The 113331-nt window shown below is 30.8% G+C and overlaps 4 protein-coding genes across 6 annotated transcripts; 2 read left to right on the top strand and 2 right to left on the bottom strand.

The window, feature by feature from the left end:
• Positions 1-39253: 39253 nt before the first annotated feature.
• On the bottom strand, positions 39254-43244 carry LOC132733870 (protein trunk-like). The gene is made up of 2 exons (XM_060720594.1): positions 43165-43244; positions 39254-40779 (listed from the first exon to the last, which is right to left on the bottom strand). The coding sequence occupies exons 1-2, from the start codon at positions 43168-43170 to the stop codon at positions 40303-40305; spliced, it is 483 nt and encodes a 160-aa protein (XP_060576577.1). The 5' UTR covers positions 43171-43244; the 3' UTR covers positions 39254-40302.
• Positions 43245-47273: 4029 nt separating this feature from the next.
• On the bottom strand, positions 47274-55731 carry LOC132733891 (histone H2A-like). 2 transcript variants are annotated; one of them, XM_060720620.1, is made up of 3 exons: positions 55603-55731; positions 49227-49350; positions 47274-47728 (listed from the first exon to the last, which is right to left on the bottom strand). In XM_060720620.1, the coding sequence occupies exons 2-3, from the start codon at positions 49332-49334 to the stop codon at positions 47432-47434; spliced, it is 405 nt and encodes a 134-aa protein (XP_060576603.1). In that variant the 5' UTR covers positions 49335-49350; positions 55603-55731; the 3' UTR covers positions 47274-47431. The 2 variants fall into 2 exon arrangements, with proteins under 2 accessions (XP_060576603.1, XP_060576602.1); XM_060720619.1 differs by lacking the exon at positions 55603-55731 and adding an exon at positions 54429-54469.
• Positions 55732-55879: 148 nt separating this feature from the next.
• LOC132733890 (eukaryotic translation initiation factor 2-alpha kinase 3-like) lies at positions 55880-90912 on the top strand. 2 transcript variants are annotated; one of them, XR_009626234.1, is made up of 19 exons: positions 55880-56287; positions 59527-59656; positions 60999-61196; positions 63180-63310; positions 66215-66333; positions 67134-67258; positions 67786-67927; positions 68449-68607; positions 71439-71567; positions 71881-72031; positions 75479-75587; positions 79644-79738; positions 80727-80849; positions 83179-83322; positions 83864-84887; positions 86153-86314; positions 86648-86812; positions 88301-90592; positions 90819-90912. XR_009626234.1 is itself a non-coding variant. In XM_060720617.1 (18 exons), exons 1-18 carry the CDS (start codon positions 56100-56102, stop codon positions 88448-88450), a joined length of 3444 nt encoding a protein of 1147 aa, XP_060576600.1. In that variant the 5' UTR covers positions 55880-56099; the 3' UTR covers positions 88451-90912. The 2 variants fall into 2 exon arrangements, 1 of the variants encoding a protein (XP_060576600.1); XM_060720617.1 differs by having other exon boundaries at positions 88301-90912.
• Positions 90913-92913: 2001 nt separating this feature from the next.
• Positions 92914-100462, top strand: LOC132733881 (uncharacterized). The gene is given in 4 exon segments (XM_060720608.1): positions 92914-94105; positions 94107-94280; positions 95132-97088; positions 100093-100462. Coding segments are annotated over 3 exon segments (2898 nt in total). The 5' UTR covers positions 92914-93064; the 3' UTR covers positions 96815-97088; positions 100093-100462.
• Positions 100463-113331: the final 12869 nt, after the last annotated feature.

Raw genomic sequence — 113331 nt, 5'->3', positions numbered from 1 at the left:
ATCTCTTGACGTATTCTTTCTGGTTTTCTTTGAAAATATTTATGAAATTCCATTATTTATATCACAACACAAATAATACATTAGATCTCTTTCATTTTATTTTACACTTCAACAAAACATAATGAGAAAAAAAATGTCACAGAAAGCATAAAGAACTTTATTTACGATATTGTAAAATCCCTAGCATTATTTTATTCTTGCTAATCTTTTAATTATATTGCTATTTTCCATTGTATTGTATGTGCACCTTAAGAATCATAAGAAAAGTATTTTTAAGAATATATACCAGACGTAGCTAAAATTAGTCTATGTATTTCTTGAAGGCCAATTTTTCACGAAAGGCAAATGTTACACTCAATTAGACTAGCTATATTATCATATGGGTACTATACAGTTACATATATTTTACAATGTATAAACATTTAATGACAGATTTGATATCTGAATCATTAATGAACATATATCACACACTGTAAAAGTGTTTTTTTATATTAACTACAATATATACACATGACTATATAATTCGTCTGTAGTGGTGTAAACACTAAAATAATATTTGTTATATAAAAAAGCACGTTTTCATGTTTTAAAATCTCATTGAGAACTTAATATCTTTTTCGAATAAAAAAAGATTAAATGTATTTAATAAGTAGAATGTAATTAAATAGCAAACTGATATTTGTGTTTTTAATTGCTCTAAATTCATTAACAAACTGAGTTTGAGAAGAGATTAATATGTCACGATGCCATTTATTGTAATTTAATTCATAGATGTGATGGGGTTGGCCTTGATATAAGGTTTCACAAATGTAACTTTAACTTTAATTAGGGTTTATTATAAGTTTGAAATTAAAAAAAATGTCTAAGAGTAGAACAAATTAGCGTAAATAAACTTTTGAATGAAAATCAGAACAATAAAAAATAATATTATGTAAAGTCATTTATCATCAAAACGATTGGTCGTCTTAACAGATTTTTGAACCGACGTTCTTTTGGGGTTTTTTTAATTTACATTATTAAAGTTTTTGTCATTTTTTTACACGTTTTCATTTCATTTATTGGCAAATCGACATTTCAAATGCCTTTGGCTATTTGCACATGCTAAATATGGTCAAGACATACATTTTACATAAATTATGCACATAGAACTACACATTTAATCTTTGAATAATAAAAAATCGACAAATATCAAACATTAAGAAAATTTTTATTCTCAAAGAAAATAAAATCTTAGAAGCAGCGTTATTTTCAAGTGTTAAATCTCTCAATTTATAAGCTTTCGTTGTAAAGTTTGCATTTTTTACAATACTAGTTCTACGATTTGATGACATAATTTTAATGAATTTTCGGACTGAAATGCAAGCATTATTTGCACACTGTTTATGTCGTAAGTTATAATATTTATTATAGCATAATTATAAATAGTACTCAGATTAAACTGATTGTATTACAGATACGATTTTGCTGTCAATGTCAGTATATCAATCTAATCGAGTTTATCCAAAAAGCATTATTCGTTGATGGACATAACGACTACATTTGAAAAAGAAATGTTTAAACAAGCAATTATTATTACATATTTTTATTTTTTATTTTAATTAATGCAATGTTTCCTAATAGTGTATGCAATATATATAGATAACTTAAAGTATCTCTCGCTCAAATGGTGTTTTTGGTATGTCTTTAAGCTTAGATTTAAACATGTTAAGCGTTGTATTTGTATATTTATTGTATAATTATTTTTGAATGCAAGTGTTTATCAACGGAGAAGAAAACATACGTTAACGGATAAAATTACTCTGGAACGCATCGCTGTTGCACGTTTTATAATATGTGTGGCTCAGTGCACCAATTAAAAAACACTGGTTGCAATGACGGCCCCGGTTATTGCATTAATAAAAAATAACAATACACCAAACTTGCCCAATAAGAGCATTACGAAAATTGTCTCGGTATACGGAAACAAAACACACAATTTGGAAATATTGCATCATACCTTTACTTTTATGCAAAATTAGATCTAATACACCTTGTTTGGTGCATAAACATCTCCAGAAGCCCATGGGTTTATTTAAATCTCTTGCTCTACGGACTTGAGTTGGAGATGCGCAGTTGTGTTTCTGCAGTTACTTATGCACAAAAAGGTGAATTAACTCTATATTATAATCAATGATCTTGACGGAACTGAACAATATGGCAACACAAAAATGAAGTGAATATGTTCAAAAGAAATAATGGTAATTGCAACATGAATCATCTTTGTATAATTTAGTTTTAAATATTCAGATGATACTTTTAATGAATACATGTTAACGTTGTAAAGATACAAACAGTGTTTTATACAAATCTAGCACCTTTTTTGCTCCAAAATAACCACAACTTAAAATTCACATTTGCTTTTTGTAAAACAAAACAAAACAAACGATCAAATTAAGTAAATTAATAATTTCTGGGTCCTTATTTATGATAAAGCTACTATGTACATTATATTTCCCATCCTTTTTCAAACTCTGTTGCTTATCATAAAAACTTCGTAATACTTTTTCCGTTGTTTCAGGGGGCATAGCATCTAAATCAGATTATATTTTCTTTGATTTTATACGAATTTAGCCTGCAACCTACAACTATAAAAAACTAGATTTTTGTTTTATATCGGATGGATCTTTCAGAACAAGTTGTAGGTATATCTCCAACAGATCTCCAAGACTTCTTTTTTCAAACAATCGCAGCAGATCAGTTAAGATACTTTAGGGATAGATACAAATATTTTCAACAACATAGATTTATCTGATAAACTCCTTGTGCAGGTATACACTTTTACTTTTAGTTACGGGGCATGGTGCCAAATAAAGAAAACGATTTGAATTTCAACGTATAATGAATACAAACTAGTTTTGTACTTTTTTCCAGAAAGGGTACACTTTCCCTCATAAGAAAACCATAAGTACTTCGTGATTTGCGTAAAAACAAATTTGATGGGATAAAATTAAAAAAGACATATAAATTTTTAAAATTTGTTAAGAATATTTTCTTACTTTACCAACACAAGCAACATATAGTTTTATTACCGTACAATTCCAAAGCACACAGATACTTGTAGACAAATAAATTAAGAGAACTATTACAGCGCATAAATGTAGCATTATAACACTATTATTCTGGCATGTTAACTGCCTAATAATATTTAACACAACATTAATAATGATTCAATGGCATGGTCGAATGGTAAAATCGGACAAATAATCTAAGGATCGCTAGTCACGTAGGTTCTAATCCCATGAGGAATAAGCCATTGTTTCCAATACTTGTTAGTTTCAGGTATGGTTTCGAAAGTGTGTCTATAAGCTCATAGCAAACTCAAACAAAAATGAATATTTAATATATTTACGTTCAATAGTATCAATGACTACAATTTCCAAAGAATTCATATCGAGTTCAAAAGATGTTGAAAACAGTATTAATTCATGCAAATTAAATCATTAAAACGTGAATTTATATACTGAAATTGTGAAATTATGTAGTTTAGATCACTGACTTTTGGAGTTGGAATAGTATCGATGAAACCTTTAATTGTGAAACATGTCTTTTGTGATTTACAAACTAATGACTACTGTTATAGTTTATATCATTCATCTTCATGATCTTCTCCTGCAGCTTCCCATTTTCAAAATGTATTACCTTTCTGACGGAAGTAAAATTTGCATGCTAGACAAAGTATTCTGTAGACGAAAAATGTATATGTACATAGACAATATATACTGAAATTCCAGGTAAACGTTGAAGTAATGCTAGTGTTTTTTTTATATTATTCGTGTGTCTGGCTGTCGTCAGTAAATTTAATGGGTTTTGTTCGTGTTAAAAAGTAAGTTTGGCTGATGCAGAAGTTTTCAGTATCGTGTGTAGTTCATGTCCTTAAAGAAATGTAACATGATGTCACGTGCGAACCAATCTTAGATTTCCGTAATGTTCAGTTTTCCATTATAATAAAATATAAAAAAAAACAAGATCAACAAGAAAGAGCGCGTTCAATGAAAGGAACCCCCACACGACCCAGCAATACAGGACCACCGCCAAGGAGCCCGTCAGGACCAAAATAAAAACAGGACATGGCATATAAAAGGAATATAAAAGTTATTTGACAATTTATGTTTGACAAAATTGAAAGTTGGCAATGATAACATCAAACGAAATTGTTTAATAAGTAAGATAAATATTCTTGTTAAATCAAGAATTAATTAAGGTGAGCACTGTTTAAGAAATTGTGTCGTTTGAAGTATTTTAGCAATTTTTATGTTAGAAACTATATGTAAGTTTTATTCAGACATTGGTAGCCAAGCAACAACTAAGGACGTTGGTGAATATTGTTACTTACATCTTTGACTTTGCTGAACAATTTGACTGTATCCTCATTTCTAATTTCCATTGAAATTAATACCGCCAAAATTATCATTTCGGTAATAAATATCTTAAATACTAGATTTCGCAGTGTGTATTTACGCGCAAGAGAAAATATTTTCAAATATATCTTGTCATATTTCTGAAAGTATAAACTATTTTCCGAGTAAACGAGGTTTTAAGTATGTTTACCGAGTCTGTATTTTGTTTATGAGTTTTGAACGGTCGTAAGAATTCTAAATTTAACGTTAAATAAAGCATGCAATTGGCATTTAATTCTTTGTGCTTTATATTTATGTAGAAACAGGTCGTTTTGTGATAGCATTTTAACATAGCTTTCGAAGTCTCCCATACACGACGAACGTCCTTCCATAATTATTATGTATAAATCTTATTTCTTTTTTTAACAAATAAAAATAATTACAGTTTATTAAAGTTGTAAATTTTATCGGAGAAACCTGCAAAACATTGGTTAATGAACTGGTTGCAAAACATGATATAATAGCACAGCCATCTTTCTTTTGTGAACACAATTTAATTAACTGTTGATACAAAAAATATTTGGTAGCGTCTAGTCCTTATTGACTTTTCTCAAAGCAAAGCGTTTAATTTGATATACTTTATTTAAAAAAGAAACATCACTTAAGAATAACTTGAAGCTAGGAGACAAATGATGTCAAATAAATAAACATATAGAAACATTATCAGCTGATGAAATTGATAAACAATTCCGTAGTATACAGAAAAATTCACCTGTGTTAATAAATAATGCATTTCTTCGGCGGTCTCTCTTCTCCTTGCATAATTTTCAAACAATTTTCAAGTTTATTTTAGGTTTATATATTATGATTATGCGAATTAAATAAACTTGTATAATTAGATAATTAGTAACCAAAAACTAAACATACATGAAAGCTGAAAGTCTGTAATAAATGCCTGCTTTAACCAGAAATAGGGAAGAATAAAAAAGAAAGGTAATTTAAGGAAATACACATTCATCAAGTAAACGATATAGGAAAGTAAAAATATAAAAACCTTGTCATAACTTACGTATAAGACTTTTTAAAATTCAAGTTACATTATGTTTTTAGGTTCCAGCTGCAATGCTCAAGGGCCGATTTGGATGATGTTACATACGTAAATTGTAACCTGAAAAGTTAATTAAGTATATTTACATCACAATGCAGGACAAATCCAGTGTCTAAAAATTTCGAGCATTATCTATTTTTGTTATTATTATTATTTTTGTTATTGCCGTGTTTTGTTAATGTGTGAATTTTGTATGATATCTAGGAGTGTAAATTGTTTTCAGAGTATTATTTGACCAATACAAGTTGAACAGTACGTTAAAGTTAAAGGGAAATAAATCTTAATATACACAATACACTTATATCTATGAACTGTTGTGTCTGTCAAACAAATTGTTTTCAACCCGAATACGAAATCCATCAAACTGACTGAAGACTGCCAGACACCCCAGTTCATACAAACCCTTGGCATTGTTTCAACATTTACCTGGAAATTCAGTATGAACTGTCTGTTCAAATTTATCAGATATTTGTCTGACTAACTTTAGTTCTGACATGCGATCTACTAGTGATGGTTGATAAGTTATCATTTTGCAAAGTTGCAAAGAGAAAGACCTGTGAAGATAAGAGGTAAAGTAATCAGACAAAGATAATTCTCTCCCGGAAAAAACAATTATACTTATAATTTCAATGACATTGTATTACCATGTTACATGTCAAATAATCCTCACTGTGTTAATTAACTACTGTCTCGTTCAGTTTTAATTAGATGTTGTCAATATATAGCCGGCTATGTTCTGAATCTTTCATTTCAATAAAACGTATAAAATTAATATTTGTTGTTGAAATTGTTAAGAAATAATAATCGTTTTAATTTATATTTTTAATATCACACGAGTATCTAGAATGTAATTTGCTAAAATATCAAGGCTGAAAGCGTTTAATGAACTATATTTGATATACTTTACGAATATTAAAGATAATAACTAGTTCAAGGTTGAAAAAAGTGAATTAATTGAAAAAAAAATTATGATAACCAATTACGTTTTGTATAACTTAATAATATTGCTGGCGATATAATTCTTCTTTGTGCGTATTGCTTAAAGATCCCGGAAATTAGTGTAAAAAGGTTGTTGTTGCAATAACAGTAGATGATTGAAAACAAAGCTCTGTTCTTGAAACCTTTACATTGTGCTTTGCAACCACCCTTATTATGGACACAATTTTTGCATTTTCTGGTCTATTTTAAGACAATTTTAAATGGTAAATTCAATGCGATCTGACAAATTCTTTAAATCAAACTTGTTTCAACAAAATATCATATTATAAAGATTCATACAGATTAGATTAGATTACACATCACGTTGGCGTGGCAATAACATGGCAAGATCGATACATGGAGGATCACAGGTAAAACTAAGGCAACATGTTGGAATCACTGCCAGCAAACAAGTGTAACATATCAGCACAAAGACAAGCAACACATAGATACAAGATCCATCCGCCCCAGCATTTGGCACTTACATATCTCATTCCTATATTCTTAAGATATTCGACAAGATTCCCTTAAATGAGTAATTGCAAATAAATAATCCACAAAAATAAAACAACCTAGTTAAATTTGTTTATGATATACAAGAACACTTTAAGAACCCACATAGCTAGTCACATATCTATAAATATTTTGTGTTTTGCACAGTTTAACATGTATACATAGTAAGCTACTCTTTCAATCTACACTAGTTCATTTAATTTGCATACACAATCTGATTACACATTTTGTAAACTTGATTTTATATAACTGTACACCTCTTATCAAATGTAAGTATCAATTAATAAACTTTAACAAATATAAGCGAAGAACACAATTTCACTTAAAATTACATAAATCTAAATGGATGCTTCCGTTCAACAACGATAAACCCTATATTGTGTCTAAATAAGCTTGGGATATTTATCTTGAATACATTTTTATGCTCCAAATTCACCCACATAATACAACATGTTTTGCTTAGCAAATTGCATTTATATCTGAACTTCTATCTTTGATGCATTGTTGTTATTCAATTACCGAGCTACATATTTATGGCACTCGTGACAAGGTTGAACTGTTCATCGTCTGTTATCTCTTGTCTGATAAGCCATTTGTTGGCACAGAATGCACACATATTGTACATTTAAAATTTAAATTTTTTCAGCATTTGGGTTTTGAAGTCCCTGCTAGTATAATTTGTATATGTCGGGTGCCCGTGAAAAATTTATCCTTCTTTGGTGTCTTTAAGACCAAAATTCCCCAACAAAAAGGTGCTAGCAGAACCAATTCCACTGTAAGTTTGTAACAAATTTCAACAAAAATTTTCAGTACAGCTTATAAATGGGAATTAATTGATAAAATATAAGAATAGACGGCTCGATATGATACTTATATCTAAATGTTACCTACATTAAGTATGCAAAACTGTTATGCGTCTGTTCAATTATTATACTTTATCATTTATGTTTCAATTTTATCATTTTAATTCAATAATTAGAATATGCTGAAGTGTTATCACAACTTTAATAACTGATTGTAAACAGTCTTACAAAATGTTTATTAAACATATGATATTCTAAATTAACCAATTAACCTTTCTAATCTCGTATCAAACTCAACTCTGTAACAATGTTATGCACTATTAAATCAACCACATGATTTAACATATACAAAATATATTCTATAATATGGCGAGACTATTTGCAAAACACTTCTATTAACTTTTAACATTATGAGCTTTGAAATTTCGAAAATGTCAATGCTGGCTTGCTAACAATGCTTTATACAATTATAATCTTTCTGTGAACGTCTGTATTATTTTAATTATCAGTGGTTAAGGTGTCCGCCTTCGGATATGGAGGTCGAAGGTTCGAGTCCAACGGGGAACGTTGATTGAAGGATGAATGTTTCTCGATGGACTCATTCCGAAACGGCCGCGAGGTAGTTAAAATGAATGGTTATCGATTTCTAGGTACATGGTATGCACCGCAAAATGGTGTCTCATAAGTCAGAAATGGCTGACACTATGATAAACAAGATCTTTTAGCTTTTATAATTATCATCATTATTGTTATTTTTACATTGATGCCATTAGTAAGAGATTTTTAATGTTATTACCCCTTACTTTTTTTGTAATTTTGATTTCCCAAATGACAATGGAAGTTATTCTTAGTGTTTATTCAACTATACAATTATGACTAAACATATTGCATTATTAACCCTCACTTTTCTTGTCATGTTAAAATCCCATAGGCCACTGGAAGTTATTTCTACTGTTAATTGAAGTGTACCATGTGACTAAAAATGTAGTACTGTTACATATATCTTGATCTTGATATAACAATACAAATATAACAATACCATTAAATATGTCAATGAACAATTTGTAATAGCTTACTTTTAATTAAGTATATCATTAAGTAAGTCTAAGAAACAGTGATCAAAGTATACGGCTTGCTGAAGTTATTACTATCAAACCTTATTTAATACTAGTTTTCACTTCCTTTAACTGGAAAAAGTGGTTAGGTCATATCTGCACATATAGAGTGAAGTAGAATCAATGATATCAACCCTATGACGTTAGCCGAGTTTACTTTCCCTTTAGTTTTTTTATAATTAGCCTCTACGACGACTTGTTTGTCTTCTCCTGTCTGTTTGGTGTCCCCTTGGATGCCGTTGCTTCAAGATATTGTTATGGCTGCGATCTATGGTCTTTGCTCCCATTGTTAATCTTGTTCTGATATTCTACAATCTAATGTCATAATATTACACCGATCATTTAATTTAATGTTTAAAATTACCTTTGAAACACACAAGCGGCGGCAGCGACCAAAATAAAACACTAAACAGACATTATCAACATGTTCGGTAAATGTTTAAAATGTGTCATCTATGTGTATATATATTGATGTCTTTGCATTCACAATGAAATGAACATTTGGTTTAGCAGCAAAATGATAAGTTTAACAGACACTTTGGCGAGTAAACGTTTTTTAGACCCGTGTTCCTTCTTCGTTGACTATATCAAATTATTGAAATATTTCAGAATTTCCTTTGAATAAAATGAATGGTTTCTTGGATAAAGAGATAAAAACTTATCAAACATAAACATATATAATCTAAGTTTAATGATTTAAATACTCGAGATTATTTGATTAATCAAGCTTTCATGATTTTATTAAAAGACGTTATAATTGCATTCACATCATTAACGAAGTTTAAACAATCGCAACAACTAGTTTACGAAGCAACAAGAGTTTAAATTTTCTATTGACAGCTTATCAGTGATATGCAGGCTTCATAACCTCTCATCCACTCTCAATGTCATGTTGATCTTTATTCTCATTTTTAGAGATAAATTAAGATCGTGCTACATTTATATCAAATATTAGTTTCTAGCGTGATACATCTAAATTCCAATATTTTCATTCTTTCTTTATTATATTCTTTTTGTATAAATTGCGCTGCGAAAATGAAAATAAATCACGCATTCAGCATTTCTTAACTGTCGTTTTTGTGAGATTTTTTGCGTGAATTGAGATGAGACCAGAATAACAATGATATATATGTCTAAGCTTAAAACAAAATTATCATGCCTTGAATGGTTTATCTTCCTCCGACAGATGTTTTATATTATCCTCTAAATAACGGTGACTTTTTTTTGTTCTCAAAAATATTAAATTATGTCTGTCAAAGACATTAAGCATAACACTAAAATTGCAAGATAAACATTTTTTAGTTCTGTAGCAGATAAGCAATATAATAACTATACAGTGAAACAAATCTATACTAATAGTTGGTAGTTGGTAACACTATTCACAGTCAAATAAAGGAATAGTGTCTGACGAAATATCTTGCAAATTTTATTTTAATTGGTAAATTTAAACAGTAAATTGTATAAATTATGTAGAACGAAATGATAAAAGTTTGGAAAAGGATTGATCTTCGAAAGCATTTGAAACAACAATATCGTATGAAAATTGCAGACTCTATATGATGAGAGATAATGTGAAATTGCAACAATCTTTCACGCCCCCCAGCACCGGCTCATACCAGATAAAATTTACAACACGAATTTATGGAATCAGTGATCCTGAAGGACCAGAAAAACGAAACAACACCGAACTGACGCATATTAAACAACTTAAATCGCAGACACGTTTAGACAAAGGCTAATAATGCCATCAACCGACCCTTTCTTTAACTTAGCTTTCATACAACAAAATAATAATATACTTTTATTAATATATGAGCGCCCAATTCCTGTACAGATGTATGTACTAGAGCAACACACAGTAAACATTGTTTTCATTGTTGCATTAAATTACCAACAAAAACAGCAAAGCCCTTTACTCGGTCATTGGTCACAATTACATGACAACAGACATTGTAAAAGAACTATACTATTCTAACACATGTTGGTAAAACAAAAATGATAAGTATTTTAAAAAGAATAAAGAATCATCGCCAAAACCATGCAATTTACTATAAAATATATTCATGTGCTGAATATTTATAACATATGACAAAAGAATAGCAGAGAAATTTGACGGGTATACCAGTGAATAAAAAAGTCCTTGACACTTTTTTATAAATATAAATATCATTACATTTTATAGACTGTTAATATTATTTGTTTTTATTTGTTTGGGTCGTCAAACCAAACTAGCGAAATTTCAGAGTCTAATGCTATTAATTGCAGATGCCTAAAGTAGTCCACTTTTTAAAGCGGTTACTTCCCTTTAAATGTACACTAACGCCGAAAAATTCAGGGGAGACCAATGCGTTAAGATTTTCAAATGACAGGCGCATTTATTTTCAAGCAAAGTAGTTCCCGAATGGTCGAAGATTTCTAATATTGTTTCATTGTTTATAGATATACATGCTTAAAGTAAGCTCCATGATTATTTACATCTTTGTTTAGCGTCGAAATAATAAGAGTTACAAACCTTAAATTAAAATAATATGTTTTTTTTCAGGCAATGTTCATAGAACCTTACCGTGGCCGAAGGGTTTGCACGCTTGCTAATGATCCGAGAGGTCCCGAGTTCAAATCCCAGTTGAAGCAACTAATTATTTTAAGTCAAATAAACATTGAATTGACTATCAGTGTTGCAATTAGTCTTATAGCCAATTTACTACAGATTAAACACTGGATAGCATTGGTGGCAGTATACAACAACAAATTGTGCTTTGATTTCCATCGTTCTTAGATTACTGTTGCTGATTGTAATCAAAACACAGAAGGCGCTGAATTTGTTTGGGTCTCAGAATGTCAAAAAGGTGAAGGTTGTCAGATTATAAAACAATTTGTTTTTGTATCGTGCCACCAGCGTTTTAATTGTAATATATTGGCTATAAGACTAATTGCAACACTGATATTCGATCAAATTTTATTTGACTTAAACAGTTTGAAAAATATTGAGTTGCCGTAATTGGGATTTGAACTCCAGACTTCTCGCTTACTAATCGAGCGTGCAAACCCCTCCGCCACGGTTAATATACATGTTAACGCCTGAAGAAAACCTTTTTATTCTATTTAGGGTTTGTAAAGACGCTAAACTGTTGTTTAACACTTGTGTAAATAATCATGGCGCTTACTTTAAGCATGTATATTTATAAAGAATAAAACAATATTAGAAATCTTCGACCATTCGGGAATTATTTTGCTTGAAAATTAATCCGCCTGTCATGTGATCATATTTTCGCAGTGATCTCCCCTAATTTTGTTCGGCCTAAGTGTACATATAAAGGGAAGTTACAGCTTCAAAAAGCGGACTACTTTCGGCACTTGCAATTAACAGCATAAGAGTCTGAAATTTCGCTACCATTATTTGTTTTGTCTGACGACCCAAACAAATAAAAATTAACAACAACGAAAACAAGTAATAAAATTCGAATTTGATAATGTAATACTGTTGTTAAGTATGTCATTCTATAATTACCTCTTTATATGGCATAATGATTAATACACATTTTAAAACTGCAGTTTATTTACCCATACTTATAAAATGACATACTTTACTATACATTATTATCAAATTTACTAAGCTTAACTTCCAACGGATGTACAACATAAAAGCAAAACAATTTAGGAATAATAAATGTTTAACTATTCAGCAAAAAGTATTTCACACCGAAAATTGTAATTTCATTATCTTAAAAAAGGTCAACATACAGACGCCTCATGGAAACGGCTTTTTCAACAGTAAATGTGATGGAATCCATGACCCCAATGAACTAGAAATAAATGACAACCCCGAAATGAAGTATGGTGCAACGTATTATAGCTGCCGCACAGTACTTGACACCTGCTGTTGTGAAGCACTAAAATTTTAGATATGAGAGTTCCCCCGGAAGCAATGAAAATAACACAATTGTTTTAGGTTTACATTAACCCATTGCATCCCTTTAAAACAATGTTTCGCATTATTTAGATATCATAGTAAACGAAAGAACATATCATCGTTTTCTTTTCAATGTAACGAATTATTAGTTTTGCTATAAGTATATATAAAGCCTGTGTTATTTTATCAAATTTTGATATGTCCTTTTTATAACAGAAATGACCGTGAATCTGAGCCCGTGATGTTCGAGCCTACACATTCTTTATTCTCAATCTTATTCTTTTTTTTATATATCTTATTGAGGTTTTAGAAAGAGAAGATTCGACTTTCGTATAAATATATATCATTCTATATTATTATTTGCAATTCTTGTGATAATGTTTCTTTATAATGTTAATACGATGGTAAAAACTATTAAATAGGCTGATTAATTTCTTATTGCGTCTTTTAATAATTTTGTTTCTCGTGGTGTTATTATATATATATATAACTAATTCTAAACGATCATTGAATATGTGTGGATAAAGAATGCCAGAATATTGTTTTATGTCTTCGTATCTAGTATAAGAGCGATGTCAAGGATAATATTTTTTATTAGACAGATGTATGCATTGTATAATCTATTTAGAAATACTTTTAGTTTTTTTTTAATTGAACCGCATTGATTGCGAACATCGTATTATAGCTAGAGCACGGAAATGTTATGTTATAAATGTCAAGTCTGGTAGCAAAAAGGCTAAAAAACACAAGATAATTCGCCAAACCAAACATGTCCATAATAAATTGATAAAATTAATTACGTTATTATTGAAAGCCAAAAAATTGTAGGTTACATTCATAATTAAGTCTATTAAACGAATGTCAATAGAGTCATTTCGTGCAACCTCTTATTTTGGCTTTAAGTGAATGGGCATATTTTTGATATTTTAATTATTGCTAAAAACCATAGAACGTATCATTTGGATATTATTTGAGGGGAAAATGTTGACAGAGTTTATAAGTGGTTTAAAATGAAATTTCTATAATAAATATTAATAATTTGTTCTAGAATGATTTATGATCCGCTTTATAAAAATAGTTATGCTATACTATTATCTCACACTTACCAATAACAGTCTATATGATTATGCAATCTAAATAACATCAGAAACTAAATTACACTACGCATTAGGATCTTACATTTACCTTTAGGCGGTCACCTTTCCGTGGTATTTTTCAAACAACTAATCATTGGCGAGGTTTCATTATTTTGAAAGCGATGCTGTTTCATATTTTAACACTTGGAAAACCAATACTGAGTGAGTTATTTTCCGATTCGGGAACAAGCATGATGTTGTCCATATAGTCGACAGGTAAACTGGAAAAACAATCTTGCCCATTAAAAATTGACACTATTTTTCAAGTAAATTGTTAAAAATTACTTTAAACATTTTCTTCTAACGAAAATCAACAAGTTGTTTAACTTCCACAGATAACGATATTTTTATGATCACATCCGTGCTATTTGTGTCGTGTGGCGGCAGTAAAAAGTCTCCCCGTACATTTAATCAATGGTGTTATATTTTCGATCCTTGAAGATCGTTCAGCACAACATCATTGTTGTGCTTGTTGTATTTTTAGTTTCACTTTTTCGGCATTTTCTAGCTGGGTGGTTCCAATATTTCTACTTGAATAATGTTGAATCACCCTAAGGATATGTTGCCTGCTTTTTAAATTGTCTTTTGACGTCTTATCTGTGATACGCAGGCTTTATAACCTCTAATCCCCTTTCAAAATTCCATTTTATTTAGTTCCGCCCATTGTTTTCTCGTTTAGGGCACAAGCTTTTTATTACTTGGGGACCATACGCCACTTTTCATGGAATGACACTACTGTGTCACATTGAAGGTTCCATGATAACCGCCGTATGAACACATCTCTGGATGTTTCTAAATTCAAGATTTTACTAAATCATTGAATCGTTGAATTCTGCTTAAGCCGGTACCAGGGGGCGTGGACGGTAACTTGCACTTTCCAGTACCGTCCATGAACAGGCTAGATCAAACCGAGCCTGCAACATTTTCAATTCTGCCGTGTTGGGCTTTCTTTAGGGATTATGTTTATGTCGTAGTATGCCGTCAAATACTATCAACATATAATCATTTATATAGTACAGATCTTCCATTATGGGCTAATTTACAAAAACAATATTCAACCTTATAAATATTTTTTTTTGAAATACCAAAGATCATTTCATATCAAAATATGAGATGACGAATGTGGCATCCTTTTACAGCTGCAGTCTGGAAATATCAGTATGTACAGTATGCAATGGCAAATAATGTCATTTTCGTAAATCATGGATGCTGTAAGAATACGTTAACGTGTGATATCAAAATATGAATGAATGTAATCAATACCCGTCAACGATTCGCAAAAAAAATCAATAAGGTGCTTGTAGTTTATGGGTTTTACACTAAAAATCAAAACACGTTTTGTCGGAGATAATTGCCAAATTTAAATTGTTTGGTTAGCAAAAAATTCATTTTTTCTAAATACAGATTTAATAAAGTAGTAATGATGAATCTATTGTAAAAATTGCCTTGTGGTTAGATATTTCGATTGTTAATACATATTATGATTTCTCAAAAATGCAAATAATAAGAGGATATTTTTTCGTTTGCGTGAAATATGGTATATATTTTTACGAAACATGATAAAATGCAACATATTTTCACGAGCCGGTACGGCGAGTGAAAATATGTGGCATTTTATCATGCTGAGAGAAAATATATACCATATTTCACGAAAAACGAAAAAATAACCTTTTTATTTAATTTCATTATCAAAGAAAATGGTAACGAATCCCCTTGCTTGCTACCAACTGCAATTGAACAGCGCGCAGTAATTTATGCGTAAGCACGAGCTGTTTGGCGCTACATTATGACGTCATGTAAACAACTCTTTAAACGTCTGTACAGCGTTAATTACTGAATTAAAGATATTGGTGTTCCGGTTAATTTTCTTAGTTAGACCATTTTCTATCATGCTAGATAGTTTTCAAAACAAAATTCAAGAAAAAGTTGTTTTGTATTTATCAGATTTTTCAAACAAAACGGCAAAAGAAGTCCCTTAAAATAAATATGAGTTTTCACTCCGCCCACTTTCATATTTATATTTCATATTTATTTTTAAAAAAATATGAAATATATTTGACTGATATAGCACCATATTTCATGGGTAAAATTAAATAATGGGTTATATTTTTCATAATGGAACTTTTATTAGAACCTTTTGGACAACCCTTGTACTTTAAACATCTTAAAATGAATTGCTCTTCAAATTATGGCATCCTCTAATATTTTAGTCTATTTACGCAGATGAGGATGATATAACATATTATACGAAAATCGACTTTTTATTTTACAAGACAGACCCTGCTGTCAAACAACATATATATAACAAAACATAGACCCTGCTGTCATACAACATATATATAACAAAACATAAAAGCCTATTTCATTTATGAACATAAAGTTAGGTTTGTTGCACTTTTAACTCCCGGTAACGTTTTCGCTATTGACCTTTTCCTCCGCTGTTCCTTTGCGTTATTGTTGTCTCCTTATTAACGCTACGCATTAGGATCACGCTCTCCCTTGTTAACCTGTACTTTCATGTTCTAATTATAAATTTTCTGCAGTTTACGATACTTTCAATGTGTTCAATATTAAAGTTACTAATGTTAATATGGTCTGTATGGTAAAACATATCGTTTATTCCGATACTTCAGAGCTCATGCGACAAGTAGATTATAATTAAAGTAGAAAAGGCGAAACATATTGCCAGTTTAATTGAGATTATAAGATTTAATAACATGTCTAGTTGTCAATTTCGCGTCAAAATATAGATATGATAGTTTTCAAAGCAAAGGTTTTGAAAAAGAGATAACAACTTTTTTCATTAATAATTAAACACATTATTTAAATGTTAGATGTCTAGTAATAATATAAATACATTAAGGACAAAACATATTTATGTCTTACCGTATTGCATCGTATAATTAAATACAACCCACTGTAAAACATCATTACAATTTTCACACTATATACTTAAAGAATCGTCTGCGCCGATAGAAGTAAATCAGTATGCTCATTTTTGTGTGTGTTGGGAAAAATAAAACGTCAATGAAGCAAATACTTTTCAGAGGTAACTGCAAATTTCACAAAATGAGAAACTATTAGGGATCATCTTCTATTCATATAGTTTATGAACACCTGTCTTACGCCAGTGAACCTATGTATTTTACATATCATGGTCCCTCTGTATGATTAAAAACATAATATATTGAATATCTTATACTACTTAAACCGGTGCTGTGGAACATGAGGAAGAGTTTACATATTTTTGAAAACCATGCCTCATTTTACCCGATTTATTTTTCTTACTCTACAAAAAGTGTTCAAATTATAGCCCATGGTTCAAAATTGACCTCTCGCCTCAGGGGGACGTTGATTTTCCTTGTATGTATAAAGTAGAAAGCATCTTTTTCTCCTAATTGACAAGGCTACAGGTTAGATATTTGGCGTGAAACATTGTGTAGTGGATATCTACCAAAATTGTTCAAGTTATAGCCCTGGTGTCAAAATTAACTTCGCCAAAGGGGTCATTGTTTGTATAATTTCTAGTTCAGGTTTGAATATGAGTCATCTGAGGTCAATAACGGTCACAGCACATAAAAAGGGATATATAGAAAAACTTATCAACATTTGCACCATTTCAGATATGAATGTTATGATATCAGTTTAAGTTTAAAATATTAATTCAGAGCCACCATTATCAGGTGAGCAATATAAGGGCTAGCATTGCCCTTTCTCTTTTTTTTTATTCTTAGAGTATTTGATGATTATAGGTATTTTTATGTTTGAATTTCATCGAACGTAAGATAAGAGTAAAGTGTAGATGGTTACTTTAAAGAAAAAGTTCCAATGTTCTATTGATATTGTATGTACCGATTCTATCATAAAACATAATGTGCACTTTACCTAATTGATATACCAGAACAAGTGATGACAATCCATGAAAATTATTGTTATTCTGTTACAATTTAATCTACCTTTGATAACATTTTTATGTGTGACTTTTTTTTTTCTTTCCCATTCTTTTCTTGCTATATTTAATATACGAAATAGTTTATCGTGTGCAAACAGGTTCATTCCTTACAAAGCATAATGTGCCTAAAATAAGTTGTTTGTTAAACATGTATTCTCTTTAATAGAAAGAAAACAAACATTGTAAATTACTATTGCAATCTTATCTACTTTTTAAATTATTTTTAAATGCTGGTACATATACGAGTTCTCAAAACAATTATATTCGTCAAATAATTGCTTTATTTATGTATTCTATTTTATAAACATTTCCTTAATAGTTTTCTCCATGCTGGCATTAATTTCCAAATCATTCGCTACCTTCGTTTCCCAGGAATAATCTAATTTATTGTGCAAATTGACAACAAAATAAAAAGCGTTGCAACGCTTTTTTCAAATCGGCCAAACATCGATTATTAATCAAATACCGAATTGCATTGTTTTCTATTTTAACCCATTACTTATAAGCAATTTGTGAAAAATGGCTGTTTTCATTGAAAAGCCTCCTATTACAAGTTAAAATTGCTATGAAACACAAGTCCAAAATTTTCTTGGAGATGAGGGAGTCTGCTGAACCCCTTCAAACCCCAAACAGAAGGGAGCAAACCCCCTCCTCTCTGGCACCCCTAGATGTATCTATTTAATAGGGGATGGTGCCGAAAAAGTGATCACTTTTTAACAACATTTTAAACGAAGACAAATGTTTGGGGTCTAAAAAGGGCATTTTTTCACTATTTGAGACTGGGGTGAAATGGCGTGAAAAGACGTCTATATGAAGAAATGGGTTATTTACAGAAAATGATGAAAAATATTCAAATTACCCAAACTCGAGTTTTACCATGTTAAAGCATGGCCTTACACATTGTTGTTTTTGCGACGTTTTATTTTTTTTCCATAAAGTTTACTAGTTGATTAATTAAGAAGAATTTCAAATTTTATGATTTTAGACTATTTAACTACAGTGGAGTTTCTTTAATTGTGAATTTTAGATACCACAAATTACGTTCTTGTCAAGAAGTGTGATCAAAGAATTCAACATGAAAGTCTTGTACAGTATCATGAAATATATAGTCACCAGGTAATTGCTCAAAGTATTCATAAATTTAAACATCTCCATATGTCGTGATGCGTACAAAATGTTATAGGTTTCTAAAATAATTTCAATGGACCCTTCAATTTTCACAGACAACACAGCATAAAAATATTTTCCCACAGACAAAACAATAGGTCACATTTAAATAATGTGATCATGATATCTTTTTATATTATAAATGTGTCCAAGTCACACAAACCTTCTTCTAAATATTCAATACGAACGAATTCACCTGGCGTTAAAAAAATTTGGTGTGAAATATTAGCGTTCCTGAATAGAGTTCTGTTTGTGTAGGAATCTTTTTGTTTCAATTTTTAATAAATACCACAATAACAAAAAGGATCTGAGGATGAAATCTTCGTGAGAGTGACAATCATGTCTGTCATAAATCATTGGATAGTATGTATTATATAAGAAAATTTATTGACGTAAGAACACGATATTTAACAGAAGGGAAAACTGGCATTATTCAAATAAATTTTATATTATGTATAAGGTGGGTGACAAGATTGTTTTCTTTTTATTAGAGCAATTCTCAGGGAAATTGTCACTATAATACATTTTATATCTTAAACAACTTCTTAGTAAATATAATTTATTCTGATTCCTAAAAACAGACAAATACTTGTATTTTTGTAAAATATCAGCCATGAATGAAATCAAACAAAAACAACACTCACTTCCCAAAAAATGTATCTTTAACAAAAAAAATAAATCTAGTTTTAAAGACAATCTGTAAAGAGTGGGCAAACATTTTATAATACATATCTGACAAGATTCACAAGCAATGGTATCAAATGATATCAAAGCGTCCGGTGTGTTTACATCACATAAAAATAGAACAAGATCAAAGACATATTGTAGACATGAAAAATATTACTATTTTTTAATATTTTACAACAGTTTAAAGGACATGATATACTCAAAAGTTTCTTGAAATTAACGTGATTTGCTTAGGACTGGTTAGTTCCAGGAACGGATTCGGGAGTGTTTCAATAAGCTTATAGCTTCCAACACAATAGAACTTAAATTTTCTTTTATAAACTTAACTTACGTGATTTCTCCTGACAATAAAATCCTGATAATCTATAATTTTTAGAAATGGTGATGAGCAAAAATATTTAAAGTGTGAAAAGAAAAAGAAGAAGGCAATCAAACAAAAGTACAACGCACAATTCATATCATCATAATTTATGATATATATTTTATTATAAACATATAGATATATCTGTATTGCTAACAACGTTTCGATAGTACATGTAATATAGAAACAACTTAAGCCATTCAATTTTTTCCCAACTATTGCTTTAAGTTAAATACTGTTTTTTGTACAGATTTTCAGTAGCGATTTATTTGGAATCAATGATCATTGCAGTGTTGTGTGTCATTACTTACGTAATAAAAAACAAAAATCTCAAGTAAATGTAAAAGATACAGTCTGAATATCATCATTTATTCGCTGGATATTGTGAATGTATTTTTAAGGCAATAATTCTCAAAATAAGTGTTCAATAAGAAAGACTATTTTGAATAAAAACGTCTCGTTGTGTGTTAGCACGAAAGCGCTTTACATATTTCATAGAAATTTGCAATATATTTTTGTAATTTATGACACATTGGTGATTTTTTTTCCCAAAATTTAATTGGCAGATTATCAAGACATAGTATTAATTCTTTAAAGAAAATATTCTACTTTTTTATTAACCACACATGAATTGTCTTCAACAAATAATATTTAATAGGTTTATGTATTAAAGTTGAAACAAACTTGTTTAATACAAACTAATGAAATTAGAGTAAACATGTGTTGTGTATAAAGATTTCGATAAGGGTTTTGTAAAAGTATTTCTTTTCCTAAAAATCTTGAAGACTAGGTTATACAAGGATATACATATATCATTAACATCCTTGTATCCTTTAATATTATAATGATGTAAGTCCTAATGTATAGTCAACTCAATCACTAATGTATGATACGTTTACCACTGCACTTTTACATTAACACCTAATGTAACAAAGACGTTAAGAACTTGAAAAATATGGCATAACAATAAAACATGTATTCTTACAAATCAGTGTAGTAAAAACAACTGTTAAACATGTACCTGCTGTACTAAATGATATTATAATAGTCAGCATTTTCTCAGAATCAGTGATGAAGTATTTGATGAAAGAAACATTCTAAAGGATAAATAGTTTTGGAAACACTGATGTTTTGTTGTGTCAATTGTCTAAAAACAGGTATAACATTTGAATAATTGGACAGGAAGTGCAATTATCATACAAAGCAATTCTGGCAACCTCTCAAGATATTAATGAAATTCTGCAATTTTTGTGTGAAGATTTGAACATGACTTACTAAACTATGCATATCCTGGAAGCAATATTTGTACTAGTATGCCTCACAGAGTAACAGGGTAGTCGATAAACTAGAACATGTGTTGAAATGTTTGAACAAAATTACTCTTGAAATTAACAAGGGGTTGTTTATATAAAGCGAAAACTTTAAGGGTTATCATCATTTCAATTAATTTTTTTAAATATATGTCATTACATAAATCTATGAAACAATAAACAGAACAAAAGAGATAATATATTCCGATTTGTACATACCCCGGTATTACATAATTTATATATACATATAAAATATAAGAAAAAATTAATGCTGAACAGAAATGTTAGAAATAATAGAGTACATTTCGTTTGTAGTGACATCGAATTAACGGTGATAGTTAACAACACTGGGTATTAATATACTACTTTACATTAAGTAGTATATTCCATGTAGTATATAGATATATTTTAAATTATTTGACTTTAAGCTTACATTTTCATTTATGTGTACGTGGTGCGGCGGCCATTAACTTTCCTTTCTAAATAAACGCCACAATATTCAAATCAAGAACTATGCTCTGTCATAAAAAAAACCTTCGCAGAGATGTCTTGAGTATTAAGTAATAAAAATTGAGATAAATGAACATTTCTGTTTTGTTTTTACAAAACTTTTCTAAAAAAATTCTTTAAATTTTCCCTCGATTTCACAGATTATCTTCGTACTGAATACAAAGTAAACGAGTTGAAATTCTATATTGCAAATGTCATCATACAACTGAAAACTCATCAGAAAAACATTTCATAAGAATAATATATTAAACAACGAGTCAGTTTAAATCATTGAAATTACTGGAAGAGTTCTGGCCTATAAATAATTAAAGTATTTCGTTAAAAAAGAATTATATTCATAAGAAGGTTATGAATTATTAAAAATCACACAAAAATACAGTCAAGCTTGGTCACCTTAGATTTATGTTTGATTCCCAGACATAAACATGGTAAAAACTTACGAGCAATGAAAACAAAGATCCCAGATATTTAACAAAGTCTTACAGAAAACATGCGTTGTCGTTAACTAAACTTAAAAAACATTGCGTTGTAAAGTTTTTTATAATCCATTCATGTTTACAAGAATAATTTCAAATAAAAAATGTTTCAAACGCATACCTTATCTTTTGAAAGCGATGAAGTATTCTTGAAATGCGAAGCAAAAATAGATGCACAAACACAGACAGTAACGTCTCACCTATAAAAAAATTGATACTAATATTTATTTACTTGCAAATGTGTCAGTTGATAAACAGTTTATTTTTTTTTATTTTAGACAAGTTATGAAATTGTTGTTAAAATTATACATTGTATTTTTTGTTCAGTCGTATGATTTTTTTGTGTAAATAATTCAAAAACATGATATCGTGGATATCAATTTGTTAAATATTTTATAGTTGTCGCTTATTTCCAGATGAAAAAAGATATTTCATACTTTAGAGAAATAAGAAATATATCCGTATGTGTTATTTAAATAAGCATGCAAATTTAAATATGGTATTCTTACATTATTGTACGAAACATAAAGCTGATAAGTTGTTTGTTTTCTAGCCGGGGTAATGTTTTATATAGGTCTCTATCTTACATAAGTGTTTTAGCTGTTATATTGACAACAAGCCAAAGTTACTTATGGAATCTTAATAGCATTATCATACAGTTCGCTGCAATACGTGAAAGAAAAGTTTGATCTAGTAATTGTTTTGACATGCTCCGCATTGTAATGTGTCTGGAAAATTAGTGCACTCTATTCTTCAGCAATAAAGTTAAGGTTATTCAAATTGTTATTGAAATAAGCTTGCCACAAAGCCCAGTAAATTAATGTTAATATAGTTTTGCTTTGAGTAACAGAGATACTGTTTAGTTCCTACGGAGACTTTTCCCTGTAATTGTGTGTATTTATATCAGACATTCCTTAAATTATTGAAGTATGCAAGACACGAGCAAGAACCTCTAAAAAACCAACCTCCAGCAAACTATCTGAATAAGAATAAACATGTGAAAGTGGTTTGATGGATCAAAATTCAAAATGGTGAAACGTATGTAATATGAAGAAGGCGACCTGCTTTAATTGTAGTGTATTTACAAATGTAAATTTTGATATACATAAATTATATATTTTGAATACACAAATACGAAGTTTATTAAGCATAAAACATAGTACAATATTTATAGCCACGTAAAATACAAATTAACATATACGCATATACAAATGCAAAATAGAAATTGAAAAATATGGCATAACAATAAAACATGTATTCTTACAAATCAGTGTAGTAAAAACAACTGTTAAACATGTACCTGCTGTACTAAATGATATTATAATAGTCAGCATTTTCTCAGAATCAGTGATGAAGTATTTGATGAAAGATACATTCTAAAGGATAAATAGTTTTGGAAACACTGATGTTATGTTGTGTCAATTGTCTAAAAACAAGTATAACATTTGAATAATTGGGCAGGAAGTGCAATTATCATACAAAGCAATTCTGGCAGCCCCTCAAAATATTAATGAAAATCTGCAATTTTTGTCTGAAGATTTGAACTTGGCTTACTAAACTATGCAGATTCTTGGAGAAATTCATCAGCAGCAATATTTGTACAAGTATGACTGACAGAGTAACAGGGTAGTCGATAAACTAGAACATGTGTTGAAATGTTTGAACAAAATTACTCTTGAAATTAACAAGGGGTTGTTTATATAAAGCGAAAACTTTAAGGGTTAACATCATTTTAATTAATGTTTTTAAATACATATTTCATATCATAAATTTCTGAAACAATAAACAAAACAGAGGAAATAGTATATTCCTATTTGCACATAGTACATCATTTTATATATAGAATCTACATATAAAAATATATAAGAAAAGATTAATGATTAACAGAAATGTTAGAAATAATAGAGTACGTTTCGCTTGTAGTGACATTCAATTAACGGTGATAGTAAACAACACTGGGCATCAAATATACTACTTTACATTAAGTAGTATATTCCATGTAGTATATAGATATATTTTGAATTATCGTACTTTAGGATCACATTTTCATTACGTGTGATGCGGCGAACATTAACCTTCGTTTCTTAATAAACACCACAATATTCAAATCACGAACTATTCTCTGTCATAAAAATGACCTTCGTAGAGATGTATTAAGTAATAAAAATTGAGATAAATGAACATTTCTGTTTTATTTTTTTTTTACAAAACTTTTCTAAAAAATTTTTTAAATTTTCCCTCGATTTCACAGATTATCTTCGTACTGAATACAAATTAAACGAGTTGAAATTCTATATTGTCATCATACAACTGAAAACTCATCAGAAAAACATTTCATAAGAATAATATATTAAACAACGAGTCAGTTTAAATCATTGAAATTACTGGAAGAGTTCTGGCCTATAAATAATTAAAGTCTTTCGTTAAAAAAGAATTATATTCATAAGAAGGTTATGAATTATTAAAAATCACACAAAAATACAGTCAAGCTTGGTCACCTTAGTTTTATGTCTGATTCCCAGACATAAACATGGTATAAACTTACGAGCAATGAAAACAAAGATCCCAGATATTTAACAAAGTCTTACAGAAAACATGCGTTGTCGTTAACTAAACTTAAAAAAACATTGCGTTGTAAAGTTTTTTTTATAATCCATTCATGTTTACAAGAATAATTTCAAATCAAAAATGATTCAAACGCATACCTTATCTTTTGAAGTCGATGAAGTATTCTTGAAATGCGAAGCAAAAATAGATGCACAAACACAGACAGTAACGTCTCACCTATAAAAAAATTGATACTAATATTTGTTTACTTGCAAATGTGTCAGTTTTATTTTAGACAAGTTATGAAATTGTTGTTAAAATTATACATTGTATTTTTTGTTCAGTCGTATGATTTTTTGTGTAAATACTTCAAAAGCATGATATCGTGGATATCAATTTGTTAAATATTTTATAGTTGTCGCTTATTTCCAGATGAAAAAAAGATATTTCATACTTTAGAGAAATAAGAAATATATCCGTATTTGTTATTTAAATAAGCATGCAAATTTAAATATGGTATTCTTACATTATTGTACGAAACATAAAGCTGATAAGTTTTTTTCTGGCACGGGTAATGTTTTATATAGGTCTCTAACTTAGATAAGTGTTTTAGCTGTTATATTGACAACAAGCCAAATTTTTTTATGGAATCTTAATAGCATTATCATACAGTTCGCTGCAATGCGGGAAAGAAAAGTTTGATCTAGTAATTGTTTTGACATCCTCCGCATTGTAATGTGTCTGGAAAATTAGTGCGCTCTATTCTTCAGCTATTCAAATTATTATTGAAATAAGCTTGCCACAAAGCCCAGTAAATAAACGTTAATTTAGTTTTGCTTTGCTTTGAGTCACAGGGATACTGTTTAGTTCCTACGGAGACTTTACCCCTGTAATTGTGTGTATTTATATCAGACATTCCGCCGTAAATTATTGAAGCATTTAAGACACGAGCAAGATCTTCTGAAAAATCAACCTCCAGCAAACTATCTGAATAAACACGTGAACGTGGTTTGATGGATCAAAATTCAAAATGGTGAAACGCATGTAATATGAAGAAAGCGACCTGCTTTAATTGTAGTGTATTTACAAATGTAAACTTTGATATACATAAATTATATATTTTGAATACACAAATACGAAGTTTATTAAGCATAAAACATAGTACAATGTTTATAGCCACGTGAAATACAAATTAACATATACGCATACAAATGCAGAAATATTTAAAGATTTTTATTATTATTATTATTATTATAAAGCATATTCTAATTGTCAATGTTTCAATTCTTTACTTGTTTTTATTTCACACAGAGCATGCAATTATAACAACATGATGGAATGATGCAATAACATATTAAACGTGGACAATACAATAATTTATAAAGTATTCAACAATAAACGTTGATTTTAGTGAAGTTCAATATTATTAATAATGTACAATGAAGTTCTACGCATGAGATATATTTCAATATAAAACTACAAAAAACAACTATACAAAAATAATCTTAAAATACTGTCTTTCATAGATAACAGAGCATTGTAAATGTTACGTCTAAATAAGCTACAATGTATTCTGAAAGGTTAACATCAGTGTTAATTGGCATATATTTAAGTAGGCGATTCGCAAAGGAAACCCGTTTTCTGCTATTAACAACAGTCTGGCATTAAAATACAATGACATCCTTTACCAATGGATCTTCTATCTCCGAGTTTATAAAACAAGTAAAATGATATGGTATACGTCGACAACTTGGAAACACTAAAACTTAAGTTTTCTTTGTACCGAAAGTAAGTTTCCATGTATCGCTATCAGATTCTTTACTTGCTATAGGGTTTGTAAACGAACAGCATGGACCCTGATCAGACTGCGCGGATGCGCAGGCTGGTCTGGATCCATGCTGGTCGCTAACTCATTATGTTGGTTTTGTCGTGACGCGGCTCATTTATATTATAGCGTCGATTGGTGGGAGAGTGGATGTAATTAATAATTTATGATATACATGTGAGAGTCTATACATTTCATTTCAATGAATACATTTGATGAAGAAAAAACTTGTATAAAAAGTGTAAAGAAGAAATATTCCAAGATAGATATCACTGAAACCATTTTTAACCTTTCTAGCAAAACATTTCACATTTTAAATTTTCTTCATTCATCTATTTAATTCCGTTTTATGGGGGCGGGGGTGAGGAATTTGTAAAATCTATCTTGGGAAATGCTGAAAATAATAGAAAAGCAATTTGAATAAAGTCGTTTAAACAATTAAAACTTTAAAATAAAATTAAGATCATATGATTTATAGCTTTTTTTTCCACTGGGAGAAAGAAATGAAATTCCTATTGGAAAGTTTCATGGCGTGAGAATGTCGAATGTCATTTTTTTCTTTTAAAAAAAAAACAATTAAAGAAAAACAACGTAAATGCATCATATCATTTCAACATTTATTTATCTTTAAAACAAAAATCTGGTAAAATTAACTCGTCATTAATAGTGTTGCTAATAGTCAATAGTGTTGCTATTTAGATTCTAATGTCTAATGGACCGTAGTTTGCATTTTACAGTACCGCAATCAAACCGAGCCTCCAACATTTTTAGTTTTGTCGTTTTGGACTTATTATTTAGGGATTCTTATTCTCTCTATTTCATATACAAATTGTAGATATATCATGATATGCCATGCCAGTAACTTATTATAATAATGATAATAAAATATTTTCAATTTCAAGAGGAAAAATTAAAATACAACAAATAATTTTGTGTGTTTTAAGTCGTAAAACAATGATTTTCGGAGAGAAAGTAATTGAAAACCTTAACATTACGAAATTTTCAGTTTGGAAGTTAAATATGTAATTGTAAAATCAATACGATTGTTTCTTTTATTTAAGTTCATTTGTAGCACATATAATATTCGAACTAAGACTGTGGCATTTCTAAATTTGCTTTTTTGCGTTCTTTGGTTTTTTATTTCAACTACATGTACATACAAATTGAACTATATTTATAACATTATAGAAACATATGAACTTCAATACTTCATAATAACCACCCACAACTCATAATGGTGAAACATTGCTTTTTTTTCTTTTTTTTCCCCCGTATATTTTGTGAACTGATGTTTTTTGAGTTTTTATTTCATTCTTTCTTTTCATTTCGCTTTAAATAGTTTTATTTGAACTCTTTTGTTTGCTACATTATGTTCAGATATTTATAAGGTTTTGACTGTCAAAGTTTTAATTGTTCACCTATGTCATTGTTTTGTTTGGAGTATTGCAATTTATTAAAAAGGCAGAAAAAAGAGTAAAGCTTTATCCTAAAGCAGAGTGTTATCTTTGTCTTTGCATGATTATAGATAACAGTTTGTTGTTTTTCTAATTTCAAGTCTAAACTAGTCTGTTTCACTTTATATAAAAATTTGAAATCGCTAAGGTCAACAAAAACACTTATTTCATTTTTTCTCATATGCGACATTTCTAAAGGTTAACATGTTCAAGTCTGGAAATAGCTAAACAGTATGATTTTTCCTCATAGTTACAGTATAATATCATTGTTATATTTTCTATTATCTATATATAACAAGTACTTTAACATGAATGTAAATAACTAAATGCCCCTCGTTTATTAAATTACTATCTATTAAAGCTGAAAAAATGTATACTAAAATGGATTTGAGTTTCAACATCATTGGCTTTTCTCGGACAAATTAACTTACTATTTACAGAAGGTATTAATACATTTGTAATTCGTATTATTAAAAAGATTCAAATCTAAATAAGTCATGATTATTATATGATTACATGTATATCGCCTGAAACATTATCCTTATTCATACCTAAATGTATTTGTTATAAAAATATATTATTTCAGGTCTATGGTAGCATATCATGTTACAATTAGTGTAATATTGAAAACAAGTTGTTTTGTAAATATTGATTACATTATCATACAGTTTACTGCAATGTTTGTAAGAACAGTATGAGCCAGCAATTGTTTTGACATCTTCAGCATTATAGTAAAACTAGGGAATTAGTGCGCTCTATGCTAGCCATGCTATAAAACCAGTTTAAGATTAAGATGTGCGATAAAACACTGTTGTTGTTATTTTTATCTGTTATTTATTTTGTTATTTGTTACATTTTTACCTTTTTATTCGTTTTTGTCTGTTCTTATAGGCTTACTTCACATCAGTGTTGTTATATTTTTCTGATACTTTGGGATCATTGATTTTAGCAGTTTTAAGTGTTGAAAATTGAGTACCACTCAAGTCGGTGCTAGGGGGCGTGAGGGATGTTGCATATGTTTCATTATCCCTCATGTACAGAATCAATCAAACCCAGTCTACAATTGTCATATAATTTTGTTGTGATTAATGCTTCCGAGTGATTACCTTTCTTCATTTTTTACATGCTCCTGTATTCATACGAACATATAAAGGGTATTAATTATTTTAGAATTACGCTATTGCCCGGAAGGTATCTGTAATACCTAATTGTGCTCAAATTGTATTAAATGTAAAAATTAATATGTAAATGGTTTATTAGGAAAAAAATATAAAATAAGATTTAGCACGCCCGTGTTGTGTTCATCTTTAATGCAATCATATTAAAGAGAACATAAACATAAATGAAATTAAATGACCACTCCTACTAAGTGTCAGACTCTCAACATTAGAAGTAACGGTAGTTGAAGAAACATTAAAAGTTATATTTTTGTTTATATTTTGCTACCTCTACGACACATCACTTCCAATGCAACTTTCGTCATTTGTTTAACACCCAGCAAGTCATTATTCAAACATTATTAAACACAAGTTTGACCTTTCAAAAGGATTAAAATATTATTGATTTTCTGGAGAATAATGTGACTTTCCTTGTTGATCTTGTTTTTTCCCATCTTTTTATAAATAAAAATAAAAATCTTGACATTTATATGCATATGCACTTGTTAAAGATACAATTCAAAATATTTTTTATACTTAAAATAAAGAAAGGCGTTATCCCTACAGAACGTCAAAAGTGACAAAATTGAAAATGTTGCAGGCTCAATTTGATTAAGACTGTTCATGGATGTAAGTTGCAAACTACTGTTCATGTCCCCTAGCACCGGCTTCAGTAGTTCTCAACATTTAATCACGAAAATGGTAACTTTTTGACTTCCGAAGATGTGTTCATACGACCGTTGTAATGGAACTTTAAGACAACGTACTGTTTTGACAACAACAGTGTATCACTTTGTTCATTTTTTTCATCGAAAAATGCAAGAATTGCATGTTTTTCTTCACTAACGGTGCTTCATTTTTTATTAACTCATTATAAATATGTGGTCAATACATGCATGTTTAGATAAATGATTGACAAAGGAAACTGTGTAACGTAACCTCTGCTTCATAAAAATTTGCAAAATAGTTCATTTATTCATTTCATTAGGTACAAAAGCATGACATTTTGATGTTTGACAACACACTACATATAAACATAATACATGTTGTTGTTGTTGTTGTTTTTGTGGGTTTTTTTCAATCCACAAGTTAAAATAATATTTCTTCAAGTAAGTGGTATAATTTTAATACTGATATAAATGTATGATTCAATAATATTGTCATGAGCCAGGTGTAACGAGAGCATCAAATATCTCTAAACTATTATATACAAATAAAATTATGAATACTTGAAATTCTTCAATTGATACTTTTAAATTAAGTGTAATTGATAAAGATGTGAAATATTGTGGTCAAATTATCTGGCGCTTAATTTCGTCATCTTAATTTGTTCACCGTTTTCATCTCAATATATATATCAAATTACACCATGCGAAGTTAAACAGAATCTAAAAGCCAACAACAATAACTTTGAAATTTAAATTCCTCATATAGACAATGCGTAGGTTTTACAATATTGAGCAAAGTCATAGTGTTATAAATATATTGTAATATAATATATAAAGTAGAGATAATTTTTTCCTTAACGTTTTCATTACACAGGAAAAAACTTGCAGTATTTGAAGAGAAACCGCGTGCTGTATTTCATGCATTTTTGATCAAGCACTGTTACAACAGTAAGCATAGATGAAATACTTGGCAAGGCAACATAGATGTAAATGACAACAGATATCAATGTATTCGCCATTAATGTCACTCTGAACGTTGGTGATTTGATGTAAAACAGGAACATAAAATGTTTTCATAAAAACACTAGCTTAGCATTCAACATGTTGTCACATTAGTGCAGTAACGTGTTAACGCTTCTTAAATTCAATAGGATTTAGCCCGTTATTGCACTAAGGTAACGATTTACCACTCTATACAAAAGTAGAGACTAATGTGTAAAGTGGGAAAAGTAGGAAAGTAAAGGAATATGAACGTCACTATAAAAGATAGTATTAAAGATACATTGTATTAACTGAGATAGTAAACTAATTATTGTTTTGCTGACTTCTAGAATTTATTATATTTAGGGGGGACTTACATATAAACGTTATATTTTTACTCTTATGACATGGTATTATTAATTTGTCAAAAAATATAAACACTCGTTATAAAAACTCTACTGAGTTCAGTTTCTTATTACATAAATATGATAAATCATACATGTTGGCAAAAATTTAGTAAAGGTAAATTGCTCGACCATTTTATTTACAAAGTTGTATCTTTATTTGAGCACAATATATCGTCATGATATTTTAAGTAGTATCTATTAATAATTGTTATAAAGTTAAAATCTATTGATGAAGCTGATATGAATATTGACATTTCAAGATCAATAATAGAATCTATATAAATTGAAAAAAAAACATTATGGAGAAAATGTAAATTGGTAAGCATACTTTGTACATATCTCTAATTCAGGAAGTTTGCTGTGTTTTAAATTTATAATGAAAATTCTTGACATGTGAAATGGCCTTACCTATAAGATTGTTTGCAATATAACCCTAGCATAGCTGCTCTTGTTAGAAAATGCATACAACAGTTTAAATATAGCACCATATAACCTACCAAATCTTTATAAGATAATGATATATGTGTGATTCTGATTACATGCAATGCTCGTTTATACTGGAATATGTTAAAAGAGTCTGCAGGGCTAAAACCGGCAGAAATTCCATTATCGAATTTTGAACATTATTTTAGAGCTGTAAATAAGCCAGCTGATAGATTTTTTTGTTCCTGATGATGATATATTAGAGTTTAATAGTAGATATAGAGATGAAGAATTTAAAGTCATGTTTCAAGAGTTAAATGTAATAATTACAGAGTATGAGATAAAACAAGCAATTAATCAATTAAAACGTAATCGATCTGCAGGTCCAGATTTGCTACTTAATGATTTTTTTATATCAGGAAAAGATGTTTTTATTCCTTTATTATGTGTTTTATTTAATAAAATTTTTGAAACTGGATATTTTCCTGATAGATGGTCAGAAGGATATGTCATACCGTTACATAAGAAAGGTAGTGTTAATGAAGTAGAAAATTATAGAGGTATCACATTGTTAAGTAGTCTTGGTAAATTATTTTCAAGTGTAATTAATACAAGGTTAAAAAATTGGGCTGAAAAATATAATGTCTACATTGAGGCTCAGGCGGGTTTTAGATCAAATATGAGTACTATAGATAATGTTTTTGTTTTAAATGGTTTAATATCGCATTTTATAAATCAAGGAAAACAACTTTTTTGTCTATTTGTTGACTACAGTAAAGCATTTGATTACGTTGTTAGGGAAAATCTTTGGTACAAGCTTATTCAGTTAGGGTTAAGAGGGAAAATTTTAGATGTCATTCAATCTATGTACAAATGTGTGAAATCAAAAGTAAAGTATTTGAATAATTTAAGAAATTAATTTACATGTACACTAGGGGTAAGACAATGTGAATGTTTGTCACCTTTTCTTTTTTCTATGTTCTTAAACGACTTAGAACATACATTTTTAAAAAGTGGTGTTGAAGGAATAGATGTAAATATGTTTAAAGTGTTCTTGTTATTATATGCGGACGATATCGTAATTTTTGCAAACTCAGCAGAAGAACTTCAACACAATATATGTCTCTTGTATGATTATTGCAATACATGGAAGTTAAAAGTCAATGTATCTAAAACGAAAGTTATGATTTTTAAAAGAGGTGGTAGACTTCCAAGTGATCTTCAGTTTTATTATGATGGTAATTTGATTGAAATTGTTAATACATTTACATATCTTGGTATTGTATTTACTTGTGGTGGATCAGTTACAAAAGCACAAACAATGTTAGCTGGACAAGCACAAAAGCTATTTTTAAACTAAATAAATATTTATATAAATTTACGTATATTAAACCAAGGCATAAGCTAAACCTTTTTGATACATTAATTACACCTTATTAAACTACGGTAGAGAGATAATGGGTTTTACGGTTAGCCAAACAATAGAACGGGTACACTTACAATTTTGTAAAAAGATTTTGGGAGTTAAAAAAACTACACAAAATGATTTTATTTATGGAGAACTTGGTAGAATATCATTTCATTGTAGACATCTTTTTAATATTGTAAAATTTTGGATGAAAATATTGTGTAGTAATGAAAACAAATATGTTAGTAGAGTTTATAAATTGTTGAAAAGTGATATTGAAAATAACCTCAAATATAGTAAACTGGTGTTCGAAATTAAAACAACTTTTATGTTCTTTAGGATTTTATGATGTCTGGTTACAGCAGAGTGTAGGAGATATTGATATGTTTCTAGCAATTTTAAAGCAACGTTTAAAGGATAATTTTGTTCAAAACTGGCATGAAAGGTTACTTAACTCTAGTAGAGCTTTATTTTATAGGACAATAGCAAATTTTGAGTTTCAATCATATCTAGATATTTTTAATGCAAACAAATTGTGCCAGGCTATGGTAAGATTACGAGTTTCCTCTCATAGGCTACAAATAGAGGCTGGACGTTGGTCCAGACCTACAAGAACTCCAGTTAATGAACGAAAATGTTTAATTTGTAATGTTTTAGAGGATGAATATCATTTTATATTAGAATGTTCAATGTATACTGAATTAAGGAAACAATTTATTCATAAGAAATACTGGAAACATCAAATATGGTAAAAATTTATTGAATTGTTAAAACAATGAAAATGATACAATAGAAAGAAACTAAGGAATTTTTGTATATAAATCTTTTGAAAAGAGAAATGAAATGCTATTTACGGTTCAGTTGAGTAATGACTTATTTTTCTTGTAAACCTACTTATATGCATAGTTGTAAAATGTGAATTTAAAACATCGTTCTAGATAAAAAAAGACATGTAGAAAATTGATATTTAATGCAATTTTCATGTTTCATGCTTAAATTTAATCCATGATTCCCGTCTTGCATTTTGTTTCGGTAAGGCTGGTAGTTAAAATGGATGTAATTTGTATGTTCTTGTTATACTATATATATAAATATTGTTATTATTGTACTAAATTCATGCAAGGGTTATCTTTCTTTTTACGAGAAAGATAACATATTACTCCATGTATCTCAATGTATATATATATACAAATTCTGATTGTAATTTAAGGAGAAAATAATGTTTTTCAGATAACTAGTCTTAACAAATTTTTATGAAAGTCATACTTTAAATGATATGAAATGAAATTATTAAGAATATTAAGCTTTTGTATGTCATGCTTGACCTTCTCCAATGAAAAGTTTATGTAAATCTAATATTAATTTTGTTCGCTGTATTATGCACATAAATCATGCTCATTTTGTATTGTACATGTATATATGTATGCTTGTATTGCCATCATGGGCGAATAGCCTTATGGAATAAATGAAATAAACTAAAACTCTCAATACACTGTATCAAGAAATTATTTTGAAGATACAGGTATAGCCATAATTGTAAGCAGTATAGTTTGGCTATAAAACTATTGTTCAATGCGTTTCCACAAACTTGTTTAAGTAGATTAAAAAGAGTACAACGCAACATGATTCAAATTCCTTCTAATATCATATATAAATTTCGTGCCCTGGAATAAAAATACTGAAATATAGAAAATAGGAATCCCTAAAGAAAGTCCAAAACGGCAAAATTGAAAATGGTGCAGGCTCGGTTTGATTGAGCCTGTTCATGTACGGTACTGTCAATTGCAAACTACCGCCAACACCCCCTAGCACCGGCTTAAGCAGAATTCAAGATTTAAATATAAAAATGGTGAACTTTGGAATTTAGAAACATCCGCAGGTATGCCCATACGAGGGTTATCATGGAACCTTCAATATGACACTATCGTGCTATTCCATGAACACTTGCATTTATTTTTAAGAAAATGTGAGAAAACATTTGCATGGATGAATACTTGCAATTCTATCCAGATGTTAGGTCCACATTATTGTATATTTTCTAGAATTATAGTGCCAGAATTTTCACTTGAATAAGACCTAGTTATGTGTGGATAAAAAAACCTTTTTTCCGTTCTAAATGTTGCCAAGACACCCAATGACTTTAATAAAAAACAGGCATGATTTATTGTGACGTCGATGTTACATAACTTGGCATAAATTCAAAAGTTTGTGTCTTTTTTATACTTTATACAGAATAACACCTGACTGAACAAAAAGTAGATGAGTCTGAGGTTATGGTTTTTTTCACAATTTTTACATAAAAATATGCTAACGTTTATTATGTGAACGTGTCAAACTATACAATTTCAACTGATGTTTTTCATGAAATTTGGTAGCAGCTTGACATTGTTAAAACATGAACACAAAGCCACGATGAATAAAATGCAAAATGACATTTTACTTAATTTGATTAAGTTTACTTGTAAATAAAAATTCTTTATCAATTTAAGTAATGTTGTAACAGACATTAAGATATTCTATTACATTTTCAGGAATAAAATGTTTCAATTAAAAGTTAGCGTTTTAACATGTTTTAATGCGTATTGTTGTTTACAGCATGAATTATCTGGTTATACTAAGACCTGTCTTGGTTTTTTATGTTAATACATGAAAGTTTATATAAAGAATAATCTTAGACCACAACTATTTGAAATGTGGCTTACTGTCCAGTTCCACAATTATTATTCCCTTAGCAATGCGTGGATCTTGATTTTTTTCTTTATACAAATCTTCAAATGTATGTATTTTTGTGAAGATATACAAAATGAATAAATAAATTGTTGCATTAAAATACGTTTTTTTTTTTTTTTTTTTTTTTGTTGTTGTTGTTGTTTTTTTTTTTTTTTTTGGTTTTTTTGTTTTTTGTTTTTTTTGTTGCTATTTTTCAATTAACGATAATGTACATTTTAAATAGCGACAACTTTACGACGATAGTAATCAAAACGGCTTGGTTAAATTGTTGACATTGATTAAATTTTTACTTGAGTTAGTCCTAAAATGCTTGCAGCGAAAATTTTAAAAAACAAAAAAACAATCGAAACCGGCAAAACGGGAACTTTCGACAAGACTTTAAAAAACTTCACCCTGCTCAATTCTTTTTTGGGGAATTTATTTTTTTTTCACAAAAAGTATTCCTCATTCAAAAAAGTAAGTCAGTTGCAAACTTAAACCGGGAAATATGATTAGATTAAAAAATTATGTTTAAAATTATTTATATAAGGGAAAATACTTTTTAAAACCCTAAGATCTGAACATTTTTAAGTTTTCAAAAATAGCTTTTAAAAATGACCCCATGAGGGGTGGGGAATAAAAAAATATGGCAAGATTTACAAAAATGAAGGGACATTGGAATGGTCACATTTTTGAAATTTTTTACCATTTTAAAAACCTATCCCCTCTCATTTGCTCATGTTTTGTTTACAAAGGTCAAGCTTTTAAAAATTTTCGTAAGAATTTTCTACCCTTTAAAAAGGGAGGTCTTCATTCCTATATCAGGTGAAAAAGGATTTTTTATGCACAAAAAATTTTCTGTTTTTGATGACGTATCCCTGCAACCCCCACCCAACCCCCCCCAAACCCTTATCCAAAAATGTCAATCCTTTTTTCCGGAACATTTTTTTTTTTTAATTTTTTAAAGGTGTTACCTGAACTTTTTATTTTGTAATAAAAATTGAAACCCCTTTGGCTTGGAATTTTAGTCTTAAATGGGGCTTTTTAATTAAAGGAAAAGATAATTCAAACTACAAATTTTGTTTTTTTTTCTAAATTAAAATAATAATTTTGTAAAGGGAAAAATTGTTTTGTTTTTTTTTTTTTAAAATTTTTTTATTTTTTTTTTGGGGGGGGGTTTTTTCCGTTATCAAACTTTTTTTAAAAGAAAAAAAGATTATTTTTTTTCCCCTTTTTTTTTTAAAAAATATTTGAAAGGAAACAACTCTAACAATTTATATTCTAATTCTTTTTATCTTTCACGGCAGTTTTAAAATTACTAATCGTATTGAAACTATAATTGTTCTTATATGTTATTAATCATACAATATATATAAGTATGGCAAAATTTCATTATATGACAATGAGAGATCAAATAACTTAATTAGATAATTTGAGAAGTAGAAGTAATACAATAAGCCGATATATTTATATGAATACATTTCTAAATTTGTTTAACGATTATACTGTTATAAAAACTCATATCCAGTGTCTATTTTAACAACTATGCGGGTAAATAAAAAAGTAATATATAATTAATTCACTACAAATAAACCAGTATGGAAAAAAAATCATTGATAATTAATTGAAAACTCTCTTTTTAAGGAAAAAAAAACACCTTTAGACAAACACTGGAAACCAAACAAGACCAAAATGTCTAAATGTAAAAATATAAAAATTTTCACTGTCTATTTTTCAATTAAGGTATTTGGATAGACGATAAATATTGTTTATCATAAAAAATAAAGTAACACCAGTGTGTCGATTAATCAGGTGATGTTACTATAGTAGAATTTCTAAAAATGAGCCGCGTCATGACAAAACCAACAAAATGCTTGCAGTATAATCAGGATCGATGCTGTTCGCTATCAGTTTCTTTACTTGTTATGGGGTTTGTAAGCGAACAGCATGGATTCTGATCAGACTGCGCGGATGTGCAGGCTGGTCTGGATCCATGCTGGTCGCAAATGCATTATGTTGTTTTGTCATGGCGCGGCTCAAATATACAAGATTACTTATCAACAACAATTCCACACAGCAATTTAATATACCGAAGAAATAAAAAAATATGCATTAATTTTTTTTTTCAAACCGACAAGTCATTGATCACGGAAAAAACAAAGATGTAAAATGATATAATGATAAAAAGTTTTATGGGAAAAACCCATAGAAAATCAATAGTAAAAATTCGTAGACAATAATCTGAGTTTCCCTTAAATACCAAAAATTATAGGAGTGTATAATATCATGTTTACACAAAATTTTATATTCAAAGAGGATATAAAAAAATGAAAAATTGAAAAATTGATGCGAAAGTTATGAACCTTCAAGGTGCAACTGATGACATGAAAAGTTAGTTTAAGTCTGGGTAACAAAGAAGTTAAAATGCAACAAAAATTTGTAAGTAAGATTCTAAGTCAGTGTCTGATAATATTATTGAAAATAATGTAGACAGTTTTTTGTCCAAGGTTCAGCAATCGACAAAGAAGTTTATATCAACTAGTCAAATTTATTAGTTCCCTATCGTGCATTAATTTAAACACGAGCGGGTATATGTGCCATGTAGGCCTACGAAATAAATAAATAAACAAACAAAGCCTGGCTTCGTGTTTACACTTACCTGTGCTCAAGATCAAAATTAAAACGTCCATTGATTTTTTTTCTTCAAAGTTTTAAATTCAATATGAACTTAATATTTAGTGAACTTGGAAGTTTAAGAAAAAAAATTTTTTTTTGCAAGTAAAGCGTTTTATTCTATACTTATAAAATGAATATATTGAGAAATATGTGATGAAATAAAAATGGTATTTTCATTTGTTCCGTATTCATGTTAAACTTTTATTTTTTCACTGCATGAAACATATTTTTCCGTATTTTCACTGGTGTCTTGCCGGGCTACTTTCTTTTTAAATTCTGCCAGTACAACAAAATTTAATGGAAAGATCTTTCCAAATTTTTATCGCAAAAAAAAGAGAAAAATGTATATAATTAAAAGAAAAATTCAAGTTTTTTCTATAAATACATGGTTTATTTTCATCTTGTGCATGAAATTAATACCACATTTCACTCGTGGCTACCCGCCACTCATTGAAAATTTATTTTCATTCTACTCGAATTTAAAATAAATCATGTATTTATAGAAAAAACTTGAATATCCATCTATTTATACTTCAATTTACAAGTTGATGCATGCATCTAAAATTTATCTTTATTTTTTAAAACGTTATAGGACCTTCAAAAAGTGAGTAGTCTAACACCTCATGATCGCATTAAATGGAGGCCCTGTAACGTTTCCGTAGTAAACACTTCAGCAAAAAGTAACATAAATCTGATATTGTAAATGCCAACATAACTAAAATAAGGGTAATATATAACATGTTTTGTTTTTTATTGTACAGTTCTTTTTGTTCAGTTCAATTATTTCAACTAATTAAAAACCATTTAGCAAAATGTTTCTAACAATAACAAATTATCAATGTTTATCTATGAGTATCAACATTAACATTTTGAGCATTTCAACGTGAATTGCAGGACTTGATACATGCCCAAACAATGCAAAAATACTAGAACGAACCGTTCAGACCGACGACGCTGTTAGTCAAACAAAGTCATGTTAGTCATACTTATTACATAACAAGAAACCTTTTTATTACAAAACTGTGTCTGTCGTGTGAAAAATGACTTGTTACGTGGAATGGTTCAAGCATATAGAATATGCACTGCTGTATTTATTAAACAAAATGAACGTCCTATTTTTATAATAAGGAAACCTCTTATTACACATTGCACACTACTCACATAATGTATTTATCTGTAAGCAGATATTCGGCATTCTATGCAGTTTTAAGATTTAAGCATTTCTTCCCATATACCGCCTGCCTGAAGGCAATCAGAATGGAAATATTAATACCACATGATAAACAGCATAGACGACAAAAGTCCTAAAAAAGGAACGCCTTTGGCGAAAGCCATGCGCCATGTTATTTGTTGGGTTACCTAATATATAAAGAATTGAAATGAAATCTTCATGTACGAAGCTTAAGCCTCCCTGGATGGAAGGGGTGTATTTCACGAAAAAACTGTTCTTCCAATACACGGCTGATTTGCGATTCCTTGTAATTTTATGAAATGTCAATATACTTGTTATCTATGTATTTACACAGAGCTTTATTGTATATCTTAAGTCTCTGTTATTCAATCAGGTAGTAATATTTATGCGGAAAAAACATATCAATCGGAATGATTTTGCTAAACGGAATGAAAACACGGAAAGTGTTTATTTTTATTGCCCGCATACACAGCCGACGGACACTTCTATAACTTCAAAAGAATACGTATGTCGGAGTGGAGGAGGGAGTGCCGACAGGACTGTTTCGTTTCTAGTTGGTATTTCATTTTCTTGAAGCTTTCTTAGGACTGTCAATGGGTAATACTGTGGAAAACAGGTGTAGAAGTCGTTGTAGCAAAACCTTGATGTGCACAAAACATGTTTTAAAAATCTTGGGTAATAATTCTCACCAAGATTAAGCCAGCGATTCTCAGAACGGCATTGCCAATCACTAGGCCTTGGATACGTGTCGGAATGGCCGTGTCCGGTCCTGTTTGTCTGTGTGCTGTGCAAATAGAGTCTGCTGGTAGCTAAGCTGGAATCTTGTGTTCTTTTTAATTTATTCTGGATAGAATGCGGTTCCATAGGTTTTGCTATACTGTAGTTTAAATGAATAACTGCCACGACGGTCCAAACACACAGCTCAAAAACCTGAAAAATAAAGATATGTATGGCAAGATATCAACCCACTTGTAGCAACAATTCATTTAATATGTTTTTACATGAGAAAGTATAATAAATTACTCCAGTTTTCTTTATATGAGTCGGTATTTCATAATTGTTTCATAATTTTGTTTACACCAGAAAGCATTTAAATATTTTTTCAATATTTGTTTACGAATGTGAATATTTCAACAATATAATATAAATATCGGCTTTTTGCTGAAAATTTCGGTTCCTTTTTCAATAGTGTGCCTCTAAGCTGAATCTTTAAAGAGGTAAAACTGCCGTACTGATATTAAAACAAGCAGAGATATATTTTGTCTTATTTCTATAACATGATAATATTCAATGAGGCAGGAAATAATTTAAAATTTACCTAAAATAGAATAATTTCTGACGTACAAGATCGTACATATGGGTATGCTATGACACTAAAGTGACTCCATTTGAGTAAAAAAGGTTTTAGAAAAATACCAAATATTAAGAAAGGTTTTAGAAAGGTATAAATATTTGCAATGCTGGTAAAAATGTATTATGAAAAACAAATAGATTTTAATATGTATTACCAAACTTTTACCTTGTTACTAACGGAAAATTTTCTACATATTTTGAAAAGTTTAAGGTGAATGCTGTTAAAAGTGTTTTAAGTTAGGTCAATTCACTTGATTTGTATCCGTGACAACACTTAACTCTAGTTAGCTAACTTTAGGTTTTTTATGCTGTACAGACACTGTAATAGACTTATCAGCCTTATAACAACATATGAATTCATTAATTGCCAATCAATTTATTTATTTATAACAAATATATGTGAACAATTGCTAAAACTGGGGTAGAGTCTATCATCGGTATCAAAATATTTTTTTTCTTTTAAAAGTTACCAAGAAGATTTGTTATGTGTACGGTATTTAACTGTGCCTTCTATTTAATTGTCAAAAACTTAACCAAAGAAAACGGTATGCTGGGGGGGGGGGGGGGGGGGGGGGGGATGGAACAAAAATAACTTTAAAAAAGCCCCCAAAATATCCAAAAAAAATATGGCTGAATCTAGAAATGTGTAGTAATTATATTTTCGACAGGTTTTCCTCGGGTTTGAGGTGTAAACCACTCGACAGTGATGTGTCTGCAATCATTTGATTATACTTTAATATGATGCGAAAACAGAAAATACAAAATACAAAAAATCATATCAATTCGCGAGTTCTTTTAATATAAACTACATTATATTGAACTATTCTTGTCCAATTTTTATTTCTTTTTTCAAGTATATTTCAAATATTTAGCTATATTACTGTCTAAGAGCAAAATAACTAGAATAGCAACACGATTTACAATATGATAAAGTATATAAATAAGATTTCAACATCACGAAATACGACCAAAAATAAAATATAACATTTTGTGATTTCATTCTTATTTAATTATGATTTTATTCTCATCAAATAATGAATTAGATAAATAAATATAATATTTTTTATTAAGTCTGAATATAAAAACTATAAAAATAAACAGGCGTTTTAATTAGATACAAAAATAATTCATGTTACTTTAGTATATGCATGTATGAAGGAATTTTCAGTAGCTTGGAAAGGATACCTAAGTCGAAGATAAAAGTTGCTGTGTTGGTAAGAAACTGGAAAAATTCTAAAACATTAAAGTGACGTTATGCCGACCCAAGAGTTAATAGTGAGTGAACAGGTGAAAGCCAAAGTAAGTCTTCATTTTGTCCTTATTCCTTTAAATTCTTAAAGTTACTTAGCATGAACAATAAATAACATACATTCAATCAAGGAATTTTCTGTAAATATCAATCACAATTAACCCCAAGTGACGCCCAATTTATAAAAAGAGTGGATAGTTTGTTTATATTTTCGGTAAATTTCTATTTTATATTAAACATTTTCAAACACGAACTGTTGGTCAGTCACCGTCAATTTTTTGAAATTTGTAGTCAATTAAGCTCTACTTTATAATGAAACAAAATAGCATAATGTTTCTTTAAGACTTATAGTAATGAATTTCTTGAAAGGATTAAAAAATAAGTTGTCCTTTTCCTATATTTTCATTTATTTTTTAAAAAAGAAATTATGTTTTAATGTGATATCATTAAACGACGTTTATTTATTCTATCAATCTAATGATAAAGTTGCCACGATATTAATATCATTGTTCTCGCCGCAATGTCCGTTTATATTTATGTCTATAAGTACTTTATTTCTAATATTCATGTTAACATTTCCATTATTCATCAAAGTTATAAAATATCAAATAACTTCTCTTTTCTCCTATTTAATAATTAATTATAAACATAAGTATAAATAATTAAATGAAAGTGTTAATTAGAAACTAAACAGATAGAATTAAAGTATATACCTGCATACTGCCTATCAGCACGTTGTTCACGAGATGGACGCCAGCCGTCTTATCCTGCAGTTATGTTCTCTCTAACATTCCTTATATATAGATATTACTTCAAAATATGCTCGACAAAAAAAACCAGAATGTGCTGTCTTGTCAATGTTCGGCGACAATTTTATAAAATCTGATCGTTTCTATGAATGAATTGTATGAATTTTATGAATTGTATGATTCATCCATGAATTAAGTAAAACCATATATCTCAAATTCATTCACAAGAAATTAGATTTTTTAATCTCTCCCCAAGTATGATATATTATTTGAAAACATACTTTAGACCATTTATAAACGCAAATAGCATCATCCTTATATAAGACTAATCTCTATGATATCTCATTTCATTGCAAAAACAGTTCTGTTATGACTAAAGGTCTTTTCAAAAATTATTTATTTACTTGGAAATTTGATATTTACAGAAATGATTCCTTTTATAGATAGTAGTTTCACCAATATGGACAGAAAAAACATCTACGCCGGATAAAGTCAAATTCGTTGTATTTATATGAAATTAAAGAAATATTTTAAAGATATACTAAGCTCATCTTTGAGTAACACAATGTAATCATATAAATTTATTGAACTGCATGAAATCCTTACTGAAAGTTCTTAATTTGAGTAAAGAAGCGTTCAAATTTTGTATTGAAAGCTGCAATCCCTATCAAAGGTCAAGTGAAGTTGGTCTTTTCTTAAAAAAAAAACTGCCAGTTTTTTTACTGACACTATATATGCATATTATGACCACTAAAAGTGTTTAAAACATAATATATCTACTTTGAATGAAGCCTAATCATTCTTACAGACACGGTGTAGTAGTAGTCAATATTTTCAAATACCAAATTTGAGCAAAGTATATCTATTATGAATAAAAGGGTGTACAGTTTTCAATAAAGTGATTCATTCACTAAATATTGGCAAGAAATAGCTAGATCATGTAGAAAATATAAGCAAAAACCGTGCTTTGTTAATTTGACCGCACGATAGTAACGGCGCAGCATCGCATAGATGGCCGACCTACGACCCAGAAATTGAACATATTCATGGCTTTAAGTACAGCGATATCACTAAAGCAACAGGAGCATTGCGAAAGCGCACAGGTGTTCGTAAACCGCGCTTTGACAGAGTTTTAACATTTAAATACGCCCTTACACCAGTTGTAAGAAGTCACGGATTCCACTATGCCCACTTTGTTGGATGTTTTTTAAGGACAAAATGGACAAAATGCAAATGAAAATACATCTATGCAGATAAACATTCATTTCACTATGGATCATAATAGGTACCAATCCGGACAACTTCGTAATTACACGCTCGTGCCGCAGGTACTACAGCAGGATCACGAATATTCCAACATGGTTCATATCATTCTACGACAACGACGGAGTAAATAGCGTTACATTAGGGTTAGATCATGGTGGCAAGTGCGTTTTTTTACTTTGTAGTAAAAGCTAGTCATGCATGTATACGTCAATACGTTTTATTCTTGGTTGCAGAAACATAAATGTTCATTATACGGTCAATGCATTGAGATAGCCGTGAAAGCGCCATGTGAACGCTGTAAAGGCCGGATGCAATAAAAGTACGAACACAGAAAGATCACCATGTAAAACGTCACAATAACACAATAGACCGTGGAAGTTCCATTTACCCAAAAATATATAATGATGTTTTAATTACTTCCTTTATATTTTGAAAACATTTATTTCATTACGGCTGTACACAATTTAACACATTTTATCACTTCGTTAATGATATTGCGACTACATCAACAATTAAAGAGCAGCTCAATTATTTATTGTGCACTTTTTATATATTACCTGCCTGATTTCGTTGTCTATTATTTCCGCATTTCATAGACATTGTAATGGTGTTTTAGTTATCTTTATAGTATAGGCAGAACAAGTTAAAGGTAAGCAACAACGTTTCGACTGTATTTACTGTTATTGCAATAGTTGTCTACCTTAGTACATAACGCTATATAGAAACATAATATTTTTATTTAATAATTCTCGAGTTTGCGGATGTAAAAGGGTCGGGGCGGCTCTTGTCGTTAGGAAGGTAGATAGCTTCTTCAAATGGAATAAATCATTGACCAGACTGGATTGAACGCATTGCGCTGTCGGTATTTTAATTTCCTGACAACTTAATAACCAACGAAAGATAGGTTTTAAATATATATCAATTAGTTTAACAAAAAATTATGTATAAAAATCTCGCAAAATGGTAAAATAATGAAAAATTAATAACTTTAATAATAATATAAGCTGACATCAAGTCAATGGAGAACTTGGACAACTGGTCCGTGTGAACTAAGATTTAAGAATGGAACAATTCATTTCCTAATATCCTTGCAATTAACAGAAATAGAAACACTCCCAAATTAATCCATATTTTCTATACGATTTCATTATATTACAAAAAAACCCAATATTAGTCTGCTTTACCAAATGCAGTAAGTCAGGATTCTATGGCATTATCTAAAATTATATATAACCTATAAATACTTCATAACCTATTACTATAGCGACATTCCTTTTTTATTTAATTAATAATCTATTTATACATTCATTCAGTATTGGCCATCAGTTAATAACTTTAAGTTTTCTTTGCACCTTCCTGTTTTGTGTTGAATAGATCGTAGTTTTTTAACATATATCAAGAAGGGCTTGTAAACTTCATAAAAAGATACCAGTTACTGTTTGATAGTGGGTCATAAATTCAGTTACGTATCGATCAACCTAACATTAATTCAGTCACTGTTTGATAATGTTAACATTAATTTAGTCACTGTTTGATACTGATTACATGAATTCAGTCACTGTCTTGTACTGATAACATCAATTCAGTCACTGTTTGATACTGATAACATCAATTCAGTCACTATATCTATTCCGTCACTGTGTGACACTGATTACATTAATCCAGTCACTGTGTGACACTGATTACATTAATTCAGTCACTGCTTGATACTGATTACATTAATTCAGTCTCTGTTTGATAATGATTACATGAATTCAGTCACTGTTTTGTACTGATAATATTAATTCATTCACTGTTTGAAACTGATTACATTAATTCAGTCACTGCTTGATACTGATTACATTAATTCAGTCACTGTTTGATAATGATTACATTAATCCAGTCACTGTTTTGTACTGATAACATCAATTATGTCACTGTTTGATACTGATTACATCAATTATGTCACTGTTTGATACTGATTACATCAATTCAGTCACTGTTTGATACTGATTACATTAATTCAGTCACTGTTTGATACTGATTACAATAATTCAGTCACTGTTTGATACTGATTTTTTTAATTTAGTTACTGTTTCATAAGGTCTACATTAATTCAGTGGCTGTTTGATACTGATTACATTAATTCAGTCACTGTTTGTTAATGTTTACATTAATTCAGTCACTGTGTGATCTGATTATTTTAATTCAGTTACTATTTGATACGGTTTACATTAATTCAGCCACAGTTTGATACTTATTACATTAAATCAGCCACTGTTTGATACGGTTTACATTAATTCAGTAACAGTTTGATACTTATTACATTAAATCAGTCACTGTTTGATACGGTTTACATTAATTCAGTAACAGTTTGATACTTATTACATTAAATCAGTCACTGTTTGATACGGTTTGCATTAATTCAGTCACTGTTAGATACGGTTTACATTAATTCAGTCACTGTGTGATTTGATGTTGATTACATCAATTCAGTCACTGATAATTAGGTGAATTTTCATATAATTGCAGAAACCGGTTTCCTTTTTACAACATATCTGGATTGTTCGGGCGTTTTATTTAACTGTAAATAGCCGTAGAACATTTCTACTACCTTTCCTTATGTTTCATTTTTTTGTTGGGTTGTACGTCGCAGTGGTCATATCGTGACTTACCAGCTGACAAGTGGCGGATGGCCTTAGGAACTTATGTGCATTATTTCAGGCCACTGGAGTAGAACCACTTTTTTTACTAGGGCACATGGTACAATTCTAGTTTTTGAAATCAGATCAGCAATCAGAAAATAGCTAAAGACAACTGAAAATTCAAAAGTTAATAAAGAATTTCTTTTATTTATTAACAAAATGACTGTAAAATAACATTATCGTCCAAGAAAGATTTCAATTTAACAAACAACTCATAGACTTCATATTATATCAAGCTTCAAATATTTTCACATTTTGAAAACCGATTCTAAATAAAGATATTAGAATTCCTGTGACTGGGATGAGGGCTGTTTGGATGATTTTGACGTCTTCTTGGGCAGCAAAGAGTTGTGAATATTGGGCAAGACTCCACCCTGCGATATTGTTACACCAGATAACATTTTATTCAGTTCTTCATCGTTTCTTATTGCTAACTGAATGTGTCGCGGGATTATTCGGGATTTCTTATTGTCACGTGCAGCGTTTCCCGCCAATTCTAAGACTTCTGCTGCCAGATACTCGAGAACTGCCGCCAGATAAACAGGGGCACCGGCTCCGATCCTCTCGGCATAATTTCCCTGTAAATGAAATGTGCAAAAATATTAAATACATATTTTAAACCTCATTACAGAATTACATTATCAGAAGGAAATAGCTGGTGTTAACTCAATATAAACCAATGTATATAATATGTATACCAGAAGGTACTGTGCTAAGTTAGGGTAATCGCCTATGAATAAAACATAAGTCTTGAAATCACGAAAGTACGATGACAAACGCGAAAGTAATGATATTCATTATTGTGTTTTTGCATCTTTGTACTTTCGAGTTTTCAAAATCGTACTTTAGAGTCTTTGTGACCGTATTTTCGAGTTTTCGTTATCTAACTTTCAAGCCTATGTTATTGTATATTCGATTTTTGTGATCGTACTTCTGAGTTCTGTGTTTTCGTCTTCAAACTTTTGAGTTTCATGTATGACATTCACGTTCTCGTCTTCGGACTTTCGTGTTTTCGCTTTTCAGTTTTTTTTTCATTCAAAGGCGATGACCCTTTCACATTTCTGGGAAATAGCTAGATATATAGTTGACGTTAGATATTTAAATACATTTAAAGCACTAAAAGAATTAAAAGCAAGCAAGGGTTACTAATAATTAAAATTTGTATTAGGTAAACTTTTTGCTGTCTGCAATTATGGCACTGTAAAAATGTCCTTAGAACTAGAATGGGATACCTCACAATCCGTCGTTATGTTAGTCTACGAACTATCTGACAGCGTTTAGCGGGACAGACGGACAATCTATATCCTCCTTAAGTTGCGGGCGTATAAAATGCTGTTACAAAAGCATATTATATCTAAACTAAAATAATCATTCCAGATGCGGATATCATTTTCATAGTCTAAATGCTAATCGTTATTATCGCTAATCATATATTTGTGTGTCGAGGAACTGTTATGTTCAAGTCATACTGAGTAATAAATTAAAATCTGTTCTGATCTGCTTATCGCAAACGTGCTTGGCAGACTTAATTAGCACTTAATATTAAAAATTTCAGTAAATACTACTATACAGTTTTTTGATATTCTAAATAGGAAATTATGGCTTTTTAAAACGTCAATGTTTGAATGTTATCAACAAAGACATACATGTCATATCTCTTTAGCACTTTTTTTCTCAAGCTGATACATTCAAATATTTCTAAGTGCATGTACGTCTTTTATAATAAAATAAGCACACAATTGTTAAGCTTAAATATACGTTACGATCTCGTACACATATATCATACAAAGACATCATTGACACCTTGCATTTTCTTCGGCGCCACTACAAATGTCCTTAAAGGATGAGAGTCACGTACCGTACACCAAACATAAACTATAATCATAATAATTATATCATAAAGACGGCGTACTCGCATTATATTATGTTACCAGTGTTTGGGAACAGGAATAGTTCAAAATCATGTTAGAGCTATAGGTCTAAAGTCGACTAGTATAACTTCCCAAAGGGTTCAAATGAATACATTCAGTGGTTGGTCAATGACTTACACTGTAGCGAACGTAATATTAACTGTACCTTTCTGAGAAGTCTATGTAGACGACCAACAGGGAACTGTAGCCCGGCTCGGCTTGATCTCGACTTTCCAGCCTTCTTTATTTTACCGCCCTTACCTCTGCCAGACATAGTCAAATGTAATGCACTGAAATGACAAAAATAACTAGTTTTGATGTGTTATTTAACTATTCCTCCATTTTAGTTGTCATGGCCATAGAAATATGCAACGTCGTTGCATATAAATCCACGGGATCATTTTCGATCGAAACCCTAAAGACGTTTCAGAAATAATACAATTCCCTCAAAGATTGTGTAGTACTTTAAAGCAAAATGTTAGTTGGTGGTCACCAAAGTAATTTAGGCATTGTATATTTCACATCCTTAAAAGAATATGGATTTGTGGATCGGTTTAAGTGTATATTCAAGATTGCTTCGTGGAAAAGTAGTACTCTGAAAGTCACAAAGGTTTCATTTGTCACTGTTACCTTGACCCAATGACCTCAAATTCGAAAGCAATCACCAACTCCTATTGACTGTGGACAATGTCCTTATGTAGGTTTCATAGACTAAGGCTTACTACTTCTAATGTATGGATCAAATGAGGATTTAGAGTGTCACTGTGACCTCTACCTTTGCATCATGATCTGACTTCAGAAATTGATATTATCTACTGACCATGGCCAAAGTCCATACAAAATTTCAAAAACTTGGGCTTATTACACCTCGAGGTATTGATCGGAGGATAGCAAGACGTACATAATGATCACCCAAACCCATTATACAGGTAATGGGGGCTCTAAACACCAGCGAGATCATTCTTATCTTTGACTATCCCAACCTTTGCTTTTTGTTCAAATATAAAAGTCAGTCGAAGACTATTAATAAATGATTTATTTGTGGTTACTTCTAATGATACATAAATGTTGTCTCATTTGTTACAAGCCACTGTCTGGATAAAAAAACGCTAATTTACGAGACAGACTTTAGTGCCAGAAAACTACAGTACAAACGCCATGGTGGAAATGGCCGTGAAGATACTTTTTGCCAATTCTAATTACATTGACTGACACTTTTTGTTATATAGAAATAGAAATTAATATAAGGTGATATTTGCATAAACTAGTTGGAACAGACTGGTTATATATGACAAGTATCATCAGCGTATAGGCATGAAAGGCGAGGCAATACAAAGACTTAGTATTATGTCGGCATAAACGGACACCGGGGAAGAAGTACCGACCTTTCTAATTAGCTTACTGGATACCTCACATGAAAAATATGAGTATAATTCAAATATATAAATATGTTCCAGCTGTGAAACATTTAGTTTTATTTACCACTTGCCTTTGCAAAGATGGGAGTTAAGGTAACTCCAAAAGCCTAAGAAGAAAATATTTGAAAGTCATGCATATATTAAAGGGAATAAATGTATATCTTATGAAATATTTTAATAAAATCTATCAACAGTAAAATTATTTTGTTCCATTATTATATGGGTGATTTCCTAAAAAGTTGTTACTTTTTGTTTGTTACTTAATACACATTATTCTGTTACTTAATACACATGAATAATGTACGTAAACAGAATAAACTGCACATTTTCCCCCGTTTTAAGTAGGCCAATTAAGTATTTAGAGCTATATATCTCATGCAAAAATGATCTTTGAATTGTAAAAAGTATATTCCAAAATGCTTTGTATGAAATAAATATGGTAAGAATGGTAATTTATTGGATTAAACGCGAATGGCGCATTCACAAAATAGCACAATATTTTGTTCAGAGATAATAAAGAAATATACTCTGAAAATCCATTTTCTTAGCCCTATTTGAATAAAAAACGTTTAAAAACTTATCATTTTCATGTCATTTTTCACAATTAAAATGATCATTTTAAAACTGTGATTTAAGTCTTTCCACTTCTGTAGCAAACAGAGTGAGTGAGTTTTCTTAATGCCCAGACCTTTATCATATGATATACCTATCTAGTCCTGTCATGTCAAAAAGTCAGATGAGTTTCTTTTTTATCGGGATCTGGTCTGTCGTATCTGATCCTGATTAAAAGTAGGACAACGTTATCTTTCTCAATACTTTTAATAGGTGATACATCAACTGAAGTTTTATTTATACACTTTGTATCTTAAAAAAATGCTTGCGGCCGATATTGATGTATTGTCAAACGTTATGTATGCATTATAATACAGAAAAAAATAACACATATGTTTATGTTTATTACTACTTATGTAAAAGTTTACACTTGAGAAACAACAAAATTTTGCATGGTAGTCAACTCAAGAAAACGACACATTCAGTCATAACGGAGGGGTACACATTATCAAAGGTTCGTATTCGGCACTGTTCGGTGTTACTATTGCACAATTCATGCGTTAGTTTTACATTCGTTCCGATGGTATTTTGAGCAGATAGAATTTTATTTAAGTCAATAGTATGACCATCACTAGCATAGACTCTGGTGGTCCTAAGGCTTTATCTCTACAATGTTCGAGTTCTCGTGCACAACAAAAACAACAAGAGCCCGGTTTGAGCCGGGTGATGCTCCCCGAATAGGTTTTGGACACAGGAAAGTACACCTCTTGTAGTTTCAGAGTTATGTTCGTGGAAAAAGTTCAAAGTGCAATAATTCCAAAATTAGGCAAGGCAGAGTTACAGTTCTTTGCACTGCACTTCTAATCAATGTGATCTATCAACCTACAAAGTTTCTTGATGATATCTCTTATGATTTCCGAGTTATGTCCTGGATAATTCAAAAAGTAAAAATAAACAAATGGCAATAACTCCAGAATTAGGCGAGGTAGAGTTATGATTCTTGTGCACTGCACATCTACCCATTGAGATTTATCTACCTACAAAGTTTCATGTTGATATCTCTTATAGTTTTACAGCTATGTCCTGGACAAGATTTTTCTAAAAGGGGAGATTATTCAAAAATAAGGCTTAACAGAGTTATGGTTCTTTTGCACTGCACCTCTACTCAATGAGATCTATCTACCTACAATGTTTCATGTTGATATCTCTTATAGTTTTAGAGTTATGCCCCGGACAAGATTTTTCTATAAGGGGAGATAATTAAAAAAACAGGCAAAATAGAGTTATGGTTCTTTGACACTGCACTCCCCCTCAATGCCCTCTACCACTGTATGAAGTTTCAACAAATTATCTCCAAGGGTTTTCAAGTTATGTTCCGGACAAAGTTCAAGTTCAAAGTATTAAAATAAACAAAGGGCAATAACTCCAAAATTAGGACAAAAAGAGTTATTGTTCTTATGCAGTGCACATCTACGCATTGAGATCTATTCACCTACAAAGTTTCATGTTGATATCTCTTATAGTTTTAGAGTTATGCCCCGGACAAGATTTTTCTATAAGGGGAGATAATTCAAAAACCGGGCAAAATAGAGTTATGGTTCTTTGACACTGCACTCCCCCTCGATGCCCTCTACCACTGTATGAAGTTTCAACAAATTATCTCCAAGGGTTTTCAAGTTATGCTCCGGACAAGACAACGGACGGACAGACGGACGGACGGACAGACGGACAAGGCGCCGACTATATGCTCCCCCGAAATTTTTCGGGGAGCATAAAAACTATCACGTCTAAGAAAGCGCTAAATTTACAAATTATCTATGGATCTATCTGTAAAAGATTTAGCATTCAATGCATTCGCAAAAGAGGGTCCAATTAATTAAGAGAAAACATTTTTGTTACAATTTTATAACACACAAATTTAAAAAGAAGGCTGCGATTTTCATTTAATATTATTCTTTTCAGTGCCGTGGATCATCCCATTAAAAAAAAAGATTTTAAAAAGTTAAGTGAATATATTTTACTTTCTGGCTCATATTTTATCAATGTCTGTTTTAAACACATTTGTGTCTCCAAAAAGGAAAAAAAGAAGAAGTAATATCCCCCAACACATTTCATTTACGTTATATTCATATTTTTTTGGGTATTTTGTGAATTTGCATAATGCTAATTTTGTCAGAATGCTAATTTTGTAAACTCACAAATAGTGTGTTAAGTTGTAGATAATCTTCGAATTTAGCACTGTGTAGACTTATCAAATATCACTGATAATTGTTCGATTTTATTATGTTAATTTTACTAAAAATAAAAGCAAGAGATATCAGTGGGACAGAGCGCTCGACTATTCTCGTGCTTAATATTAAACCTGGATAAGTTCAAAAAGGGAAGTTAAGTTATAGATAAGTAATAAGTTTCAACTAATTTCCTTCTGTAGTATTTGAGCACAGGCACGAGTATCGGACCTGGGAAGAAAAGATATGACCAGATTGATAAAAAAAATTGTGTTCATCTTAAAAATGTCAACCCCCTCCCCCCCCCCCCCAAAAAAAAAAATGTAAACTCTTAACTTATAGTATATTTTTTAAGGGGGTCATTATTTACATTTTTTGGGGGGGGGAGGGGGGTTGACATTTTTTAAAATAAACACAGGTTTTTTATCAATCTGGTCATATTTTTTCTTCCCAGGTCCGATACTCGTGCCTGTGTATTTGAGATATCAGCTTGTACCAAAGTGGGATGTTTGGTAGGTTCAATCTCTTTTATCATTGGCACAATATTTATCTTAGACAATGAATATGTAAGAGAGTACAGGAATAAATCTTCTAGTTACAGAACTAAGCTTATTTCACACTTCACACTTTAATCTAAAAAATACTTTGATCTATTTTTTGTCAATTATTTTAATACAAATGTATATATATCATTCTTCCGAAATATATAGTTAATTCATCTCTATTTGTCAGAAAAAGCATAATATATGTCACTTTAAATTTTCAGTGCATAAAAACTCAAACATCTATGAAAATGCATTTAGTCCAGTCTCTGTTAATAAGAGTGTTATGTGCCAAAAAGTGATAACTTCTATATAAGCAAATACTTTAACAATTAAAAAATAAACATTTTTAAGATAGTGAAACATTGAAATATTAAATAGAATCTACAGCAATGTGTGTTTCATAAGTTCGATAAGTTTATTTTCAATATTCCGTTTGTCCAAATTGTCCAGGAGGGTAAACGGACACATGATAAATGACAAGATACTTGAAGATAGTATGAACCATACTCGTACTAGTACAATAACATGTGCATGTGGAGAAGTTAAACGAAACATTGTATGTCATTGATAATAAACTATCAAAACAAAACACATTCAACTTTAAACATAATGCTAAATAAATTACCACTGTCTATACCATATATCAACCATAAACCAATATGTGCATCATATACCAATGTGCGCATCACGCAAACGTGTGAATACCATGCAAACTTGATCCATAGGAACTCTGGAACAGGACCGCATATTGCGGCGCATAAATCCGAATCCGTACCGGCTTTACATTTAGTCTGTCCGACCTTTGAATATCTTTTCATATTATGCGAGCGGGTGGTCTTTAATTATCTTATATCAATTTAATATAATCTGCTAATTTAAAAATCAGTCAAATTTACGGTATATTGAAAAAAGAAAAGGAGTGACATCCGCCATTTGCCGCAACGTTCGGAGTAAGTAATCCCCCTTGATATGCTTGATTTTTGTTTTTTATTTTTCTACTTATGAATACCAGATGAGTGCCTAAAATATTTATCTATTGATCATGTTTTAATATTCCTTTTTTCAGTTAAGCAAAACCAGTTTGACCATATTATTAATATGTCTGTTTTCTCCATGTTAACAAATCAAAACACGAATACACCCGATATAATGCCGCCTAAACATGTCAACACGTGTAAACAATAAACCGTTAACGTTATATCCGGACGATACCTGATAGTTGACAAAAATAACGGGAACAAAATTCTGAAAAAATAGTAATCAATTGTAGCCAAAGGGGAAAAACTCATGCCGAAAACGTTGCGGCAAATGGCGGATGTCACTCCTTGTCTTTTTTTATGATACCGTAAAATTTGACCAGTTTTAAAAGAGACAGATATGGTTCAATTGATAATATATTTTTTGAGTCCATACACTCGGATAATACTAAAAGATATTTAGATGTAGCAGAAACGTTTTAAAATACCGTTACACGATCGAAAATATACGCCGCAATCTGCGGTCCCGTTCTCGAGTTCCTATGACTGATCATGGTACTCAACAACGGTCACGTGCGACATGTATCGGATTTAACAGTGTAATGTAGCATACGTTAATATTATGTGGTGAATTATGTCCTGATGTATTAATTTCCACCATGCATGCCGGACTCAATTTTGTTGTATTGCTACACGTGCTTTATACTTCTAGGCGTTTCTATGACATGAAATTTTATTGTAACTGCTTATTACAAGTCTACATGTAGGCCTACATGCACTTTTCTCGCCGTAAACTTATCTCAGGAAAAGAAAACAACTTACATGTACTAACACCGAGCTCCGCTGATATTCTAACACTGACAAGGTTAAACTAAGTTTATATATGCAGTTTTTGAACATCCACGAAATTCCCGTGCGTTCGGTGCGACACAACTACTGGAAAAGTCACGTGCCATTTTAAGATAAGACAAATTCAACTTTTGTGCGCCTTTTACTTTACACACTAAGTATATTATATTAAGTTCAATAATAATTCGACGAAATATTAAGTGAATTGAATTTTTTTTTTTTTTATTTCAATTTTAATTTAGTGGTTCTATTTCAAAAATCTAAAAATAGCAAATTACTAATTCTATCAAGGGAGACAAATGAAGTTACACGTCATTCAGCATGGACTTCCGGTGAATTGTCCAATCAAAACGTACGACATTGATCACCTTACAAAAGGTAAACACGAAACTACTGGAAGGAAATTTACGCTATTTCATCAGCACATTTGATCATTTTTGCTTTAATGAAACTTTAGTTTTACAGTCTGTATGGGGCAAAAGAGGTGCAAACGATGGAATTCTTGTTTAATGTGGTTTGCGGCCTCACTCGGCGCTTTTTGCCTCACAGTTTCTCATTCGCAAGCGACACCAAACTGGGACGGTGCGGATGGGGCTCAAGATAGCTTTGATTCAAAGAAATCCGATCAAATTCCTGTCAGTGACATAAATTCAGATAGGTATTTGAGCATTTTTTGTTTGTGTTTTTTGTTTTCTTATGAAATGTTAGTAAACATTTAGTGTTTTGTTATTTGCAACCTTCACATAAACTATTTAAAGTCCACACAAAAGAAGCAATTCGATTGGTTTATTTTAATCCAGGTAATGTTACAAGTGATTTGATTGGATAGTAGGACCACACGAATTAGTAACGATTCGCCACACTAACGATTCGCCACATAACGATTCGCCACAGAGTAATAACGATTCGCCACAGTTAAATAACGATTCGCCACAGTATGATTATAACAATGATTTTTTAGTAATCAACAAACTTTTTCCTTTTGTTTTAATAATTTGACAATGACAATAATTTAATAATGTTTCTTAATACAAGTAATATGAAGTTAAGGCCCCCATCGCGGAATTTTCAATTTATCAAAGTAACATTATTACAGGAGTACATTAACAAGAAAGTAATAATATGTTGAAATAATTATTGAATTACTCATAAACATAATTATATGTCAATTAATATTTATATATAAATATATAGTTCATATATTATAATATATGTCAAATATTTAAACAAAGTATTGCAAAAACATGTGTTCATACGAAAATTGATTTACGATAATTGATTAAAGAACGCATATGTAAAACATTTGTCACACCTTTAATTTAAACAAGCCAATCACCTTAGGATTGTTGTAGAAATATTTAATTGACGCCGAAATAATCCTTTAATTATCTGACAATGTATTCAGATTTCAAAAAAATTTAAAAACTACTAAACGTGGTGTAGGAGAACAACTCAATATCGTTAAAGATTTGTGGATTTTAATATTTCCTTGCTTAAAACCCTAAGAAAACATTTGGAGATAGAACAGTCCTTGTAACTTTTTTCAAAAATTGTTAAAATCAAAGTGTTCAATGTGACTTAAAACATTATGTCTTTTAAGTTGAATATATGTCACATAAAACAGAAAGGCTGCCAAAAATGTTCTCGGCTAATTATCCATTGTTTAGTAGTCTTTGAGACCATATGCATCTATGACATTTGAAATTTTATTTCCAGTACATTATTAAATGACATTAAAACAATAATATAGATAAATAAAGATAAAATACCCACATAAATTTGTAGACATTTTTTTTTATCTATTTTTATAGCTTTAGCCATTACAATTTAATACCTTCAAATTGATTCAATGTCTAGAAAAAGAAAGCTGTAGACGCAAACGGGATTAGTTAACTTTCAAATCCTTTAGAATGCTGGAAAAATCTTTCAAGATTTTTTTTCATGAAATTCAAAAGATGGTCAAATTCAAATTCGTTCCAAAAGTTCGCAATAGTAATATTTATGTTGTAATGCGCTTTACACGTTCTGTTTGTATTCGTAAGAAGTTCTTCTAATTGTAGGTATGGCTATAACTTAAGTAGGCAATGAAAACATCTACTAGAAAAGACCTTAAAGGTAGTAGAAGGCATGACTTATCCATTTAAAAAATGTCATATTTAAAGATTGTCCGTGTACAAAACATTACAAACATAATGGCATTTAAATATATTCAGAAATTCAAAGACAAATTACAAGACAAACTAAATATACGTACACGTATATTTTTCCAGTTTATATAAATAACGAAGTTATAAAATGTGTTATGTAATTTTGTTAATAAAATCTGGGATGTACTAGTATGTTCCAGATAAAATATTTGGTTTTCGTGTGTTTTTATTCAATAAAATGTGTATTTAGTGTAATTAATTTATGTAATTAACAAATGAAATATAAAATGGAAAAAAGTTTTCCATCAACAGTTTGAAAACAGATATGAAAAAAATTTGTATTTGAACACGTGGCGAATCGTTATTTAACTGTGGCGAATCGTTATTACTCTGTGTCGAATCGTTATGTGGCGAATCGTTAGTGTGGCGAATCGTTACATTACCGACCACACCACTTATTATTGTTAAGTCTTTGGCAAATTGTCATATTGGCTTTATTACTTCATCAAAACAATGATAATCTGATTATCAATTTCCGTAGTAAATATTTAAACTGAAATTTTTAAATCAAAACTGGTAATAATGTTGATAACATTGAATTTTATTTCTATTATAATCTAGTTAAATTTATGCATTTGAAATGAAGATTTAATTACAAGACAAGACCTTGATACTCTGTCAATTATCAATAAAGTCTGATTAAAAAAACAAACTCACATGCAGGACCTTGAACTTATTTTATTACCGTACATGTCGAGAAAAAACACCAACAGTATACAAATAGTTAAACAACAAAAAGCAAAATTAGTTTGCAACAGTGTATCTTACTATCTAGGACATAATATATTAGGACAAGCATTTGGATATAAGCACAGTGCTGCATAATAAATTGCTATTTATTTGACTTGTTCAGATTACGTTTATTCCGGGCGGAATTCATGTGCTAATTCCCGTTCCATTTCTGGACGGAACATTTCGTACAGGTTGTCTTCTCTTCCAATCAGCGTGAATTGGGCTCACACGCTGTCCATCATGTTCATTGTTGTCCTGAAAGACAATATATTTATATGTAGCAAACAGTGTAAATGAGAGAAATATAAGCCAACTGACAGATGATTTAAGTTTTAACAGTCCTTTACTACTTTAGTTAGTATTTAAATGGTCTTTACATGACTTAATAAAATTTTATCAATGTTTTATTTTATGACAATGGCATATAAAGATATGATTTAAATACTTCCAGGGGCGTAGCCAGCTTTTTTCAACTTGTAGGCACATAAATGGGGGTCTGGGGGCTTAGCCCCCAGAAGCCAAAAACAAGTTTAGATTAAAAAGAGCAAAATGTGCGTTCAAAAGTATGTTCAAGGAAAATTATCAAAACAATTATTGTAAACTATGAATTTGATTAGATGCAAACTTTACTGAGGATGGTAAATCATGCACACATACTTGATTCGACTATACGGCTTGAACCCACTACCAACTCCACCCTCGCCTGTTTTTATTGTATGTTTGGGACTTTTGAAAATGTCAATTTCTTGACCAACTTGTAGGCCCGTGCCTACATGGCCTAAGAGTAGCTACGCCACTGACTTCACTTATTGATTAATCAGCTGACACAAGGCGGCTTATCTTGTTGGTAGTTAGTTGCTTGTCCCAATATATTATGTCTGAGATTGTATTAATCAAGCTTTATTTTGTGCCATTGTCTTACATTAAACAACAAAGTTTTGGTACCTTTGTTTTCCAGAAGGCTTATTCTTGTGAGCACACTGGATGGTAAATTATCTGCCCTCGATGATAAGGACGAGGGGAAGTTGTTATGGAGTGTTGCTGCAGACTCTAGGCCTCTTCTTTCATCCAGTATCAGTAAAATGGAGGTAACAAACATTTTCAAAGAAAATTTAGAGGTTGAAATTATATTTTGTCCAATGAGATGTTCAATTTGATACATTTAATTAATTTTATCGGCACTTAAACTTGTCTGTCATTAAATAGTATACATTTGCATGGTAGGTCTTCTTCCTCCAGGAAATCTGGTGCGATGTTGAACCCAATCAAATCAAATAAAAATTAGTGTCTAGGGTCACTTTTAAGTTTTCTTTATAATTTCAACCACTGAAGTCAGTTTAGTGTTTGTTAGTCAGCATTTTTTCCTTTAAATCTGTTGGCCAACACATAAGATTTAATTATATTATTGCTAATAAACACTAACCTATACTAAAATGTTTTAAAATTTCATTTTCTGTCCATTTTCACAACATTAACATTTAGGTCCTCTCCAAGGATGGTTTGATAATGATATCATAAAGATGTTAATGGTAGAATCAATAGCTGATGACAAAACTGATAAATGATATAATACAATACAGTTTTTTATCAACAAAGTCAAGATCAATACATATATATTTCTTTCTTATTCATTACTAGCATGACATCTGTAACATATTGTATAGTAGATTGTAAAAAAGAACATGTATATAATAAATTATTATAAGGAAAGAGTGAGTAGGAGAACACCGTTTAAACAAAGGCTAAAATAAGTTTCTTGCACCATTTATTTCACCATTTGATTTCTTCACAATGCAGATTTTTATGTTTGTTTTGGTGGGCTTATTACAATACATTGTAGTAAATTTTACATGATTGTCATAATGAATGAGAAGTAAAGAATGTTTTACTCTTAGTATAATATAGTATCAGGGCATTTGTGGCCCACTGGTTAAGGTCATTGACTTCAAACCACTTGCCCCTCACCACTGTAGGTTCATGCTGCACAATGTTTGGATTCTTTCATGTGAAAAAGCTATCCAGCTAGCTTAAGGAATGTCGGTGGTTCCACTCAATCCTGTTTGTACCTGAAATAATACACAGAGGGGTGGCGGAGGTATTCCTCCACCTTTAAGGCTGGAAAGTTGCTATATGACCTATACTGAACAGAACAGAGTTTATTTCATAACTTGTACACACATAGGTACATCGTTATAACAAGCATTTTGAAATATAATTTTAGGTCACATATTTTACAATTAGGAAAAAGCACACATAAAGAAAAAAAATCAATACAATACTGAGCAATGGGATATTTAATACATTACATAATTATACTGACAAAACTCCATTAATCAATTATATATTCATAGGTGCGATGTTGAACCCAATTAAATAAGATAAAACTTAGTGTCTGGGGTCACTTACTTAAGTTTTCCTTATATAATTTAGATAATGCACGATGGTGTACCGACACGTTATATACCTTCCCTTGATGGTGGTCTGTACAGATATGACGGGGACAGTATTGAAGCCGTGCCATTATCTGCTGACACATTGTTGAGTTCCACGTTCAAGCTGGCAGACAACACAATGATGATTGGTGGAAAAGATATCGTTACATACGGCCTTGACCCTCATACCGGACAGGTATAATATTCATATTGATATTCTTGTAAAATATTGTATCTTATATAGTTAAAAATAAAAGATATCACAGTTTTGTGCCAAACATACATCGGGGGTATTTAAGTAAGATGAGAAACAACCTTCAGATTCATAAGTTACATAAGTATAAGTAATAAATATTAAGAGGTTAATACACGGCAGGAGAGGGCCGGAAGGTGATAATCGGCCCGCAAAATGAATAATGGACCCGAGGGCCGTTTTTCATTCAGGGCCGATTATCACCTTCCGGCCCTACGCTGACGTGTATTAATGTCTTTAATACACTTGGTAGATCTAATAGTAGCATTTAAATTAATAAACAAACAAACAAATAACAAAAACATAATCAAAACAAATAGACTTTGAAGTTCTTTCGTTGAAATTCTTCTACTGTTCTGTACAGAGATATTTTCTGTTTGTGTGTTCAAAGCAGTAGAACCAAGAAGCAAGTTTTATTTTCATTTTTTTTTCGGAATGAATTTGTCGTATTATTTCTTCAAATTTCAATAGTAACAAAAATGTGTTTGTACTAAATACGCAGCGATTCGTGCTTATAACCTACTTTCATTTTTACAGTTAACTGTTTGATGACGTTAAATGTGACGTCATTGTTTCAGTTTTGTGCACGTGCACATGTTCTGCGGGCTGATAACTAGTTCTCGGCCCCGGGCCGCAAACTCATAATAGGTCACGTGACACTCATAATCAGTTGAAATCATAGGCAATTTTGTTACTATATATAGTAACAAGTGTATTAAAAGTGTTTAGGGTATGACTGTCTTATATTCAATATAATTATGTCACAGAATATCATGTGCTTGGATTGGAAATTATACAAACTAAATGTCTATAGGTAAGCCTATGTAAATGTCTGTTCCTTAGTCATGCCTCTGATCTAGATTATGATTAGGCCAGTGATGTCATTTATAAACTTGACATCAATAACAATATATTAATTACTTTCTTTAACTTGGCTCATATACTTTATACATGCATATTTGTAATAGCCAAAGGCATTTTTTAAATTCATTGTTTACTAGATGTCAGTGACCTTATATCAGTTCATTATTTCTTTCCAGTTTTCCATTATTTATAATTGTGCAAGTTATTTGAACTTTCATATCAAATCTTTTTCTGATGTCCTCTATTAAACCAGGATTTATTTGTTATTAAGATGACTATTATGTTGTTGTTTTGGTATTGTTTGATTTTATATAATTTTCTGTAAGATCTGTGAGATGTACACAGTAAGGTGTGATTTAATTTTAATTTTTGTGTGTGAAATAATTATATTGATCCTAATAGAGCAATAGGGTAAACCACAAGCTTATAATTTCTAAATGTATTACGTATTGTAAGATCAAGACCTTGTAGGCCCATGTTATAAGTTGCTTAATATCAGTGTAGATAATTTTGCAAGCACCTGGCCATAACCATTTCAATATACTGCAAAAATAAAGAGTAATCTAAACAATGGCAACAGTACGGATCTAACCACAGACCTCTGATATATTAGGCAATTATTAACCAACAGTGCTTTTGTGGATGTGATGTCCATCTACACATTTAGCTTGTGTGACTTTCCAAAACTTTGGTTATATTCTCCATATTAATTCTCGTATACTACAAGGACAGAACCGAAGTGGGATCAAATACATTTAAATGACTCTATTTTAATGAGTGCAATATTGACAGGTCAATAAAATCAGACTATAGCACCTATGCTACACAACCAGTATTCAACAAGATCAATCTAAGACTGATCTGTCTCTGTTCTATAATATAATGTTTGTTCATTTCCAATATTCTGATCTAAAGATAAAGAAGAGTGTGACAAATCAGTTTCAAAACAATAGTTGGATCAGGGTTAAATTATCTTGCCGATCAGGGTTAAAATTTTATATGACCCTTATGAGTGTGTTGGTACTTGAATCAGTAGTAAATAATTTGTGTATTTGTTAACAGGTGAGATATGCATGTGGAGTAAAGGGATGTCGGACATTTGGTGAAGAAGTTGTGAATGAGGAGGACCTTTTAATTGTAAATCGTCAAACACAAACTGTACGAGCTGTGGATTCTAGGTCAGGATCTGAAAAGTGAGTCAATTTTTCACTGCCTTGAAATGGTATAAAATATCAGTGTTTTTTAATATGCCTGGTCAGTCAATATATCTTACTTAGTTTCCATGCTTTAACTTACATAGAAAGTGGGGATTTTACCATCATTTTAATACAATACCATTAGTTTTGTACAGATTGCATTCAGTTTGATTTGTTTTAATCACATAAACCACGGCGCAGGAGTGTAATAAAGCCATTTTATAAAAACTATATTACACTAGTGTAATAACTCTTTGACCGTACATCATTTGCGTATATAGAAACATAGCATTAAAACGTGCTAATGTTAGCATTACAATAGAATACTATATTCTTGTAGATTCAATAGTAAATTTGTTGAACTCGTTGAATAAAATAATATAATGTTAGCCTCGGGTTTAATAAATTTAGTATTAAACCTACACTCATTCAATATCCTCTATATATCAGATTTTGAAGCCATTATGATACCTGATAATGGAACTTGACATTTTACACAATGGAGTTAAGTATGAAGGAAATTGACTTGTTTGGGTAGATGATAACATTTGGTGATAAATAACAGATTTACTGACACTACTATATAGTTACATGTGTAAAGATTTTTGACAGGTTATATGGCCTTATATGGATGGTTGTTTGTATATATAACCCAAGCCACTAGGTTAAATTGTAAGTAACCATTTATATACAGCCATATAAACTGTCAATAATCAAATATATAATACTGCAAACTTTCTTTTTAGCTCACCTGAGCTTGCTCAGGGTGAGCTTTTAGGATCGATGAATGTCCGTCGTCCGTCGTCCGTCGTCCGTCGTCCGTCTGGCCGTCCACAATTGCTTGTGAACACTCTAGCGGTCGCATTTTTGCCTCAATCATCATCAAACTTGGTCAGGATGCTTATCTAGTTGAAAGCTCGGATGAGTTCGAATATGGGTCATCTCAGATGAAAAACTAGGTCACAAGAGCTAAAAATAGAAAAACCTTGTGAACACTCTAGAGGTCACATTTTTGACCCAATCTTCATCAAACTTGGTCAGGATGTTTGTCTAGGTGATAGCTCGGATGAGTTCGAACATGGGTCATCTCGGATGAAAAAGTAGGTCACAGGAGCTATAAATAGAAAAAACCTTGTGAACACTCTAGTGGTCACATTTTTGAACCAATCATCATCAAACTTGGTCAGAATGCTTGTCTAGTCAATTGCTTGGATGAGTTCGAACATGGGTCATCTCTGATGAAAAACTAGGTCACAGGAGCTAAAAATAGAAAAACCTTGTGACCACTCTAGTGGTCACATTTTGACCCAATCATCATCAAACTTTGTCAGGATGCTTGTTTAGATAATAGCTCGGATGAGTTCGAATATGGGTCATCTCGGATGAAAAACTAGGTCACCGGAGCTATAAATAGAAAAACCTTGTTAACACTCTAGCGGTCACATTTTTTATCAATCATCATCAAACTTGGTCAGGATGCTTATCTAGTTGATAGCTTGGATGAGTTCGAACATGGGTCATCTCGGATGAAAAAGTAGGTCACCGGAGCTAAAAATAGAAAAACCTTGTTAAAACCTTGTTAACACTTTAGCGGTCACATTTTTGCATCAATCATCATCAAACTTGATCAAGATGCTTGTCTAGGTAATAACTCGGATGAGTTCGAACATGGGTCATCTCGGATGAAAAACTAGGTCACAGGAGCTAAAAATAGAAAAACCTTGTTAACACTCTAGTGGTCACAATTTTGACTCAATTGTCATCAAACTTGGTCAGGAAACTTGTCTAGGTCATTGCTGGGAATAAATCGAACATGGGACATCTTGGATGAAAAACTAGGTCACAGGAGCTAAAAATAGAAAAATCTTGTTAACACTCTAGTGGCTACTGTTGTGATCCAAATATTCTGTTAATTGGTCTGAAAGTTTGTTTTGATGATTTCTAAGTCAAGATCGAACATGGGTCATCTTGGATGAAAAACTAGGTCACACCGCCCAAATATGGAAAAACCTTGTTAACATTCTAGTGGTCACATTTTCGACTCCATTATCATCAAACTTGGTCAGAATGCTTGTCTAGGTAATTGCTTGGATGAGTTCGAAATCGCATGTGAAACTAGGTCACCGGAGCTAAAAATAGAAAAATCTTGTTAACACTCTAGTTGCTACTGTTTTGATCCAAGTATCCTGGAAATTGGTCTGAAAGTTTGTTTTGATGATTTCTAGGTCAAGTTTGAATATGTGTCACCTGGGTAAAAAACTAGGTCGCACTGCTCAAATATGGATAATCCTTGTTAACACTGTAGTGGTCACATTTTTGACTCACCTGTCATGAGACTTGGTCAGAATGCTTGTCTAGGTAATTGTTTGGATGAGTTTGATAATTCAGGTGAGCGATCTAGGGCCATCATGGCCCTCTTGTTTATAGGAAAACATGAAATTATTTATTAATTTCACAGTAGCTGTGTATAGTGTTTATAAACATCACTATTATCCAATGAAAAGTAACATGAATAGTAATATAATGTATAAAATATATATGCTGAAAAAATGTTCTCAGTATGTAAGTAACTTCATGTAGGATTTTTGCAAAATATTTTAATTACCTTAAAGTATACATTTGTAATGCATGACTGTGACTCTGTCAGTCACATTTGATTTTCTTACATAAAAGTTTCATACAATTCAATCTTTTGACCTACTTCTGTTTGTGACAGGTAAAAACCTATCATTAATATACAGAGTTTTATTTTTCTTATAAAATGTTAAAATAACTACACATAACAAACAAATATCTTTTATAGAACAATTATTATTTATAGTCATGTACTAATACTAATATATTAGTATATTATCTATATACATATGTATTTGTAGAATCATTTCAATATTTCTTAAACAGGTGGAACTTTAGTGTTGGTGAACATGAATTGACCTTCATTAAAGGTCAAAGACAGATCATCTCTAATAACCATGGTAACACAGATGATGAGGTTGACATTGTGACATGTGACCCTGAAGGTCAGTAACTTTATTCTCGTTTTATATTTAATTCAAATTATAATAATGGAAATAAAAGAATTAAAAATAAAAAAAAGAAATATGCCAAAAGATTGAATGATTAGCCAAAAGTTTGAAAACTGAAAGGAAAGATTTGCCAAAAATTTGAAAATATTTTTAAAAATGTCAAAAGTAAAAATGTCAAAAGAAAGGGCATTGGCACCCTTCAAATTTAAATATGTACATGGAGTTGAGTATTGTATGTAATAAACTCTTGAAAACTTTTATATTCAATATTGTGAATGAGCATTTTGCAGCATTTTGACATTCAGTCATGAAACATAAATTATTATGTATTTTGTAAAACTAAGATTCAAACAAAAGACAGAAGTTTATTCACATAGTTAAACTTATAATGTTAAAAATAATACATGTATACTTTTTAAATGAAATTTTTTACTCACATGGGATATTTTTTGTGCAGAGCAGATTTGATATAACTTTCTATGACACAAAATACTCATTCTGTGAAGGCGGAAGGGTGTTAAATAAGTATTTGATTGTCATTTGAGCCACGTCATGACAAAACCAACATAATGGGTTTGCGACCAGCATGGATCCAGACCAGCCTGCGCATCTGCGCAGTCTGATCAGGATCCATGCTGTTCGCTATCAGTTTCTCTACTTGTTTGGGTTTGTAAGCGAACAGCATGGATCCTGATCAGACTGCGTGGATGCGTAAGCTGGTCAGGATCCATGCTGGTCGCAGACCCATTATGTTGGTTTTGTCATGACGCGGCTCATTTGTGTTATTAATGTAGATGAGGAACAGGATCCTATAGATGATATGGAGATGTTTTCTAACTCGGTGAAGATTGTCGTACCAGAGGGAATGATTGTTGGTGTAAGTCCAGACAATATGCAGGCTGTAACCTGGCAGTATAAGGTACAAACTTTACCGCTGGATAAAAAAAAAACTTAAGAAAACATTTCAGGGATAGATTTTATCATAGTAAGGATTGCATCTAAAGTTGAGCATTCTGTTTTAGTTTGAGCTTGAGAAGTTCTTTATTTGATACAGTCTTGAATTTGCATGCTGGAACTAACAAGTACTGGTGTCATATGTGGAAAACTTGGTTGTGACTCTGGTAGGGCTTGAGCCCATGATCTCTGGGTTGCAAACTGGCAAGAGGCTCTCACTGTAACATTTTGCTGAATTGTTGTTTTCATGGTTTCAGCTTGTGACTAATCCTTCATATAAAATATGACAAAAAAAAACAAATACGAAATGAGAATCAAATTTAATTAATTGTCAAAGTTATCTAGATCTATTGCTTTTCTTTGTTACAAGTTTTTCAACTTACTTTACCTAGTACATGAAAATACTATTACTGAAAATAATTCTTGTTGTTAATTTGACATTAGAAAAATTACAGAGTTTATGATATTTAATTGGATTTTGTTTGATTACAGTTTAAGAGTCCGGTATCAAATGTATGGTTGCTGTTTAAAGGTGAGTTACAGCGTATAGATATGTTTGGAAACAACAATATACCGGCATTGTCCAGCTTTGAACCTGGGGAGAGACCTATACATCCACCATTGCTCTATGTGGGTAAGTTGTTTACTGTTTATTCAGTTTGTTTAAGTGTGCCTTAATGTTAAAGTCAAGAAAGTTGTAACAAAAAAAAATAAATATTTTCTGTGAAGTTAATTTGCATCCAGAAAAGAATACAAAAAAAAGCTTTATATTTGAATTACTATTGTTTTGATAGGGTTTGAGGAATAAGCTGTTATGGCTAGGTCGAAGAAATTATATTGTCAAAATTGACTTTCTTAGCAGCACAACTGTTGCCTGTAAATGATTAAGTAAGGGTTAATCATGGATTGTTTGAAATATTGTAGGTAATTTAGATAGATTGTACAAATTACATGCCAGTTTAAGTTCATTATTTGGTCACATGACATAATATATAATAATATTTAAAACACTTTTTAAATTTGATAAACATTTTGATAAAACTGAAGACAATCTGCTTTTACAGCTATTATATTCCGTTCTGAGAATTAAAGTTTAAAAGATTACAATATTTGTTTTTATGCATGCATAAGACAATATTACAATATTTATTTCAGGCATGCACGAGAAACAGCTATATGTACAACCCTCAGCACAGATGCAGGAACGTATGTCCGAGGCAACAAAGAAACTTCCCCATGATGATTTTCCGGAAACATGCCAGAAAGACAGTAAACATTTACCAAGGGTGGCCTGGAAACCATATCTGAATACTGGTAAAATACTGATATAAAATCAAATTGTGCCTTAACAGTAAATAAAAAATCAAATTGTGTCTTACAATAAATAAAATCAAATTGTGTCTTAAATCAAATTGTGTCTTAACATTAAATAAAAAAATCATATTGTGTCTTACAATAAATCAAATCAAATTGTGTCTTAACAATAAATAAAAAATCAAATTGTGTCTTAACATTAAATAAAAAAAATCATATTGTGTCTTACAATAAATCAAATCATATTGTGTCTTACAATAAATCAAATCAAATTGTGTCTTACAGTAAATTAAATCAAATTGTGTCTTACAGTAAATTAAATCAAATTGTGTCTTACAATAAATCAAATCAAATTGTGTCTTACAGTAAATTAAATCAAATTGTGTCTTACAATAAATCAAATCAAATTGTGTCTTACAGTAAATCAAATCAAATTGTGTCTTACAGTAAATTAAATCAAATTGTGTCTTACAGTAAATTAAATCAAATTGTGTCTTACAGTAAATTAAATCAAATTGTGTCTTACAATAAATCAAATCAAATTGTGTCTTACAGTAAATTAAAATAAATTGTGTCTTACAGTAAATTAAATCAAATTGTGTCTTACAATAAATCAAATTGTGTCTTACAGTAAATTAAATCAAATTGTGTCTTACAGTAAATTAAATCAAATTGTGTCTTACAATTAAATCAAATCAAATTGTGTCTTACAATAAACAAAATCAAGCCGTGTCTTACAATAAATTAAATTGTGTCTTACAATAAATCAAATCAAATTGTGTCTTACAGTAAATTAAATCAAATTGTGTCTTACAGGAAATTAAATCAAATTGTGTCTTACAATAAATCAAATCAAATTGTGTCTTACAATAAACAAAATCAAGCCGTGTCTTACAATAAATCAAATTGTGTCTTACAATAAATCAAATCAAATTGTGTCTTACAGTAAATTAAATCAAATTGTGTCTTACAATAAATCAAATCAAATTGTGTCTTACAATAAACAAAATCAAGCCGTGTCTTACAATAAATCAAATTGTGTCTTACAATAAATCAAATCAAATTGTGTCTTACAGTAAATTAAATCAAATTGTGTCTTACAGTAAATTAAATCAAATTGTGTCTTACAATAAATCAAATCAAATTGTGTCTTACAGTAAATTAAATCAAATTGTGTCTTACAATAAATCAAATCAAATTGTGTCTTACAGTAAATTAAATCAAATTGTGTCTTACAATAAATCAAATTGTGTCTTACAATAAATCAAATCAAATTGTGTCTTACAATAAATTAAATCAAATTGTGTCTTACAGTAAATTAAATCAAATTGTGTCTTACAATAAATTAAATCAAATTGTGTCTTACAATAAATCAAATCAAATTGTGTCTTACAGTAAATTAAATCAAATTGTGTCTTACAATAAATTAAATCAAATTGTGTCTTACAATAAATCAAATCAAATTGTGTCTTACAATAAATCAAATCAAATTGTGTCTTACAATAAATCAAATTGTGTCTTACAATAAATCAAATCAAATTGTGTCTTACAGTAAATTAAATCAAATTGTGTCTTACAATAAATCAAATCAAATTGTGTCTTACAATAAACAAAATCAAGCCGTGTCTTACAATAAATCAAATTGTGTCTTACAATAAATCCAATCAAATTGTGTCTTACAGAATCAAATTGTGTCTTAACATTAAATTTAAAAATCAATTTGTGTCTTACAATAAATCAAATCAAATTGTGTCTTACTATAAATAAAAAATCAAATTGTGTCTTACAATAAATCCAATCAAATTGTGTCTTAAATCAAATTGTGTCTTAACATTAAATTTAAAAATCAATTTGTGTCTTACAATAAATCAAATCAAATTGTGTCTTACTATAAATAAAATCAAACTTTGTCTTACAGTAAATAAAATCAAACTTTGTCTTACAGTAAATAAAATCAAACTTTGTCTTACAGTAAATAAAATCAAATTGTGTCTTACTATAAATAAAATCAAACTTTGTCTTACAGTAAATAAAATCAAACTTTGTCTTACAGTAAATAAAATCAAATTGTGTCTTACAATAAATCAAATCAAATTGTGTCTTACAATAAATCAAATTGTGTCTTACAGTAAATTAAATCAAATTGTGTCTTACAATAAATCAAATCAAATTGTGTCTTACAATAAATCAAATCAAATTGTGTCTTACAATAAATTAAATCAAATTTTGTCTTACAATAAATCAAATCAAATTGTGTCTTACAGTAAATATAATCAAATTGTGTCTTACAATAACTGAGGTAGATAGGAAATATTTTTGATGATCATATTCAATATTTTGGTTGTATAAATCAGTATATAGTGATTTATATGTGAGATATTTTCCTTGCATCTCTATAGTTTATTGCTTAAGTTCATAGACTTGAAATCACTTGCCTTTCACTGTTATGTTATGGGTTGGATTCCTATCACAGACATTAGATACATGTACTCTGGTGTGAGGAAGCTCTTATCTAGTTTATAGAATGTCAGTTGTTTTACTCATTTTTCTGCTTTTGATTGTGATAATAGACAAATGGATATATGGCATTTTTTTTAACTGGTGAAGCATGGAAAATGCTACAGGATATACAGTAAAATCAGATATTTTCACGAGGCATATATATCGTAAAATTAACATTTTGGACTAATTGTGGAGGTCAAATATTTGCTAATTTCTACTTGCAGTTCTGTTAAATTTATACTGTAGATAAGGGAAACATTTATTTTTTCAAAACTCTTAACAGAACAGAGTTGATATATATGTACATATGTTTTATTTTGGAATTATAGCACAGTGGCGAACACCTGCAATAAACCATGAGCGTCCGCAGATTACATCAGAGCCTGGTTATACAAACATGGATAGATGTCAGGAGGGAGATAATGCCCTAGTTATCTGGCATGAAAACTATCCCTTTGGTAAGCTTACAAATACACTCAAGATTATTATGCATAATTAGGATAATAAGAAAATGAAAAACAAAACAGGTATAAAAAGTTACTGTTTGGAAGATGCATGTTTGTAAAATGTATTCAAGTCATTTATTTATAGACATTTTTATGTTGAGTTTTGTGTTTTTCGGTAGAAGTATGTTACTGACTTGGTGTTGTTGAAATACCTTATATTTGTTACATATTCAATATACAGTTCAACAGTTTTATTATAATATTTAGAATATTTCATTCTTAGAAAATTCATTACTTTAATATGTTGTCTGTATTTCTACATCAGATAATGGATTCTACTTGTACCCTGAATTTACTCTACCGGTTCCCAGCAGTGAAGATGATTCAGCCGAGAACATGTCCGAGAGGTACCAGCCGTACGAACCATCAATGTATGATGGTGTAATTGCTGTACCTGTAACACTCTGGAATTGGTGGTAAGTTACCATAGTAACAAGGCTAAAGACCACTAATATCTTTATAAGAAGATATCGGGCCACTAAAAGTCAAGCAAATACAACGTGGTGTAGTTTAAATATACTGTATTAATTGTGGATTTGAGCGAGTAGGATATCTCACCATCATATCATATGAGTTGGGGGTTTACCTGAGTATATAGATATGTTTTCATTTATTTAAGTCCTTGTCTAATGAGAGTACGGAAACTTGAATAATTTTTTTTTTCAATAATGTTTATTTAATCATTTACTTAAATGTTACTTTCATCTAGATAAAATGTCGCATGTCTTTAAAGAGTAGGTAAAAAACTAAGCTAAGTTAGACTCTAATTAGAAAAAAATTAAATGTTTTATACAGCTGCAGCCGTCCTTCATCTCACCTTGTAAGTTGTTTGATAAATTCAATTTTTAGCTCGACTATTCGAAGAATATGAGAGCTATTGTAGTCGCCCCGGCGTCGGCGTCAGCGTCCGCGTCGGCGTCTGCGTTGGTTAAAGTTTTTTGTAAAGTCAAATATCTCAATAATTACTTGAGATATTCAATTGAAACTTACAATACTTATTTATAGTAACAAGGTACATCAGATTGACAAGTTGGATAACTCTGCCTACAATATTGACAGAATTATGCCCCTTTTTAACTTAGAAATTTTGGTTAAAGTTTTTTGTAAAGTCAAATATCTCAATAATTACTTGAGATATTCAATTGAAACTTACGATACTTATTTATAGTAACAAGGTACATCAGCTTGACAAGTGAGATAACTCTGTCTACAATATTGACAGAATTATGCCCCTTTTTAACTTAGAAATTTTGGTTAAAGTTTTTTGTAAAGTCAAATATCTCAACTATTGCTTGAGATATTCAATTGAAACTTACAATACTTATTTATAGTAACAAGGTACATCAGATAGACAAGTTGGATAACTCTGCCTACAATATTGACAGAATTATGCCCCTTTGGAACTTAGAAATTTTGGTTAAAGTTCTTTTGTAAAGTCAAATATCTCAATTATTGCTTGAGATATTCAATTGAAATTTAAAATACTTTTTTATAGTAACAATGTACATCAGTTTGCAAAATTGCATAACTCTGCCTGCAAAATTTGAAGAATTATTTGCCCCTTTGAAACTTAGAAATTTTGTTTAAAGGTTAAAGGTCTTCAAAGATATTTACTTGAAACTTTACACATGCACTTAGGGTCATAATTGGAAGGTCATAATTGTATGTCACTGACCAAGTTTCATAACTCTATCTTGCATTAAGGCTGATTCATATCCCCTTTTCTACTTAGTCTCTTGGTTAATGTTAACATGCAAGTTTTACATATCTCAATAACTATTAAAGATATTTATTTAAAACTTCACATATGCATTTAGGGTCATAATTGTAGGTCACTGACAAAGATCCATAATTCTATCTTGCATTTAGGCTGATTTTTCTCCCCTTTTTCAACTTAGAAATTCATGGTAAAGTTTTGCTTGTAAGCTGTTATCTCAATTACTACTGAAGGGTTTGTGCCTTTTTTGGGACAATTTTATGCATTCATAATTATAAAGCAGTGATTTACTTGATAAAACATCTTAATTAGAATCCCTTTGTACCTTTTCTGTCAAATTTTTGTATTCATAGGTAATTAGTATTATTATACTCAATAAAACAACCTTGTGACATTACCTTCCGAATAGTCAAGCCAATACTGTATAATTAGACTCTCTCTAAGGCCTATAACATGAATTTATTAAAAAAAATTAGACCTTTTGTGATCTTAAAAAATTTAACATTATCAAGGCTCTTTTACTATCAAGCACTTAGAATAGTCGAGCGTGCTGTCCTTCTGACAGCTCTTGTTTTGTTATATTTTTTATAAGCATCTATTATATAAATAGATGCATTTAAAGATATGATATTAGAAGTTACTTTCCCACTTACATCGCCCTCTTATATTCTTTATGTATTTGTGAGTAGACATTAAAAGTTTTTTTTTCAATATAAAGTCTGTTTAAATACAAGGTATATGTTAACATAATACAAGATTTCAGATTTTTGCCAGTCAAATGTACATAGCTACATGCTTTATTTGTAATTATTCAATGTTTTTATTCAGAACACAAAATTTCAAAAATATTTCAAAGTATTTCTAAAGAAACATGCCAAATTTGCTGTGAATGTTTTACATAAGTTCTGAAAGCAAGAAAAATTAACAAAATGAAGTCAATGATATTGTCACAAAAAACTTTTCAATTTTCATTTTGTACAGATTTTTTGGATGATTTAATGTAATGTCTGAATTATGTTGGATATTTTTGACACTGAATTGATTAAAACTACAGCAGTTTTGTTTTTATTGCAATAGGGAAAGCATTTTATCTAAAGAGACTTTTTTTTTAGATATTTAGAAGCCTTTTCTGTGAATTTTTAATTTGGACATTTTTAGCTGGACCATTTATACAAAGAATAAGATTGTACTTATGTCAACGACACACTTTAGTTTAGTTTTTACCTGCAAGTTGATATCTCTAAAACTACAGAAGGGAATGGCTTGAAGCATTACTCACACATTTGAAACCTATAAAATAGAAGGTTACTTTCCAAGGCCCATAACAAACATGGATTTTGACAGAATTTTTGCCCCTTTTTTGAAGTTAGAAAATACAACATTTATCTAGGCTCTTATTTTACTATCAAGCACTGAGAACAGTCAGGGAGGCTTTTCTACTGACAACTATTGTTTTTAGAATACTTCCTGTAATGCTATTTGAACAAATTTAAAGGAAAATGTTTAGAGTGAAAATGAAAATGTTTAGAGTGAAAATGAAAATGTTTAGAGTGAAAATGAAAATGTTTAGAGTGAAAATGAAAATATTTAGAGTGAATGGTAGAAACAGTGTCAATGCAGGTATAGACTTCAGGAACTTTCTGTCTGTATGTGACTGAGATACAGTCAGATTGGTGAAAGGTCAAAAAAAAACTTTGCTGTAAATAATTTCTTTAGTGAAACAGTTTCATCCAAGAAGTGAAACTAAAGGCATCTTTAAACAAAATTTCACGCCCTTGGCTTGGACAAAGAATTGACAGCTTTGGTCCGGGTGATTAGGTTTTCCAGCATCACTTTATCATTACCTTTGGAGAGACTGTTCAGGTTGCATAATAATATGTCAGTCTACATTATGGCACTATGATAATACTATGATATTGTTCCATCCAAGGTAATACCCATATATACATGTATGAAATGAAGTATTGCGCCATAATTTTCTCAAGGAAACTGTTGACATTAGAACTCTATAAATGTGTACTTCTCAGACATTAGAACTGTATAAATTGGAACTGCTCAACCCTGTAGCATGTGTTCTGTAAAAGAACCACTGTCCTACACTCCTGTAGAAGTATAAACTAAGTCAATCTATTTTTGTTTTTAACAGGAAAGAAGTGATAGCAATCAGTATATTAACATCAGTTATTGTACATGTAATTCTAACGAGAGTACATAAAGCACGTGAAGTGTTGGCTCAAAGCTTTAGTTCTGGTCAGGTAAGTCTCACTATCAATACACTATGATTATTGTAAATGTTAGAAATTACTTAATACTGGTTTTATGAGAGGCACTTTATGGCGAAGATTTTGAAATTTGTAAATATAATAACTATTTGAATTTTCATGATACTATTTCGCAGGAACATATTGGTTTAAACATATTTATTTAAGCTTGATTGTGGAACAAGTTTTCGCAACATATATTAATCACTTTTGAGTGCACTTCCTGGAACCAACCAGTACTGGTGTCATATGAAAAAACATGGTTGTGAACCAATTAGGGCGTGTACCCATGATCCCAGGGTTGAGAGGTAGACACCTAAATCACTAGGTCGTCACTCCCCTTGAAAGTATTAAGACTGTGTAATGGGAGAATATTTTGAAATTATTTTACTTGTCGGTATACAGTCAGGACTCAATACATCGGAATCCATTATACTGACAAATTCAAATAACGACAGTGAATTGGTGGGAACCAATCTTTTTCAACGTTAATATCATCCGTTATAACGGAAAATTCGTATTCCGACTCCGACACAATAAAATTGGAAACCAAACGTGTTATTTTCTATACAATCAGTACTCGTTAAACTGACACTTGGTCAGTCAAGCGCGTGTATCATGGAGCCTTGAACAAAAGCCGCAAGGTGTTAAAACAGGTATTGTACCTTGGTCAGTTGATTGTTACACCTTATTACAATACCAACGTGTTGTTGTCAGCTGAATTTTGTTACACTTGCTAACTTGTGACTTTTTTTATTAAAATTATGGCAGAACCTCCAGCTCAACGTCAACAGACTAATTTAACTTTGAACAAAAATACGAAATCATTTCATATAAAGACAGTAAAAAGGATGTTACAAAAAGTGATATTAATTAAAATTTTGGGCATTATATGTTATACCCCTTGGGGTCCGTCCGTCTGTTTCACTTTAAATGTTTATTATAGATATAAATACATAATGTTCAGAGACCAGTGAATAAGCATATCATTACAATTACAATATTATAAATAATGAAATTCAATATACTGACAAATTTGATATACTGGCATATCCTTTGGGAACCAACAGTGTCGTTGTAATGAGTCCTGACTGTATTTACTAGTGACCACATATCCAATCACGCCTGATGTAATGCTTGAAGACATCATTCTAATTTTCCTACTTCAGTGAAAAAATTAGGTTGACCCTTGACCTCAATTGTGCCAATTCATTTCAAAAAGCCTAATGAGGGGAATTTAAACCTCTTGTTTACAACAAAGTTTCCTATTTGTTCAATTCTGACATAGTATTTGGAGAGGATGACTTTAAAGTAACTCCATTAAGCCCCAAAAAAATAGCCTTAAAACATAAAATTTGAATGTCTTACATAATTATAGATCAATTAAGGCTCTTAAACAGAAAGTTATGCAAAAGATATCTTAGAAATATACTAAGAATTGATTGAAAATAATAATTTTGTGCAATTTAACACAATTTGAGTGAAAACCGTTACTGAAAATAATAATTTTGTGCAATTTAACACAATTTGAGTGAAAACCGTTACAATTCTTTCCAATTTAGGTCACATTTCACAATTAGTATAATCATTCTGGACAAATGGAGTGAGTGAATGATCAGAAATTCTGCATACAGGTTATTGGCTTAGACCTACACCAAATGAAACATTTATCCAAAATAAAATTTCAGGTCTCGCATGTCAAAAACGTTAGTGGAGTCCCTTTAAATTGAGAGTCTTTTCTTTAAATTAAAACTCAATTATCATTTGGTGATTTGAGAGTGTTTGAGAAGCTCTTTTAGTCTCATTTAATTTTGTTTATAAATTTACAAAATAATTGCTGGAACTTTGAGAACTTGTAAGTTTATTCCTGGACTTTACAAGGCCACTGTGTATATTTGTCATTGGCTAGCTGAAAGTTAATATACAAAACTTTTCATACCTGGACAATTTATGGGCTTTTATAAAAACATGGTCTGTACAAACTTTCTATACAACTTGAAAATTACATAAACATGTTATTAAAAACTTGTGATTAAATTTGGTTTATTTTGCAATACAGTTTTATGTAGATAATAATAATGTAGAAATGTCTTGCCTTCATAATTACTGCACCTGCCTTATTTATTTTCCTGTAATTAATGTCTGTAATTATTTTTCGCCAGTCTGTTCACTTTTCATAATGAAAGATGGTTTTCAAGTATGCCTCAGACACATAAATTTCTTTCTTTTTTCAACTTTGGTGTGATTATCCGACGCCTTTATGCTTTGTTGGTAAATTAATAACTATAATTCACATGAACTGTAAGGATTCTGATTTATAAATACATTTCAATTTGATAATTATTTGATATTTCAGACAGACAACATTAATGTAGTTAATGCAGGTTATTTAGATTTCAAATGATATATTATTATGATTGTGATGATTGTTGGAATAACTGCCAGTACCAGAATGAATTTTACTTAATCCCAGGTGCCATTGAATAAACAATGTTTTATTAATACATAATTAGCAAAATAAGATACCTTGACATTTTAAATTTTACTTGTTGTTCCTGAAATATTTATCAAATTTGAGTTTTTGAATAAACTTTTTTTCTTGTTGATTATTTACTAATAGTGGATATAAAATTAAATGATTTTAAGCTGTAGACTGTCTTTCTAAATATATCTATTAAAGTTTGTTTTCCTTGTTGAATTTGTTAAGTCACATTTTTCTTTTCATTACCACACATATTCTGTTTATAGAACTATTCTTTATTCTAAGGTATACATGCTTTGAAAAGAAATTGTTTTTTATTCCAAAGTTATTTTAGTTTTTAAACCTTTATTAAACTGCAATCTTGGCAAATCTCAGCTGCAATAATTATTTTTTAAAGTTATACAAGTCATGTATTTAATTACTTTTGAATGAAAAGAAAGGTTAGAAATATGGGAGTATGCTCTTTTTTATGTATATGTTTTTATTTATTTATGGCAAAATGTTTTTTTAATTCAATTTCCAAGAAAGAAGTTTCTTTATTAGATCAATGCTTTTGAAATGATTTTGTCATTTCTAAATACATCAAGCTTTCAAAATTTTTCTGTATTTTTATGCCCGGCCATAAAATGGCTGAGGCATATAGTGTTACCCTGTTCCGTCATTCCATCATCATCTGTTTCCGTTTATTATCTCTAAAAAGTTGTACACATTCGGCTCAAATTCCACATATGGATATATCATAGAAATACACAGGTCAAGTTAGAATTTGGTCATAGTTCAATGGTTCTTGACAAAGTTATCTCTCTTGAATGTTGAAAAAAAAATCAGTTTCCTTTGATTATCTCCCCAACAGTTGTACACATTAAACTTAAAGTTATCACTCTTGAACATTTCTGCACTCTTACTTTTTTAGAAATGTATGTATACCGTTGAAATCTCATGTGCAGGAATTTAACCAGAAATTACAAGTACAGTTTGGTTTTAGTCTGATGATTTTTGACATAGTTTCCCTCCTGAACTTCAGTTTCTGCTTGCTTTTGTAGAAATGTATGTCCCAGGTTGACATTGCATGTACTGGTATTTAACAAAAAATACAGGTCAATGTCTAATTTAGTCATGGTCAGATGTTTTTGACAGTTATACCCCTTGAACTTGGAAAAGATATAAAAACCAGCTATCCAGCTAGTTTATGGAACATTGGTGGTTCTACATAGCTGTCTCTTTATGCCTGAAATAATGCACAGAGGTTTACATGAGGTCTTTATCCATCAGTAAAAGCTGCAATATGACTTATGTGAGGTAACCCCAATCACACACACACACACCCCCCCTCCCCCAAAAAAACCCCACATCAGTTGGCATAATTTATGATTACTGTATTTTACAGGCTTCTATAGAAGTTTTTAGGAAACAAACAAAGATCATGATTGTTGATTAAAAAATCATCAGTTTTACCTATATGTAAAAATGCCTGATATAAATATATATATTTACTTCTTTAAAGAGGAAAAAATTCTAACAATTTTGTGAATGAGTCCCCTTAATTTAACATGTACTTATATTTACAGTTAAATTCTCAAGATTCCTCCAATGCTAAGGATGTTGATGATGGAAGTACCAGCAACCCACCAAGCAGGCAGAATTCTGAAGAATACATATCAAGGTAATTATACAGTAATGATCTAAAGTAAGCCAGGGCCTCTCTTCACAAGTAGTTAATGCCTGTTTAAGTGGTCAGTGTCTCACTAAGTGGTTGAATAAATTAACTAAGGATCAATTTCTTCTCAACTGTGGCTGTTTAGATCTTTCCAAAGACAATGAATTCATTATATGTAGAACATTACCAGGTCTCTTGTGGAAGCTAAGTGGCTCTACTAGAATGTCTGCCTGTATTTTATATAATTAACTTCTAGTTTTCATACCCCAGGTTATAGTATTGGTCATAATTCTTGTACATATATTTAGAAGAAAGTTGCTTTTAAAACATGGATTTGCCCCCAAAAGGGATTATCCCATGATAAAAGGATTTCCCCTTAAATTGTATTGTCTTATTTTTGTGATTTTTCTCATTTTCAGTTATTTAAGAAAAATTAACTAGTTGCAGAAAAATATTGTATAAGTTGTTTCATAGAAAATATTAGTTTATATTGAGGCAGTGTTTCCTATAAAACTAATATACATGTATAAGTTTCATGATTGTTATGTGATATAATCTTGTGTCAACAATGGGCTATAGTGACTATATATTGAGCTACTATAAGTCTGTCTTTTTTTTCTTTTTTTCTTTTTTTTGAGTTTTACGTCACATCCACACAGTATAGGTCATATCGCGACGCTCCAGCTTTACTGGTGGAGGAAGACCTCAGGTGCCCTTCCGTGCATTATTTCAGGCACGAACGGGCACCTGAGTAGAACCACTGACGTTCCGTAAGCTAGCTGGATAGCTTCCTCACATGAAAGAATCCAAAGTCCCTGTCGGGATTCGAACCCACAGCGGTGAGGGGCAAGTGGTTTGAAGTCAACAACCTTAACCACTCGGCCACGGACGCCCCTATAAGTCTGTCATGGCCATGTTAGATCGGATTATATGATTATCATTTCATATAATATTTATGCATGTGTCAGTTTAAAATGTGCACTTTTATTCACAGATATGCATCTGATTTTGATCATATAGAAGTTCTAGGTAAAGGTGGATTTGGTGTTGTATTTGAAGCCACAAATAAAGTAGATGAATGTCATTATGCTATCAAGAGGATTTCTCTACCTAACAGGTCAGTTAAATATTTATATAACAAGATTTGGTGTTGTATTTGAAGCCACAAATAAAGTAGATGAATGTCATTATGCTATCAAGAGGATTTCTCTACCTAACAGGTCAGTTAAATATTTATATAACAAGATTTGGTGTTGTATTTGAAGCCACAAATAAAGTAGATGAATGTCATTATGCTATCAAGAGGATTTCTCTACCTAACAGGTCAGTTAAATATTTATATAACAAGATTTGGTGTTGTATTTGAAGCCACAAATAAAGTAGATGAATGTCATTATGCTATCAAGAGGATTTCTCTACCTAACAGGTCAGTTAAATATTTATATAACAAGATTTGGTGTTGTATTTGAAGCCACAAATAAAGTAGATGAATGTCATTATGCTATCAAGAGGATTTCTCTACCTAACAGGTCAGTTAAATATTTATATAACAAGATTTGGTGTTGTATTTGAAGCCACAAATAAAGTAGATGAATGTCATTATGCTATCAAGAGGATTTCTCTACCTAACAGGTCAGTTAAATATTTATATAACAAGATTTGGTGTTGTATTTGAAGCCACAAATAAAGTAGATGAATGTCATTATGCTATCAAGAGGATTTCTCTACCTAACAGGTCAGTTAAATATTTATATAACAAGATTTGGTGTTGTATTTGAAGCCACAAATAAAGTAGATGAATGTCATTATGCTATCAAGAGGATTTCTCTACCTAACAGGTCAGTTAAATATTTATATAACAAGATTTGGTGTTGTATTTGAAGCCACAAATAAAGTAGATGAATGTCATTATGCTATCAAGAGGATTTCTCTACCTAACAGGTCAGTTAAATATTTATATAACAAGATTTGGTGTTGTATTTGAAGCCACAAATAAAGTAGATGAATGTCATTATGCTATCAAGAGGATTTCTCTACCTAACAGGTCAGTTAAATATTTATATAACAAGATTTGGTGTTGTATTTGAAGCCACAAATAAAGTAGATGAATGTCATTATGCTATCAAGAGGATTTCTCTACCTAACAGGTCAGTTAAATATTTATATAACAAGATTTGGTGTTGTATTTGAAGCCACAAATAAAGTAGATGAATGTCATTATGCTATCAAGAGGATTTCTCTACCTAACAGGTCAGTTAAATATTTATATAACAAGATTTTATTGTTACCTTATGAGTCTCCACAGAATAAATGACTCAAAAATTATTGGCTGCTAAATTACTGCAAAATCATTATTATTCATGGAGCACTAATTTTTGTGGTTTTAATGGGTAGGTCAATGAACAAATTTAAGATCTATTGAAATTTTATTTTGTCTACTGTAAGATTATTTGGCATCACATTATTTACATTTTACCTTTTGAAAAAATAGACTGTCCATGACTTTAAGAAAACACAAAAATGTTCTATTTGACAAAACCACAATGAATATGTTAGTTTTTTTATAGTGTTTCTTTGCCTGTGAGAGCAAGAAAGATAAGAATAGTTTTTTTGTAGTATTTCTTTGCCTGTGAGAGTAAGAAAGATAAGAGACATATTGCTGTTTAACTGAGAAACATTGTTTTATTACTTGTATTCTTTATTGTGTATTATATTGATGTTGCCTGTTTGTTCACACTCTGATGGTAGGGTAGGATACTGATAAACTGGTACTTCGGCCGTACTGTTTTAATTGCCAGTAAATACTGTTCCATCAGTATCTTTAATGGTATTTTTCAAATTAAAGGACAATATAAATTTGCAGGAAAATAAATAAATAAAATATTTTAATCTGAATGTTAATGTTAGTTCGCAATAAGTATTGACTAGAATGTGCCGAAATTTTTTTTCACCATTTGAACTTAAAACTTAACTCAAACTATGTATGATTATTTTGTTATGACTAAGCTTAATTCATCATCAGATTATGAAAAAAGTTTTAAATGATATAAAGTTGTAAAATCAATAAAATTCTATTATGAAATTACAATTATCCCCGAAAGTATTCTGTATTTAAGGTACAAAATTTTGGGTTGATACAAATTTGGATTTATAAATATAGGTTAAAATATAGAAGAAAATAATTGATATTCTACTTTACTTTCTTTGATTTTTTTTTACAATATATAAATGCCTTTAAAGAGTAAAATATGAAAATTTGATCAATGAAATAGGAACACAGGTTCGAACTGTTCAATAATTAGTATAACCTTAATTTAGGAAAATATTTAACAAAATTGTACAAAAATATAAGGAAATATGTATAACCTTTGACATTTTATGGATTATATTTCATATTTATTATGTGCTGCAATTTTATAATGTATATTGTATGATATAAATTTCAGTGAAAATGCAAAGGAGAAAGTTAAAAGGGAAGTTAAAGCTCTAGCCAAACTTGATCATGTTGGTATAGTTAGATATTATCATGCCTGGATAGAGTCACCTCCCCCTGGCTGGCAGGAAGAAAGAGACCAGCAATTAGAGTACAGGTTAGTGATAAAATTGAGTTATCTCCCTTTGACCTGGAAGAATCCAGAAACCAGGGCGGTATTTCACACTAAGGTGATGTCTATATTGGTTTGAGTTAGCTCAGTTTGGTGTTGAAGAATCATACACTAGCTCTGGCCAGTGATAGATGTCCCACATTTACGTCACATCCGGAAAGGGAAGTTACTCTTCCTCACTTAAATAAAAGGATTGAATATTCTCCCTTTTGCTTGTAAAAATTTAGAAACCAGACATTCAGTTTGTTCTTTGTGATTATCTAACATGACAGGCACAGGTCCCATAACTCTAAATCACTTTTTCACAGATCTATGCCTGTTTTCTTTTTGTCATGCACTGAGGATAGTTATCTAATACTTGTTAATCATTTCATTATGTGGTGGTCAGAATTAAGCAGTGTCAAACAGATAAAAACAAATTTTTAAATATTCTTTAAAATGTTGTAGCATATTGTGAAATATCTGTCATTTAAGTATTTTAAACTCAGTTGTTTTTTTTATGTCAATTTTCCGTTTCTTTTTTCAGTGAAGGTGCTACTTCCCCTTCTGTCATTACACAGTCACCAAGCTCTATTCACAAAGGCTCACCTTCAAAATCAGAAATTGACCCTGCAAACAACAATCTGCTCAAAGTAGAGACAAATATTGTACAAAATATGAATCAGAGCCCAACACATTTGCTTAAAAATCCTTTTGGAAATAATATTCTTGAATTAAATGAGTTGGATATAAAACGAGGAGGTAGTGAAGAGTTTTCAGTTCATAATGTTAGTGAGAGTCAGTGGGATATTGATGAGGATGGGAACCTGTCGTTCAGTACGCAGCCATCGTTATGGTTGAAGGAGGACGATGATGAGAGTGGTTCATTTAGTTGTGGGATGGGAACTCCTAACTCGGCAGGTGCACATATAGACGAGTCCGTTGATATAGAGTTTAGACACAGTGCTGATGAAAATTCCACTACCAATAATAATTCCAAAACTAGCCAACACATTCCATTATTTTCTAATATATCAGAGTCCATTGATGATATACCTATAGAAGACACAAATAATTCATTTCATATTATATTTGAGGATTCAGGGTGTGGTGATAAAAGTTCTAAGAATTCAGCAGAAGATGTTTGTGTTGACATAACAAACCAGTCTGATTTCACAGAGAGTTCCCATCTAAGTTGTAGTAACGGAAAATGTAAACTTTCATCAAGTGCTGGAAGCAAATGCTTCTGTCCCAAAAATAGTTCAAAAACACATTCAAGGACAAACTCGCGCTCAATGTCAAAAGACGTTGCAAATTTCACTATTGAATCAGAAGTGAAACCTTCAGCTAAGCATGAGACAAAAGATGTTGATAAGAATGAGAAACATCATAAAGCAAAGTTGTCTTACTTGTATATACAAATGCAGCTTTGTAAACGCGAGACGTTGAAAGATTGGTTGGCATCAAATACGTTGAACAGAGATAGGCACATGGTACTGGACATGTTTGATCAGATAGTTTGTGCTATAGAATATGTTCATGACTGTGGACTCATGCACAGAGATTTAAAGGTAATTAAATATGTTATTGTTAATCATTGAATTGTTATGGATTTGCCTGCCTTGAATTTGAAATCATTACTCATGCCTCAGAGCCAATTTCAAGGTGAATTGAAATGTATAAATCAATAAGGTTACACGAACAATTAAAGTTACTGTATGCATTAAAGTTTGCAGATTATATCACTATTCACTTTACACGCAGTAAGGCTTTTGCAATTTGACTCTTTTTGGTAATATGGCTGTAATTACTGCATTGCAATATGTTAATAACTTTATTTGTTCACCTCACAATATTTTACTGTCAAATACATTATCAAAATTTTCATGAAATTTAACATGAATCTGGAGGCGTGCTGCTTTAAATCTTAAAGGGATTTAGATATCATTACACTAAAATCGAGCTGCCAACATTATAGAGGCTAGTCTAACATTATCTAACATTTATCTTTCACGTCATCAAAGCCCTGTCTTTGATATGTTCTTCTTTGCATACAGAACAGGATACTAATTTTCAGCATGGTATGATTTATATTCCACTGTTATTTTTCAATATCTCACTGGAAGATATATATGAGATACAAATCAGATACAGACATATATCATATGCTGGAAGATTTGTTCATTTTATATTACAAACTTGTGTAACTTAAATAATAAAACACCATTACACAGGGAATGTGGCATAACTGTACTGTTAAAATAGCTGTTATTTTACCATAACTTTGCTATATTTGTAATATGAGATTAATATGATACTGTGTAGAAAAAATTCTATGAAACTGAAACTAAAATTTCTATTAATTAAAGATTTGTTTAAAAAGCAACAATTTTAGGGTTATATCCGATAAGGGTTTGTTAGTAAAATTAACCTTATTTTTTGATGTGTATTTCACTCTCATAGATTTTTGCAAGGCAATATCCCTTGGGTACCTCTCTATTACTTGTAAACCTAGCTAGGAACTTGAATTACCTGATTACAAGTCTCCGGTCAAAATATTTGCATAATAACCTTTAAATATCAATCATTATATCATGCAATAATAATAATTATGTCATCTTGTTATTTTACCATTTGACATTTATCAGTATGTTAATAATACTGCATGTTTGTAACATTACTTCTCATTGGATAATCGCGAGTTCATATAATCCTTATTGACAGCTTCTATGAAATTTCCTGTATTTTTTGCTGTATTAATGCTATGTTTTCAGTTCAGCTATTTATTTTGTTATTTCCGTAACATGATATTATTGTGATTTTGTTCTTATTTCAGCCTTCCAATATATTTTTCTCTATTGACGGGGTCATAAAGATGGGAGATTTTGGTCTGGTCACAGCCCTACCTGAGGAGCAGAATGAAATGTTATATGGGGGTAACCCATATAGGAAACATACAGCTCAAGTGGGAACACAGCTCTATATGAGCCCTGAACAAGTGAGTTATCTCCCCATAACCATATTAATCTTGCCCAAAGTTGATGTCAATTATTATAAAATTCCCATTTGGTATATTTACATTTCAAGGAATTTACTATATTTTCAAGGGATTTAAAAAAAAAACAAATTCATGTGATTTTCTACATTTTCAAAGGATTTGATATATTTTGTTTAATTTCCTCTTTTTTGGATGACAGGAGGTTTTCTACCTTTTCAATGGAATTTTTTTTTTTACATTTTCAAGGGATTTTCTATATGACTGTTCTTATATTTTTTGTGTGAACTCTATATAACAGCTTATTTATTATCTTATATATATTTCTACTTACAGACAAGTGGTAAGGTGTATTCACACAAGGTAGATATCTACAGTCTGGGTGTGATCCTTTTTGAATTGCTCTACCCATTTGCCACACAGATGGAACGGGTCAGTACATTGCTGAAAGTACGCCAACAAAACTTTCCTGATAGATTTTCTAGAGAGATGCAATATGAGGTAAGTGTATAAACCTGTCAATCATCAGTTGTGCTGTTCACTTGCCTTGTATTAAACCTCACAATCATAAGTTGTGTTGTTCACTTGGCTAGTATTAAACCTGTCTATCATCAGTTGTGTTGTTCACTTGGCTAGTATTAAACCTGATAATCATCAGCTGTGTTGTTCACTTGCCTAGTATTAAACCTGACAATCATAAGTTGTGTTGTTCACTTGACTAGTATTAAACCTGTCAATCATCAGTTGTGTTGTTCACTTGACTAGTATTTAACCTGACAATCATAAGTTGTGTTGTTCACTTGACTAGTATTAAACCTGTCAATCATCAGTTGTGTTGTTCACTTGACTAGTATTAAACCTGTCAATCATAAGTTGTGTTGTTCACTTGACTAGTATTAAACCTGTTAATAATAAGTTTTGTGTTCACTTGCCTAGTATTAAACTTGTCTATCATAAGTTGTGTCATTCAATTGCTGTCAATCATAAGTTGTGTTGTTCGCTAAGTGTTGTTCACTTGCCTAGTATGAAACTTGTCTATCATAAATTGTGTTGTTCACTTGCTGTCAATCATAAGTTGTGTTGTTCGCTAGGTGTTGTTCACTTGCCTAGTATTAAACCTGTCTATCATAAATTGTGTTGTTCACTTGCTGTCAATCATTAGTTGTGTTGTTCACTTGCCTAGTATAAAACCTGTTATCAGGTTTTTTTGCTTGGCTGGTATGATGGTATAAAGTCTAACCAGAACAATATAAAAGATACATTAAGCCTTGAAATAATTACATTTCCCACTCTTTAGACAAGACAAACATTTGTTTGATAATGTTTAAAGAATAGATTTAGATTTAGAGCATGTTGGATGCTCTTCACCAGATGAAAGTAAATTTGAAATTATCTGTCAGAAAAGTAGCAAAATAAAAAGGGGTATTTGACTTCCTTGCAAAATTATTGAATCACTATAACTACATGCTTACTGCCAGAAAGTAACAGAAGCAATAGAACATTCAGGGATATCATCATTGAGGAAATTTTTATAAACTTAACAGGGCAGTCACCAAAATAAAAAAGCTTTTGAGAAATAAAAGATTAAAGCATTGCTTGGGCTTAAATTTCAAGGCATGTGCGCAGGGCTACAGGTAAAATCATTGCCCTCTTGCTATCTGTTTCTAACTAGGTTTTGTCTTGTAGCTTTTACACAGTCATAGTATCTTCTGGCAACACATATATTATTGGTTGTACAGATTGAACAAATCTATCATACTAAAATTATGTTAGTATATTCTTAAAGTAAATTTTCATTTGTGATAACTACATTTCAGTTTTCTTGTGGTTTAAATTTTTAAAGTTCTATGTTTTTTTTTCCTGATTTTGTTTTCTTTTATAATAATAATGTATGACATGTACATATATTTATTTGATGCTATAAGTTATTACAGTTTTATTGTGTCATAATTGCAATTTTATTACTGTAACAATGTGTAATAATTTCAGGCTAACTTTGTAAAATGGTTACTGTCTCCGAAGCCTGAGGACCGACCATCTGCAAACGAAATATTATCAAGTGATCTCCTGAAGGACTTTGAAAACCGTAGAATGCCTCGCAGGTTCAGAACAAGAACTGTTTCACAGAATAGTAGTTAATGAGACTTGATGTGACATTCCATGTAAAAGTGCGGCAATATTTGTCTAGTGTATTACTATGAATAAAAACAAAAACTTTGTAGTGTGTAACTTTGATGTAACATCTTGTTGCATATAGAAAGAAACGTTAAATATGGCAAAATATGAAATAAAACTGTTTCTTACAGTGTGTAACATGCCAAATCATGTTTCTGCAAGTTAGTAATCTACAGTGTGACACTGTTGGTAACAGTTTTTTTAACATGTGTACTAAATTATTTATGTAGCATTAGCAATAGTTCTGCAAGATGATAGCAAAATATTAGTTGGTGTTGCAGGCCAAATCATGTTGCATTCAACAAGAAATATATATTGTGGCACATTGTATAATATAACAAATCATGATCAGTAACAAAATGAGAGGGCAATAATTTAAGTTTACAGTAACTTTATATCCCATATGATTATCACGTGACATCTGGTCTTAGCTAATCAACATGTAAATATCAGCAGAAGTATACGTTACAGACTAATTTGTAAATATACACTGGAGAATATATTGTGATCATACCATTGCAATTAGAGTAGTTATAATTATAACATAATCTCATACATAGAAACAAATAAGGAGCCTATTAGAACACAGCGGCTGTGTCATACATTTGTTTGTCAATAAAGCCAGGACAGGTTTGATGAATATCTTAAAACGTGCTAAAAATATACATCTTGTATGTTTTTCATTAGGAATTTATTTTTGTAGAATCAGGACTTTTTTTCCACACATTGAGAAAGTCAACTAATTAAAGTTTGACACATCAGAGTTCTACTGTACTTTATCATTGTACATATGATATTATACTGATGTCCATTAATCTTCAGTAATTAAAAGTAAGCTAAGACAGGTGCCTGATAATTACTTGAGGAACAAAGTAATTTTATTTAAATATAGACCTCCCTGTGTGCGTAAAACTTATGATCTATAACAAGTTATCTGATTGGTGGTTAAGGTTTTATTATAATAAACCAAACATCTTCCATCTTTGACAATCATGAATAAACATGGCCTTTTAAAGGAATTCATATCAACATTTGTACAAGAATATGTTGTAAATTTTATTTTCATTGGTCTTATAAGTTACTAACTTGTATGATTCAATTTATTTATTGAATAATTATGTGTAGCCTTCCATTTAGTACTTTACAATTAATTTTCACCATGGCATTTGTGTTGTTTATGTATGAAACATGGTCAGTTGGGTGTCAGTTTATTAGTGGATAGTTAAAATCCCTTGTTTATTTAAACTGCTTTTACTAATATACGGTAACATGACATTTGAATGTGAGATGAAGAAAATAAGATAATTTATATATGGACCATAGTTAATGTAATCTTAACGTGTTGATCATATTTTAGTTTCATTTTCCTTGCCAAATGTAATGAATTATAATCTGTGCTTCCAGAACAGAATGCATTCTACGAGTTGGTATGGCAGATAGTTTTATAATAGTAAGCATTGGTATGGCAGATTGTTTAACAATGGTAAGAGTTGATATGGCAGATATTTTTACAAAAGTAAGCATTGGTATGGCAGAAAGTTTTACAATAGTAAGTGTTGGTATGGCAGATAGTTTTACAATAGTAAGCATTGGTATGGCAGATAGTTTTACAATAGTAAGAGTTGGTATGGCAGATAGTTTTACAATAGTAAGCATTGGTATGGCAGATAGTTTTACAATAGTAAGAGTAGGTATGGCAGATAGTTTTATAATAGTAAGAGCTGGTAATTGGCAGATAGAGGGATTTCAATATAACTTGGCACAAACGTTCTTTATTGTGAGGTGGAGTGTCATGTGCAAAATTTAGGTCCCTGCAGCCAAGGTCAAGGTCACACATAGGGGTCAAAGTTCAGGTAAAAAATAAAAATGTGTATTGGGACCATTTAGTTATCATTTATTGAGGGATTGAAACACAAATGATCCTTTTCATGACTACTGGTGTGAAACATGTAATTAATGTTACTATATGCAAGGTCAAGGTCACTAAAGATGATAAAATATAGAGATTTTGTCCAGAGCATATCTCCTACACATACAGAGAGACTGTTATGAAACGTCATACAAATGTTCACCACTATGAGAAGCTGTGTCTCGTGCATGAACCAGGTCTCTAGGTCACAGGTCAAGGTCTCACTAAGAGGTCATTGAAAAACGCTTGTCCGGAGCAAAATATCTACATGCATAGAGGGATCTCAATATAACTTGGCACAAATGTTCAGTATTGTTAGGCGTAGTGTCGCACTAAAAATTTAGGTCCCTGTGGCTAAGGTCAAGGTCTCACATAAGGGTCAAAGTTGAGATAAAAAATCACTAGAGATAATTATATATCCAGATATTGCCCAGAGCTTATCTCCTATATGCATATCTATAATGCCCACATCTCTGTCAAAAGCTTCTGTGATGGGCGTATATTGCGACAATGTTGCCCTTGTTTGGTATTTAAAAAAAACACAAAAAACTAACAAACGGTTAACCCTACACTGTTTAATCAGCAAAAAGCTGTTGGTATATTATCAATAACTCTTTCATTTTCCTAAATTAATTGATAGTTTATGCATTTTACAAGTTATATATGTTATAGTGTGTGATATTACATCAAATATTTGATGTAGCATGTGAAAATATCATTAAATGTCATATTAGTAATTAGTATAATGATATCACAGTTATTAGTAACTATTATTAATTGCACTCTCTTTTATGTTAATTGCACCACTCATTGACATTTTCAGTTTGATGAAATATTTATCTGTTATTGAATTTGACTTGTTACTTTGAAGAATAAAAATGATATGAAATTGAAAGTTTTTCTTGTAATTTGTTTGGAGAGTAAAAAAATGACTTTTACATAGAGATATGACTGGCTAGGAATCATTTTATACCCAGTCATGCAACATTGAAGTCATGTGTGAGGAGGACATTTTGATGTTACAGTGAACAGGGAGGCGTATCGGAAAAACATGTTTCATATAATTTTTGTAATGGAATACAGGGAGTTTATTTCAAAGAAATATTCAGCGAGGGATGAGTCAAGCTGGTGGGACCATATAACATTATTTACATTGATTATTCTTAAATGACACTTTATATTAGTACTGTGACCACTTGTGGTGTTTAGAATTTAAACATGACATATCTACTTTGTTTGAAGTTAAAATATGTTTATTTTATATTACAAATATCAGTATTTGAGCATAGTATATCTTTAAGCTTTTAAACTAGGGTTTTGTGACGTTTGGCTTTACAATAAATGAAATTGTCAGTCTTAAAGAAAAACAAGGCAAAATAATGGCAGTTGAGATAAAATAGATCTCCTTCAAACAACACAAATTTTAAACGTTAAAATAGTCAAGAAGGTTATATGATCTCGGATCAAATGAAGTTTTATGAACTTCTCAATGTGCATAGATATTAGAAATTAATATTATTATGACAAAAGTTGCTATAACAAATATAATTTTAATGTGTATGAATATTCTTTTGTTGTCCCAATAATTTACATTGGAAACAGACGCCTATGACAATGACTCCGTGAGGTTAATGGGTTTATTAAAATACTACAAATGTTACTGGCGTTACATATATGTTGCTTAAAACACTTTTTTTTACATTTGTAACAAATATAGTTTCCAAACCCTGCTTGCTTTGTTCCCTTTCTTGTGTGGTGATTAGCTGATATTCAGTAAAGATTAAAACAACGGTCGAAAGTGTAATTCAGGTTCAAAACTTATACATACATTTCTGGCTATCTCATAACATTTATGAGTCCGTCGTTAACGGGTACGGACTTAAGGAGGAACTGAACTCTTAGGTACACTAAAACGTTCACTTTTTCTCCTTTATTTGCATTGGAGACCTCACTTGTTATACATTGCACTTTTGCAATAGTCAGACTTATAGATAATGTTTTAAATGTTTGTCCTCGTTCTGCTGACTAATTGCTAAGCTATAAAAGGAGGATGTTTATTTTTGTTTGTTTGTTTGTTTGTTTGTTTTAAAAAGCCAACTTTATTACTATATTCAGTACGCACGTTAAGCAGGCTAACGTAATCCTAATCTAACAAAACGATCGCATTTTGTATTTTTTATTTGGAAACTATTAGCTCTGTTAAATGTGTTTAGGAGATCATTTCAATTATTTATATGATGCTGAATTAGGCTAATTTGGCTGCAAATGTCAAATACTCCAGTATTGAAATACTAAACTTACATCGTTGCCGAAATAATTGCATGGCCCTTTTACTGTATCCCAATATAGCAATCACGAATGAACAAATTAGGACATATTATATAAAAACGGTTATTAGTTATGAAATCTAATTAGTAAAACGTTTTTCCCCATTATATTAAGCTGTGGTTCATGACATTTAGCTATGAGTATAAATGTGGCGTAAAACGCAAAAAATCCCTTCACATTCCATGACTAGTAGAAGCGGTCGGAATTATGCAATATTATTTAAAAAAGATCAACAAAATTTCAAGATGTCTTCTGAAAAGGGATATTTTAAATGTGTGTTGTATAGTTTCATGTACATTAACTTGGCAATATCGAAATTGACAAATGTTTCTGTTTTGGGGATGACTATCTCGCCAATTGAACCGTCATCACAAGATGATAACAAAACCAGGATAGTGTTAAAAACGTATAAAGTGGACTTATCGTCTCCTCCAGAAATTGAGAAAATAATTATAAACTTTTCCAGTCCTATTTCTATTAATAATTCAAAACTGGCATTAGAGGAAATTATTGAGGAGAAAGCCAGTTTTTATCTTTCGCCGAATAATGGCAGCCATAGACAGTTTTTAATTTCAAATCAAATACGGTTTTGTCCGGGCATTAATTTATGCTGGATGAATGCAAGTATAAGAGATGATAAATGTTGTGAGGACTGTTCCTGTGATTCCGAGACATGCATGGAAACAAGAAATTGTTGTCCTGATATCCTCCCACCAAACTATCTACAATATACTGGTATGGACCTTACAGTATTTAATCTCAGTAAACCCATGAACACTTCAATACAGGATTCATTTCCCGAAATACCAACTTGCGAACCTATACGTGTGATACCGACTTACAGTGAACAAGAAACTGGTTATTTCATGGTGTCAACATGTCCATGGACACAAGACTCGGAACTTAAAAATAACTGTACACGTGTGTACGACATCAACTTTGAAGAATTCATAAATTATCTCCCAGTTTATAATCATGTGACATCAATTACTTACAGGAACGTTTATTGCGCCCTTTGCAATAATATTGAGCCAGCAAATTGCGAATTTTGGAAACCAATGGTAAAATGTGGAGATCATTTTTACAGTGACATAAAAAGTAATTTTGTACCTTCTGACGTTAAAACAGTTTGTAATATAAAGTTTGAGATACCTGGAGACGAGGCTGTTCCATTGATGTCTTGTAGAAGTGCTGTCTCACGGTGCAATATTACAGGGTATTGGGAACGATACGATCACAATGTTGAGGCAGGTTGTTTAACTTACAGATCCATTGTCGTTTACGGTGGTCGGAATTATCAGAATATATTTTGTTTATTGTGCAATGAAAAGTTCCCTGCTATAAATGAATGTAACAATAGTAGCGCAGCAAAATGGAGCTATGGGCGTCATTATTAACGGCCAAGCAGGTTATGATAATTTGCCCGTGGGAGCCTCCGGACATTTAGGTGAAAGAGGCGAACAAGGGTTTTATTCATTTACTGGACTAATTAGCTTATATGATACTCAGTTACGTTCTATTAGACCGTTAGACTTTCGAGGATTTTATTATTCTGAGGTAAGTGTAAATTTCCTTTGAGGACGTTTTCCTGCCTGAACAAATATCAAATATTGTTATAAAAGAATATTTCTACAAAATTATTTGAAAATTCATAAAAAAATATTAGAAACTGTATGAGGAATGAGTATCAATCATTTTTATTTTGATTGATACAAAATACGTTTTTTTTAAAACAAACTCTGCGTGAGGCTTTTAAACACGAAATGTTATGTTGTAGTTGATTTGTAAGGTATTTGCTTCAAGCAGCGTCTCAGGTCGAAAGAAAGCTAATACAACATAATTATCATTTTAATATTCTATACCTACATATTTTAAGACAAATTTTAAATTAACTTGCTTTAAATTTTTTGAACAGAAATTTATCTGTCAAGAAAAAGAAATTTGAGGAACGGATAAGTGTATTATTTTAACAAAAAAAAAAAGAAAAAAAAAAAGGCAACGCCCTGGGTAGAAACGGTACTACTCAATGCACAAACAAGATGGGGACCAAAGAAAATAATTGCAATTCCTTATATGGTACAGTATTTGTCACTAACATAATACGAAATTAATCTATCTGTTTAAACACATAAGCCCTTCATGATTTTCGTGTGTTTTAGGGATAAAATTTATACTGGGTAATATGATAAAAATTAGCCTGCTAATGCCATTATTTATTAATAATTTACAACAACACCGCAAAAACAACAATAGGAGCAGTAACAGCAACACTAACAATATTTCGTTAAGTGTTACATACCTTGTATACATATATAGCAAGTACACATGTATTTGCAAGGCTACATAATGTATATTGAATTTTTGTATCTGTAATTAACATAATTATGTTTTACTTATTTTTTGTCAAGGAAAAAGACGCCAACACTTTGTGCAATCCGTTATCAAGTGTTCAGAATGGACAGTGTGTCAACATGTTTGAGTACATCATTACTGATGTTATATATATAATCAATCTACGGATACATAGTGAGAGGAAGATGACGATTAAAGAAGTTTTTGATGTAAGACTTTCATTAATAGACGCTGTGAAACAGGTAGTTAACAGCGACGTTAATTTTACTGATGCAAATCATTCAGTGTGTGAATTAAGTTTATTTCTCAAGTCAAGTGCTCGTTTTGGATCGGACACGCTTTATATTTCCGAGTCGGCATTTATTCATGGTGAGCTGGATATGAAAATAGAAAGTTCAGGTAAACTAACGATTGAAGATGTGGCTGATTCAGTACAAAATATTTATAACAAACGTTTGCATGTAAGTTTCGAAAATCAAAATTTTGTATTCAGTATGACTGCAAAAGATGTGCATGACTTTCCTCAGAATATAACAGAAACTTTTGAAATTGAGCCCAAGCATAAGAATGATACGGGTGATTCAGACATTGAACTTGTTTTGAAGAATTTAGATGATAGTTCCTTCCCGGACAAAGATAATTTAACAGTAATACTAGCTTATAAATCAGATATGGTTTCATGTAATTTCAACCAAACAGGAAGTAGACGGTCTATAATTAAAACCCTGCATTATACTTCATGTCCGAAAGTTAATTTATCACTTTCTGAGGAGTCAGTGCAGCGTGTAGAAAATGGTATTAACCTATCAGGGCAAGTTATCGACCTGAATCAGTATTATTATGAAGGTACCGAAAACATTATTGTATGCGTAAGCGGTTTACAGAGTAATGGTCATAAATACTACGATTCATTTGAAGTTGAGCTCATTTTATCAATCATATTTTCTTCTTTGTCTTTGTTTTCTTTATTTATATCTTTTTGTACGTATTGTTATTTTAATGAACTACGTCGAAACGTTCCTGGAAAAAATACGCTGGCATTGATCACAAGTTTGCTGTCTTCACAAGTATTGTTTCTTATCGGAAGTTTTGGTTCATTTCAAAGGCATTCAGTGTCATGTGCTGTTGTTGGCATGTTTGTGCATTTTAGTTGGCTTACTGCATTATTCTACATGAATATATGTACGTATCATATGTATAAGACACTGACAGGAATGAGGATAGTGTCTAGTAGTTCTGGTGTGAAAACGTGTGTCTATTACATAGTCTATGTTATATCAATGTCATTAGTGTTTGTTCTTCTTAATGTTGTCATAGCAACCATATTGTCAGAAGGTTTTGGTTACGGTGGAATGTACTGCTACATATCCTCGCAATTAAGAATAATGATAACGGTTGGTGTTCCGGTGTCATACGTGATTTTAACCAATGCAGGTATGTTTATTGCTGTCATTGTTAAATTGAAGCGAGCACCCTCGTTAGTTAAAAATGTTAAACGTGAAAGGAATGACTTGCTCATATTTGCAAAACTGTCTACAATAACTGGAGCAACATGGATTTTCGGCTTATTGTATGCATGGACAAACATGGTAGTGTTTTCCTATATGTTTATTGTACTGAATGCTGGCCAGGGCGTCTTTATAATGTTCGCGTTTATCTTTAATAGGCGTGTGTTTCAAATGATAAAACAAGTGTGCATAAAGAAAAATGATAGAACAGTCACTACAAAATCAACGTAATCAAAATATGTCTGATCTTTTAAAACATATGTATGTAATAAAAAATAATATAAAGACATAATTCCTTATCACCATACAAATTTGCATACATAATTTTATTGTTCTTTTTTAATTTATAACTTTGTAATATTTTAGGGTGTATGTTTTGCACTGACGTTTACGAAGTTGTAATATATTAACAGCGGACAAACAATTTTGAAAAGACTGTTGATAAATTTAGAGATTTTAACCAAGTTTGTTTTCAATTTTGAGAAAAATCCTGGTTATTAGATTGGTCATTTTACGTATACTTCTACTTTGGGCTGCAGTGTAATTGATTATGCATTATGCTCAGAAGATTTGATAAGTAATATTACAGATTTTAAAATTGATGAAAGGGGCGAATCAAAGCATTTTCCATTAAATATAAAGCTGAAAATGTATAAAAATGAAAGAGAAAAATTAAATGCCCAAGGGAATAACAATTTTATGTTTTACAAAATCCCATATAGTGATAAGAATGTTTATCAAGAGAAACTGAGTGAATTATTCACAAAAGATGTAATGTTGAACTTTTGTAAATCCATTGAGGACACTCAAGTTGGGATCGATAATATTGTATCTAATTTTAGTACATGTCTAACTGATATTGGTAAGCATTTCAAAAAAAAGTCAAATTTTAAGCTTCTTTCATCACCAAAATGGTTCGATTTAGATTGTAAGATTTTAAAAAATAAAAAATATAAACTGTTAAGACAATATAGGAATTGTAGGTCTGACATAAATTTGCAAAGATATCTTTTAAAACGAAATGAGTTTAAAAACAAGTGTAATTTGAAGATGCGAGAATACAATAAACAAAACCTTGATGACCTGACAGCAAAAGTTAACGATCCTAAGTCATTTTGGTCAAAACTTAAATCTATGACTGGCAAGAAAAGTAGGACAGTAAACAATATTTCTACCCAGGAATGGCTTGAATATTTTACAGGCCTGCTAAACCCTTATGAATGTGATGAAAATACTGGTGAAAATTTAGAAATGATAAGTGAAGAAATAGATAATGAAGTTGATCAATACATTTTTAATTCTGAGATTACTGAAGATGAAGTAAGAATGGCTGTAAAGCATATCAAAACTGGTAAAAAACCAGGTCCTGATAATCTAATCCCAGAGTTTTTCATTTACGGTATAGATAGCTTTATACATATACTTGTTAAATTGTTTAATCGACTATTTGCTACAGGCGAGTATCCAGAATCCTGGTGTGAATCTATTTAAACAACACTTCACAAAAAAGGGGATATAAACAATGTGGACAACTATAGGGGTATAAGTTTACAAAATGTTTTAGGTAAAATATATTGTGGGATTTTAGTGGCTCGTTTGAATTTTTTTGCACAAATATATAGTAAAATTTCTGAAAACCAGAGTGGTTTTAAAGCAGGATACTCAACTGTGGATAATGCATTTATTTTAAAATCTTTAACCGACATACTAGTTAAAAATAAAAAACAAAAGATATTTGTTGCATTCATTGATTTTCATAAATGTTTTGATACCATAAATAGACAAATTCTTTGGAATGTACTTAGAAATGGGGGTGTCAGTGGAAAATTGTATATAGCTTTTCAAAGTATGTATAGAACCGTTAAAGCATGTATTAGATGTAATAATGAAAGAAGTGATTACATATTAAGTTCAGTAGGATTAAAACAAGGTTGTTTGACCAGCCCGATTCTTTTCTCTTTCTATATAGATGAATTACAACATATTTTAGATGATAGTGGCATAAGAGGAATTCAATTACACCCGTCTGAGACACAACTTTTATCTTTAATGTTTGCAGATGATATTGCTCTCCTTTCAGATACAGTTTCTGGTTTACAAAAACAGTTAGATACTTTGTCATTTTTTGCGATACATATAAACTTAAAGTAAATGAAAGTTAAACAAAAATAGTTGTTTTTAAAAATGGTGGTACATTATGTAAAATTGAAAAATGGACTTATAAAAATAAGCAGATTGAAGTTGTTAATGCTTTTAGTTACGTTGGTTTAACATTTACAAGACAACTTTCTATGAAAAGAATGGTACACGAGTTATGCATAAAGGGTAAGAGGGTTTTTATATCAATCTTAAAATCCTTGTATGATTGTGGCCAATTAAATAAGAAAGTATTTTTTAAACTGTTTGATACTAAGATATGTCCTCAGTTACTTTATGGGGCTGAAATTTGGGGCATGGGTAAATTTGAAGAGCTAGAACGAGTACAATATTATGCATGCAAACGCTTTATGTGTTGTAAACAAAATGCATCCAATGTAGCTGTATTAGGCGACTGCGGTAGGTATCCCATGTATTTAATATCCATTAAGAGGTGTATTAACTATTGGTTAAAAATTATTAAAATGCCAAACGATAGATTAGTTAAAAAGTGTTACTTAATGATGTTTAATGATGATATACAGGGACATGACAATTGGGTTACATCTTTAAGAAAATTTTTACAAAGTCATGGTTTTGGATATGTATGGGAAAGTCAATCTGTTACATCAGATAAATACTTTATAGCACAATTTGAAAATAGGTTAAAAGATATATACCTACAAGAGTGGCATTCATCTGTAACCTCTAATGTAAAATTGTCTTTTTATGGTATGTTTAAGGAAAATTTCTCATATGAATGTTATTTAGATGTTCTAGACATTAGAAAATTTAGATATATATACTCAAATTTTAGAATAGGGTCACATGATCTTGAAATTGAGGTTGGTAGACATAAAAAGATATTGAGGGAAAACAGATTATGCACAAAATGTTCTAAGAATGTAAGAGAAGATGAATTTCATTTTTTACTATGTTGTGATTTTTATTCAGAACTTAGAAAATTATATTTACCGATTAAGTAACTAAATGCTCCAACCCGAAACAAATTTAATATATTAATGTCTACAAAAAATGATGATCTTATAAAGGGTACAGCAACATTTTTGTATTACGCTTTTGAAAAAAGGAAGTTAAACAATTAATATGTGTTAGATACAAAATGATAATTAAGAAACTCCCAGAAAAAAAAATTATGCTTAAAAGTTATTTTCAGTTAAATTTATATAGTATATGTTTAAACATTGTGCACATGCTATAATTTTGTGTAAATTGTTTCTCTGTATATATGTTTTTGCATGGGCCGGAGGCCTTAAAGCGAATAAAGTATTTGTATTGTATTGTATTATTCAAGCGCATGTTTGCCCTTTCTGAGGCGAATTGCTTTTATGCGCTCAAACAATTAAAGGGAGGCAAATGACGGGCAAGCGTGTTGTCAAAAAGTAGTTTTCGGTCAATAACTAGAGTTCTGAATGACAAATTGTAAAATAATTGGTATGTAGCAAGCTAATATGAAGACCTCACTTGTGTGCCCCCCTCCGCCCTGCGCCAGGATCAAGGTCACTATCACAGTTACTTTTATTAAAAAATGGCTTTGGTCAATAACTGGAGTTAGAAACAATATATTGTACAAAACTTTTAAAGCTAATTTTGAAATAGAACATTATGTAAGAGTTGTTTATAATAGATCTTACAGAGGTGCCTTGGCAAAATTTAGAAGTAGGACAGCTCCAATAGGTATTGTACTAGGAAGATATAATGGACTACAAGTAGAACAAAGACTCTGCTTCCATTGTAAGAATATCTTTGAGCATGAAGCACATGTATTGTTTCATTACCCTCTTTATTATTCAATTAGATTAGAATTACTTCAATCGGTAAACACACTTTGTAATGGTTGTGACAATTTAACTGATATTGATAAGGTTATCAAGGCTATAACATCCTAGTAAATAATAGAAAAATTGTTTTATATCATTAGTGATCATAAAATACCCTGTCTTGTATATGTGATATATTGTCCTAGTGTTTATAGTACCCCTGTAGTAGATTGTTTTAATGATATTAATGTTTTAGTATGTGCCTAAAGTTTCCTTGTCAATCTTTATGTACTCTGATCTGATCAATCACACACCATTATTTTACATCAATGTTTTATACTGTGGAGCATTTTGGCATTTTATTATACTTCAATGTATCATACTTCAATCCCTTTACATTCCGTTTTAAGTTTAAACATGATAAACAAGGATACTATAAGTGATTTTACATGTATTTTATGTATATAAAAGTGAAATATAAGTATTTTGTTCTGTAGGAAATGTGTGTAGCTAAGGGAGATAAATCTCCTGTGCATAAAAAACAGTGTACTTCTTTGTTATGGGCTGGGGAGTTGTCGCCCTTAGAAGTAAACGGTCCTGTAATTATATTTAAAATGGCTGTACATGTATGTTTTGTTTGTATTGTATATTTATATATGTCTATGTTTCTATGTATAGATGAAACTATGATAAACATATAAATAAATGACTATTGTAATCAAATTTGTAACAAAACAAATATATTTGGAATGAAAGTTTATAGCATGGTTATTATTGAAAACACAGGTTTCGTGGCATTGACATTGTCTTTTTTATAATCATGCCAAGGTTTCTGGTTTTTATTGATTTTCGGTAATTTTGTATTATGACTGTCTAATATAATTATTGTAAGACTTATTCAAAGTAAGCAGAAGTAATTTATTCGATTTTTCATACATTTTAAGCATTTATTTTTATGGTGTTTCAAATTATTTTTAGCATGTTTTCAGTAAATTTAAATTAAACATAACCATTACTCTGGAAAAATCGACTTCTTCTTACTGGGCAAGTAAATCAACTGTTTATAAAAATAATTCAAAACACTAACTTGGTAAGTGCTAATAAGTAAGCTAACCAATTGAATTAGTTAAGAATTGCGCATCCGCTTTAATGAATTAGTTTTGTATAATAATATACTAACTAATATATGCTAGCCTGTAGTTAAAATTCAAAACTTTATTTTGTATTTTCGATGAGGAAATGTATGTTTAAAGTATACAAATTTACAAACGAATTCGACGTAGCTTTGCTTGCTTATTGCATATATTTATTTAATGTTGAATTGATAATTCAGTTTGCTGTACGTATATGTTTAATAGATTATTATGAGCGAATGTGTGAAATTAAGTGATTATATAATGAAACAAACGAAGCGGCGTATTCAATTGATGTCTCTAAAGAAACATTTTTATATTGTGTTTGTGTATTACCGTAGTATGATACCTAAGTGTTATATTATATACCTATATTTATGAAACATATTTTTTTATCCATCATGGTTTACCATATAGTGTTTTATATCTAAGCTTTATACTTAAAGCAAGTTGCTTCATCGTAACATGTTTAGGTGTATCAATTTATTGGAATCTCTTTAATTTTACCAACCAAAATGTCGGCGTGGAACGGATAACTGCGTGTCTACACCTTTGCGCCCTGGAAGAGTATTGAGCTGTTGACTAGCAACAAGGACCTGCGATCCTTGATTTTTGGATGGGAGCCACTTATAATGAAACGAATGTTTTAACTTTTATATATAAGCATTGATTGAAATTTTTCATGGTAATATATCTTGTACATTTTTTGCTCGTAGTTTATAGTATTACTATAAGAAATCCTGCATTTCATTTCCTTGTAAATAAAATTATAGATAGTGTATTGAGTTGTTGGTTTGTTCTGTATTCAGTTGTATGTCATCTCCATCGTTGTCAACATGTGACAGTAAAAAACTAACCTAGGGAAATTGCAATCTAGTGCATTTTAAAGGAACTCCACTGAGGTCCAAAAGCTTGAAAATTTAAAATTTGAATTTCTTACATTAATCAGCTGGGGCATTTAAAACAGCAAAATATGCACAGGGAAATCTAGAAATATACTCAGATCGCATTTTTGTGTTATTCTTAGCTTGATTTGAGTGATAAGCGTTACTAAGAATAAGAACAATTATTCTGAAAAATTGGAGAGAGCAATTGATCTGAAATTTTGCACATATGGTGTTGTGTAAGACTTACAACAAATGAAAAGTTATTTTCAGTCCCGTCAAATAAAACACACCCTCAGTTGAGTCCCTTTAATTTCAAATACAGCTGTTAACTTCTTTTCACAAAACCTCAGACATAAGAACAACAAGCTAGGTTTTTTTAAAAAATTAAAGTCGATTACTGAAAAAAATCTACATATTAGATAGAGGTTTCTGATGTATTGTCCCTTATTGTAACGTTTCTACATTTCCAGGAAAATGTCAGATTTAAACACATGGACGAGAGTTAGATCCTAGTCTGTCTTTAAATACTAAATGATGAAATGATGGTTTCTGGTGCACTTTCGGTCGCACATTGTGAAATACACATTTTTCCCCTACACAATTTAAGACTTGCAATGAACTTTCACATCAAACTCATATGAATGATACTGAATAGTATCTTGCATTTAGACTTACTAACAGGGAAAAAACCCTTTCCATCAATTCACGGAGAATAATATGTTAATTTTATAAAAATGAAAGACAACTTTTTATGTAAACTGAATATAATGGAATCTTCATAAATTTGAAATAATGCCTGAGGGAAAGAGACATATTTATGACAACTGCTAAAGAAGAAAAAAATACGAAGTTTTGAAATGTTATTTGTGAAAATTTCACATCATCTTTGAAGCCATATTTTATTCAAAATTATAAAAGTATTTTCTCTTTAAAAAAGAAATATAAGATATATCTAAAAAATTAATAGACAGCCTTAATTTACATGACCTTTACATGATATTTACCTTTAAGGGCAAATGATTGAATTTCAATTAAAGTGGCGTAATCATAGATTTAATTCAAATTTGGACAAAACAACAAATAAGACAAAACCGTTGTAAGGAATACTTCAAATGTGGCTCTTTACTGTCACATTGTCGTTAACTATGACATACGTGATATTTGAGCTCAAATCCACATGAGTGAGAGGCTAAAACTCTTTCTACTAGGCCACTGAAGTAGTTGAAATTTACTCATTCATTTTGACAGGGATATGATGTATTAAAAATATGACTTATTCTCATTGATAGACACTAAAGATAATGAATAAAAAAAACATTCTCTATATAATCCGAGAAAATAAACATATTTACGTTATACTGCTTTTCACAATTTTCTGTTAAGAAGTACGAGGACGGTCATAAAAGATCGATTTGTTTACTTGTTAAGAACATCTTACATGTGGGTATAAACTTAAATCGCTTCATATATATATACTCTTCAAATTGTAGATAGATACATAAACCTTTACCGCTAATAATTATAAAAACCCGTAGATTTTTGTGTTAATCAAATCAATTTAACAAAGTCATTAACAAATTTAACTTTGTAAAATCATTTTTGTTAACCTCATCACTTTCACATGCCCTAATATCCTGTGGGACCGCCCTATGTTGTGGCAACAAGCTATATATGCAGTTCAAGTCTTATTAATCACTAAATATACTACTTATACAATGTTGTACTATTAGGGCGACAGATCGTGTGCTATCTGAGAGTCTGTCTCTCTCTTCCTGCAGCGCCGCATGAAGATCACGTAACGTTATAGATGGAGGATCAGGTCTATCAACATATTTTCCAAGAATGCCCCACACATGTTCAATATGTAATCAGTCCGGGATAATCGCTAGCCATGGTAAAGTACCCATATATTCCTCTTGAAAACATCGGTGACAAGTTTTATCCTATGGACCCATAGAAGAGTATTCATGACCGTGACTCTGAGCAAACGGGACACAAGCGAAACCAATATTATACCACGATAGTACTAGTAAGTCAAACTGCCATGGCACTCATCGAATTGTGTTTTGGCAGTTAAAGAGATGAAATCCCATGCCAAACATGCCCACCTGAATATCGGTCGTGGGAAACTTTACAAGCGTCTGTCAAACGTACATGACGATGGCTATCTGACCACTCAATGTCGCATTAAGATCGTCCGAGTGAATTCGATATCTGATTATCTGTCTCTAGACATTGACCCCTGTAACCTGTCGACGGCGTTGTTGAACGTCTGTGATCGTCAATGCTCTATTACACATAGACTGATTAACATAGCTCGCTCGTGTCTGAAATAATACACGGGAGAGCACCTGAGGTCTTACTACACCAGTAAAACTGGAACGTCACCATACACTATAAACTGTGTCGGTCGGTGTGACGTAACCCCCCCAAAAAAAAACAACAACAAAAAACAATAAAAATAAAAATAAAATAAAAAAAACAAAACAAAACAAAAAACACCACACACATTATAGCTGTCCTCCTCGCCGTAAGTACATCTTAGACATTGTAAATATTTTCGAAGAATTGACAACAGCCGTAATGTGTGACCGACAGACAGTCAACTGTGAAATATCTCAATCAGCTGCAGTCTGGATATGTGTACTTCACGTTTTGCGCATAGTCATAACACGGAAACAATGGGGAACTGGGAAAAGTTTCTTTATCTGTTATAAGTAAGGAAATAGCTTTACTTATTATTATTTATATTTTTTATTATTTATTTATTTATATATATTATTTATATATATATTACAGAAAGTAATGCAAGTTCTATCAAGAATACGATGAAATTAAAATTGCTGCAGAATCGGCGCTAGTCAATTAGTGCAAGCTGCTGTCCATCCTAGTACTGGCTTAAGCAGAATTCAATATTCAATATAGTTAAATTGTACAGATAGAAACATCCGTAGATGTATTCATTAATATCACTTTAAAATAAATTATTATATATTTATTTCAGACAATAAATGTATTTAACAGAAGACGACGCGTCCACATTCCATCCCCTTTACTTATAGTTTCAAGTCTCAACATGTTTTAACTTATATAAGAAACGAAGAAAATGAAAACATAATGAGGGCTATAGCAAGACAACATGGCCGATGATACAAGGGAAATATCCAAAGAATTATGATGCAGAACAAGAAAGGATGTCACGAATAAGTCGGCAAGTGATTGCCTGCATTTTCACAACAGGTGTGTTGCCTTAAGATAGCTCGCTACTTTCAACAAATCTCAGATCTTGATGATGTTTGATAATATGCAAACATGTAGATATATAAGCTTTACTTCATAGGGATTTTTTTTTAATAAAGAGCGTTACTATGACAAGATGATAATATTACACTAGTGTAATAACACATTAACAAGACGACATGTGTGTTCTATACAAACATAGCTTTAATTTATGCGCGTTTGGGTAAGCGTTACACAATAGGCGCGTCAACGAAAAATGACTCTTTTTAACTGCAAAAGGTTCTCATTATATATTTGTGAATAGAATATTATATTCGTGAAGTTTCAAAACTAAATTCATTGAAACCCTTAAATAAATTATGATAATATATCATATTAAAATATTTAATAAATTCTTTTTCTTCATATCTTAAAGTCAAAACCACGTGAAACTATTTTCATTCTTTAGCATTTTTTTTCTAAATGTGGTGTTTAAAATTAGTTTTTAGCACGTTTAAAGTAAATTTAAATTCAATATAACCATGACTTATCGGCTTCTATTTATTTGTCAAGTAAATCAACGGTTTATAAAAATAATTATAAACACTAAATAGCTAAGTGTTAAATAGTAAAATATGATAAACAAGATCAACAAGGAAAGGCGGCGTTCAATGAACGCAACCCCAACACGACCCAGCAATAAGAACCAGCGGCAAGGAGCCGAGTTGGACGCCCAACACAATCAGCACAGGGCGCAAGGCAGTGCACGGACAATCTTATTACTAAAAAAGACATATAAAGAATTAATAGCAACCGACAAGGGAATCAAAATCAAAGAAAACAAATAATTGATTGATTAATAGGCACACTAAGTAAAAGTGCACAGGAGAAGGGGATAGAAGATTCTGGGAGGCGGGTGTCAAAATTTAAGAAATAAAACTTGGGGTAAAAGGGGAAGATACTTACCGTTGACGAGGAAAAAAACAAGGGAAACAAACAAAAGTGTCACCAAATCAGTTTGAAACAACAAGACAAACATCTGAGGAACACAAAGGATAGGGCCTTGGAACGGTCAGCAGCATAATAGGAACTACTGGGGAGTTTAAACTGGTTAATGGTACACCAAACCACTTGAATAAGTCAAGAATGGAACGAATTTTGTGTTATAATATGCTTACTAGTATACGCTAACCTATAGGTAAAATTCAAAAGCTTATTTTGTATTTTCGATGAGAAATGGAATGTTTAATGTATACAAATTTACAAACTGTAACGTGTGGAGGAATTCGACGTAGCTTTGCTTGGCTATGGCATATAATTATTGAATTTTGAATTGATAATTCAGTTTTCTGAGTTAATTAAATATTTTGTTATGACTGTTATAAATTAAGTGTTGACTTACTATGTACGAAAACAAACGTAGCGACGTATTCAATTGATGTCTCTAAAGAAGCATTTTTATTGCTATTTGTGTTTACTTTTTTTTGCTCATGGGCCCAGATTTTATCAATTATCCCTTCGATTTACAGCTAAAAATAAATTCGGATTCAATAACTCCTTACGATTTTTATATTGGTTCCCCCTTCGGTGATTCGCAGCATATCAAATTAATGAATGAGAACCGGAAAGCAGTTCTGCTGTACATGAATTCGAAAGCTATAAATAGATATAAATGTTCTGATTGTTTACACTTAGGTTATAAATTTGTTATTTCCCTTTTTTAGTAGTACATGAAATTATAATTTGTTACATTTTGAATTACATTTACACACAGCATATCAGGTATACTATAAGTGATTAAATTTGTTAATATAAAGAAGGTTTCAGCCATAAGACTTTATTAATTTTGCTTTTGATAATTATTCTTAACTTATATTTATGAAACTAAATGTTTAATACCGGTAATAACATGTTGATATATTGGTTGTTTTGAAATAATTATAACTTTAGTATATAAAACTACATTTCATTGGCATCAATGGTAATGCCCGGACGTAAATTATCTACAATTTATGCTTGGTGACATTGTCCGGGGTCCGTACTCGACAGCGAAAGCTGCATTTTGTGCCCGCACGGGTGGATGGACCCTCATTTAGCATAGACTATAGATAGATAGATCGCATCATTGGTAACAACAGAAACTTTGATCTGCAGTTTAAACATGAGGTGTATTGTTTTTCTTTTATGAATGGTTTTAAAGCAATTCGGCAAAAAAATATATTGATCTCCAAATAAACCAATTAACAATAGCTTTTTATATATCACCAATGTCAAGTAGCTTTTATATCTTTGACTCGCACGAACATGATGTTAGTGAATTTCCTCACACCTGCCTAAAATTCAGGCAACAATCTTCTACCAGTATTGAAAGAAACCATTTTTTTTTAATTTGACATGATAAAAATGCATGTAATATTACTATATTATAATATTAGTCCCTTTTGTTACTATGTGTATATTTGTTACAATTATAATAATAAAAAACAGACTATGATATTATTATCATCTTATGTTACTGACTACAGTAGTGACACAAACAGAACACAGTACAGTCATGTCACATATCATTTGTATTCAATGGAATTACTTTCCTTAGAAGGTAGGCATCAGTGTAAGCATTATTTCAAATTAAATATCTGGCCCCTCTTTTTAATTATGGACAGTGCATAAATTAAGTAGATTTCTATAATTATGCAAAAAAAGGTTTACAAAACATTCGGAAAAAATCTACAATAGTACTTAATCTGAATATAACATGACCTGTGCGTAGGAATAATTTGGTAAGGTATCTGTAATGAGCGCATTTTTTTGCGCGGAGCTTCTCAATTACTGCATTGCAGCAACATTTGTACTTGTAATGTGTCTGTGTTTACAAAATATCACCGTAGTATGATAACGAGGTCTAATATTAAATACTTATATTTATGAAGCATGCTGATTTTTTATCCATCATGGTTTTCCATATGGTGTTTTATATCTAAGCTTTATACTTAAAGCAAGTTGCTTCAGCATAAAATGTTCATGTGTGTCATTTATTGGAAACGGCTATAATTTTACTGACGGAATGTAGTCGTGAAAGGGCCAACCGCGTTTCTACACCCTTGGGTTCTGGATGAGTATTGAACTGTTGACTAGCAACAATTACCTGCGATGGGATAATCATTAGCCTTGATTTTTGAATGGAAGTGAAACGTTAATCAAACGAACGTTTCATATATTAGAACTGATTTTAAATTTTTTAACCTTAATATATCTTGTATAATTTTGCTCGTAGTTTATATTATAACTATAAGAAATCCTGCATTTCATTTCCTTGTAAATAAGACTATAAATATTATATTGAGTTGCTGGGTTGTTCTGTATGCAGTTGTATGTCTTCTCCATAGTTGTCAACCTGTGACAGTAAAAAAACTAAAAGATGGGAAAAAATAAACGTTTGCTTCTGGTGCATTTTAAGGAACTCCACTGAGGTCAAAAAGCCTGAAAATTCAAAATTTGAATTTCTCAAAAAGATAAGCTGGGGCATTTAAAACAGCAAACTATGCACAGGGAAATTTAGAAATATACACTAAAAGAGGGGAAAAATAAACGTTTGCTTTTAGTGCATTTTAAAGGAACTCCGCTGAGGTCAAAAAGCCTGAAAATACACTTACATCTTATTCCAGTTATGTTGATTATATCATAAAAGTCGGATAAGACATAGGAAAACAAAATCTGAACGACATTGCTCTGGACTTTTGGGATGTTATATTTAAAGTACTAGTATGTTAAAAGTGCTTTAGTGGTCTCATCACGCAATCCGAAGAAATTCTGCCAGCGTAGAAGTTTCGTGATGGAAATATAAGCAAATATCCTACCGATATAAATTATCCAGACATTAAGTAAGCATGAATAAGAAAACTGATGAAATAACATAACAATTTACATTATAAGTACGTTACCAAAAAATGCATCAAGATTTAAATAAGTTTAGACATAATGCAAAATTGTCGCATTGTCGTACTATCATGTCTTCATACTGTCGCTTTGTCGCACTATCATATATTTTCATACTATTGCATCGTCATACTATCATCTCTTATTACTGTCGCATTGTCGTACTATCATGTCTTCACACTGTCGCATTGTCGTACTACCATGTCTTGACACAGTCGCATTGTCTTACTAGCATGTCCTATACCAACACATTGTCGAACTATCATGTTTTTATATTATTGTTGCATTGTCGTACTAACATGTCTTAAAACCGTCGCATTGTCGTACTATCATGTCTTCATACTATCGCATTGTCGTACAATCATGTCTTCATACTGTCGCATTGTCGTATTATCATGTTTTCATAATGTCGCATTGTCATACTATCATGGCTTCATACTATCGCATTGTCGTTCTATCATGTCTTCATACTGTTGCATTGTCGTATTATCATGTCTTCATAGTGTCACATTGTCGTACTATCATGTCTTCATACTGTCACATTGTCGTATTTTCATGTCTTCATATTGTTGCATTGTCGTATTTTCATGTCTTCACACTATCAGACTGTCGTATCTTTATACTGTCACATTGTCGCACTATCATTTCTACATATTGTTGCATTGTCGTGTTATCATGTCTTTATACTGTTGCATTTTCGTACTATCATTTCTTTATACTGTCGCACTGTCGTACTTTCATGTCTTTATACTGTCGTACTATCATGTATTCATACTGTCGGATAGTCGTACTATCATGTCTTCACACTGTCGGATTGTCGTACTACCATGTCTTCACACTGTCGCATTGTCGTACTATCATGTCTTATTACTGTCGCTTTGTCGCACTATCATATATTTATACTATTGCATCGTCATACTATCATGTCTTATTACTGTCGCATTGTCGTACTATCATGTCTTCACACTGTCGCATTGTCGTACTACCATGTCTTGACACAGTCGCATTGTCGTACTATCATGTCCTATACCAACACATTGTCGAACTATCATGTTTTTATATTATTGTTGCATTGTCGTACTAACATGTCTTAAAACCGTCGCATTGTCGTACTATCATGTCTTCATACTGTCGCATTGTCGTACTATCATGTCTTCATACTGTCGCATTGTCGTACTATCATGTCTTCATACTGTCGCATTGTCGTACTATCATGTCTTCATACTGTCGCATTGTCGTACTATCATGTCTTCATACTGTCGCATTGTCGTACTATCATGTCTTCATACTGTTGCATTGTCGTACTATCATGTCTTCATACTGTCGCATTGTCGTACTATCATGTCTTCATACTGTCGCATTGTCGTACTATCATGTCTTCATACTGTCGCATTGTCGTACTATCATGTCTTTATACTGTCGCATTGTCGTACTATCATGTCTTCATACTGTCGCATTGTCGTACTATCATGTCTTCATACTGTTGCATTGTCGTACTATCATGTCTTCATACTGTTGCATTGTCGTACTATCATGTCTTCATACTGTCGCATTGTCGTACTATCATGTCTTCATACTGTCGCATTGTCGTACTATCATGTCTTCATACTGTTGCATTGTCGTACTATCATTTCTTCATACTGTCGCATTGTCGTACAATCATGTCTTCATACTGACGTATTGTCGTACTATCATATCTTTATACCATCGAATTGTCGTACTATCATGTCTTCACACTGTTGCATTGTCGTACTACTAATTTGTTTTTATATTATTGCATTGTTGTACTATCGTGTCTTCATATTGTTACATTGCTATCATGTCTTTTAAATATCGCATTTTTGTACTATCATGGCTTCATACTGTTGCAATGTCGTACTATCATGTCTTCATACTGTCGCATTGTCGTACTAACATGTCTTCACACTGTTGCATTGTCGTACTGTCATGTCTTTATATTGTCGTATTGTCGTACTATCATGTCTTCATACTGTCGCATTGTCGTACTATCATGGCTCACATGGATTTCTTTTGATAGAGGTGGTCAAAGAATCTACGTAATTGATAAAATTGTATGCATATTCCTTAGTTCAAAAGCAAATTGCAGTCAAATATTTCAAACTAAATATGCAAAGGAAAATTATTTGTTGCAATAGTTCATGTTTTATTTCACGAATTTGTTCGTGTTTTTCAGAATCGAAATTTTTAGGGAGCCTATAAGAAGTTAGCCCTGTAATATAAAGGTCGCAGTTTCGAGTCCGCTCCACCAGCCGATGTCCTCCTCGTTCATACTTTTTGTCTCAGTTTTTCTTTTTTGAAAATACAACGTGACACACTTAAAATTAACATGATTCAAAAAAATTACAAAAGATTGTCCCAAACCAAACATTATATTAGGTTTATATTATATAAATACATATTATATATAAGTTAAGTATATGTGTAATACGATCCCATATCACTTGCGTCTCGGATCAAGGATGCAGATATTGTCCTTTACCATCACGTAGTATTAGACATAACCCGGATGAAACAATTGCGTTGCATGTTTTGAACATTTTAAAATATTATAACAAGAACCTGTTGAAATACGTTATTTATCTTCCTGGTTAAAACGCTAAATCGTCTTTTATCTTCTGAAGGCATAGTTATTAGAGCTGTAGAGCGACTGGAAACTTTAAGTATAGGTTATAGGTTATATACAGAGTTTTAAGAAATTAATTTTCGAGCGAACGAAGTGAAGCGACGAAAATTAGTTTCTTAAAACTCTGTATATAACCTATAACAGTACAACCGACTTACAGTTAGCCCCGCCTATTCAAATTGAGTGCATTATGTGATAGGCAGAGTCCATTAAATCAGCTTATTTAACGTATAAATTTTATACATACAGTTGAGTGAGTTACAGCACTGTATGGAAAATATTTCGGCATTTAAACAAAATAGAGCGATTTCATTGGCAGACAAACTTTGGTGAACTATGCAAGAGAGTATGTTGTAGTGCTAGCTCCCTAGTGATCTAAAAATGACCCCACTCTGCCACATAACTACATATTACATTTAAGTAGCGCATAACATTTGACCCTTTTAATGCCAGAAGTTTTGTCATAAAATCAAGGAAATTACTATATACTTTTATGGAGAAAGTTGAATAAAGTTAAGACAAAACCAAAAATTGTGTTGCAACCTCAAATGTACATTATAAAGTAGTTATATAATACACCCATAAACACTTTCAATATGATCTACGTAGATAACCGAGGTATATCGAGTGAAAAAATACGAGTTGCTTCCCTTATCTTCGAGTAAAATCGATATCGCTTATGCTAAAACAATACAAAATAAGCTGTTTTTAAACCGCTAGTTTGTTGTGATTAAATGTCCGATTGATTACACCAATAGAAAGCTTTGGATCTTAGCTTCGTCACAGTATAAAATTCAACACATCTTTGGACTTCAAAGTATTTTAATTAACTGTTAAACCTACCATATGTCAGACCTGTCGTCTGCTAGTTCTGAAAGTGTTTATGTCGCTATGGAAAGTGTATGCAAAATAAACAACTGTTAAATAAATTGATATAGGAACATCGACTATTTTTTCTGAACTGATTTTAAATTTTATTATAAATATATATTTATTCAAATATGATATGGCT

This window comes from Ruditapes philippinarum, unplaced genomic scaffold (genome assembly GCF_026571515.1).
Source record: "Ruditapes philippinarum isolate M1 unplaced genomic scaffold, ASM2657151v2 ctg105_1_1_1_1, whole genome shotgun sequence".
NCBI lineage: Eukaryota > Metazoa > Mollusca > Bivalvia > Venerida > Veneridae > Ruditapes > Ruditapes philippinarum.
The sequence above is the reverse complement of the archived record's forward strand: the minus strand, read 5'-3'. Positions and strand labels throughout refer to the sequence as shown.

Excerpts from the sequence above, each read along its gene's own strand:
- LOC132733891 (XM_060720619.1), bottom strand. The coding sequence starts at position 54,454 with ATGGTTGATATATGGTATAGACAGTG. Across the intron at positions 49,351-54,428 it reads GATATATGGTATAGACAGTG|TGCATTACATTTGACTATGT; the intron begins GTAATTTATTTA and ends TTGTCATTTCAG. Across the intron at positions 47,729-49,226 it reads TACATAGACTTCTCAGAAAG|GGAAATTATGCCGAGAGGAT; the intron begins GTACAGTTAATA and ends TTTCATTTACAG.
- LOC132733890 (XM_060720617.1), top strand. The coding sequence starts at position 56,100 with ATGGGGCAAAAGAGGTGCAAACGATGGAATTCTTGTTTAATGTGGTTT. Across the intron at positions 61,197-63,179 it reads TTGACCCTCATACCGGACAG|GTGAGATATGCATGTGGAGT; the intron begins GTATAATATTCA and ends ATTTGTTAACAG. Across the intron at positions 66,334-67,133 it reads TGTGACATGTGACCCTGAAG|ATGAGGAACAGGATCCTATA; the intron begins GTCAGTAACTTT and ends TTATTAATGTAG.